At 44.4% G+C, this 133,049-nt stretch overlaps 3 protein-coding genes and 1 long non-coding RNA gene across 9 annotated transcripts in view; 2 read left to right on the plus strand and 2 right to left on the minus strand.

The window, feature by feature from the left end:
* The window catches only part of LOC111963906 (LHFPL tetraspan subfamily member 2a protein), a 68,586-nt gene extending 46,306 nt beyond the window's left edge, over positions 1-22,280 (plus strand). For all 3 annotated transcript variants that reach the window (XM_070443551.1, XM_023987473.2, XM_023987474.2), the window contains 2 exons: positions 12,000-12,994; positions 20,788-22,280. In XM_070443551.1, the coding sequence (XP_070299652.1) occupies positions 12,574-12,994; positions 20,788-21,044 (678 nt within the window). In that variant the 5' untranslated portion in view covers positions 12,000-12,573 and the 3' untranslated portion in view covers positions 21,045-22,280. The remainder of the gene's footprint in view (positions 1-11,999; positions 12,995-20,787) is intronic.
* A 14,562-nt stretch (positions 22,281-36,842) lies between these two features.
* On the minus strand, positions 36,843-50,867 carry LOC111963907 (secretory carrier-associated membrane protein 1). Its single transcript, XM_023987475.2, has 9 exons — positions 50,674-50,867; positions 42,856-42,933; positions 41,018-41,131; positions 39,501-39,612; positions 39,239-39,367; positions 38,058-38,217; positions 37,827-37,928; positions 37,562-37,679; positions 36,843-37,325 (listed from the first exon to the last, which is right to left on the minus strand). The coding sequence occupies exons 1-9, from the start codon at positions 50,728-50,730 to the stop codon at positions 37,176-37,178; spliced, it is 1,020 nt and encodes a 339-aa protein (XP_023843243.1). The 5' UTR covers positions 50,731-50,867; the 3' UTR covers positions 36,843-37,175.
* Positions 50,868-59,058: 8,191 nt separating this feature from the next.
* On the minus strand, positions 59,059-63,139 carry LOC111963624 (uncharacterized). The gene is made up of 3 exons (XR_002877278.3): positions 62,944-63,139; positions 62,731-62,826; positions 59,059-62,453 (listed from the first exon to the last, which is right to left on the minus strand). It is a non-coding gene; the product is annotated as an uncharacterized lncRNA (long non-coding RNA).
* A 406-nt stretch (positions 63,140-63,545) lies between these two features.
* On the plus strand, positions 63,546-121,382 carry LOC111963908 (adaptor related protein complex 3 subunit beta 1). Of its 4 annotated transcripts, none has more exons than XM_070443552.1 (27): positions 63,546-63,849; positions 68,758-68,833; positions 69,093-69,167; positions 71,085-71,180; positions 71,710-71,870; positions 71,951-72,017; positions 76,327-76,509; positions 77,284-77,439; positions 78,299-78,396; positions 78,521-78,575; positions 79,020-79,091; positions 79,183-79,245; positions 82,504-82,636; positions 85,295-85,404; positions 85,522-85,698; positions 86,584-86,770; positions 87,595-87,725; positions 90,011-90,174; positions 90,287-90,457; positions 93,613-93,760; positions 95,385-95,478; positions 95,669-95,772; positions 101,264-101,492; positions 104,531-104,615; positions 104,965-105,062; positions 106,014-106,152; positions 120,375-121,382. In XM_070443552.1, exons 1-27 carry the CDS (start codon positions 63,716-63,718, stop codon positions 120,526-120,528), a joined length of 3,360 nt encoding a protein of 1,119 aa, XP_070299653.1. In that variant the 5' UTR covers positions 63,546-63,715; the 3' UTR covers positions 120,529-121,382. The 4 variants fall into 4 exon arrangements, with proteins under 4 accessions (XP_070299653.1, XP_023843244.1, XP_023843245.1 ...); XM_023987476.2 differs by having other exon boundaries at positions 90,011-90,170; positions 90,280-90,457; XM_023987477.2 differs by having other exon boundaries at positions 90,011-90,170; positions 90,280-90,457; positions 95,385-95,451.
* Positions 121,383-133,049: the final 11,667 nt, after the last annotated feature.

A 133,049-nucleotide genomic window follows, 5' to 3' on the forward strand; every position in this document is an offset into this window, starting at 1 on the left:
TGGAGAGGGATAGAGAGCAGTTGTTTCGCGAGGTATCTCTACCTGAAAATACATGATCTAAGTGACTGAATGTTGGTATTCAGCTGTCTTATAAGTATGCTTTATTTACTTTGAAGAACAACTAAATAGTGATTTTGTCAGACAGCGTAGGCAGCAGCTGACTTGGTGACTTGGAATTAAATAAAAGTCATCAAATAAAACCAATGTAATATACACATATTCAAATATTTTATGAAAGTAATGTGAATAAACGATGGTTAATAAGTGATATGCAGTAATGGGCAGTCACTACCATCATGGAACTTATTGTATTAATTGTTTAATTCTGCATTCAACCCAAAACAGAACCTACCTCAAAAAGCACTAACCGCTCATCACAAGTGTGTGTGTGTGTGTGTGTGTGTGTGTGTGTGTGTGTGTGTGGTGTGTGTTGTGTGTGTGTGTGTGTGTGTGTGTGTGTGTGGTGTGTGTGTGTGTGTGTGTGTGTGTGTGTGTGTGTGTAATAATATGAACCCTAAATAATCGTAGCCTACATCTGTCTTCTGAAAGAGGGTAACAGACATCATAAATCCAGTCACTGCCATGAGTCACACTGCTGGGAAAGTTTTGCTCATGATAGCTAACGACTTGAAGCTCTGCCTGTCTGGTCTATCTGATCTGTCTCTAGGGGGAATATCGAAGTAGGCTTTTTCCTAACATTACCTTCCTACACACACTATACACTGCCTTATGATACACTAGTAGATATGTCGACTGTAAGCAAATATTACAGTTTTATCTTAGTTACAGATACTCTGCTTGACCAGACTTTGAAATTTTGACTATTCCAGTACTCGCATGTTCTTCATTTTGAGTACTTGAGTACTCGAATACAAAAAAGAAATACCAGTTGTGTTTTGTGTTAAGTAATTGAAGTTTATCGTTTTGAAAGGCTAATTGATCATTAGAAACTCATTTTGCAATTATGTTAGCACATCTGAAAGCTGTCGTGCTGATTAAAGAAGGAATAAAACTGGCCTTCTTTAGACTAGTTGAGTATCTGGAGCATCAGCATTTGCTGGTTCGATTACAGGCTCAAAATGGCCAGAAACTTTCTTCTGAAACTCGGCAGTCTATTCTTGTTCTGAGAAATGAAGGCTTTTTAAAACGATAAACTTGGATTAGCTAACACAACGTGCCATTGGAACACAGGAGTAATGGTTGCAGACAATGAGCCTCTGTACGCCTATGTAGGTATTCCACACAAAAACAGCCGTTTCCAGCTACAATAGTCATTTACAACATTAACAATGTCTACACTGTATTTATGATCAATGTAATGTTATTTTAATGGACAAAATGGGCTTTTTTTTTTTAAACAAGGACATTTCTAAGTGACCCCAAACTTTTGAACGGTAGTGTGTATTCATTCAATAAAAAAAGTGCTATTTAAGATTGATTTATTGAAATCGGAATATCAACTGGTGATATTATATCATGGAACACAATCTTCAAAAGGCAGTAACCTCAGCAGTGGCACTCGTCCAAAAAGTTCTACTTTTGACTCATCTGTCCATAGAACATTCTTCCATGAGTCTTGATGATCATCCAGGTGCTTTTCGGCAAACCTGAGTCAACGTTTTGGATGACATGGGTCACATTATGTCTGGTGAAAACTGAACACTGCATTCCACTGTCAAAACCTCATACTAATGGTCAAGCATGGTGGTGGTAGTGTGATGGCCTGGGAATCTTTGTTGCCTCAGGACCTGAACGACTTGCCTTAACCCTTTGACGCGTACCAACACACAGGTAGGATCATTCTACAGTGGTCCCTGCAGCGTACGCTCAGACCGGTGTGATTAGAATGCTTATTTAGAACACCCAGTTGCGATTGACGCAACAGTCAGGAAAACAACAGTCAGGAAAACAACAATGAAGGCCTTGCAAGCGCCAGCCAGAAAATGTGCCAGGGGGAAAAAGCTTGTGCTAGACTGCGCAAATGTATGCATACTTGATCTGAGGAAACACAGGGGAGGTGGTTGGGCTTTCATCGAAGAGTTAAGTTTGTCCGGTTCAGTAAAGCCTCAAACATTCGTTGCATTCGGAAAGTATTCAGACCCCTTCCCTTTTTCCACATTTTGTTATGTTACAGCCTTATTCTAAATTGATTAATACTTTTTTCCCCTTATCAATCTACACACAATACCCCAAAATGACAAAGGGAAAACAGGTTTTTAGAAACATTTTGCAAATGTATAAAAATAAAAAAACAGAAATACCTTATTTACATAAGTATTCAGACCCTTTGCTATGAGACTTGAAATTGAGCTCAGGTGCATCCTGTTTCCATTGATCATCCTTGAGATGTTTCTACAACTTCATTGGAGTCCATCTGTGGTAAATTCAATTGATTGGACATGATTTGGAAAGGCACACACCTGTCTATATTTTGTCTAAATATAACCTTTATTTAGCTAGGCAAGTCAGTTAAGAACAAATTCTTATCCTTATTTACAATGACGGCCTACACCGGCCAAACCCGGACGATGCTAGGCCAATTGTGCGCCGCCCTGTGGGTTCTCCCAATCACGGCCGGTTGTGATACAGCCTGGATTCGAACAAGGGTGTCTGTAGTGACGCCTCTAGCACTGAGATGCAGTGCCTTAGATCGCTGCACCACTTGGGAGTCCATATAAGGTATCACAGTTAACAGTGCATGTCAGAGCAAAAACCAATCCATGAGGTCGAAGGAATTGTCCGTAGAGCTCAGAGACAGGATTATGTCGAGGCACAGATCTGGAGAAGGGTACCAAAAAATGTCTGCAGCATTGCAGGTCCCCAAGAACACAGTGGCTTCCACCATTCTTAAATGGAAGAAGTCTGGAACCACCAAGACTCTTCCTAGAGCTGGTCGCCCAGCCAAACTTTGCAATCGTTGGAGAAGGGCCTTGGTCAGGGATGTGACCAAGAACCCAATGGTTACTCTGACAGAGCTCCAGAGTTCCTCTTTGGAGATGGGAGAGCCTTCCAGAAGAACAACCATCTCTGCAGCACTCCACCAATCACGCCTGTATGATAGAGTGGCCAGACGGAAGCCACTCCTCAGTAAAAGGCACATGACAGCCTGCTTGGAGTTTGCCAAAAGTTACTTAAAACCTCTTTTGGCGCATGAACCACTAGCGGGACACCTACGACAACATCCGGTGAAATTGCAGAGCACGAAATTCAAAATACAAAAATCGTAATATTAAACATTCATGAAAATACAAGTGTCTTACATCATTTAAAAGATGAACTTCTTGTTAATCCAACCGCGTTGTCAGATTTCAAAAAGGCTTTACTGCGAAAGCATACCATGTGATTATCTGAGGACAGTGCACCACACCAAAATACTTTTTCAACCAGCACAGGCGTCACAAAATCACAAATAGCGATTAAATAAATCACTTACCTTTGAAGATCTTCCTCTGTTTGCAATCCCAAGGGTCCCAGCTACACAATGAATGGTCGTTTTGTTCGATAAAGTCCTTCTTTATATCCAAAAAAGTATGTTTAGCTGGCGCCAATGATCTCAGTAATCCACTCGTTCAACATGCATTCAAACGAATCCAAAAGGTTACTGGTAAAGTTCGTCCAAACAAGTCAAACGATGTTTCTAATTAATCCTCAGGTACTAATATCTAAATAAACGATCTATTTAAGACGGAGAATAGTATGTTCAGTAGGGAAGATAAATAACGAAGAGCGCGCACCTCATTCACGTGCCAACAAGACATACTTTTCTAATGAGACACCTTGTAGTTTTTCCAACTACTTGCTAATTTTTCAAAAAACAAGCCCGAAACCCTTTCTAAAGACTGTTGACATTTAGTGGAAGCCATAGGAACTGCAATCTGGGTCTTATCTATTTGTATTTCCCATAGGCAAGCACTGAAATGGCCTGTGACCTCCCAAAAAAATATGGATGGATTTTCCTCGGGTTTTCGCCTGCCATATCAGTTATGTTATACTCACAGACATCATTTTAACAGTTTTAGAAACTTCAGAGTGTTTTCTATCCAATGCTACCAGGTATATACATATCCTAGCTTCTGGGCCTGAGTAACAGGCAGTTTACTTTGGGCATGTCAGTCATCTGAAATTCCGAACAAAAAACAGTCTCCAAAACAGGTTAAAGACTCTCAGACCATGAGAAACAAGATTCTCTGCTCTGATGAAACCAAGCTTGAACTCTTTGGCCTGAATGCCAAGCATCAAAGTCTGGAGGAAACCTGGTGCCATCCCTACGGTGAAGAATAGTGGTGGCAGCATCATGCTGTGGCAATGTTTTTCAGCGGCAGGGACTGGGAGACAAGTCAGGATCGAGGGAAAGGTGAACGGAGCAAAGTACAGAGAGGTCCTTGATGAAAACCTACTCCAGAGCGCTCAGGACCTCAGACTGGGCCGAAGGTTCACCTTCCAACAGGACAACGACCCTAAGCACACAGCCAAGACAATGCAGGAGTGGCTTCGGGACAAGTCTCTGAATGTCCTTGAGTAGCCCAGCCAGAGCCCGGATTTGAACCCGATTGAGCATTGCTGGAGAGACCTGAAAATAGCTGTGCAGCGACGCTCCCCATCCAACCTGACAGAGCTTAAGAGGATCTGCAGAGAAGAATGGGAGAGACTCCCCAAATACCAAGCTTGTAGTGTCATACCCAAGAAGACTCGAGGCTGTAATCACTGCCAAAGGTACTGCGTAAAATATCTGAATACTTATGTAAATGTCAATATTTAAATGTATTTATTTTTTATAAACTTGCAGAAATGTCTAAAAACTTGTTTTTGCTTCGTCATTATGGTGTATTGTGTGTAGATTGATGAGGTGAAAAAACGATGTAATCCATTTCAGAATAAGGCTGTAACATAACAAAATGTGGAAAAAGTAAAGGGGTCTGAATACTTTCCGAATGCACTGAAAATTGTCCGCAACAGTGAAATGGGCTGCTTCTATGTGAATTAATGAGGAGGCGGTCCACACCTCAATTCAAACTGTTGTTAGAAAATAAAACTTGTTTGGAAATGATTTCAAATCCACAAGTTGATATTAGCCTATAGATAATTAGCAGACAGCATGTGTCTTGGTTTGAGGGCAGCGCAGGTTAACTGTCCTGTTGCGTAAAAATCACATTTTGGAACAGTGAGTAGAGGGAGCGGTCGGAACTTAGGGAGGAGAACTAACTGTGTGACGCTTGGCTTGGTTTCTTTTCTGTTGTGACCCGCAAATGCACATGGAAAAACGGAACACTAGAGTCAAAGCAAATTCACGTTGTCTTAATTTTTTACTAATTTAATCGGGACACATTTGCAATTGCCCATTCGGGCAGCCACAAAGCACATTCCACCAAATAGTTTGACAGTATTTGAAAAATATTTGATCTCTGGTTAAAGATCGAGTTTTGACATACTCATGCCCATCCCTAGACTAGACATGCCCAGACTTGTCCACTTCTCCTCTCATCACTTTTCTGTCTGTTTCTGTTTCTCTCTGACCCTCTGTCCATATGTCTCTCTGTTTCTATCTCTCTGTCCCTCTGTCTCTGTCTCTCTGTCTCTGTCTCTCTGTTTCTCTCTCTCTGTCCCTCTGTCTCTGTCTCTCTGTCTCTGTTTCTCTGTTTCTCTCTCTGTCCCTCTGTCTCCCTGTCTCTGTCAATTCAATGCTCTATCTGTCTCTTCTATCTATCCCCTCCAACAAACACACAAACACACACACACTGCAATCAGGCACCCCTGCCGGTTGGAGTCAAAGGCCAAGTGGCCTAAGCTTCAAAGCAGGTCAGTTGATCCTGCTCTGTGTACCTACCTCCAGCTGCTTCAGATCCTTTCTGCTTGCTAAGTGTTTTTAAACAACATCCATGTGGTGTGTGTGTGTGTGGTGTGTGGTGTGTGTGTGTGTGTGTGTGTGTGTGTGTGGTGTGTGTGTGTGTGTGTGTGTGTGTGTGTGTGTGTGTGTGTGTGTTGTGTGTGTGTGTGTGTGTGTGTGTGTGTGTGTGTGTGTGCGTGCGTGCGTGCGTGCGTGCGTGCGTGCGTGCGTGTGTGTGTCAATGAGGAATTAGTCTTTGCAACTGGCCGGCAAACGTTTGACCTCTGTCTCAGAGTGTCTCGGTGCACATGACTGAGCCAGAATCATTCCTCTTGTCGCTGTTTGAACTGGAGTCTGTGGAACATCACAGGTGTCAGAACATCTACAGGTTCTTGTTTCAAGAGACTGACTCAACTAGGAACTAGAACGACCTGGCGTGAGTGTGTTTGTGTGTCTTTGAGTGTGCGCATGTGTGTGTGTGTGTTTTGAAAAGTAGAAAGAGTTACTGGAAAAGTTGTTTTGGATCAAGACAGTGACTAATCCTGTCCGGTTGAGGTCGTCGGGCCTGTTTGCGTGTGTTTAGTTAATAGGCACATTTGTGATTTAATAAAAGGATTCTAATCCTACGCCTGTTCTTATGACCTCACCAGACTTGGAAACACACCACGCGACACACAGTCGCTAGCCACCCACAGATCTGGGTCGTTCTGTCTCTTTAGTGGAAGAAGAGAGGAGAATGAAACTGAGGGAGGAAAGGCAGGGGGCTGTTGATATTTCAACAGGATAACAGAGGTCAAAATGTCAGTATGCTGTCATTGTATCATCTCCCTAGCTCACGCATAATGAATTAAACACACACACTAAGCCCCCCTAAAGGGAGTGTGACCTCATAGCAGAGCAGACTAACCCTCTCCATGGGGGCCGTGTGACCGAAACGACCAGGAGGTTCAGAGCGTAGGCAGAACACGCGTCACCACTAGGGCTGTGGCGGTCACGAAATTTCGTCAGCCGGTGATTGTCAAGCAAATAACTGTCGGCCTCAGGGTAATTGATCGTTAATTAACATAAACACATTTAGCATCTCTTGGCTTCTCCTGGCTTCCACACATAGCCTACTAGTTATTTGGCCACTTTAGTTGTGATACAAACCTTATCAAAACATATAGGCCTATGTGCTAGGCTACATGAGGCGAGCGACTATTAGGAAAAAAAGAGAAAAAAAGACATTGCTTCTTGCCTTAGGCTGGGCATCATTCACAAGTGATAATATATAATATATATATATATATATAAGTGATAGGCTAATATTGTCACCCATCACACTATTCTTGATTTAATCTTGTCTTTACATATACTACATAATACATGTGTGAAATTTGTTAGGATTTAGCATGGACTATTATCATAAACCTGTCATCTATGCACTTAAATAGCAAATGGAGGACGCTTTTTCCGTGATTCATGTTCATACCAGCCAGGTAGGCTATACTCCTGTTGTAAAGATAAGCAATGTGCTTAATATTTGCTTAAGTTGAGAAATAAATATAGGAGGCCTAGCCTATAGAAAGCTGATGGGATCCTTCTCTTTTTAATAGAGGCCATCACTCTATTTTCTTGCGCAATTGCATAGCCTATAGAAATGTTGCGCAATATGAGCTCATGGGCTGTCATGAAGTGTTTGATTGGATTTTCGATGACATTTGCATTGATGTCAGAGTGATTTAGAGGGACAATAGAGTGCTGAGTACCAGGCAGTTAGCAAGTTTGGTAGGCTACTAATGACCATCAGCAGCATCAGAGCTTGGAGAAGCCTAATTACCATGACTAAACGGTCACGTGGAATTTGACTGCCTTCATGAGTGTGGCAGTAATACGGTCACCGCAACAGCCCTAGTTACCACCGGCCCCTGGCTCTGCTCCAGGCCGCTCCACGAGCCGCCTCGCTCCTTACCCTGCTCCCCAGACTGGATGACTGCCTGGCCCCATGTCCCCCCAGACTCTCCCACACCGGCCCTCCCTCCCACGAGGGATTCCCTTGAGCTGGTGAGGGAGGGAAGTTGGAAGCAAGGGAGGGAGGGAGAGAGGGAAGGTAGTGGTTCAGAGAACAGAGGAAAAAGGTCTGTGTGTGTAACCATCTCTCCGGTCACAGTGCTTCACGATACCAGACACAGTTTTACTACTCACTGATGTGCTCAGGAGTCTGCACTCATGACTGGAGTTGTTTGATGGAAAACGCAGCGCTAGTTAGTGAGCCTGCTGAGAAGGTAGAACCTTATGTAAGTGGTGTCCTTTTCAGCACACTCAGGAAAGTGTTTACGACTTCAAAATATAAAAAAATCCCCGTCCTTCCAGGTGTGTGTGTGTGTGTGTGTGCGTGTGTGCGTGCGTGCGTGCGTGCGTGCGTGCGTGCGTGCGTGCGTGCGTGCGTGCGTGCGTGCGTGTGTAATAAGGTGCGTCCTCCTCTGACCCTTTAAAAGTTCCATACAGATAAATTTGTGAACTCAGCTCTTGCTCCAGATCCAACATTCCCATATTCGCTCCTGGGAAAGGCCGAAATGTCACCTGGAAGGATCCACTCAGCTGTCAGATGAGTTATGAGAGAGTGAGAGAGTGAGTGATTCCCAGTAGACCCAGATACTTCATTGAGATCCAGAGGCCCAGTGAGAGACACAACCTCAGCCTGACCTGAGAATGAAGCCATCAACACGTGACTGCTTTGCCGTTGGTCTCATCAACGGTTTAATACAACTTGTGGTTTCTAAGCCAGCAGCTTTTACATTTTAGTAATTTACTGCTGCATTGATGTTCTGTAGCAAGATCTCCTTGCTGTGCTTTATTACATGAATATGGTGGTTCACATGGACTGCTAAGCTGCCTTATGTTAGTGTCTATGTGCCATGTTGGACTGTAAATTAAAATGTGTTTTTAGGTAAACTAACAGTTAGATAAAAGAAGATAAATGTTTGTGAAAAGGCCTGGCTTTTGAAGTAATGCCAGTGGGATTGGGTTTATTTTTTCCTCTGACTGATGTTTCTCCGGGTTATCTCTCCAAGGTCTGTTGTAGTGCTGAGTAATTAACCGAAATGTAGGTTATTTGTCGGTTTTAAACAACTAATTGACCAACGTCGGTTTATTCCATCCAGTTTGGTTTTTTTCCTGTGTGCTTTTCTGTAGAGATAAATCACGTCAAGCCTGAACTGTGTGATGTAATGGGAAGTTGTAGTTTCCAACAGGTCAATATTCTGCAGAAAACGTGGTAATTAACTACAATGACCATAATCCATTGCGCACCCACTTAAACTTGTCTGGTCTGTGAGGAGCAGACAAGGAGACTGAGGAGAGAGTGATGGCGAGCAGTTGCTTCACGAGCCTGAAAAATACATGATCTAAGTGATTGATAGTTGCTATTCAGCAGTCATAAAAGTATGTCTTATTTACTTTGAAGAACTACTAAAATAGTGATTTTTGGCAGACAGCACAGGCAGCAGCTCTATAGGCATGAGATGATGACTTGGACTGAACTAATAAAATCATCAAATAAAAACATATATTTTATTAAAGTGAAGTAATGTGAATACATTATAGTTAATAAGTGATACGCAGAAAGGGGCAGTCACTACCATCATGGGACTTGTTTAATTTTGTTATTGTTTTATTCAGTGTTACAGCATTCAACCCACATAATGCTGTAAATAATCAAACCCAAAACAGAACCGACCTCAAAAAACACAAATCCCTCAGCTCTGGTCTGTTGGCATGCTTTATTTATTGTCTATTTGTTTTGCTGTGAAACCAAGCCATGTGGGTCAGCTATCTAGTTCCTGTTTCGAGATGGTGTGTGGAATGGCCGAGTTGTGAAATGATGTCACGGCTTGTTATCCCACAGCCTTCTAGTGATGGTAGTGAATGGTGCGTTGTTAGATGGAGACAGTCAGAGTGTCACTAGGTTATCTATTCAACTCTCCAGCGAGTGACAGACTCTGTGAGATGACGGTGTTGTTGTGAGATAGATAGGGTTACCCCCACCCCCCCCGACATTGATAGAGCTTATGACATGTTCATGTCACTGGGATATGTGCTGGTAGTGTTTTTGTAGCTTTTATGTGATGGTGACACTGGGGTTTTGTGAGTCCTGTAGTGCTGGTGTTTATAAAATGGCTGTGTCAGCAGGCTTATCTCAAGCAGGCTGATTCTAGATCTGTTATGTGTTAGCTCCGCGGTGGTTGGAAAGCCAGGCTGCTATCAGCTGGTAACTGACCGTAGGTCAGCGGCGCGGGCTGTTTCATCTGAGACTGCCGTTTGTTTTTTCCCTCCGTCTGCATCCATTTGTCAAAGAATCCGTCATCCCTTCTTTCCACATCTCTCCTTTCTGACCCCGTGAGTCACGGAGCTCTGCGGGGGAAACCAAAACAGAGAGCAGAGATGCCGGGTTCCTCCGGGCTCTCAGACATGAAGACACTCAGAAAGGAGAGGAGGCCCCACTTCAAACGCACACTGACATGCATCTAGACATCTGTGTGACCAGGCCTCCTCTCTCTTGACCTCCTCCGTCTCTTCCTCCTCCTCTCCCTCCTCTCTTCCTCTCCAGGTCTGGCTCTGTTTAAGCCTGACAAGGAGGTTGGTGACTCATTTAAAACAAGCCCTCTGTCTGTGTATGTTTTATTCGCCATTATTCTCGTTCACCATGGCTGCGCTACGCCACTGACTCTTAGAGCAGGGGTGTCAAACTCAATCAGTGCCAGGGCCATATTGGAAGAAAAAACCCACAACGAATTGGTGGGCCAGACATAGCCTAAAAAAAAAAACGTGTCCACAAACTGCGACCCAAACTGGCCCAAACTAGCCCAATTGTGCGTCGCCCCACGGACCTCCCGGTCGCGGCCGGCTGCGACAGAGCCTGGGCGCGAACCCAGAGACTCTGGTGGCGCAGCTAGCACTGCGATGCAGTGCCCTAGACCACTGCGCCACCCGGGAGGCCTATGTAGCATTTTTTAAATACATATTAAAACAAAAGAAGAGATCAATGATATTTTGTCCAGCCGTATGCAAAATATACTGCGACCCGAATCGAGAGGTATTTAACTCCAAATAACAAAAACGTGGCTAGGTTGTTGTAACATTTAAACTTAAAACCTCTTTTTCATTTTTGTTTCTCACTGCATCGCCAGTACGGTTGAATGCAGCGTTGCTGTATGGTGCAATATAAAGGTCTTGTAGTGGAGTAGCCAGCCTAGGCTACTGATCAAATGTTGCTGTAAGAGGCCTACATGCTTCTCCTTTGCATGGTGATTTGTCGCAACATTTTATTGTCCTAGCTAGGACGGTGGCATGTGCCTGTGTTCACTTCTCCTCCGCTGCGCACGGTTAACCCCACACACGAACGCAGCTTAATTGACATTGAATTCACCCGTGCGATCACATCAGGCTGTCATTTCATAAAGTAGATGACTCAACTGTCGACTCTTTTATACTCGCTTGTGTGTCCTATTGTCCTTTGGTAGTAATTTATACCGGCGTGTGAATCCTTTATCTTAAAACTTTTTGATAATCAAGATGACATGTTCTTTAGAATACAGCAATGAACTGTTGGTACTGAAACTTGGCATGGCCATTTAGCCTACAACACATTTAAACTTTCGGTCTGGTAGAAGATTCAGTCGGTGCCATTAGTGATGATATTATCCAGTGCACTGGCTGAGTTGTGTGTTTGTGTGTGTGTGTGTGTGTGGGGGGAGGGGTGGGTGTGTGGCAATACACTGCCGTTTGGCGTGCAGCACGTTGGCAGCGCTTGCTGTGACTTGTAGTGCAGCGCCTTGCGGGCTGTATGGGAGCGGGCCAAAGTGAATTGACAACCCAAATCGTTACGCAGGCCTTGTGTTTGACACAACTTGTCTTAGAGTATGGGTGGTTGTTTAAAACTGCTGTGTTGGTCAATGACCCCGTTTTGTGTTTTCTGATTAAAGTTACATTTTATGCGAGTCGGGAGGGGGTAAACACTGCTTCTGAAACATTCGATGCCAACATTGTTAATACAGCTTGTCACAGCTATAAGTTTTACCATGGTCTGTCATAAATTATGATCACGTCCTCACGTTCTTTTCCCTTCTCTCGCTCTCGCTCTCACTCTCTCTCTCTCTCTCCCTCTCTCTCTCTCTCTCTCTCTCTCTCTCTCTAGGTGTGTAGTTGGTGAGAAGACAGCTGGCTGGCCCTGGAGACACTCCTTCACTACGATGTAGAGTCCATAAGAGAGAGAACGAGAGAGAGAGAAAAAGACGAAAGTGATACTGTTTACACGCTACGCACAAGACAGAGAGAGAGCAAGTGAAGGCGGGTGAGTAAGACAGTGGGAAGGACGGAAAGAAAAGATGGAGTGACAGAGCAGAAAGAAGGAACAAGAACAACAGCAGGAGGAGATAAGAGCAGAGAAAGAGAGGGACACTGTGAATCATTGACCTCAGGCCCTGCCTCCAAACCAGCCTCTTCCGCCCTCCTCCTCCTTCCTCCTTTCCCTGCGTTGGAACTGTTCACTCTCTCCCACACCTCTGTCACAACAGGAACCCATTCTTTGCTCTCTCCCTCCACCCTTTTCCCTCTTCCTGAAGACCCCTGAAGACTTGAACCTTCACCTTTGACCCCACCTGTGTGACCCCTGGATGACAGTCCACCTCTCCCGGAACCAACCCCATCGAACTTAACTGAACAGACAACACCAGGAACACTTCAGAAGCACTGCAAACGTCCCCACCACCATGTGTCACGTGATCGTGACCTGTCGCTCCATGCTGTGGACTCTACTCAGCATCGTGGTCGCCTTCGGCGAGCTCATCGCCTTCATGAGCACCGATTGGCTGGTGGGCTTCCCCCGGACACCGGACGCCGTCTTCGGCCCTCACGGCGCCACTGCAGCCGGCGAGGCCTACCGGCCCACCCTGGGCATCTACGGCCGCTGCATCAAGCTGCCCCACCTGCAGCGCGGCGTGCTGTGCGGGCCGTACGCCGTGCACTTTGGGGAGATCGCCAGCGGGTTCTGGCAGGCGGCGTCCATCTTCCTGGCGGCGGGGATTCTGCTGCTGTGTGCCGTGGCCTTCATCTCCGTCTTCACCATGTGCTTCCAGAGCATCATGAAGAAGAGCATCTTCAACGTGTGTGGACTGCTGCAGGCCATCGCAGGTGAGACGGAGGGAGACACTTATTGACATGCACCTCACACAGCAAATGCACAGGCCCTCTTGTTCCAGTGTTGCTGTGTGAGGGGCTGCGTTGTCTGTGGGTTGGTTGTAGTTATCACTGGGCAGTGTAGTAGTTAGACATAGCTGGCTGACTGTTGAACCCCTGGAATGTAGGGAGAGAGGGGCTTGTGAAGGGGTGGGTGCCGTTTGACCAGCCAACATTCAGCCCCATCTATCTAACCTTTAGTGCTGCTGTCCCCGTCTCTAACCTTCAGTTTAAACATTTACTAGAGCAATCAGACCCCGCTGACCACACACACACACACACACACCCACGCGTACACACACACACACAGGCCCCCGAGAGTGTATTAACTATTACTCCCAGCTGGCTCTCTGTGTGCTCTAGGTGACCATTAACCCTATAGGTCGGGTATCCGGGTATCCGGGAACCACAGCAACCGAACCCCTCTTGAGGTCGTTGCCATGAGCGACAAGGTACCAAATATTTGTCCTCTTGAGTCAGCTGACGTCATGTGACCTGTGTGTGTGTGTGTGTGTGTTTGTATCTGTATGAATCTCGGAGTCACTGTGACCTGCTGCGGGGAATTATGGGAGGCAGTCATAGGAGAGAGTGAGGTCATTCCGACTGGATCTCTCTGAGCGTTCATCCCTCTCTCCTATCCTCCTCTGTACTTGTTCCTTAGACGGTCAGGGACGGTGTGATGACAGGGGACCGAGTAGGTCAGGACGGTGTGATGACAGGGGACCGAGTAGGTCAGGACGGTGTGATGACAGGGGACCGAGTAGTAGGACGGTGTGATGACAGGGGACCGAGTAGGTCAGGACGGTGTGATGACAGGGGACCGAGTTAGGTCAGGACGGTGTGCAATGACAGGGGACCGAGTAGGTCAGGACGGTGTGATGACAGGGGACCGAGTAGGTCAGGACGGTGTGATGACAGGGGACCGAGTAGGTCAGGGTGAAGTCGTCCTACAGACATTACTGTAAGATCAATTTGATGTCTTTTCCCCACTATTTGTTAAGGTTAGAATTTGGGTATGATGACAACTTTCTGGCACGAAATGAATTGAGCTGATTGCTACACCGGTGGACGGTTACCACCTAACAATGTAACCCACATTCAGACCTCGTGAAAGTGTCAAATAGTTGTTATTGAGCCGTAGTCAGAGGACTTCCACAGTTGGACTGATTAGAAAAGCAGAGCTGCTCGTTATGGGTCTGTGGGTCGCTTGGGAGGAAGAGGATAAGGAAGAGGAAAGGGGGCGAGGGGGAAACCAGAAATAACAGGGAGACGTTTCCTTCATGCCCCCAGCCCTCAGCCCCCTGTCTGAGTTGACTATAGGTCATTAACCCAAAGGAAAGATGAATCCATTTTGAAGGTTATATTGTTTTTGTGCATCTCTGAGTGATGTTCTATCGATTCCCGGGGTCATTTCATGTTTTCATGTGTATCTGAGTTATTGCCGTTCAAGCAGGTAGAAATACAGCCAGTGTGAGCTAGAATTGCTCACTACACTGGAAGTGAATAGGAAATACAGCCTTTAGTTTACGAAAACGTCCATCATACATGTCAGATTTCAATACTGGCTGATGTCATAACTCGGGAGGGTGTCTTCTCTCGAATGAGCCATTGATCATATTTTTGCGATACTCCTACATTGAGAAATGTGTAATTAAGCAGAGGGTCCACTACATTTCTCCTATTTGTCTGCCTCGACAGTCCAGGGTGCATGACATAGTGCCATTACATGGTCGTTGTGAATGTAACACTCTGCGGGGCACATCGGTCTGCAGGTTGAACATGGTGAGATTGTAGACTGCTAAATTGATAGTACAGTTTGTTTAGGTGATTTTACAGCCAACTAGCTACTTCACATGCTGATGTTGTCTTTGGTGTTATTGTGTGTAGCTAAGTGTTCTACCGAGCTAGGTAGCCCATAGAGAGAGCATTGCTTTGTGGGTTTTGAGCTGCAACAGAATTCCCCAATGATTTTAACATGTTGCTACAAACCTTATTATTATAACGACAAAATGAAACATATATTCACCAAAAATATTGTTATCACATGTTAGTGTTATTTAACACTGTAAATTATAGGTGGTTTTGGGTGGATTTTTCCTTTAATGCCCTGGCTACAGGAAGAGATAAGGACCAAAACACACAGCAACACCATATCAAGCAGTCGGTCTGTGTTGACGTGGCTGTGGAAGTTGGTGTTTTTCTGTTGGTGTTTTTCCTTCAGATGTCTTTCCTATTGACAGTGATACCTCCACATGTGTTTTAGACCAGAGGGATGGAAAACTCTGTAATTTCTCAGCCAGCCAGCATTCTGTGATATCACTTTATCGTCTCTCTCTCTCTGTATCTCTCTCTGTATATCTCTCTCTCTCTGTATCTCTCTCTCTCTCTGTGTATATCTCTCTCTCTCTCTCTGTATATCTCTCTCTCTCTGTATATATATCTCTCTCTGTGTATCTCTCTGTATCTCTCTCTATATCTATCTGTATCTCTCTCTCATTATCTCTCTCTCTCTCTGTATCTCTCTCTCTTTCTCTCTCTGTATATATATCTCTCTGTATCTCTCTCTCTCTTTGTATCTCTCTGTATCTCTCTCTCTCTATGTCTCTCTCTGTATCTCTCTCTCTCAATATCTCTGTATCTCTATATCTGTATCTCTCTCTGGATATCTCTGTATCTCTCTCTCTCACTCTCTCTCTCCATATATACTGTATATATATCTCTCTCTGTCTCTCCTTTCCACCAGTTTGACTTCTCTCTCTCTCTCTCTGTATATATCTCTCTCTATATATATAGATATATATCTCTCTCTGTATATATCTCTCTATATATATATAGATATATCTCTCTCTCTGTATCTCTCTCTCTGTATATCTCTGTCTCTATATATATAGATATCTCTCTCTCTCTGTATATCTCTCTCTGTATCTCTCTCTCTCTGTATATCTCTCTGTATATCTCTCTCTCTATATATAGAGATATATCTCTCTCTCTGTATATCCCTCTCTGTATCTCTCTCTCTATATATATATATATAGATATCTCTCTCTCTCTATATATATATATATAGATATATCTCTCTCTCTGTATATCTCTCTCTGTATATCTCTCTCTCTGTATCTCTGTATCTCTCTCTGTATTTCTATCTCTGTATCTTCTCATACTTTCTCTGTATATCTCTGTATCTCTCTCTCTGTATCCCTCTCTCTGTATCTCTCTCTCTCACTCTCTCTATATATATCTCTCTCTCTGTCTCTCCTTTCCACCAGTTTGACTTTCCTCCAATCATTATTTCCACTAAGTGTGCAGACCGACCGTACCGTAATGTGACTAAGACTGGGATCAGGTGGCAGATGTTTTTTGATGAAAGGCTTGACCTCAGATTGTGAGATTGTGGTTGTGTAGCCAGCGGTGGTCACGTCATCCCACCTGGAGTCACTAGACTGGTCCTGACTCTACTCACCTCATTTACACACACACTAATGTCATCCTGGGAAGGTTGTGTGTCTCTGATCGAAATCTATTGGAGATGTAACATAACTAGAAAGGCTTGGCCGAGATCCAGATTGTCAGACCTTCATACCGACCTTGTGCCATAACGGGATGTTCAGTAATACTGACACTGAACACAAGGGGGCGCTATTTTCAAACCCCACTGATCCTCTGTATTTCGAAGGTTAGCAATGCTAGCAAAATGAAAGTCTTTGCAGGACAGACATCCCAGCTCATAAAGTTATACAAGTAACAAGAAAATGCTACTCGCAGTTTGCTGCACGCAGAAAACAAATATTAGACAGCAAAGTTATTGATCCAGGAGGGGATTCTCTGCCGTTACCTAGCGAAGCTTGATTTTGGAAGAAGCTAACCATTTAGCTAGATAGCTAACTAACTAGCTACTAAATTAGGAAACCAAATGCACAAATGCAGAGCATGTAGCACATTTTAGACAGTTCACTTAATAGTTATAAGATATCTAGCTCGTAAACATTTAGTTGTGAATTCCACACTATAACTAGATCACTTGGCTTGTGCTGCACTACAGTGAGGGACTCACAAGGCTCCTGTAACTTGTGACTTGGGGAAATCCAGTGAAATGAGGAACGTGATCTTCTTTATCTCCTAACGTATTGCACAAGTTGACTGCAGGTATTTGCTTTAAAAGTTTTAAAAGTTTTAATTCTAAGAAATACTTTCAACGGTATAGTACTGTCACACAGGTGACCTTTGACCTGGGTGCTAGGGTTGGTCTGAGTGATGGCTGATGGGAATTGTGACGTTGACCCCTTGTAAACGAACGAGGAAATACAACATGGTACAGTGTGACTGACTGTTTCAGGTCAGATGATAATGACTGTATTGGAACAGGCTGATCATGATGACTAGTCTAGATGTTTCTACTGTTGAGCAAACAGAGAAAGCCAAAGTACAATACTGGCCCGGACTGACTGGAACTTAAATCTCATTACCCAATCAAATGTCTGAGATGTCGATTGATCACGAGCAGTGTTTACAAAAGAGCTGTTTGGGTGCGAGGAAGAGGGGGGAAGGGGGAGGGGGAAAGAGATAGAGAGCGAGTTTACAACAGACGTGTGGGCGAGAGGAAGCGAGAGGGAGGGGGAACGAGATAGAGGGGGAGAGTCAGGTGAAAGGAAGTGTGTTGTAGATAAAGGCTGATAGACATGAATGGAAGGTCCGGTTTACGGTCACGGTACATATTACTGTAATCCTGAATCAGGCCTTCCTACCAACGGAACAGTAACAGCTCTAGTATGACTGTGTGGAAAGAATCAGGATATCATATCTGTCCCTATTATTGCCTGTTCTCCTATTACACTACAGTCCTCAGTGGAGCAGTGGAGCAAAAACACAGAGAAACACAAAACTCCCCCAGGATTCCCACAGAAAAAACACATGTCCAACTGCTGAAACCATTTTCTTAACTCTAGCAGGCAACGGTGGCCAACCGTCCTCCTGCAGGGGATACTAGGTATGCAGGCTTTTGATCCAGCACTGCTCTAAGACACCTGATTCAGCTGACGAAGGTTCCCGAGGAGCAGCGGATGAGTAAAGTCAGTGTAGTTATTGAAGAGAGTGTCTTTAGGAGAGTGAGGAGACCCAGTTCTTCACACTCTTGGCTCACAGTTCTACCTGGCAATCACAGCAGCCTGGAAGTTTCCAGTAAGAGTCCCGAACTCCTCCTTCCCTCTCTCCCTTTTCTTCCCTTTTTCCTGGAAAGTTACACTCTAATATTTGTGGAGAGTTAAATGTGTGGAGAGGCAAGAAATATGAGAAAGACTACACAAACTCTTGCATCTCTCCCTTAGGGGGGTAGTGTGGGGTTAGGGGGGTAGTGTGGGGGTAGTGTGGGGTTAGGGGGGTAGTGTGGGGTTAGGGGGTAGTAGAATTGAAACCATACCTCCAGTCCGTCACCAGAGCTGCTCTGGCTGTCAAGGCAACGCAGCAACATGTGGAAGCAATTTATGACCTACTTTTCATTTCCGCATTTAATACGATTTCGGTCTGCTCTGAGGGAGATGGAGAAAGAGAGAGAGAGGAAAGCTGGTGTCGGCAATGCACTTTTTTTCATCTCCTGGCGAAGCGAGTGACTGGGGCAGACAGAGGGAGGGAGTGAGGCAGGGAAGGAGGCTTAGAGTGCTGGTCTGATATAGAGGTCCATTTATGGCCCCTCTCTCTTTTTATCTCTCTCCATACCCTTCTCTCTCCATCACTCTCTCTCTGGCCTTTCATTTTAATCGTATTATTCTAACTGTTTCCTACTGAGATGTAGACGGCTGCAGAACCCTCAGGCTGCCTGAGTGATCCACTCCCACGGTAGGGAAGGGAGCAGAAGAGGCATGCAGGACAAGTCTTGAAATCTCTGCACTAGTGGCCGTACGGTAGTGATATGTGCCTGTAGACATATCGTAGTTACATCGTTCCCAATCTAGACTCGAGTGGACATCCAGCATTACTATTGCAGTTCTATTAACAGAGCTCCCAGTAGTAGACTTCTAGTAGTAGACTCCCAGTAGTAGACTTCTAGTAGTAGACTTCTAGTAGTACACTCCCAGTAGTAGACTTCTAGTCGTAGACTTCTAGTAGTAGACTCCCAGTAGTAGACTTCCAGTAGTAGACTTCTAGTAGTAGACTTCCAGTAGTAGACTTCCAGTAGTAGACTTCCAGTAGTAGACTTCCAGTAGTAGACTTCCAGTAGTTAGAGCTCCCCGTAAGTAAGACTTCCTAGTAGTAGACTTCCAGGCTAGTAGACTTCTAGTAGTAGATCTTCCAAGTAGTAGACTTCCAGTAGTAGACTTCTAGTAGTAGACATCCAGTTAGTAGACTTCCAAGTAGTAGACTTCTAGTAGTAGAGATCCAGTAGTAGACTTCAGTAGTAGATTCTAGTAGTAGAACTCCAGTAGTAGACTTCCAGTAGTAGACTTCTAGTAGTAGACTTCTAGTAGTAGACTTCCAGTAGTAGACTTCCAGTAGTAGACTTCCAGTAGTAGACTTCTATAGTAGACTTCCAGTAGTAGAACTTCCAGTAGTAGACTCCAGTAGTAGACTTCTAGTAGTAGACTCCGTAGTAGTACTTCTAGTAGTAGACTTCCAGTAGTAGACTCCCAGTAGTAGACTTCCAGTAGTAGACTTCCAGTAGTAGACTTCCAAGTAGTAGACTTCCAGTAGTAGACTCCCAGTAGTAACTTCCAGTAGTAGACTCCCAGTAGTAACTTCTGATATTGTAGTTCCAGTCCCAGCTGCCAACAGCGTGACGGAACATCTCCTGGTGTGTGTCAAAGCCGGGGAACCAGTAACAGGATCACTGCCTTTTCCTACAACGTCATTCTGGAGTATGGAGATGGTCTGCGCAAGGATACAGAGATATAGAACACAAGACACTACAGGGCTGCACGATCTCAACTTCACCGTCAAGTTGGGATTTGGGCAAACGTTTCAACTGCTACTTCAGACCAGGCTTCTCTTAGGCTCTCCTCTAGGTTCTGGTGTTGTCAGGGGTGTTGTAACAGAATCTGTGTTCTGTTAAAAGTGGATATTGTACAGTGCAGGGGTGTTGTAACAGAATCGGTGTGGTGTTAGAAGTAGGTCCGCCCCCACGGAAGTGGCTCCATCCTCCAGCAGCGAGAGAAACAGGAATCTGAGACAGGGTAGTCGGTCGGTCACTTCAGTGACTTGGCGGAAGGAAACCCCTCTGGCTACCTTTCCTGTTGTTCCTGCTGTAAACCCAAACATATCCCCCCCCCCCCCGGGGATCCAGAGCAGACAGCAGGGTCATATTGTGCCATAACCCCAGGGTTCCATTGTGCTGTAACCTCAGGGTCGCGATGCGGGGGGCATGTTTGGGGAAAGATGGGCATCAGGCCTTTTTGTTGCAATGAGAGTTGACACTGGCCAGGTGTACTGTTAGAATGGAGTAGGAGTAGGAGTCCCATCTGAAAGGGATGGTGAAGGAAATCATTTTAGCCCAGTATAATATTTTTGACCAACGGGAAATCAGAATGCTAACGTGTTATTGAAACAGGAAGTGTTTTGATACCAGAGAATGTAGCTGTTAGCTGTTCTGTGGATGGACTTTGGAGAATGTGCTGTTGTCATTCCACGCTTCTCTGCAGCTACATTTAAAGCACACATTTAATCAGTCACACACATATGTTTGCTAGTTCTAGGTCTATTTAATGCTTTATATTGTTACGGATGAACTAACGCTGGCTCTCTCTCCCCCCTCTCTGGTCCAGGTCTGTTTCTGATCCTGGGTCTGATGCTATACCCTGCAGGCTGGGGTTCAGACAAGGTGCAGCTGTACTGTGGTCAGGACGCGGCTCCCTACCGGTCGGGGCTGTGCACCATGGGCTGGGCCTTCTACACAGCCATGGGGGGCACCGTGCTCACCTTCGTCTGTGCTGTGTTCTCCGCCCAGGCCGAGATTGCCACGTCCTCAGACAAGGTGCAGGAGGAGATTGAGGAGGGCAAGAGCCTTATCTGCCTGCTCTGAGGCTGACGGGGAGGAATGCCATGTCCTACCCCCCTCGTCTCCACTCTGGGGCCCAGCTGTCAATCCAACGGGGCCCCCCCCCCCCCCCTATTGTTTACCACTAAGACTGACTCTCTGACCTTTGACCCTGTATTGTTGTTATTGTTGATGTGGGAGAAATCTACAGTGCCAAGCTTTTCACAAACGTGTGTTTCAGTGTATTTCCTCTCTCCGCCACCAGAGGTGCTGTCTGTGTTCTGTGTTATTATTTGTAATGTGTGCCAGTACCAGCTACCCTGACACCAGTAAGTTTGTATTGTAAATAAGTGTGCATATACTGTACATAGTGATGATGATCTGAGAATGGTGGTCCTCTCAGCTCTGTTCAGGCTGTGTTTTAAATGATGTCACTCTCGCCTTGAATCCTGGCGTGATTATGTCACTACCTGAAGATCCGCTTACCTGGTGCTAGTCTTCTGTAATAACTTAAAATTCCAGATAGAAGTTGCCCCTGGCCACAGATCTAGGATCAGATTTCCCAACCCCAAATCATAACCTGAACCTAATGGGGAGGATCAAATAATATCTGACCCTGGACCAGCGGTTAGAGAGAACTTCTACCAGCGCCAACTTAAGCCAGGTGTGAGTAACTCTACAAGGGAACCAGTAAACTACTCTCAGACATGGCCTTAGTTTAGCATGGAATCATGATGTCCTTAAAGCTTACAGAATGTACTGTCAATTGAAATGACCAATGTATGTCTTCTTGGACCCTTGAAATGTATTGATGGGACACCTACACCAGCCATGGTTCACACGGACTGCATGAGCTTGCTAAGAGAGAGCTGTGGTGTGTTTGTGTGTGTGTGTGTGTTTGTTATCGTGTGTGAGAGACTGTGCTTGGTGTTTTTTTCAAATATTGAGATGATTTTGCCTGGACCCCCCCATCTCTGATGACCCTAGCCTGCTCTCGTTGAGGTCCTCCTCAGCCGACTCCCTATAATCTATGGACAAAGACTTGGACAACAACACACAAGTATTCATATGAGTGTCTTGTTTCAGGGAGGACACTTATTCCTGCGACACCAAGGGAGGACTGTTATTCCGGCAACACCAGAGGAGGACTGTTATTCCTGCAACACCAGCCACAGCGCTGGAGAGAAACTGTTGAAACGTGTGTTGTTGTATGCTCATCCCACTTTCCCAGCTCCTCAGTCTGTCTCTGCCAAACCAATAAAAACAGAAAGAAAAAGAAAAGGTGTTCTGGGTATGAGTTTTTCTCCAGCAAAGTTCATATCTGTGGGGCTCTCTCTAATGTAATGTGTGGATGGATAGGCGCTGTCTCTTATACACATCTAGATGTGTATAAGAGACAGCACACACACACACACACACACACACACACAGAGCAGTTGATGACTTCCAGATTGGACAGCGTTTCCATGTCACTTGACAAATTTCCCTGTTCCTCCAGAGGGCTGCAGTATGAGACTCCAAGCCCCTCGTCTACTGTCAGCAAGTCAGCTTAGCCTGGTCTTACCCCTCTATTGACTGAGACAAAGAGAACGAGAGAGTCGATACTTATTTAATTTTGTGTGGGGGAGGTAACCTGATAACAGAGTTATGAAGGCAGCTCTGCTTCCTTATTAAGCCATAATGAGTGTAACACAAGGTGACCCCTGACCCCAGAGTGTTGCTGACGCAGTACTGCAGGTCAGACGGTGGGGTTTAGAATAGGAGCTTTAGAAACGGCCTTCTAAGACCTGGAGAATCGCAGACCGATAAGAATAACAAAATGACACACACACACACAGGCCAACAACACACAAACAAACTCTCTTCTCGAATTATCTTCCCACACATCATGTGTTTGCCCTACTGGTCTTGATAGGAGAACAGTGAAAGAGGAGCTGTGTGTGTGTGTAGTCTGAATAAGAGCATCCCTGTTGGCTGCCATGTCGCTCATGCACACACACACACACACACACACACACACACACACACACACAACACAAACACACACACACACACACACACACAACACACACACACACACACACACACACACACACACACACACACACACACACACACACACACACACACACACACACACACACACACACACACACACACCACACCACACCACACACACACACACACACACACACACACACACACGAAATCTGTAAGAGGATTTGTACAACGTTGAGTTTGTTTAAATCAGTTCAGATGAATAAACACTGCCATCTTCTGGCCGTCTGGATAAATAACAGCAGGAAAATTATTCAAATCAACTGGGTGGGACAGGAAATGGCACTGGACCTATCATTTGAATGAACAAAAGACAAGACAACCGTTTCATTCACATCTCTTACTACAAATGGGTCCACATAACAAACACTGTACAATAAACATGCATTACTTATGAATCCTTTACTGAAAATATACTAACTGAAAACAATGGAAGGACTCTTTGGTCAGTAAGACATCTACAATGAACATTGTGGGATAAATACAACGTGATTCTCTCTAAATTGTCTCTCCTTTAACCCCTTTAACAAAGGAGTTGTCTTTTCCAATCTACCCTTCCTCCTGTTACCCTCCCCTCCCTCTCTTCCTTCTTCTCCTGCTATCTTTCCCTATAAATGTGAGCTACTTCTCAGACTAGTTGTGTAGACCTCTTCTAAAGAAATCCCCACTAAGATCACTCAGTCGGTCTCAGTCCCTTCATCTCACTGGGATGAAGGGAAGCAAATAGAAGGGAAGAAATGGAGTAACTGACCACTTTGAATCAAAGTTGTTTCCACGTCAGTTCAACGGAATGACTTTGAACCGACGTGGAATAGACGTTGAATTGACGTCTGTCCCCACTGGGTGTGGTCAAATAAGCTCCCACTTTGCTGCTACATTGTGTGATTAATCAGTGTGATTCTCTTTTCTCCTCTCTAACCCCTCAATGAAAGAGTAGTCTCATTCGCTCTATAATTCGTCCTGTCTCCCCCTCTCCTTCCTCTCTTCTGCCTCTTGCAGGTCCTTTCCTCCATCTCCCGGTGTCTGTGTGCTTCTTGGCAAGTAGACCTCCAAAACGTTAAAGTCATCTCTCAGTCTCTCCCTCACCATGTCTTTCTCCTTCGTCTGTCTATCCTTCTCCTTCATCTCTCGATTCTCCTCCTCCACCTGGCTGCTCAACTCTTCTGCATCTTTGTCTGTGAGATCATGACGTTCCTCTGTAACTCAGGTCGAACTATCTTCACCCGGTTTCTCACTGCTTCAACTCTGGCCTCTCCTTCATGTGCTCAATCTCCTGCCTGTGTCTCTCCTCCCTCCTCTCATTCTCTCTCTCAATCTCTCCAGATTTCTCTCCATTTCCCCCCACCTATCAGACTCTAGCTCTTTCTCCAGCTCTCTTTTCTTCTCCTCATTCCTCTCTTCTTTCACCATGTCTCTCCAGTAGAGTGGTTACTTCGCTGTGTGTTCCGATACCTCCCTCACGCTACTGGATCACTCCCTCTATCTTCTTCAGAGAGTCACGCATCTCTCTCTCAAAACTCTGTCGTCTCTCTCTGCTCCATCTGTTTCCTCTCCTCTCCCCCTCTGGATCTTTCCCTCCATCTCTCCTACCTGGGCCTCTGCCTCCTGGTAGGTTTGACTTCTGTAGAAGCTCTCTCTGTTTCCTACCACTGTCTCCTCTACCTGCTCCAGCAGCTCCGGGACCTGAGTGCCAAGGGCCCTGTTCTTAATGTTGAGGACATGGTACCTGCTCCCACACTTCTGTACAAGCTGCTGGATGTCCCTGACTCCACAATGCTCTGCTCTTTCAGGTCATCAAGCATGGGTGAATAGAATCACAGTGTGTTCCCAACAACCCTCCCCAAACAGCTCCTCCATTCTCTCCAGCACCCCTCTATCGTCCCCTTTGGAGTGCTCCACTGGTAGGAACAGAAGGAAGGTGTGGGATACTGTATACTGGTTGTTGGGGTGGGATTGGCATGAGGTGTGGGGAGGGTCTGTGAGTGGCTTTTGATCATTCTTATTGGATTCCTCATGTCTTGTTCATTGTTAGGAATAATTATTGTCCAAAAGGAATGTTAGATACAATATTTATTGAAGTTTATATGAACGCTTCAAATAAAAATGGCCAATTGGGGGTCAATCAATTAGCTTCATTTCTCAGAGATCAAATTATGCTTCAACAAAATATTTTTCAGAAATGCTAATTTCATCTGTTTCTAACTACAGAAAGGATTTTAGAATAATCTGAGATGGTGGTTGTCAGAAATCCTCTTTCTTGTGCTTTTTATTTAGGGGGAATGACGCTGCAGTTGGACTCTGAAGTTCTCTACTTGGCTGTTGGAGTCCTGCAGGTCCTTTCCCAATGCATCCACTTCTCTTACTCTTCTCCACCTCTTTGGTAGTGTCCTCCAGTAGTCTCTCTTTCTCTCTGACTTGCTGGGTTACAGTCCATTCAGAAAGTACTCAGACCCCTTGACTTTTTCAAAATGTTGTTACATTACAGCCTTATTCTAAAATGTATTAAATCGTTTTTTTCCCCCCTCATCAATCTACACACAATACCCCATAAAGACAAAGCAAAAACAGGTTGTTTGAATTTTTAGCAAATGTATTAAAATAAAAAACTGAAATATCACATTTACATAAGCATTCAGACCCTTTACTCAGTACTTAGTTGAACCACCTTTTGGCAGCGATTACAGCCTCGAGTCTTCTTGGGTATGACGCTACAAGCTTGGCACACCTGTATTTGGGGAGTCTCTCCCATTCTTCTCTGCAGATCCTCTCAAGCTCTGTCAGGTTGGATGGGGAGCGTCGTGGCACAGCTATTTTCAGGTCCCTGCAGAGATGTTGGATCGGGTTCAAGTCCGGGCTCTGGCTGGGCCACTTCAGAGACCTGTCCCAAAGCCGCTCCTGCATCATATTGGAATGTGTTCATCACGTTTATTAATGGTGTACATCAAGGGAAAGGGATGTGACCAGTCTTAGAATGACTGAATGTTTCACAAAGCCTCTACTTCTCTATGGCATCATACTGCAACGCTGGTCTGTTCTTTGTCTTGTGTTATTGGTTATCAATAATCAGAACAGACATATATACATTATTACTCACCATATAACCTAGCTAATCGTTCCGTTATCCAAGATGGAGATCCATGAATACATGATCATGTAAAACAGAATGCAGGCTATTAGTTATCATTGTTACACTCGTTAAATTCCATTTCTGATGTATTACATCATTCGATCAAATACCATGCATAAAATTGGAATGACTGTTCATCAAATTCACTACTAATTTGCATCAAGGGAAAGGGATGTAAGCAGTGCGACGGTGAGGAGTCTTAGAGTGACTGAAATGCTTCATACTAGGACATCAAGCTAAATTCAAGCTGATTCTATATTCATTTTGAAGTGTTTGGGGACCTGAAGAATTTATGCACTCACTGCTGTTTACAAGGCCACTACTTCTGTATGGTATCAGATTGAAACACTCTGGTCTACTATCGGTTTTGTCTTATTGGTTGTCAATAAACAAAGCAGCCAAATAAGTAATCACTCACCAAAGTCCAATCGTGATCCTTCATTATCCAAGATGGAGAGCCATGAGTAATGATAATGAAAAAATGTGAACGTATTAGTTATTATCAGTACCTTCAAATCATTGATTATCCAATCAAATTCCAGGATTATGTGAAATGCATCAAAGGGGTTATGAGTGTTCATCACATTCATTACTAATCAGAATCAAGGGACGTGAGCAGTTACGCTGGAATGGTTCAAATGCTTTAGGGTTAGGACATCAAGCTCAAAGCTCAGAGTGATTGTCATATGCATTACTACTAGTTGATAGTCAGAATCCCTCTAGTCCAATCTCCAACTCCTACTGCGAACTCCTAACTACATGAGGAAGTAGCCGTGTGCTGTACAGGGAAACAGACTGGTTGTTATTGTTGCTTAGGTGTATATTAACATGTACTGTAGTTACAGAGCCCTTACCACTAGCAACCTCTAAACCCACTGCAGCCTCCTCCTTCTGTTCTCCATGGATGACCTGACATCTGTACCATCCTTCGTCTGACCTCCTGAAGTCTCTCAGCCTCAGGGACACGTTGCCTCCCTCCAGCTCCGGCGTGATCAGACTGACTCTGCCCTCGTAGCCAATGCTCTCTGTCACCTGGCCATTCTTATACAGGTAAATACACTCTGTCCCCTTAAACCACCGGATCGTCATGACAACAGCACTGGTTTTGGGGGAAAGGTGACAGTGGAGGGTGACATCATGACCAGGACCAACCCTCTCACTGTCTCCAGCGGTGGTAAGTTTAAAGTCATCTGTTCAGAGAGAGAGAGAAAACATTTCTGGCTTAATGTCATCATCTTTGTCAGGTACACAAATAATCAGTACATTCATGCAACAACAAAAAAAAGGCATAAAATGACAGGGACAATATTAACCTCTAAAATACAACAAACACACTATCCCAGGCAGACATATTTATCTGAGGGAAATTATAAATACAGGATAGCAGAACGTGAATACTACTACGGGAATTGAAAGTAAATGTTTGGAGGGAGAGCTCACTGTGGAGCACGCAGCATCAACTCCTGACCTTACAAGCACATTTTATCCAATGACATTTTACACATAAAAGAGAAATTAAACCTCAAACTCATTTCACTTTACATAATTGGTTTAGTATTTGTCAAAGAAATGTGTACGAAAAGCTCAAAATGAATTCTAGCATGGTCTTACTATTTACTCTGGACATTTTACCTGCAATAAAAAGAGAAAACATTTATATTTACACAATTCCACCATTTATTCATCAGATACTTTATATGTATTGTTCTCAAGCAAAAAAGATACACACATCTATTTATTTTTACCGTCCAGTCCTAATGGTTTTAAAACAGGAGTGTTGTCGTGTCTAGTTTAGACTAGAATATACTGAGATCTCTCCATACCTTTACAGGTCTTCACGTCCTCCACTTCCGAATAAAAAATTGTTGATTTAAATCCAACACTGCCTCACTATTCATGAAAAATATACTGTACACAAACACATTTTACAGACATATATTCACAACCTTTTTGTTGAATACTCTGCAGCTCAGGCCTATACAGGAAATCTACAGACGTTCACCTAAACCCGATACAGCCTCAAATAAAGTCATTGTTCTCTTTTGTATCACGCCTCTATCCTCCATGCATGTCCAATAGAGAACTGTAGATAACACCAAGACGGTTATCAATAGAACTCCTGTACTTATCATTTATAACCGCATTATCACACTGTTGAGACCCATGAACAACTCTGAGCAATTCAGCAACATTCAGTCCAGTTTATTACTATCGGATATTAAAGTCTGAGTGTTCTTGAGGCTTGGCTCTGAACATTCTAGTTCCAAAGTGCATGATAATGGTAAAATGACCAACTCAACTGAGGATCAAACTTTGATCATAGATCCCCATTCTAAACGTAACTGTTACCTGCTGTAAGCAATTGAACAACATTGTGTGTGTGTTTTGTGAAGGCAGCTCTGCTTCCTTATTAAGCCATAATGAGTGTAACACTAGGTGACCCCTGACCCCAGAGTGTTGCTGACGCAGTACTGTAGGTCAGTAGGTGTGGTTTAGGAGGTCAAATCAGGCCTTCTAAGACTCGGAGAATCACAGACAGAGATAGGAGTCACAGAACGCACACGTGCGGCGCCAAGGAACATAAAGTAACATTTCTGTTTCTAGGCGCACAGGTTAGACGGCATACAAACATAAAACTCTCTACCCAGATTATCTTCCCACACAAGATGTGTTGGCACAACTGGTCCCGAGAACCGTAAAAGAGGAGCCATGAATGTTTGAGTGTCTGTGTGTATAAGTGTATATAGCGGACAGAGAGGACACAAATCCTAATGGGCTCCAGATTACCTTTATTCATCCACTGGTTAGAAACGGAGCACAAGATGATCACTGTGAGGTGGAACAGGAATCCTGTATGCAGTTTGGCACGAGGCAATGTGATCTCTCTGGTCATCTTTGTTTCTCTCTCTCTCTCATCGCTGTCATTGCCAAGTACCTCAACTCCTCCAAGGAGTTGAGTGCAGACTACCGCTTAAAAAAAATAAAATGAACCTCTGACCCCTTCAAGGCACTATGCGTCAATACTTAAAAAATGTCAATTCTTAAACCCTTACCATGTAGCTCTGTCATTGTGTGCCTTTCTTTGTTTGCTGAAATCAATACTTTTACAACGTTAATCAAATACAGCCACCAAATACAGCCACTGTTTCCTTGTTGAGATTAAATTGGCATGTGCGCATTCACGCCAATTTGCCATTTTAGAGCAGCAGCAATGAGCAAACAGTTGGTGGTTGTATTTCATTATTTGATTACCGTTTTAAGTATGGATCTCAGCAACCAACGCAATGCAACAACAGAGGACAAACACAACTACACGGCGAGTGTTTAAGATTTGAGATTTTTGAAGTATCTGTGCATAGTAACTCAAATGAGTCGAGGATCATAAAATCTTTTTTTCTCTAGTCCGGCCTTAAACCAGTATCTGTGCGTTAGAGAGCTCTCCAACGCCCAGAAAGCTGATTCATATTCACCATCTCTGCAAGGGTTATAATCCGTTTTATAATGCTGTTCTACACATTTTGTGTGAAATGTTGCAGTTTTAAAGCTAATTTCCTGCAATTCTACACTTTTTGTCATTGGGGCAGAGATTTTAGCTGACACTAGGATTCTTCTTAACCTCATTGCTCTGTGCTCTTGCAGTCACCTTTGCAGGATGGCCACTCCTAGGGAGAGTAGCAACAGTTCTGAACTTTCTCCATTTATAGACAATTTGTCTTACCATGGACTGATGAACATCAAGGCTTTTAGAGATACTTTTGTAACCCTTTCCAGCTTTATGCAAGTCAACAATTCTTAATCTTAGGTCTCCTGGGATCTCTTTTGTTCGAGGCATGGTTCACATCAGGCAATGCTTCTTGTGAATAGCAAACTCAAATTTTGTGAGTGTATTTTCTAGGGCAAGGCAGCTCTAACCATCATCTTCAATCTCGTCTCATTGATTGGACTCCAGGTTAGTTGACTCCTGACTCCAAGTAGCTTTTGGAGAAGTCATTAGCCTAGGGGTTCACACACTTTTTACAACCTACACATTGAATGTTTAAATGATGTATTCAATATAGACAAGAAAAATACTATAATTTGTGTTATTAGTTTAAGCACACTATGTTTGTCTATTGTTGTGACTAAGATGAAGATCAGATCAAATTTGATGACTAATGCAGAAATGCATTAAAGCTGATCTACCCCCTAAAATACTTATATATATATAAAAAACATCAAAGAAAATGTACCTCTATTCGTGAGTTTCTGCACTGCTGGGATGGTTTATATAGGCTACACTGCATTACACACTGCAATGGCGTTCCCAACCATGAGCCCCTGCCTGCTCTCCTCTTGCTACCCTTTTGTACTACGTTAGCTAAATATAAGGCTAATACGGCATTGAATGTATTACCTGAGGTAGTCTAGGACATATACTGTATATGTATATATTAAACTTGAACAGGATGACCTACTGTAGTAGGATGCCATTTGAATGGAATTGATGGTGAGAAAGAAGGGCTGTGAGAAAGTGCACTGATTTAAAGCAATGACATTTGAGCGATAGGCTGTTTTTTTTAAAACTCTGCAGCTGCAATTTAAAATAATAATCATCACAATTAAAAAAATAAGGAGACCCCCGAAAGCCAGATGGATATACAGTATGTAAATTAGACTTGCATTCAGTCCTTATACGACTGTGTCATAGGCTATGCTGCAGAAATAGTAGACCTACCTGTCACTAGAAAAACAGTTACAATGACGAGATAGGTCAACATGCATTGTGAACTGCGCTCCATACTGAGATGCGCCGTCTGTCCCCGGACCCCAGCCTGATCATTGATCATGCAGATAGCGGAGAGGAGGACATAGAAGAGCCAGATTTAGACATGCATATCATTTAAACAGTTCCGTTTTATATCATGCTGTTCATATAAATAATGTATCATAATTTACCGGTTTCTCAGTTGTTTTTTTACCTGGAAAGGGGAGTGGGTTTGGGCGGGAAATCTTGGTAAATCTCTGTAACCCAGTTCCGCTACTCAACCCTAATCTCCATGCACTCCTTAAATATCTCAGTGTCAGTGAAGAGCTCGGTGTGTTATGTTAAAAATCAGAGCTCGAATTGAGGGGGTACGTGAGGGTAGTGTGGCTTTTGTTACAGAACATGGATAAAGTCATAGGCCCCTTGTTAGTTTAGGATTTTGATCTATAACAAGGCTTTAGTCCACAATGCTTTATGCTAAAAACAAGCTGCAAATGTCTATGATATTCAGAGGCTGCGCTACAACCTCCTATAGGAGACAACATTGACTTTGCTTGGGAAGTAGCCTAATGTGTGATTCTGTCACAATCAATTGATGTTAGACGTTTCAATAGGCTATTAAACAACATACCAACTTTAAATCAGCAAGCCAGGTAGCCAAGAAGGAACAAAAATGAATTATTATTATTTCAAGGCTGTAGCCTGCAATTTAAGAAACCTATTGTGAAGTATGTTATAAACGCAACATGTAAAGTGTTGGTCCCAAGTTTCATGGGCGGAAATAAAAGATCAGAGAAATTTTACATACGCACAAAAAGCTTATTTCTCTCAAATGTTGTGCACAAAATTTGTTTACATCCCTGTTAGTGAGCATTTCTCCTTTGCCACGATAATCCATCCACCTGACAGGTGTGGCATATCAAGAAGCTGATTAAACAGCGTAATCATTACACAGGTGCACCTCGTGCTGGGGACAATTAAAGGCCAGTCTTAAATGTTCAGTTTTGTCACAACACAATGCCACAGATGCCTCAAGTTTTGAGGGAGTGTACAGTTGGCATGCTGACTGCAGGGGTGTCCCCCAGAGCTGTTGCACGAGAATGTAATGTTAATTTCTCTCCCCTTAGCCGCCTGCAAAGTCATTTTAGAGAATTTGGCATTATGTCTAACCGGCCTCACAACCGCAGACCACATGCATTGCGTTGTGCGGGCGAGCGAGCTGTTTTCTGATGTCAATGTTGTGAACAGAGTGCCCCATGGTGGCTGTGGTATTATGGTATGGGCAGGCATAAGCTACGGACAATGAACACAATTTAACACAATTGCATTTTATCGATGGCAATTTGAAGGCAGAGACACCGTGACGAGATCCTGAAGTCCATTGTCGTGCCATTCATCCACCTCCATCACCTCATGTTTCAGCATGATAATGCACTGCCCCATGTCTCAAGGATCTGCACACAATTCGATGGCCTGCATACTCACCAGACATGCCACCCATTAAGCATGTTTGGGATGCTCTGAATCGACATGTACAACGGCGTGTTCCAGTTCTCGGCAATATCCAGCAACTTTGTGCAGCCTTTGAAGAGGAGTGGGACAACAATCCACAGGCCACAATCAACAGCCGGATCAACTATGTGAAGGAAATGTGCGGCGCTGCATGAGGCAAATGGTGGTCACACACACCAGATACTGACTGGTTCTCTGATCCACACCCCTACCTTTCTTTTCTTTTTTTAAGATATCTGTTACCAACAGATGCATATCTGTATTCCCAGTCATGTGAAATCCATAGCTTAGGGCCTAATGAATTTATTTCAATTCAGTATATGATAATGCATATTTTTTCACCTCTACCCATGTCTGTGGTGGTCTGTAAATCCACAACTTTCTGGCTACTTTGGATTGTAATGCTTACAAAAGGAATAACAGTTTCTAAAACGGCATATCTACGGCAGTGTCTGTCCTAGGAGTAAGTAAAAACGGTAGGTTCTCTGCTATCCACTTTGATTTCATTATTATTTTGGGTATAGGGTAGGGTCGGGTAAAAATATATTTTACTGAATAGAAAATCTGGTTGTTTTCTCCAGGTGTCCTTTATTATAAGGCTCAGTCCCTAACAGGATTACAAATGAAGATAGTTGCCTAGGGAAACTCCATATTTGGTGTTCAACTAACGTATTTTGTTATAACGCTGGCCGAGCTGGCGAGTGAGATTGACTCAGCTTTCTGGGCGTTAAGAGAGGTCTCTAACGTACAGATGATACTGGTTCAGTCTGCGATCAACTCTGTGGAGGAGTTGAGATACGTGTCATTCTCTGTCCCAGTCTCGCTCTGTCCTTTTGTTTGTTTCCCCAAGTCTGTACCGCTCATCTGTTAAAGACCCCAAACAATTACAAAACAATCAAATCGGCCAATCAAAAAGATGTCCATAAAACTGGGATTATGATCCACAACAAGCTGATCAACTACGTTCAGAACTCTCCTCCAGTTCCTTTGATTTCTACTGACCTCTTCTGGTCTACAACTTGTAGTGCAGCTTCGAACACCTTTCCAGAAAAACACCATTCAAACAAAGGAGGCTGTGGAGTTGACTTTAGAATTTTATTTAGCATTAATACAATATACAAAACAAACTACTCAACATGCAACTTGAAGGAGAGACAGAGCTTCTGTACAGTAAAATGAAATTCAGGGTACCAGCCGACCAGTCGTCAAACTTTACAAAATATACAAACATCCCTTAAAGACTGCTCACTTTCTTTTAAATAACTTCAATTTATTCCATTGTCAGAAATGAGCAAGACCAATTTCATATTCAGTCTCAGTGTTTTCTACTACATACTTGTGTCATTGATTCAAAAAGTACAAGTTAAAGCCACAGTCCATCTCAAAACACGCACAGTTCACGTCGCTTAATTCCACCGACTGACTCTCTCACATTTAGCAGTTGATGCATTTTTTTCTCTCCATTGTTTTCAAGCCAACAAATTATTAACAGGAACATTCAGGTGCCATTCGTTTAGATTTTCAAGAGGAAGAACAACAAAGTAGCTCAGCACACAAACATTCTCTCACACGCAGGCACACAAACTTTCACAGGCATAAACTCAAGACACTAACAAACCACAGAGAGATGACTGACTATCAGTCTAAAAGCAAAACAGGAAGATATATATATTAAAAAAGGAGCATAAAAAAAATTGCTGAAAAACACAACAGGTATCCTGCAGCAACAGAACGGAAGATCTCAGCATGTCTCTGCCCTGCCCACAATAGCGTTCAACTGAACAGTCAGTTCAGTCTCCTTATTTAGACTTCACTTTGACTGACACACACACGCCACACCAAAATGGTATTACATCACACGTGCATCCATCCTTCTCTAACGCCCCCCAACCCCTCTTCATGTCACACTCAAAGGGAGAAAGTCACAGGCAGGTTCACGGTTTACACTCAAAAACAAGGAAGTTAGAGCGTATGCAGGACCTTCTCGCCAACATGATAATGAATAAAATACAACTAAGAGGACGACACACAGAACAAAAAGATAAACAAGCCACTCTCGGGATCAGATGGCCTAAAACACATGTTGGTGGGCGGGGGGGGTGGAATTGCTCCTTTCACTCAATCATACAATGAATACTCAGGCTATCAGCGTCGACACATCCGTGCAGCATAGACAAATGATATTACTGGGAGATTTCGCCTGTTCTTGGAGCGTTTGGAGAAACAGCGATTCCTGGACCGGTGCAGTTTAATGCACAGCATTTTAACTTCAAAACAAGACAGTTCAGTTCACTCACAAACCATAGACTTCTATAATACAGAGGCCTAGACCAGAGCGGTGTCCTGTAGATCAGCAAGCTTGGTCATGCACGTAAAGAGCACTAACTGAGGTACTGTATATATCCCCGCTAGAAAACCAAGGCTGGAGACGAGCTAGCTCTCTCTCACTGGAGTCAGTTGTTAGCATACAGCTCAGCTAGCATACATTTGCAGGTCTGAAAGCATCGGGCTTTTGGGGGTGTGGGTGGATATGTATACAGACGTGCGTGTGTGATGCGATGTCTACGTGAAGTGCAACGTTACCACTAAAGCAAAGGGACAAGGATAGAGGCTATGACATTTAGGTCGCTGTCATCTGGCTCTTTGTTTATATTATAAAGTGTTATTGAGAACAAAAGATGTTATCAAAAGGCAAGGCTTAAAAGCTAATACGACAAGGCTGTGAGACAGAACGTGAAAAAAATCTAACCAAGACACCAAACCTGATTTCTGAGACACTTCCTCGTTTAGAAAACTGATGGGTTTACACTCGCTTCTTGAGATGAATCAGTCTACGATTCCCGAGGTGACAACGTTGTGGAATGCGCAGCACTCATCAACACTACCAGGTCTCAACAACAGAGGGCAGACTGACCACTGACTGGTGGCCAATATCCGCCTGACTGGCGCAGGGTTCAAAACAAGTGTTTTGTTTTCATTAAGTGTTAAACATTTCTAACGGTACTTGGTTAAATCCAGTGAATAAATGAGTCGTGTACGTTTATGGATAGCTACAGCCATTAGAGTCTTGGTGAAGGGAATTGACTTGCATCAGAGGGAGTGACAGAAACTGGATGTGGAACGTACACAATGTATAGGCCTCGGCATTAACATATAGAGAGACACTAATATTCATATTCATATGCACACACACACACTTCAAGGAAAGTTTGCAAACACTTGTATAGTGACATGACTAAGTGGTGTGGGGTCAGACAGACACAGGACAGGAGTGTTTTAATAAAGCCACTACGGTGAGCGGAGTTAAAGCCCTCAGGGCAAGATGAGAAGCGGGGATTGGTGGATGAGACGAGAAGGATAAGACGGTGATGTCATAAACCTCTAGATTCCACAGGATGTAGATCTGCACTGGGAGCTGGACGGAACTGAATGAAACGACTTAAACACAAGCCTCTCATGTCTACTTCCTGCTTTCATCTACTATGACATCATTGGGCTCATCCTTCTAGGTGTCATCCATAGAGAATGATAGAGAACTCGATTGGCCAAAAGACCGTTTTAGCATGGGCAGCGCCATTGAGTACTTCCGCCATTTTAAGCCAGGGGAGGGGGGTTCTACTAAGCTATGTGGAATTGTTTTAAGAGGTCATACCAAGGATAATTTTGCTATTTGATTTTTAAGACCCCTTGAAGTATAATGTTTATATAAAAAATAAAGCCTTAGTGCTCTTAGCCCATACAAACGCATTGAATATCATTCACTACATGGAACAACAGTACCCCCCAAAAAAATCTAAAGGAAGTTTGTTGTGTCTGTCCTATATCAGAGAAATTAGAAAGATCAGGAAATATGTGATTTTTCATTACATGCATTTAACCCCTTATTTCTGGCACTAAACAGTCTCCATATATACTTCCATAAATGTTTTAAACTTGTACCGGGGGACCTTTTATATGAGTCTTGCGAGGCCTGTGGGCGTCCTAGAGAAAAACAACCGACATGTTTGTGATCATGAGAGTACTGCTTTCCCACAGAGGGGTATTAGTGTGTAGCCCAAACTGTTCGGAAACTACAGACAGAAGTTTACAGATCGGCTGTACCGACCTCAGACGAGTCCCAAGATGGTTGTGTGTGTGTGGGGGGGGGGGGGGGTCGTAGAGCAAAACACCATTGTGTTCGTGAGAGTCCCAGCTTTCCATAGATAGTTTTCTAGGTCAAACCATTCGGACGCTACGGACGATTTTGTGAGCAGAACCATTTTTCAGGACGTCTCTTGGTCTGACAAACACCGCTCTAGCTCCGTCACCTTTCACCGCAGATGAGGAAGTGTGGCATGGGCGCATGCGGTGGACTGAGATGCATCCAATACACCATCTCCCTAGCTTAAACTGACACATTGTTACGGGGATTGTTTTATTATGCTTATTATGTTAATGCTAATTAGATTTCCGTGGGGGCGCGGACATCGACATAAGGGGGTTAAAGAAATCAAAAAGTAGTCAACTGGGTCAGTATGTTTTTTATGGGTTGTAGCCTCAATGGCGCTGCCCCATGCTGTCACAGACGACTACAACGCCACAGATGCAGAGACGAGCCCTCTACCTCTCTCTATGGTCTCATCCTAGTCATGCGAGTAGAGCTAGGTTAGGAGGGCAGGGAAGCTTGAGCTCGGCTCGAGGGGGGGCGGGGCTGGATTGGACGGAGTGAAGAAATAGGACGGGCTCCAGGGGCCAATCAGATCTGTTGCTTGAAGGCTCCGCTGGCGGCGTTGGAGGCGGCGGTGGCAGCGGCGGTCTGGACCGTCTTGTTGGCCATGACGCCCGTGGCGAACTCGGCCTGGGCCTTCTCAAAGCTCGCCCCTGTGGTACGGTACATGCCATGGACCTGGAGGGATAAGAGGGAGAGGAGAGGGAAAGAGGGAGAGCAACGAAGAGAGAGGAGGAGAGGCGATTATTGAAATGAGGTCTATGAATACCCCAAGTGTTCGTCATCTCAAAGAACGTGCGGGATGTTCTGATGCCGTTGAGTCTAATCTTCACAAACCTGGTGAACAGCCGAGTCGCATTCACACCTTTATGATTACAATGAGGGATTGTGTGTGTGTGTGTGTGGGGGGGTACCTTTTTGAACATGATGAGCGACATTACAGCCAGGGCGGTGAAAAGAGCAGCGATGAGGATCATGATGATGCCAACAGGGATGCTCTTATTCAGACCAATCAGAGCGGAGATCCACCCACTGTTGGAGAGAAGGACAACCAGAGAGGATACTAGGTACTGAATCTCTATCCATAAACAGGGTGAATAACATCCATTCCGGGTGATGTCAGAGAACCGTGTGGCCATGTCACTTCCTGTTAATGTCTGTGACAGTGACTGTCCTCACCTGGCGCCCCAGCCGGAGATGCCGATGGACTGCATCACGTGAACGCCAAACTGACAGATGTACACGAAGAAGAATACAAAGAAACGGAACGAGCTGTCACTCCTGGAGAGAGAGAAAGACACTGCCGTTTAATGAACGACATCGGAGTGTGTGTACATATGGGCATTTTGGGTACATGTGTGTATGTCTGTGTGTCTCTGTGTGTGTGCGCGCGCTTGTTTCTACACCCACCTGAAAGCTCCATAGAGGGGTCTGTACCAGCAGACGAAGGAGCAGGGGGTGAAGATCATGAACCAGAGCATGGCCAGACCAAAGTCCACTCCCCTGGTCGCATCCACACAGAACCAGGCCAGACAGCCAAACATGTTGGCGAACAGCGTCCCCGTGTGGACTTGAGGGGAACGACAAGCACAATACCTCTGATTAGTTTAAATTAAAACTTTGCATAGAAATGTAACAGAGCAGATAGAAATGCCAGTTGTGTAGAATAGAGATGTGCATCAGCTCTCTAAGTTACATTTCTATGTGAAAGTGAGAGAGTACTTGATACAGGTCCTATGCCGCATCCAATTCCATCTCTATCTGAAAGGGAGGCCCTGATAGGCTACGTCAGGGTCCTGCCAAGTCAAGCTAACGAAGCACAGGAGGTTAGGAAAAGGAGGACAAGGAACGATGGCTGCTCAATAATTGAACACTACGGAGCCTGGTGGTGCGCGTACGCAGTCAATTAAATAATTCACACACTGAGCAGAACTCTACCTTGGGGCTATAATAATGGCAGGCCTCTGGGCATTGTGGAGAGTCTGGTGTGCTGCTGTCTACAGTCAGATTGGCATATAGCTACAGCGGAAGGACTCTGCACCATGCTGAGGCATCTAACACTCACACTCTGGGTGAGAGAGAATACATAACGTGTAGGTGGAGGAGAGGGTGAGTGAGAGCCACAAAGAGGGTAGAGCGAGGACGAGTGAGAGATAAGAGAGAAAGAAGGTAGGGCGTCAAGACAGGTTGGAACTCCCCGTGACCCCCCCCCGGGTCACCTGACCCAGTCACATAACCAACCACATGACCTAACCATGTGGTGATGGAATTCCAAGCTGTGCTATTGGCCCATGTCTAATACATTTCCTTTATAATCCCGCTCAATGGCCTTTTCATATTTAACAGACTGGCTGTCAAGCAAACAAAAAAATATATATATATTAAAAAATTAAATTAAATAAAAATGGAGATCAGTTTTTTTCCGAAGCTGACGACAAAACTCTGAACAGAGGTTCAGGCATATTGAAAGAACAATTCTAAAGAATTCTACATGTACCATACTAGTGTCCGTTTTCCGACGTTACAAGCACTGAGCGGGATGGGTGAGGGTGGGGGGCAGATGACTTGACAAGAGGGCAGAGGTCACTCACACATCCAGATGTAGTACATGATCTTGACAGTCTTCTGGAACTCCACAGGGATGTCCACTGTGATGTCGTGGTAGAAACAGGGGCCCACGGGGAACTTCTCCGGGAGAGGAGGCCAGTTGTTTTTCCTACCTGAGCCAGAGAGAAAGGAGCAACGCTTGAATGATTCTGCCAAACGTTGCGTGAAGGTTTGGGCCTGACAAAGCTTCTAGGTAGTTTGCGCGCAAGACCCTTGGTTGAATGTTGTGTGAAGGTTGGTGCCAACCTCCTGATGTGCTGAGCGACTGCATCTCTCTCTCGCGGCGATCTAGCTCGGCGGCCTTCCTCTCCAGCTCTTCCTGTCTCCTCAGCAGCTCTGTAGCCGCCCACGCCTGCTCCTACACACACACACACACACACACATCAAACAGTGCCCACTAACACTACACAAACAAGCAATATACAGTACAGAGAGATGTTATCCAGGCTAGATCACACTCCACATGGCTGACAAGTTGGATTTGACCGAAAACATTGAACTTCAAGTCAACTTGAAACTGACATCGAGGCAGCTGACTTTTGTTTTAGTAATGTGTGTGTGTGTGTGTGTGTGTGTGTGTGTGTTCGGCAGACTACTGTATCAGCACACAGCACAGTCCCAGTAGTCGTCTCCACCTCCTCTCTTTCCATGCGATTCAGAATAATTTACACTCCGCTTTTAATTCGACTAAAGGCAAATCGCTGTGCAGGCTTCGCTAGTGTGTGTGTGTGCCCCAACTCTAGCAAGCAACAACTGCAGGAAGCAATGGCTGTATTTGATGTCACTAGCCAAACTACTGACAAAATGCTGCCCAATGCAACTTTTTTATTCATTAATTTTATTTAACTAGGCAAGTCAGTTAAGAACAAATTCTTATTTACAACAACGGCCTACCCCGGTCAAACCCGGACGACGCTGGGCCAATTGTGCGTCGCCCTATGGGACTCCCAATCACGGCCAGTTGTGATACAGCCTGGAATTGAACCAGGATCTGCAGTGACGCCTCTAGCACTGACCTGCAGTGGCTTAGACCGCTCCGCCACTCGGGAGGCCCCAATCGTTAAAAGGCGGGAAGATTTTTCAATAGGGCAAGGGACAGGATAGTAGTCACATGCCCTATTGCCAACTTCCTAGTTGCAGCCTAGGTTGAAGATGACAACGGTTGAGACAACGGGATTCTAATATCCCATAACTCTTTGCAACAATGGAACTATGCTAGCTCGCAGCGGCGCTGGTAGTTAGCAACGGCGCCAGTCCCAGATTTGTGACGACGTTGTCTTAAGCTGTATATCTGATCTAGGTTGCAGCATCCTGATATAATCTGTGTGTGTGTGTGTGTGTATGCCAAAACATAAAAGAAGGTATATGCGTCAGTAGAGGTAGAAAAAGAGGAAGTAGAATAAGGAATTGTCTTCCTGTGCTACCTGTCTGCTGAGGTCTCTCTATCGCTCTCTTTTCAGCTGCAAACACGAAGTTACACATGTCCCTCGGAAAGCCGAGGCGTGGAGCCCACATTCATGTTTATGAAGTGTCTCTGTGGCTTAGAAGCATCTCCACACTGTCACAAACAGCTTTTATTAGAGCACGCCACGCTCTGTGGGAGAGCCTGCTGACAAACCCACCAGAGCATGGTGTGTGTGTGTGTGTGTGCGTGCATAGTGTTTCTATGGAAATGCAACGCTACATTGAGCCCTCTTTCTTCAGAGGGGTGGAATAGCACGGAGTGAAAGGGTAGAACAGGATGTGAGGCACGTGTGAGGTACCTGTGACTGTGAGTATGCAGGAGGTTCTTCAGTAGGCTTCATGATGGCTGGTTGTGTGTTGGTGGTGGTGGTGGTGGGTGGGGGCGGTACTTTAGGCGCTGGGCCAGGGTGGACCTGGGAGGGGGGGGGAAAATAGCTACATCTTTTAACAATCCCACGCTGGCTATGTTTCAAACCATACCCTATTCCCTATGTAGTGCACTACTTTTGACAAGAAACATGTGTAGCTTGGGTCAAAACAACGTAGTGTACTGAAGGGGGAATAGGGTGTCAACAGCGAAGCAGACACCGTCCGGAATCAGCATCTTCAACCGTTCTTCCGGGACAGAAGCTTTTGAGGCGGGACGTAAAAACATAATTAACACCTGTCATCTGGAACCACGTCACCATCAGTCCTTATCGGTGCTTCTGTTTTGCTCTCAATTCAAGGGGCTTTATTGGCATGGGAAACACGTGTTCACATTGCCAAAGCAAGTGAGGTAGATCATTTACAAAAGTGAAATAAACAATAAAAATGAACAGTAAACATTACACTCACAGAAGTTCCACAAGAATAAAGAAGAATATTATGTATATATACGGTGTTGTAATGATGTACAAATGGTTAAAGTACAAAAGGGAAAATAAATATGGGTTATATTTATTTGTTTGTTCTTCACTGGTTGCCCTTTTCTTGTGGCAACAGGTCACAAATCTTGCTGCTGTGATGGCACACTGTGGTATTTCAGCCGGTACATATGGGAGTTTATCAAAATCATGTTTGTTTTTTAATTCTTTGTGGATCTGTGTAATCTGAGGGAAATATGTGTCTCTAATATGGTCATACATTTGGCAGGATGTTAGGGAGTGCAGCTCAGTTTCCCCCTCATTTTGTCGGCAGTGTGCACATAGCGTGTCTTCTCTTGAGAGCCAGGTCTGCCTACGGCAGCCTTTCTCAATAGCAAGGCTATGCTCACAGTCTGTACATAGACTGCTCTCATCAATGGTGTCTCTCACACCTACACGCCACGCCACCTCTCCTCTCACACTGTGCAGTGCAGTTGTAGGGCAGCCCTTGAAGTGACTTATCAACTGTGTGCAGGATTTTCCACTGTGTTGATCTCACCAACCCCCATTGTCTCACCTCTGAGAAGCAGCGGTTACAGCCTGTAGGTCTGATATCTGATTGGAGGTTAACTTTACAGTAATGCTATTGGTCAACAACTCAGATTGAATCCAAACAACTCAAATGCTTATAAAAAGGGTCTTAGATTCATTGTTCTTTCTATTACGTGTTACTGACTTGCTGTGGTGAGATCCCTTTCTCTCCCATGAGAATTTTTTTAAATTTGATTTAACCCTTTATTTAACTAGGCAGGTCAGTTAAGAACAAATTCTTATCTACAAAGACGGCCTACCGGGGAACAGTGGGTTAACAGATTTTTACCTTGTCAGCTCGGGGATTCGATCCAGCAACCTTTCGGTTACTGGCCCAATGCTCTAACCACTAGGCTACCTTGGGCCTAGTGGAACAAGCCAGGATTTTGTCGTCCCTCGCATTCGTTCTCTGATCATGCTTAGAATAACGCCTTGTAATGATTTGCAAGTTAAGCTTTATGCCTTGTATGCGAATCCATTCATTTAGCAAAGTAATTAAATACACTTGTATTTAGAATTCCATTCTCAGACATTTTTTCCATTGCCTATTACTGTAACGCAACCCTAGTGTTCTTCCATATTGCTAAAATCATCTTTATGGCGTCAGATACACATTTTAGTAGGCTAATTACGAGTCGCATGTGAGGTTTTACAGTATCCTATATACACACACACATCAAATATTACTACACTGTACTCACCGGCTTGGCATCTGTGAAGGGGTTGTACTCTTCCAACCCTGGAGGAGCATTCTGTGTTACTTGGGTCACCGACGGATCCTGAGAGGAGAGGGAACGAGAGAAACTCAGTCTTCATCACATATGGCACACCGTTCTACAGTAAGGATGAGGAGCCTAAAGGGAGTCCGTCAACAGGCTTCACTCCCATGTAGTAACCCAAGTCGAAATAATAGACACTCAAATTGACTAGCCTATATGCTGCGTTGCCGCGGTGATGAATGCACTCGGAAGCCAGTCCAGTGTGACCTGAACGGATCTGTAGTGAATGCTAGCCTAGCCTACATGCATATAGCAAGTTATTTCAACCCATTCTATGACGTCTGCTTACGAATCAAGCGCAACAAAAGTCAAGGGCAGCACCACCACGAGACTCATTTGCCTAACCCGGCCTCTGGTTTTCAAAAGCCAACATCAAGTCAGACAAGTACTTTCCATCTGAAGAAGAGAATACCTCCACAGACAGAAAGACCCTAACAGCAGGCTACCCTTCACTGTCAACCCTTCACAGTCTATAATCTAGGGCCCGATAAAATGAGTTTTTCCCCCTGAATTCCATTTTCAGAGGTTTCTGTTTTTTCAGGTTTTCGCTCTCAAAAACAACTTTCGTATTTTTTTATAACATCAGATTTTTTTTGTTTTTCAAAACATCCACAACAATGGTTTAAACCAAGTTTAAGATCTGGAGGGAAAAAAAGTTGAACTGAGCACCACCAAGAGACTTATTTGGTTCGGGGCGTTTCTGTAGCACACATGTAATTGCAGTTTGCTAAACAAATCGCCAATGTATTGATGCAAATAATCATGATATCAGGTAGGCATACTTTGTAGTTAACATTTAATTGAGAATATTTTTGGGAAAGCTTTTCCACCTACCAGAAGACTTAACATTATTAGCATCCTATAGGGAGGTCAGAGACCTGGCCGTGTGGTGCCAGGACAACCTCTCCTTCAACGTGATCAAGACAAAGGAGATGATTGTGGACTACAGAAAGACGGAGCACGCCCCCATTATCATCGACAGGGCTGCAGTGGAGCAGGTTGAGAGCTTCAAGTTCCTTGGTGTCCACATCACCAACAAACTAACATGGTCCAAGCACAACATGACAGTCGTAAAGAGGGCACAACAAAGCCTTTCCCCCCTCAGGAGACTGAAAAGATTTGGCATGGGTCCTCAGATACTCAAAAGGTTCTACAGCTGAACCATCGAGAGCATCCTGACTGGTTGCGTCACTGCCTGGTATGGCAACTGCCCGGCCTCCGACTGCAAGGCACTACAGGCGGCAGTGCGTACGGCGCAGTACATCACTGGGCCAAGCTTCCTTACGGCTAGCGGTACCGGAGCGCCAAGTCTAGCCATAAGACTCCTGAACAGCTAATCAAAGGGCTACCCAGACCCCTCTTTTACACTGCTGCTACTCTCTGTTTATAACTCTACCTATATGTACAATTACCTCAATTACCTCGACTAACCGGTGCCCCCGCAAATTGACTCTGTACTGGTATATCGCCTCACTATTGCTATTTTACTGCTGCTGTTTAATTGTTACTTAATTTTTTTTATACCTAACACGTTTTTCATAATGTCTTATAGCATTGTTGGTTAATGGCTTGTAAGTAAGCTTCTCACTCTAAGGTCTAGACCTGTTGTATTCGGCGCATGTGACAAATAACGTTTGATTTGATTATAGCTAATGGCTAGACCTTAGTTATAGAGTTGAAGGAAAATATGAATCACTGATGCATTTTGTTAATGTCTTATGATAATCTTGGGCATATTAATACATTTTCTAATCAGTTCAATACATTTAGTTGTTTTCCTACTAAGTGCAATACATTTCTTAATATTGTTAAAATGCGTATTAATGTCTGGATCCCGTGATTCCGTCCGCGTTCTCTGCTTCGTGGATTTTATTAGGCCCTAATACTCTGAAACTGGCAAAGACGAGATGATTCCAATCATTTTCACCACCACACAGACAGCTATAAATAGGGCAGAGCCCACGAGTTCGAGAAGAGAACACTTTCCTCTGCTAAGACGAAGGACTTGGTGTGCTGACGTTACTGGTATGCTGTGCTGTAGTGCAGACACCGACACAGTCTAGGCTAATTGTTTTATTTAATCAACCTTTAGTCAAGCTATGCAGATTCTAGGTTGGTATCAGCGAGTTCAAATCTCAGTTTCATTGGCCACTTTCCAATCTCCATGTGAATCCGGGAGGCTACGAGTACGCTATTTGAAAGTCATGAAAGTATAGACCTAAAGCTGCACCTTCCGGGACTGACGCATTGTTTAACTAGTGTGTGTCCACGGTGTCTACAGGTGTGTGATGCCGTCCTCTGAAACAGAGAATAAGGTGCGGCTTGCAGTGGTGTAGCCCATCATCGCTGTGTGTGTGCGGTACTGTGCACATGGATACGTGTGTGTGTAGGGTGCATTTCAGGTGGCTAGCTCACCATGGCAAGTTCGCGCATGCAGCATCAATTCAGACGGTACTTCGGTTCAGTGCAGCCCAAGCAGGCCTGTCCAATAACTCCAGTATAGACCAGTATAGTCCAGTTACAGCCAGTACGCTCCAGTATCAGTCAGTCAGTCCCAGTCCAACCCTTCTCCTCTCTCCTTGGCTGTGAGGTTCTGTTCTGACTGAGAGTCTCATGTCTGTGTGTAACAGGAGGTAGGCTGTGCCTTGTCTCGAGGACAGGCATGTCATCAATACTTCAGAGTGCATCGTGATACATCTTTAATATGGTCCTGATGCACAGCCAGATTGACACACAGTGCTCACGTACAAGCTCAGTACACCCCACGGAACTACACAACTACAGGATTGGCAACTTCTGTTCACAGGCTACATTACAATATAAATTGGGCCAATAATGCGCTAGGCCTACATGTTGAATTTATGTGAACACAACAAAACTCTCTCTTAATATTATAGATAAAAGGAGGGGCCTCCACTAGAAGCTGTTAGTATGCCTATTGCTCTCGAGGGGAAAAAAGCTTCACGCAAAGAGAAAGCAGCAACGTTGACAGACAAACATGTGTGTGTGTGTTAGATAGGCCTACAAGTTCTCTCCCTCCACATCAATTCCACTGTGACAGACTTCTGTATGTACTGAATGTCCGGTAGGTTTTATGAACGCGATTGATTTGATAAGAGACTACCAGGAAGGAACAGAAAGTAAGTCAGGGGAAAGCAGCTAATGTAACACTAAGCACCAGCTGTCGCCATGACAGCACCATATGATTTCATGAACTATTGAAGAGAGCCCAGAGTTGCAAGGCATGAATCATTAGGCTACTGGCCGCAAGGCTGAAACGGGGAGTCAACTAACAATGCCATAACTAGGGCCCTAAAAAAAAAAAAAGTTTCAGGTTTTCGCTCTCATAAATCACACAAGAAAAACAAGAGTTGGATGTTCTAAGTCCCAAAAATGCTTAAACCACATCAGGAGACCAAGTTTGCGGTCTGGGGGAAAAAATGTAATACATTTTCGGGTGTAGATACCATTCAATTCACATGAGCACCAGCAATAGACTTGTTTGGTTAGCAGTGTTTCTGTAACACACATGTAGCAGTTTGCTAAACAAATTGCCACTGGATTTATGCAAATAATCATGATACCAGGTAGGCATAGGCTACTTTGTAGTTAACATTTCATTTAGAAGGTATTTGGGAAAGCCTTTCAAACTACCGGAAGATGCTTATCATTATTAGCATCATCGCTAACGGCTAGGTTACACAAAGTGGTAGACAATCGCTCACACACACAGACATGGGCATTCCTGCGTTGCATCTTCAGAAAGTTTAAGAAAAATACAATTCACTGATGCATTTGGTTAATGTCTTATGATAATCTTGGGCATATTCATGTTCTAATAACTTCAATACATTTAGTTGATTTCCTACTAAGTTCAATACATTTTTGAATATTGTTGAATGTCTGGATTCCGTGATCCCGTCCACATTGCAGATTTTATAGGGCTCTACTTAACAGACAGTTTCAGAAATATATATTTTTTCCCCTGATAGGTTAGCCTAGGGCTAATACAGGGGATACACAGATCCGGTCATTGAGGACTGCAGTGCCTGCTGGTTTTCATACATGCCTTCCAATCACTTTCAGAGAAACTAGGTGTGTGCTGTGCACTCTGTAATTTATTGATCCATGAAGTGACAGGGAGGAACCAAAAAAACAACAGGACAGCAACCCACTAGGACCGGAGTCAGGCAGACACCCATTTCCTTTTTCAAGAGACTGAAGTAACAGACTGAACGACTTGAGAGGGTTACACTACAGCCTTCAAACTCTGACACCTGACGGTTCTAATATCTGACCAATCTTGTTTGTTCACACACACGTAGGATTCCTCTGAGACCTGCAGCAGTACAGACATAACAGAGAGGGACTAATCATGTATAGCCCGATAAATAATTGACTGTTTACGTGGTGCGGTGGTCAGCGGCAGCTCTAATGTTGAGTTACACACACATTTCTATACAGCACAGTTAGGCTAGCTGTGGGAAGTGCACCATTCATTCCTTCACTAACAATAAAACCCATGCTTACAATCAATTATCGATACTCCTTACACATAATCATCAACCTACAGACTGAGCCACGTCATCCAAACAGCAAGGAGGGGACCCATTTTCCTGAGGGCAACTCTGCAGCTTCCTGGAGTGACAGAGCAATGATTAAAGGACCAGAAAGGGCAAAAGTGTGCATGTCAGAGGGCGAGAGGCAGCGAGCAACCTTGCAGTGAGAGAGAGAGACAGAGCGAGAAAGAGATAAAGGATAAAGAGAGAATGAAGGAAGGAAGAAGCTTGTGTCTAAAACAAGGAACACCAACGAGCCTGGAAAGTAGCTTAACCTAAACAACACAAAGCAAAACGGGGGTGAGTTTTTAGCTTATGAGGATCAAAGATAGTTTCTCCCTGGTGAGCCACTGTCTCCAAAGACACATCTAAGTAATACCATTTTCATAATGAAAGCAATGCATCATGTCATCTTACAACCGCCACAGCAGCCGGTATCAAAGCATGATTTCCTGGAAAGACAATGTGGTGGGATCACAGAATATGATGTGGCATTATGACAGAACATCAAATGACTGTAGGCATCCGTCACACCATGTTGTTTTGAAGAAATGGCTGAGACTGGAATAGAGTATTTCACCTGTCAATCACAATGTGGCCTGTCCTGGATTCCAAGACAACAGCTGGGACGATGGATGTCCCAAAGAGTGGGATTATCATTCCCAGAACCACTGACACCAAAAGCCCCCCTCCCCGCAATGCTTCCATTCCCCCGCTCTTCAAATCCCTTGGATTATTTATTTCAAATAAATCACACACACATTGCCATAGCATGAGGATTGTGCTCAGACTTCTAATCTGTAAACTTGTTTACAGGGTAAATGAACATGGTAAAGATAAAAATCTAGCTGGTTTGTCTATATAAATCCGTAGGACAGAACGGTGGCGTCGGGGACCCAGACAGGCCACATTGTGAGTGAACTCTAATATTAAAGGAAGTCTCGAGGTTCTGCTTGCCTGAGTTAGAATACCTCATGATAAACTGTAGACCATACTACTTACCAAGAAAGTTATCAACATTTTTCGAAGCAGTCTATTTACTACCACAAACCGATGCTGGCACTGAGGCCGCACTCAACAAGCTGTATAGGGTCACAAGCGACCAAGAAAACGCTCACGAAGGTGTGGCGCTCCTAGTGGCCAGTGACTTTAACACAGGAAAATTGAAATCCGTTTTTACCGAATTTCTAGCGGTGAAAAAAACTCTAGACCCAAACACAGAGATGCATACAAAGCTTTCCCTCGCCCTCCATTTGGCAAATCTGACCATAGCTCTTATTCTTGCTTACATTCAAAAACTCAAAACAGGAAGTACCAGTGACGTGCTCAATACGGAAGTGGTCCGATGAAGCAGATGCTAAGCTACAGGACTTTTTCGCTAGCACAGACTGGAATATGTTCTGGGATTCATCCGATGGCATTGAGGAGTTTACCACATTAGTCACCGGCTTCATTAATAAGTGCATCAATGACATCGTCCCCACAGTGACCGTACGTACACATCCCAACCAGAAGCCATGGATTACAGGCAACATCCGCACTGAACTAAAGGCTAGAGCTTCCGCTTTCAAGGAGCTGGACACTAATCCAGATGCTTATAAGAAATCCAGCTATGCCCTCCGACAAAAAAATGCAAAGTGTCAATACAGGACCAAGAACGCATCCTACTACACTGGCTCTGGTGCTCGTCGGATGTAGCAGGGCTTGCAAACTATCACGTATTACAAAGGGAAACCCAACCGCGAGCTGTCCAGTGACACTATTTAACTATCTGCATTGATCCTTTTTTTAACGCTTTTGACTCATCACATACAATACTGCTACTGTTTATTATCTATCCTCTTGCCCAGTCACTTTATCCCTACCCATATGCACATATCTACCTCAATTACCTTGTACCCCTGCACATCAACTCGGTACTGGTACACCGTGTTTATAGCCAAGTTATATTTACTCATTGTGTAATAATTGTGTTATTATTTTTTCTATTTTTCTTCTCCATGCATTGATGGGAAGGGCCCGTAAGTAAGAATTCCACTGTTAGTCTACACCTGTTGTTTACAAAACATGTGACAAAATTTGATTTTGAAGATTAACCTGCATTGTGTCATTCAGGAAAAGGGTGTATTTTGGACATGTATAAAGCTACATTGTTGCCCCATAACTATACAATTTGTCAGTGCCACACAGTCGAACTCACTACAAGCAACAATTCGGTCTGATGAAGTCTCATCATGTAGGCCCTGGGCTAGCTGCCTACCAACCTTAACGTCAATGAACTCCTTAAATGGAAAAACTCACATGTAAACATTAGTGAATGAATCATCAAGAGATGAGGCAACAGTTAATGTTACCTTTGTGTGAGTAATGTCAAACCCTATACGCTGCCTCTGTCTACCTAGTTAACTATCAGATGTTAAAAAACTTCAGGTGTCAAGACGCACCCCAAGAGATGGGTAACAAGTCATAAAATAGCTAACGTTTGCTAGAGGTAGCAACTAGAAAAATTATATCTGGCTGAACAGGACACAAAGTGATAACTCCACAATTGAATGGCAATAAGCAACGTCATCATCTAGCTTGCTTGCTAGTTAGCTATAGTTTGTAAATAAATTGCTTGATACAACTTTCTCTTTGTTCAAAGTAACGACTTGCTGACGTTAAACCTTTGTTAGCAAGTGCTACAGTTAAGCAATAATGCACGAGGGGGTGTGGTATATTGGCCATATACCACCAACCCCCGATGTGCCTTATTGCTATCATAAACTGCTTTCCAACGTAATTAGAGGAGTAAAAATACTTGTCATACGGTCGGATATACCACGGCTGTCAGCCAATCAGCATTCAGGGCTCGAACCACCCAGTTTATAATGAACGTTAGCTAGTTAGTTGGGGCATAAGTTATTCATTACGCCGCTTCTGTTACAAAACGTTTCGAAGCAAACGAAACCGGGAGGGATCTATCTGCATTTTCTCAATATAAACTCTCGTTTTAAATGCAAAAGCAACTGTTTAGACTAATGATTACACAGCTGGCGTAACTGCTGTCATGCCAAAGGAAACGACTTGACACTGTCATCACTAGAAAGCTAGCTAAATTCAATTAAACATAACTGACATTAGCAGGCTAACAAATTAGCATAGCCAAATGACAGACCGGTGAGTTAGCTATTTCACTTACCTGAAAAGGGTTATTGAATTCAGGGTCCGCGAACGGGTTGTGGTCGAAATCTGACATTCTACTTTGATGACGTCTTCAATTGTTAAAAACTGATTTAGTCTCGTTAAAAAAAATAATCAGCTGTACTTCAAAACAATGGCTGCAGCCAGCACCAGCTAGTCTGGACGCTGCTTGCTTTGAGCATCAGCAGCAAAATGGCAGGATCTCGGAAGTGATGTCTGCTTTGCTTGCCCCTGTAAAATGTGATCAACATCAATGCGTACGGTTACATGTACAGAATAATATAATTATTTTGGATTGTCAGATTAAAATAATAGTTCGTGTACATGATTTGCAAGAAGACGGATTTCCCTATTAATAGTGCTGTTTACATGGACACATCTGAAATCAGACCACTTGATCAAAATAAACATTCCACCACAGCGACTGTTATTTTTTGCAAAGCCTATTTGATTCGGAGGTCGGACACCCCTTCAAATTAGTGGATTCGGCTATTTCAGCCACACCCATTGCTGACAGGTGTATAAAATCGCGCACACAGCCATGCAATATCCACAAACAAACATTGGCAGTAGAATGGCCTTAATGAAGAGCTAAGTGACGTTCAACTGGGGCTGTTTTTCATGGTTCGGCAAGGCCCCTTGGTTCCAGTGAAGGGAAATCTTAACGCTACAGCATACAATGACATTCTAGACGATTCCGTGCTTTCAACTTTGTGGCAACAGTTTGGGGAAGGCCCTTTCCAGTTTCAGATGGATGACAATGCCCCCATGCACAAAGCAAGGTCCATACAGAAACAAGTTAATGGTTTGTTCAGATCGGTTTGGAAGAACTTGACTGGCCAGCACAGAGCCCTGACACTTGCACATTCATTTTGTGAATTGTTTGCCCTTTAATTGTACTTTTGTATTTTGAGAAATTCTTCATTACATACATGGAACAAAAATATAAAAGTGTTGGTTCCATGTTTCATGAGCTGAAATTTTTTCCCCATTTTCCATACGCACAAAAAGCTTATTTCTCACAAATGTGTTTACATCCCTATTAATGAGCGTTTCTCCTTTGCCAATATAATCTATCCACCTGACAGGTGTGGCATATCAAGAAGCTGATTAAACAGCATGATCATCACACAGGTGCACCTTGTGCTGGGGACAATTATTTATTTTTTTACAATTTGCATTTTCGTCAAACACCACAATGCCACAGATGTCTCAAGTTGAGGGAGTGTGCAATTGGCATACTGACTGCTGGAATGTCCACCAGAGCATTAGATACATGGTCTACACATACTGAGACAAAGGGGTGCTGTTTCGCACACTCAATGCTTTATCTTAGATTGATGCATCTTTCTGTCATTGTGCGTCTCGGTCAAATAAATGATACATATTTCAATATTTTATTTGGACAGGCAAGGAGGTAGTGGTGGGGGCAGGCCCGCCCATTACGGCAACATTTATTACCGGTAATAAATCCTAGACAATAGTGCAGCTCCACTACCGGCTGCTTAGGCTAATAAGAGGGAGGCTTGCACTACCGGTGCTGGCACATGCGCAGATCAAATACACAGCTAGAATGCTGATTCATCTGTTTACATGTCCTAATAATTCTAAAGATTGCTCAGAAAACCAGGTGTTTTAATCAGCGTATGCTTGCTTTGTTTCTGACCTTTTACGCCGATTAAGATAAGCAGAGTAAAGTGGTTTAATGACTATTGCCATGCTCTGCCTACTGCCATAATCAGTTTAATATCGAATTATTAGTGTGCATGTAAACATACTCAATCACTGGCCAGCTAATCAATGAATCATCATAATTGTAGGGTTATTTTGAGGGCTACATGGAGTATTCTTCGGGGAATTATTAAATGCATTAGACAGTGGCAATGAAATATAACAAAATAGTCATCTCTATATGAGCAATGTACTGTTACTTTGATGACGCAATCCCAATACCATTTATTTTCTAATTTCCTTCATCTGCACTGATCTGGAAACATGGGACAGGAAGTCCAATATGAATTTAACTTTATCTGTTCAGTTCTCTCAGAAGGAGACAAGGAAGCGATTTCCAATCTATCTAGATGCAGCCTGGTCACAAGAGGAGGGTGACCACAGGCTATCTCCAAGAAAGTCCTAAATAGCCTCAAGCAAGAGAAAACTGATGAGAAAAAAACTGGGTAAATCAATGAGTATCCAAATGTTACAGCACAGAAGATACCGACCCTACCAGTACGCTTGTTTACTGAGCTGCACTGGGTCGTAGCGCAATCATGGTTACATTAAGACTGTGGAGCCGGCACCAGATATGTTCCGAAAAAATTATCCCTTTATCCACACTGCTCCATCCAGAAGATTGAAATACTGCTAGCTAGCAGTAGCCACAGCAGCCATTATGGAATAGCACGTCGCAATGAACAATGTTCCAAAATGGTTGAGGTGGCTACTGTTAGCTAGCATAAGGACAAAAAGGGCAGTTTCCGGGAAAACCAGCAGTATTTCAAGCTTCTCGATGTATCAGTGTGGATAAAGGTAACATTGAGTACACAGGCATATCCCATTCCTACACTGAAGTACGTTTTCCGACCCATATCTCACGCCAGGCTTCACGGTGTCTTAATAATGTAACCATGATTGCATTCTGACCACAGTGCAGCTCACTAAAAAAGCATAACGGTAGGGTCAGTATCTTCTGTTCTCCTTTTGCTGATGTTGGTGAACATGGCTGGCTGAAAGGGCTTCTATTTCACAGTCAAATTAAGTCAGCAGTTTGCAGTCATGCCTAATCAAATACTGGTCCATTGCTGCCATCTACCGTAACAGACATTCTTCAGGAAACAAACAGTTTCATTGATGAAACAGTCAAACAGTATTATGCTGAGCTCAGATCCAGATGGCAGCGTGAGGAGATTTATCAGAATAATAATAATATTAATAAAGAGTGACTTGTGTCAAGTTAAAAATGAATTGTTTTAATCATGTCTTAATGGACTCATTAACCTTTACATAAAATATTCTCTTCTCTCAAGACAAAAAAAATGGCACAATGAAAATTTATCTTGGTGACATATCAACATGAAACATCAACTAAAATCCAAATGAACAGAGCATTTTGCTTACAACAAATGCCACTGGTATCAGCTGGTTCTGACTGCAGTTCCACTGAAAAACATCAAAAGACACCAGTTTCCGTGATCTAAAAATGACAGACAAAGAAGCATTCTTCTATTCATTTTCATTGTCAGAGTCTGGATCGGCTTTACACTTGACAGGTGATATCACTAACGTGACCTCCCCAGGTAAGATCGTCAGAGGGTATTTGCTGTTATTACCAAGATGTGGAGACTCTCTCAGTAAAAGTGTGTGTGGACGTGTGTATATGCATTATCAAGGTTAGAGAATGAGTGTTCCTTTGTCCCAGTCCAGCTGCACTCTAATTGTCCTGGTATAGTCTACAGTGAGGAGGATTTGGTCATTTGGTGGGGAAAAAGCTTTGTATGTACCATACAAGTGTGTTAAACCCCAGGACTGGTCTCTAGTCTTTATTTCTACCTTCCTCAGGGCAGACTCTGATAGAACACCCACCATCCACTCTTCATTTTCCCCAACCACAACGTCCTAAGTGTGTAAGCCTGAGTCAAAGCCCTCAGAGCCCAGGACCATTTATCAAACCTCTCTGGCTTGTCAGGAAGCTGCATGCTGTGCTCCAAGTGTGTGCCAATGGGAAGATCATCAGACAGGACAATTTGTGAGTGGGCAGTGTTGGGGTCCAGAATCACAGGAGCTGAGTGGAAAGATCAGAGATACTTTAGTCTTAAATAAGTGGGTGATTTTTGTTGTTGTTGGTTTTCTCGTTGTTTGCAACCTCTCCGGTCTTCTTGTTGACACGACAATAAACGAGTCAAATTCCTAGTAGTTGTGTAATTCAGGGTAGTTCCCTACTCTCAGTGATGGAGTTAGCTTGTACATTACATAGTAACATTTGTATGCCCTAAGCGATGGAGTTAGCTTGTACATTACATAGTAACATTTGTATGCCCTTAGCGATGGAATTATCTTGAACATTACATAGTAACATTTGTATGCCCTAAGCCTTAGGCAAAGGCACAGAAACCCGATGGTTAGTGTGTACACCTGGGTACCAAGGCACATACCAGTGATAGTATTTTTCTGAAGAAATAAACTTCAGTGGGTAAAGTATTTACGAGTGATGGGCACCGATATGGAGAAGAAAAAAACCGATATCAGTTGCATTTTTCCGAGTCGATATCAAGATCATATCGGTTTGTAGAAAATTAGGGTTGTCGAGTTAATGGCATTAGTTAGTCGCAATTTTAGAATTTAATAAAATTTGGCCCTAAAAAATGTTTTTTTTTCCATTAAAAAAAGCAGTGCATTGAGTTACAGGCATACTATGTTTTGACTGTAAGGGACGGAACAACTAAATTATCTACATCTAAATGTTAATGTAATTTTACAATTAACAACACAAATGTCACTGTAACATACAGCTATTAATCCTCCCAATGTTTAAGAAGGCCTACTTCCTCTTATCAATGTTCTTGAAGTTGAACACTTGTGCACAGCACTTAAGTACTGTTAAAGCTTTAGGCATTCTAAATGAGTGTGACTATAGGGAAAAAAGAAATTGCTCTATGGATACAAAAGAACAAGGAGCTTTTAAACTTGTCCAACAATATTATGAAAACTCTGTAGCAATCTGTACTGTTCCGATCATTTTAACCTTACACTTTCCCTCCCTCCCACACCCGCTCTCTCACTTACTCTAGCTCTCACACACATCCTCTCACACAATCATACACACCCCACTCTGGCAAATGCAGCGTACTGTACCTTTGAAGCATCTCTTTGAGTAGCCCAAACTGGTCTCAGAGCATTTCATATTATTCTGTAAGTAAATCCAAGATACTCCATTTAGTATGATACGTTACATTTCGTATGGTCTGTATTCACTTGTGGTTGTCCATCACCCTTTTAGTATAATATGTTACATATTACAATTCGCATTATATATATGTATATATAATTTACGAATTATATTACAAATTCTCAAAATGTACAATATGTTACGAATTCTAGCTAGGTGACTAACATTAGCTTGGTTAGGGTTAAGTTTAGGAGTTAGGTTAAAGGGTTAGCTAAAAGGGTTAGGGGAAGGGTTAGCTAACATGCTAAGTGGTAAGTAGTTAAAGTTGCTAATCAGCTAAAATGCTAAAGTTGTCCGTGATGAGATTCGAACTCACAACTTTTGGGCTGCTAGACATTCGCATTATACATCTACCCCGATAAACCACCCCCCTTTTTTTTGTTGAGTAGCCTATTCCTTTTCAGTTCTTCCTGTGCCATCCAAATTTGTGCATAGCCTAGTCATTGGTCAAGTTATCAGGTTTCTAGCTAGCTAGGTAACATGACTAGCTAGATAAACAATGTTTATTATCAAACCCAAAAATACCGTCTTGCGACTAGTTTAAAACGGCCCACGACATGCTCATGAATTCATGACAGAAAGAAAAAAAACATATCTCCGGCAATATTGGGCATAACTTTTACATGATTTTGGCAAGAGGCACACAGTCTTCAGAAATGTTAAGGGGTTGTCACTAGTTACCATAGCCACAAAGTCATAAACACCACCTATTTCAAATGTTTGTTTTCATGAAAGCAAATTTGTTATCATACATGTTTACGATATATAGGCTATATCGTAAAATGTAATGAAAACAAAAATTTGCTTTTGGTCTTAATTTAAGGTTAGGCATAAGGTTAGCGGTGTGGTTAATGTTAGGTTTAGCCAATTTTGCCGTGGTAACTGCAAAACTGGCTGTGGTAACTATACACACAATAATGTAAAGGCGCAAGCATTGACTGTAGGCAAGGACTATGGATATTGTTAGTAAAACGTTTACTGGAGACAGGAGATCAAATGGAGACATAGGACAAGGTGGATAATTATATAATAAGGCCGTTTATTCAGATGCAAAGATATCTTAGTAAATCGTGCAGCACGGCTCCTTCTGTCTGACTCGTATGGAATCGTCGGAAGAGAGGCCTCTAAAACAGTTCATACAMATTATATAGGCAACAAGCAAAGTAGGTTGATCTMGTAGTCTGGCCTTCCGATTGGTCGATCTGGGTCGTGGGTAGTCCTGTTCGGCCTGATGTCGACGTTTCCATTGGCCCTTCCCACAGTTCTTTGTCTTAAAGTCTCATCCTTMAGCAGAATGCATGTGCGTCTGTTTTAACAGGGGCCTATWCATGGGGGAGGGTTGAGTGTGTGGGTCTGTGGTTACTTAWTAGYGTACAAAGTGTGGGGGTATAGTGGGGGATGGGTGCATGTTGTGCCAAGTATAGCTTATGTTGAGAAGTGGTTAAAACAAGTTACCAGTATCTTATACAATTTCTTACAATATACTGGCAAGATTACATGTCTCTCCGCCCTAACAATGGGAATTGTCTCTCCGCCCTAACAATGGGAATCGTAGTCCACAAAGCAGAACAGCAGGATGTCTAGCTCCCGGCTATCCTTCCTTTGGATTGGTGGATACATCTCAATATTGTAATCCTTTTTTGAATATTTGATCAAGGTTGTTGACGTCAACCGCCTGTATTCAATGGAGATAAACGCTATGCTACTAGCCTCATACTACGACTATGCATAGCCACCTAAAGACAACTCCAATATGAAGTATTTTTTCTCAAAATTGTCATGATGTCACGTGTCATATACAGTGCATTCGGAAAGTATTCAGACAACAAAAATGTGAAAAACAATTCAAGTTACGTTACAGCCTTATTCTAAAAGAGATACAATTATGTTATTTCCTTATCAATCTACACACAATATACCCCAAAATGTCGAAGCGAAAACAGGTTTAGACATTTTTGCAAATGTATTAAAAAGAAAAAGACAGAAATACCTTATTTACATAAGTATTCAGACACATATCATATCAACCATATCTGAAGCTCTCTATCAATCAGGCCTTTATGGTAGTGGCCAGATGGAAGCCACTCCTCAAATCAAAATCACATTTTATTTGTCACATACACATGCTTAGCAGATGTTATTGCGGGTGTAGTGAAATGCTTGTGTTTCTAGCTCCAACAGTGCAGTAATATCTAACAATTCACACAAACTAAAAGTAAAATAATGGAATTAAGGAAAATGTCAAAATTAGGATGAGCAATGTCAGAGTGGCATAGTGTTCCATTATTAAAGTGGCCAGTGATTTCAAGTCTATGTATATGGGGCAGCAGCCTCTAAGGTGCAGGGTTACGTAACTAGGTGGAAGCCGCCTAGTGATGGCTATTTAACAGATGGCCTTGAGATAGAAGCTGTTTTTCAGTCTCTCGGTCACAGCTTTGATGCACCTGTACTGACCTTGCCTTCTGGATGATAGTGGGGTGAACAGGCAGTGACTCGAGTGATTGTTGTTCTTGATTATCTTTTTGGCCTTCCTGTGACATCGGGTGGTGTAGGTGTCCTGAAGGGCAGGTAGTTTGCCCCCGGTGATGCGTTGGGCAGACCTCACCACCCTCTGGAGAGCCCTGCGGTTGCAGGCAGTGCAGTTGCCATACCAGGCGGTGATACAACCCGACAGGATGCTCTCAATTGTGCATCTGTAAAAGTTTGTGAGGGTTTTAGTTGCCAAGCCAAATTTATTCAGTCACATGACAGCACGCTTGGAGTTTTCCAAAAGGCACCAAAAGAACTCACAGACCATGAGAAACAAGATTCTCTGGTCTGATGAAACCAAGATTGAACTCTTTGGCCTGAATGTCAAGCATCACATCTGGAGGAAACCTGGCATCATCCCAATGGTGTAGCATGGTGGTGGAAACATCATGCTGTGGGGATGTTTTTCAGCGGAAGGGACTGGGAGACTAGTCAGGATCGAGGGAAAGATAAACGGAGCAAAGTACAGAGAGATCCTTGATGAAAACCTGCTCCAGAGCGCTGAGGACCTCAGACGGGATCGAAACAAACAACCAAGACAACGCAGGAGTGGCTTCGGGACAAGTCTCGGAATGTCCTTGAGTGGCCCAGCCAGAGCTCGGACTTGAACCCGATCTAACATCTATGGAGAGACCTGAAAATAGCTGTGCTGTGATGCTCCCCATCCAACCTGACAGAGCTTGAGAGGATCTGCAGAGAAGAATGGGAGAAACTCCCCAAATACAGGTGTACCAAGCTTGTAGCGTCATACCCAAGAAGACTAAAAGCTGCAATCGCTGCCAAAGGTGCTTCAACAAGTACTGAGTAAAGGGTCTGAACACTTATTTAAATGTTATCAGTTTTTACTTTTACTGTTTTTGCTTTGAAATTATGGGGCATTGTGTGTAGATTGAGGGGGGGGGGGGGGAATTTAATCAATTTTACTATAAGGCTGTAACGTAACAAAATGTGGAAAAAGTGGTCTGAATATGGTCTGAATATTTTCTGAATGCACTGTATTGTAACGTTCGTCGTCTGGAGAAGGAGAGGAGGACCAAGGTGCAGCGTGGTAAGTGTTCATTATTTTAATTAAAATATGAAACACTTGAAAAAACGATAAACGAACAGTCCTGTAAGGTGAACACACAAAACAGAAAACAACCACCCACAAACACAGGTGGGAACAGGCTACCTAAGTATGATTCTCAATCAGAGACAACGATAGACAGCTGCCTCTGATTGAGAACCATACCAGGCCAAACACATAGAAATACAAAACAAGGACAACATAGAACACCAGACATAGAATGCCCACCCAAACTCACGCCCTGACCAACCAAAAATAGACATAAAAAGGCTCTCTACGGTCAGGGCGTGACATGTATATATACAGTGCCCGTCAAAAGATTGGACAAACCTACTAATTCCAGGGTTTTTCTTTATTTTGACTATTTTCTACATTGTAGAATAATAGTGACGACATCAAAACTATGAAATAACACATATGGAATCATATAATAACCAAAAAAGTGTTAAACAAATAAAAAAATATTTTATATTTGAGATTCTTCAAAGTAGCCACCCTTTGCCTGGATGACAGCTTTGCACACTCTTGGCATTCTCTCAACCAGCTTCATGAGGTAGTCACCTGGAATGCATTTCAATTAACAGGTGTGCCTTGTGAAGTTAATTTGTTCAATTTCTTTCCTTTTTAATGCGTTTCATTCAATTAGTTGTGTTATGACAAGGTGTTATGAATACAGAAGATAGCCCTATTTGGTAAAAGACCAAGTCTATATTATGGCAAGAACAGCTCAAATAAGCAAAGAGAAACGACAGTCGATCATTACTTTAAGACATGAAGGTCAGTTAATGCGGAAAATTTCAAGAACTTTGAACTTTTCTTCAAGTGCAGTCGCAAAAACCATCAAGCGCTATGATGAATCTGGCTCTCATGAGGACTGCCACAGGAAAGGAAGAACCAGTTACCTCTGCTGCAGAGGATAAGTTCATTAGTTTTCAGCACCTCAGATTGCAGCCCAAATAAATGCTTCACATAGTTCAAGTAACAGACTCATCTTCGGGGGAGAATCAGTCCTTCATGGTCGAATTGCTGCAAAGAAACCACTACTAAAGGACACCAATAATAAGAAGAGACTTGCTTGGGCCAAGAAACACGAGCAATGGACATTAGAGCGGTGGAAATATGTCCTTTGGTCTGATGAGTGCAAATTTGCGATTTTTGGTTCCAACCGCCGTGTCTTTGTGAGACGTAGAGTAGGTGAACGGATATTCTCTGCATGTGTGGTTCCCACTGTGAAGCATGGAGGAGGAGGTGTGATGGTGCTTTTCTGGTGACACTGTCGGTGCTTTATTTAGAATTCAAGGCACACTTAACCAGCATGACAACCACAGCATTCTGCAGCGATACGCCATCCCATCTGGTTTGCGCTTAGTGGGACTATCATTTGTTTTTCAACAGGACAATATGACCCAAAACACATCTCCAGGCTGTATAAGGGCTATTTGACCAAGAAGGAGAGTGATGGAGTGCTGCATCAGATGACCTGGCCTCCACAATCACCCGACTTCAACCCAATTGAGATGGTTTGCGTTGAGTTGGACCGCAGAGTGAAGGAAAAGCATCCTTCAGAGTGAAGTGCTCAGCATATGTGGGTACTCTTCAAGACTGTTGGAAAAGCATTCCTCATGAAGCTGGTTAAGAGAATGTCAAAGCTGTCATCAAGGCAAAGTGTGGCTACATTTTTATTTGTTTAACACTTTTTTGGTTACTACATGATTCCATATGTGTTATTTCTTGGTTTTGATGTCTTCACTATTATTCTACAATGTAGAAAATAGTAAAAATAAAGAAAAACCCTAGAATGAGTAGGTGTGTCCAAACTTTTGACCGGTACTGCACATACACACATCAGTACACTCGTAACAATTTTGGCATTAAGAAACTTCTATTCGATCAAATAAATCTCATGAGGAAAATAAGCCATTCAGTTTTTTGTTGACCAAATTCGACACTCTCATTGATCTCCATTACAAACACTCCTTACCTGGTGGGCAAAAAAAAGTTGAGAAAAAATGCCACCTGTTGGAGGGAAACAGATTTTCCACCGAAAATCTGGTATGAGGATAGTAGCAAAGCACCTCTCCATTGAATACAGGCGGTTGACCTCAACAACCCTCATCGAGTATTCAAAAAAGGTTTACAATAATGAGATGTATCCACCAATCCAAAGAAAGGATAGGCAGGATCTAGAAAGGATAGGCAGGAGCTTTTTGGACAACGACTCCCATCGTTAGGGCGGAGAGACATGTATCTTGTCAGTATATCCATAATCTTTGGCCTCTCTTCCTCTCTGCTGTAGCTGTGTTCCGTGTCGTGTTCTGCGCCTAAAAGGGCCCGTGTGGAAACACGTGCGCTTAAAAAGTTCTGTGCGGTGAAGAAATGGAGAAATGGATTAATGGCATCAACAAAAATTGCAGCAAAAAAACATGTCACTCCTTAACAGGTTATTAACGTTAACAGCCCTATATAACATTTTCACTTTTCTGTTCACTTCCACAGCTCTGTGAAGTCCAGACAACTGCTTGCGGATTGCCCATTGGGCCAGGTCAGGTTAACAGGAATAATAAACCTTTCACGATATGCCTTGCTCATATCAATATCATATCGAATTATCAATATTGGTGTCCACCACCAATATTTACTAAGATTTAAAAAATGGATACAAACTGTAAGTGACAATCCCATTCCTCTGCATCTTCTCCCAAGCTTTGAACTACAGATTGCCCAGATGTTTAGCCACATCAATCAGTGCTCCTGAGACCAGCTGTGTATTTGGATCTAGCAGTGTGCACTGGGCTCTGGAAGAATATTCAGGAGTCAGTGGGGGTTGTGCTGTGGCGGTTCAGAACACACAGAGAAGAGAGACAGGATGCAGCTCACTTACCTTTCCATTCTAGTCTTGTAGTTATGCAGAAGAACAAACTACCAGATTAAATTCCGATATTTATCTATCACTATTTATCAGTATAAATGCACCAACAAATCATGTTAACTTAGAGCAGTCTTGACCTAAAGGAATGAGGTGTCTTCATCTCATAGCTCATCCTCTATAGCTTCAATTGTGTTTACAAGTGATGACATCTCTTGTCTCAACTGGTCAATCCTATTAACCCATTGCTGAAGTCTTCACAAACTGTTCCTGCCTCAGTGTGTCAATCCTGGCCTTCTCTTCATCTCTAAGAAACTCCTGAAACTCCTTGAATTCATGCTTGATCTCCATCTCTGTGTCTTGGAATTGTTTCTGTAGACAGTGTGAGAACTGTTATTACATTACGTTACTGTAATTCTCACATTTCATCCAGAAAACCAATTCCCTGGTCTGGTTGACGGACTTTGGTCTGATTTTAGCTAGCCATCGGTACAGTAGTGAATGAATTAGTCCTACTACAGTCTAGCTGTGCAAAATTATGATTTAGCCATCTCTATGAAACATTTGGCAACCAAATGCAAACATAATTAAATATTGATCTAATACATTACTGCTGCTTTCTCTTATATTAAACTCAACGTCGTCCTACCTGAATGTGAGGCATTGTGGAAGTACAGATTTCTGTAGCTTCTTTGAAATACTTTAGCATCTCCTGTAAGGGTTTTAGTGCTCTCTGGAGTTCACCCTGAAACGAAAGAACACCTTATTTTACAGTAGAATAATCTGTATACAGTATTTATAAACACCTCACATAGGAAATGTATTATGTTCAATAAAAACGCATGTCTTTACGTCGTTGTACCTTCTCCTTGAGGTCCTGAACATCTTCGTCTATGGGGCAGCAGTCATGACTCTTGTGTTTTCTAGAAGATTGACACACTAAACAGATGGGCTGCTTATCCTCCAGACAATAGTACTTGAATTTCTCACTATGCAGACTGCAGAGCACTTTAGACTCTCCTACGGTAGTGACAGACAGCTAATCATCTAGCTCTGAAGTTTACTTCAATTCCAGTTCCTTGCGCCACCGCTATAACAAAAATACTGGACGCTTTCGTTTAGCGCGCACGCGCGTCACTGAGTACACCCCTAAACTCATTTGATTGGCTTGCGGCCAAAGTTGCCATGGCAACGGAGCTACTACAGCTGCAAAGTCATAATAGGTTATCGTAAAAATGAATGAAAACTAAAATGAGCCTTTTGGTCTTCATTTACGGTTAGGGTTAGGCATAAGGATTTCAGTGGGGTTAAGTTTAGAGTTAAGCTTAGGGTTAAGTTTAAAATACAAATTTAAGTAGAGAATTGAAGAAATAGGCGGGGTTTATGACTTTGTGACTGTGGTAACTAGGGACGACAGATTTCTCTTCCCCCTGTCATGTGACTCTGACACAAACGTATCCAACTCTTACTTCCGGTGCTGCGTGGATAAGGGGTAAAAGTTACACGTTCAGGACAAAGTTTTGTTTTGCGTTTCTTCTTCTAATTGGCATCATCAAACTGTTAACGACTGGGATTTTGTTTCCGATAGTTTTACTTTATACAATAAAACATTCTGTACATTTGTGAAACGTCAAATGTTGAGCATGTCGACCAACAACTTGTCGTATAACGACCAAGGAGGATCGGATTCAGCGGTGGAGGTTGGTCAGGAGACTACCCCGACCTCCTCCAATGCTGGATTTGGCCTGTTCAGCACCAACTTTAAAAAGTAGGTCAATTAGCTAGCAATTAATTATTTTATTAACCTACTTGTGTGTAAACTGTGTTTGCAACTTAATTTGCTATCTAAGATGGATGCTAGTGGGAACTAGTTGGCTAGATATACAGCTGCATCTCTATGGTAGCTTCACGGTTTAAAACGCTTTTGTTGACAGCAAGCAATGTTTCATTTGTCGAAGATGCCGCGTGTTTGGAATACATGTTTACATGAACAAAAAAGCAACAAGTTGACAAAGAGACACCACCAGACATTTTCTCTAACATACATACATTTTACATTCAACAATGTTTTTCCACCACGTCGTTTTATGTTTGTAGAGTTGTGCGAGGTCAATGTATTCTAAATGAACATCTACACGGACATAATGCTGGCTGTGTTATGCACATAGGCTACGCTCTGTTGTAGTTGGTCTGGCTACCCAAGTCAATTAATGTGGTCCTCCAAGGTCCTCGGTACAACGCAGGTTAAAAAAATACCCCATCTTCTTTCCCCTCACTGTCATAAACTCAAGTGATTAGGATAAGTGCCAAACAGTAGCATATCATTGAAATATTGTTTAAAATCCTTGTAAACAACCCATTTTAAATAAATTGGATAAAGTGAAATAAAAAGGAACTGATTACGTGTAAAATGTGCTCTATGTCATCAATCAACATCACGTTATGATACCACTAGAGGGCAGTTCCATCACTAGGTCGGCCATCCTCATCCTGTAGTCATGTGTCTTTTACTGTAAATCAGGGCCTGTATTCACATAGGATCTCAGAAAAAGTGTTGCTGACCTAGGATCAGGTCCATATAGCCTAATCTTCTTCATAATGATCTTGAATACGTGCCCAGTAGTTGACTTACTCAGCTGTAGGATTGGGTTTGCTGTGAATCAGTGTTTCCCAAACTGTAGCGTTGGATTTGGGATCAGTTATAATTTCACTATCAGTAGGTTAGTCTTTCCCCAGCTGGCTCCAGACAAGGCCTCAAGTCACTGTCTTCTCTGAAGGCCATTTTCTCCCGGAAAGTCTCCCCAACAGTCAGCCATTATCATATGAATGTTTATTCAACATGATTTATCATGGAAGCTTTGAATTAGCCACTTACTGTTAGTTTGTCTGTTTCTCCACACTTGGGACTGTTTCCCTTATCTATCAGTTCTATCCGTTTTAAGAGGTAGCCCACCCGTAGAAAGGTTTAATTGAAAATGTTTGCATTGTGCTCATGTCATCATTATACAATGGAATGTCTACTGGTATGTCTGTTCCATGTAGCCTAGTGCTGCTCTTCATAGCAGCGGGCAGTAGAACACTTTCAACCATCTCTGTCTCCGTCGAGCAGTGACTTGCGTCAGCCTAATATTTTAACGTGGTTTGGCCCTAAGGCAATCTCTTAAGTCCTCTCACATGATCCGATGGTTGGTCTGTTGAGCAGCGAGGCAGGGCCAGTAGGCCAGGTCTGGTAATGGAGACTAGATGACTCTTGGTTGGGCTGCTGGAGCCTGCCGGGCTGGGGGGCGGGGGGGTGTGAATGATTCCACTGTCCACACACAAACTATGACACACAATGCCTCGGCTTTACTATGAGATATAGTAGGGAGTCTGTCCTATCAGTATCACATCTTAACATAATCTAGGCTTTTGTCAGGCATTCATAAATTCACTCACTCTATATTCACCATGAGCCTAATTCCCTTTACATTATAGTTTTCAAATGAAGATTTATTTTGTTTGTTCTCTACTCCCCAAACTCAAGTCAGTGACTGATAGCATTGTTCTATGAAGTCAACCCAGTAGTCCCACATCGCTCGTAGATCTGAATGACATGGCTGGGTGTAAGGGTAGGTGAAGGTTTTATCATATTGGGTACACCCATTCAATCCTATTATTTCTCCAGGAATAGCTTCAGAGGGTCATGGGATTGATTTCTGAGAATATGTTGCTCTGTGTAGTTCTCGATCTCGCTGTGATTGCACCATAACACTAGATGGCAGACTTGAATGGTAAGTCAGAAAGCAGCGAAGCACTGATGGAGTTTTTATGTTTCCTTTTAAATGAAGCTATCGTCAATGTTACTTTACTTGCCTTTTGACGTATGTGCATTTAATGGCCGTAAACTTAATCCTCTCTTGCACTTTATTTGTCATAAACATATCGATAGGTGGCCGTTGTGTTAGTCAGCTTTCTCCAATGAAATGAAACCACAGTCAGTATGCTGTTTGAATAATGTCATGTGACACAGTCGGTGTCAAAGTCACGTTTCTGTAGATTATCCTGTATTGGCTGGGCTCTTGTTACCTCACGGTCCACTCTACTGCTCTGGCCTTGACAGAAGCACAGCAACATGTGACTGGCTGGTTGTCCCCAAGTGATCAGCTGCTTCTTAAAACGCCATATTATTTCACTGCGGTTCAGTTTCCCATGTTTTTATAGGGCCTCCATGTGATGTCAGATTATGTATTAGGCTATATCATCTGAGCCATGTCTGACAACATTATCATCCTGGTTATAAACACTAGAGGACATGGCAGACAGTAGTAGGCTCAATAGCGTCAGCTGATTGGAGCTGTTTACAGTGCTTTATCCTACTGGTCGTTATGTGAATGACTTGCTTGCCAGTCTTGAAAACCTGGAAAAGGAGACTAGGCTGGTTTAAACATGAAGTGAGACACGTAGTGTTGTTGGGGTGTCGGTCTAACTCTGTGTGGTTCTTCTGGTGGTGGTGTGAGGCTGGCAGGGACTTTTTATCTAGCCCTGTCAGCAGTTCCCTTGAAGGGCACTTGGCAGGCGTGAAGCATTGTGCTGTGGACATAGGTGGTGAAAGCTGCTCACTGTTTACCCCGAGGCTGATAAGGCCTTCCTGTTTCCCCTGGAGGAAGTGGCCACAGGCAGAGAGAACCAAACTACCACCCAGCTACACATAGACGCAGAGAACTACAGTACGGGGAGAGGAGAGAAGGAGAAAGTAGACCCTGTCCAAGAGCTACAGATCCATCAGGCAGGAAACTTCAACCCGTCTCTGCATTGCATTTACAAGCAATGAAGAGTCAAAGCCTACTGGTAGCCATTTAAGAGGGCCACTTCATCTTGCCACTCGCGTTATCATCTTCGAGCTAAGGATGTGATGGTTTCTTAATTGCTTAGTAGCCTGATACGTGAGATTTAAGGAGAAGGTGCTGTCAGTCACAGCTTCAGTTTAGAGAGGAAGAGAGCATACCAGAGAGGGTATGCGTAGTGTCTGTCTGTGTGTGTAGCAGAACCACTAATGCTAGATCATTAGCCGGCAGAATGGGTATCCTGTGACCACTACAGTTGGTTGCTGCCTGTGACGTGCAAAAGCGGGTTGGAGGGAAGTAGCCACAGCGAACGTTACAACCAGCTGACAGTCAGGAAACGTGTGTGTGGACTCGCGGATACAACCGGATGGCCAGTGGGAGCTCTGTCTGCCAGGGCGAGGGCCGGAGCTTTAGCCAGCGGAGGGGGCATCCTGTGACTCATCAGCTGAGAGAGGAGGAGCGAGGAAGACGGACAGAGAGAGGAGAGCAACAGACGGGCCTGTAGAAGCTGTAGCAGTTATGAACGGTCACCGTGATTTCTCAGTGCTGTGTGCTGAGGTTGCCTGTGAAGTGCAAAAGCGGTTGGAGGGAAGTAGCCACAGCGAACGTTACAGCCAGCTGACAGTCAGGAAATGTGTGTGTGTGTACTCGTGGGGACTGTGAGGACAGCTCTGGTGTCTGCTGAGAACGTTCAGCTCACCTTAAAGACCAAACTTCGCCAGGAGGAGCAGCACCCTCACGCACGCCAACGGAGGCCCCGACGAGACACTCACCAAAGGGTTCTCTGCAGTAGTATCTCATCACATGCTTGTGTGTGTGTGTTTTCAAGTTCACGAACTCGCCTAGTTTCCTCATCTCTCTAGCTGATTATTGATTGTGACATTATCGTGAGTCACAACGTGACTTTCTTTCCTCTGCGCCTGGCAACAACTCCCAATATGGTTAATTTTGTGTTGTTTTTCATTCGCTCTCTACCCATTCTTCCTCGTGTTGTTGTTCAATGTGAAACATCTGCCTGGTGTGTTGAACCCAACAGTCCATTCTGATGCAGAAAATTTTTTTGCTCTCTCGCTCTCTCATCAATGACCTGCTGTGTGGCTTCACATTCTTCTGTGGAAGGGTAAGGGTCGTGTAGGCCTGGCTGGGTTAACATCATGTGAGATTCTGCTTGTTCTCCGGGTTGACGGTGTTTCCATAGAGATGCTGTGACATTTTAAATGCGTCCACTTGAGTGTGGCGCTACAGTGACGGGATGAGTTGTTGAAGCGGCTGTTGATAGTTTGAGCATCGTAGACCGTGTGGAAGAGTATCCTACGAAAATAGGTCATCTGAGACCCTATATTTTCATTTGACGTTGATGGAACTAGAATGGTTCTCTACCGGTATGTGTAAGCTACTCTCTCTTGAAAATGGCTGTTGTATTGCGGAGAGGTTCTCCACATGACTACCAATTTCTAGCAGGAGCCAAGTTAATACAGGACATAATGCTCTCCATAGATCAGTATTAGTCTGGGTCTTGGCAGACCTTTGGCCTGTCTCCCACCAAGGACACGGCTAGAGATCGATCAATTCAGGCTGCATATCTTTTTTTTTTTTGTGTGCGATAGGATTGTAATTTGATCAAATATCTCAAATCTCTGTTATAAGTGTACCACAGTTTTCCAGTCCCGATTCAATGACGTTCTTCAACTCATTAGCCTAATGAATTTTACACCGGCGGAAGTGTAGAATTCTTGGCTACACCGGTGGAAGTTGTCAGGTGTAAAGAAGGCCGTCCACTATGCAAAAAAAGCAGTGTGGTGATATTAAATAGCCTACAGCACATGTTCTGATCTCTTTCTCCTCTCCACCAGGAATGATGACCTTAAAGAGATGCTGGAGAGCAATAAGGACTCACTCAAACTGGACGCCATGAAGAGGATCATTGCGGTGAGCACCACCTGCACACACATTCCAGGCCTGAGAGAGTGCACTTCCGCTAAGTGCAGTGTATTCTCAGTTCAAGTGTACTTAGGTGTTCCAGTCTCAATAATTAAATTAGGCCAATTGTACATTCCTCCTTTGAAGAATTGGTGGACAATTTCCAAAATGCAATTTACAGTGCGGTACATTGCTGTAGTATATTGTATGTACAGTGTTAATAACACATTGAATACTGTGAAACATGCAAGTGATGTTGTGTCAACAGCTGATCGCCAAGGGGAAGAATGCCTCCGAGCTGTTCCCAGCTGTGGTGAAGAATGTGGCCAGTAAGAATATAGAGGTATGAGTTCCATTCTGTTTGCATAATGTTTAGTAGATTCTATCTAAGACAAGATGGATGAGGTCCCTCCCACTGCCAGGAGGAGACCACCGAACCACTGCCTGGTAATATTGATCAGCAGAATAAACAGGCTGTACGAGGGGCAGCCTGTGAGGTGTGTGTGTGTGTGTGTGTGTGTGTGGCAGGGCAGCCCATGGTAGGGAACTGGAGCATGTGGGTAATTGGCAGAGGAGAGCCCGTGGCCACGTCTCCTCTCTCCTCACACACACCAGATGCTAGGGTAGTGCTAGGTCCCTCGCTGTGGCTCTCTCTCTCTCTCACGCTCGCTCTGTCCTCACCTCTCTGCGGGCAGCTCAGTCACTCTGTCTCTCTTGTCCCCCACTCCCCCCCCCCCCCCCCCCCCCCCCCCCCCCCCCTCCCCCCCCCCCCCCGGGGGCCCTGCTGTCGCTCTTTTGCTTTTGCCCCCCCCTCCCCCCCCCCCCCCCCCGCTGCTGCTGTGCTGTGTGTTATTGATTGTCTCTAATCAGAAAGCAGCACTGGAGGACACAGAGTATTGACGGACTAGTGTGATTTAATATCAGGATGCTTTGTTTACTTCAACCAGCGCGAGCAACAACAACCCGAGACTTGAAAGCCTTGAGGTGTGTGTGTGTGTGAGAGGGATGGAGGGCTATATGGAGTATGGTTATTGGTATTTGATAACTGATCAAATAATGGAAATGAAATCATTAGCATATTTGATTACTATTCCTAATTTTGAGCATCTATTTTCTGTGACGTTTTCGATAAGATGTGATTCCCCTCAGACAAGGCCAGATGGGTTATGTCCCCTCTTAGACTCAGTAATGATGTTAATTCACCCACTAATCACAGCAATGATGATTGAAAACCACAGCTGTACGCCGAATAACACTGAAGTGAATCAGGGCCAACCTTTAAAGGGATACTTAGAGATTTTGCCAGTGCGGCCCTTCATCTACTTCCACCAGAGTCCGATGAACTTGTGGATGCCATTTGTATGTGTCTGTGACTGTCCAGTATGAAGGAAGTAAGAGGTCGTTTCGTGAGCCGACGCTAACTAGCGTTAGCGCAATGACCGGAAGTGTATGGAGTATCTGGCAAGATACCCATAGACTTTCAGTCATTGCGCTAACGCTAGTTAGCAACTTCCTTCATACTAGAGTCTAGACTTAAAGACATAAAAATGGTATCCACAAGTTCATCTGACTCTGGAAGTAGATTAAGGGCGTGGGTGTTTTGAAGGAGCTAGGAGGAGGAGTGCGGGGGCTGCACTCATTCATTGCCAAAATCCCGAAGTATCCTTTTTAACTCAGTCGGACACTGGACAAATATTAGCTCAGTCTCCGCTACGTGTGAGGAGGAGGAGGAGGAGGAGGAGGGGGAGGAAGTCAAACAAACTTTCTGAAGTCAAATAAAACATTTTTTTTTTATATATATTTTTTTAAATCTCATTCTCTGCTCTCCCCGAAACAACATGCCATCTAGACTGTAATAATATCCAACAGGAACACTTTCAACCTCCGCTTTCCCCACTCTAAAACAACCAGCCCAGGAAATACATCCAAGGTCTAGCCATTCTCTCCACTGTGTCAAAGTTGTGTCTAAATTCCCAATCTGGCCCTCAACCATCACGGTCACCTAATAATCCCCAGTTTACAATTGGCTCATTCATCCCCCTCCTCTCCCCTGTAACTATTCCCCAGGTCGTTGCTGCAAATGAGAACGTGTTCTCAGTCAACTTACCTGGTAAAATAACGGTAAAATTAAAAAAAAATTAAAAAAGAATAGTGTTACCTAAACATTTTGGGTATGTGTACTGAGCTCAACCCAAAAGTGAATCGATAGACTTGGGATTTCTTCATTGACTAATTCAACGTGTGTCTGTGTGTGTTCCAGCTGAAGAAGTTGGTGTATGTGTACCTGGTGAGGTATGCAGAGGAGCAGCAGGACCTGGCCCTACTGTCCATCAGCACCTTTCAGAGGGCCCTCAAGGTAACACGTATGTGGTGTGTGTGCACAGCAGGCTTTGATGCAGAGCGTTTTTTGTGTTTTTTCTTTTTACCGTTTTGAATTCCCACACACTCATACAGGTCTTGGAGGAAAGTGTCATGTTTGGTATGTACGTGTATAAAGGTGTGTGTGTAGGACTATTGAGCCATTTAAAGAGAGGCTGTCTGTCTCTCTGTAAGTTCTGTGGACAACAGAGTTGTGTTTTTTAGACAGCCCACCCCGTCACCCTGATGTGTCTCAGGACCCAGAGCTGGAAAACCCATTTCAGCCCCTGCTAGCTCTACACCATGCTTCACTTCCTCCCAGTGTGTGTGTGTGTGTGGTACTGTATCATGTCTTCAGTATCTCTTAACCCAAACCACATGAGAGATTTCTGTCTCCAGTCCTTTTATTTTTTTCTCGTTTACTTTCCTCACTCTGTCTCATTGTGTACATCTTTGTGGAAGTGTGTGTGTGCGCTCGTGAATGTGTGTTAAGATAATCCTTATATTCCCCATCTGTCCTCTACCAGGACCCTAACCAGCTGATCAGAGCCAGTGCTCTGAGGGTTCTGTCCAGTATCAGAGTTCCCATCATCGTTCCCATCATGATGCTGGCCATCAAGGAGGCTGCCTCCGACATGTCCCCTTACGTCAGGAAAACATCCGCCCACGCCATCCAGAAACTCTACAGGTTGTGTGTGTGTGTGGTGTGTGTGTGTGTGTGTAAAGCAATGGAACTGGGAGTTGACTCAAAGCTTTCCTTCTCCGTAGCCTGGATCCGGATCAGAAGGAGCACCTGATAGAAGTCATTGATAAATTGCTGAAGGACAAAAGCACTGTGAGTAAAACCAGCTCCCATTACCAGCTAATCCAAGTAAGTTTTGGGACGGTCAAATGTTTTCATTGTAAACATAAATGACTACAACCAGATTATAAAGTGTTTAGAAAGATAATGGAGCTATATATTTATATTTTTTTCTAAGATTATCTTTGAGACTAATGATCACCATAATAAAAAATAGACGGTCAGGGAGAATCTAAAATTCCCCAAATGTCATTACATGGGGGCACTCATTATTTGAGTCACTCAGATGGTGTAAGAACATGGCATAAGCCATGACAAAATGTTTAGGAGCGCAGGAAACCAATTTTTTCTCTCCGCCCCATGGCAAAATATGTAGAATTGCAGGAAATTAGGTTTAAAACAGCAACATTTTGTCTCTGTTGCCAAGAGGCCCCCCCCCCACGCTAACTTTGACACCGCTGCTGGGGGAAAAATCTTTGGGGGAAACACTGGAGACAGCATGATCTGAACAAAGCAGTAATAAGTATGGATTCAATTGTAATCACTCTGAATCAGATAGACGACAAACATATTTCATTCATTTGATATCAGATGGGTTCAGCAGTCAGTCCTTACTCAATGCATTCATTCAAACCAAATCCATGACGTCACTGGTCTACTAGGTGCAGTAATCCCATCCAGCCACCAGAGGGTAGTCCAGTCCAACAGAACAGTTCCCCCCATCATTTCCTCTCCTCTCCTCTCTCTCCTCTCTCTCTCTCAGCTCATTCACCAATGCCATGCTTTGTTAGCGCCCACTTAAATCCACACATCTTCAGATGCTCCTAGTTAACTGTCGATTTAGAAAGGCATTCTCTCACTGATGCTGGTGTCACCGTAATTTGCTTTCTAAGGCCAAGTTATATTTTTTTCCTAGATTAGCCTGATGGCATTCTCCAACTCCAGTGTTTGAAGCACAAATACAGCGTCTCCTTCCACTATTAGGCTAATAGATGGTGCATATTCTCCAGAAGGTCACTAGAAATGCATATGCTCCTATAACGGCTAGTTAAAATAATGTAAATTGCGCACGTGCTGAAGTTAGCATATAGAATGCCCTGTGCATGTTAGTAAATACAAGCCATACACGGTCTCTCTCGCGCAATTAGGTATTCGTTGCATGCATCTCTCATTATATAAAATAACCCGTAGCACTAAAGGGGCGGGGGGGGGGGGCCCAGGACCAGATGCATAGCATATTTAGCTTCAGTCACTAACGAAGATAGATGATTTCTCCCCATTGAAACACTCTCTCAATGAGGCTGGCTGGCTGGGGGACACCGAGAAAGGGCACAGTCACACAAGTCCGTGCGCTGTGTTTTGGACTGGAAGAAAAAGATTAATAAGACCGGAATGCTAATGTCTTTTTTTTTTTGTTGAATATTTAATATTTTTTGTGTGTTATGATTTGTTATTAGAATTTCAGAGAGCTTCTATACCAATTTATTTACTGCCAGTTTTAGCTCTTTGCTTTCTGTCGGTGATCTATCGTGTTGTGTTTGTCCTGTTATTCAAAGGACATCTGCATTTATATGGATACAATTCACTTTATCTTGACCAGAGCTTCATAAGAACCATCTTTGAATGTATTTTACAAATGCCTTGTATTACCTGTTTTATCACCGTTCATCCCACAGTAGTATTTCAAATCAAACTTTATTTAAAGTGCATTTACACAAGATGTCATACAATATACACTTTGCAGACTAGGCTTTTTATTTATTTATTTTCGCCTGGAGGAAAAATAAAGCTTTAAGCTTATATTCCCCTTCACTTTGAGATAGGAAGTTGCTATCGTTCTGGAGAGTGAGAATCACAGGCTGATCATGTAGATATGGACTGTGCCACATGAGTCTCTAGGGCAGTATATAAAGCTGAGGTGTCCCGAACATGCGGCCCAGGAGCCAAGTGTGGCCCACCACCATCAGATCTTATGTGTCCCCTACCTGTGCCCCAAAACTAGCCTCTACGCTTATTAGAAATGATTGTGCGTTGTAAAAGATAAGGATTATCACCAAGGTAGTGAATTCAGTTATGTTGGGTATGTTACAATGTACGTATATTTGGAGAGATGTAAAAAAATATATATATATATATTTGGCTGTCTCTGTTGTAGCCTTCGTGACATTGGTCTGAACGGTGATGGCCCCTTTACGCTAAATTAGTGTGACACCCCTGGTTAAAGACAGGATGGTGAGATGGTGAGGGAGAAACACAACACAGGAGGTTGTGCAGCTGTTTTACTGTGATGGATCTATTATCCAGCCATTACAAGATAAATGATCGATCCCTCCCATCCCGCCGCCCTGCCTCTCCCTGCACCTCCTGCAAAATTGAAATGAGAACAGGGAGGAGTGTGTGTGGTAGTGTGTGGTATGATTAGAGGCTAGGTGGGATGCCCATTCATTTAAGAGGAGGGAGGAGATAGAAAAGGAGGAGAGGATAGAGAGAAGGCAGGGAGGGTAGGCCGACCGACCCTGCACCGTGCCATCAATCAAGGCGGCGCGCCGTCTCTGGCGTGATGACCCAGCACTCGCCGCCTCCCTGGCGCCCTAATTAGAATTCATGACAAAATAGATGCAAGGAAATGGTTTGGGCCCTTCATAATTTTATACGAAATTTATTGTTATTAGAGGAACCATTTGCTTAGTGTGATTTTTCCATTACTGGCTTGTCACGTAGTGTAGATAATACGGTGGAAGTGGATGGGGGAGGGAGGTGAGGGAGGGAGGGCTGGTTGTGGGACTCCATAGATTGGGGTGTCAGTTTTGTTGATGGCGCATGTAGTTTACCTGCGTCTAATGGGGGAAGTTGAGAGGGAGGTGGGGGAGGGATGATGCACAAAGAGAGGCGGAGGCAGGCCCAGAGACACTGTAATAGGCTAAGAGGGAGAGAGAGAGAGACAGACGTCGAAGGGAACATAACACAGGACTGAGGTTCCTAGTATCCGTTGATGCACACAGGCACAATTTTCACAAAGTTCCTGTTCTTTCCTGTCAGTACTTTACTCCAATATAAGGGCTATGCACTAGATGAGGTTTGCGGACTTGGAACTTTACATCAAGCATCTGTTAGTTCTGAGACCAACCACGCTGTGCATAACAATTAAAAGCCACACATACATTTCCCAACTAGGCCCCTTTCCAATTATAAACCACAAGCACGTCCGTTAAACTCTGCTTATATGAGGTTTCTTAATTGCTTGCTAAACCAAGTGTTTAAACAATGTGTTCCTTGCCTCTGTTTTGATTTGTTTCGCCCATGTTTTTTTTGTGTTTTTTTTACGAACAGCTTGTTTAAATAAATAAATAAAAAAATTAATGTAATTTTGGTTGCAAAGTTAGGCTAATTCCAAACACGTATTTTACCTCACACCTTTTCTCTGGTTTTACCAGTCATTTAGAAGCCTACTCCCTATAGCTGTCCAGATTGTTGAATGATTAGCGCTTCGGTTCCCAGCTCCCCAGTTGTCAGAGGGCCTCAAACGCATACGCGCACACACCTACACAATCAATGCAGCTGCACGGCAGGGATGATGGGTAAATGTACAGGGTTTCCACAGGGGCCACCAGGGGCCAGTCTTTTCTAATGGGAGAGACCGGATTCTGCTACCCCTCTCCTCGCCTACTCCTTCCTTGTCCCCCCTCGCCTCTCTGCGTTAATGCTGTTTGCATATTAATACCCGGCCATGTCAATCAGTCAGTCTGCCAGCCAGCAGCGTTATAGGAATAGAACACGGACCAGACAAATGGATTTTTCTCCCAATAAAATGTACTTGATTGCCTCCCTTTCCTCCCCCTCTCCCTCCATCCTCCCATTTCCCCCTTTCTCTTGTCTCATGAATGGAACATTCAATTAGTTATGAGCTGAAGGAAAAATTAAAAGTCTGTGGTGAAATATGAGAAATGTTTTGGATGTGTATGAGCGATTTAGAAGGATGCCCTTTACCATGGTGATGCCAAATTAGATTTGTTCAGTAAAGACTTTAAATGCAGTAATTTTCCACCCAGTTACTCCTCTCCTGTTTGGTGCCTGGCTCTTAGATTATAGCTAACTGTTCATAAACAAAATTCTTGCTCTTAGATCATGAAGTACACTGTCTTTCTAACCAAGACGTAACCAGGCCTTTCGGTAGGCCGTCATTGTAAAATAAGAATTTGTTCTTAACTGACTTGCCTAGTTACATAAATACACATACAATGGACTCGGGCTAAAGCAGGGCTGACCAAGTCAGATCCTGAGAGTTACTGGGTGTGCAGGCATTTACTCTAGCCCTGCAGTAACCTGACGTCTCCCCCTATAGCTGGTAGCGGGCAGCGTGGTGATGGCCTTTGAGGAAGTGTGTCCGGACCGTATTGACCTGATCCATAAGAACTACCGTAAACTCTGCAATCTGCTGGTGGACGTGGAGGAGTGGGGTCAGGTGGTCATCATCACCATGTTGACCCGCTACGCCAGGACGCAGTTCACCAGCCCCTGGAAAGAGGTGAGAGATGGGAGGAAGAAAGATGGCAGCGGGGCGGGGGGGGGCATCAGCTCCATGTTGACACAGCGCACCAGCCTGTGGAAAGAGGTGTGGGATGGAGAACGGGAGCACGGGAGGCGACTACGTGGTTTGTGTCAGAACGGCGTCGTGTGGCGTGAGCTCTAATGAAGAACGTTTTTCATTTAGATTTGAGATGTAGTGGCTTCTCTTGAACGTCTCTCATCAGCGAACAAATAAAGGGCTCAGTTGGGGACTAAACGCCACATATCTATCAGCCACATATCTATCAAACATCAACGCTGAAGTAATAATGTCATTATTGCCTCAGTGTGACGAGTCAAATATAGTAAATGAATCAAAAACCACTAAGGAGACATTTGTCAGTCAGTATGCGTTTTTTAAAAATTGTTTACTATTAAGTTATTTCAATAATAAACAAAGAAACCCTACGCAAGATGTGCTTTCAGTATCCATCTGTTTGTCGTTACTTGACGAAGAGCAAAACGTTAGCGCAGTAAAAAGTGATAGTTAGCGAGCGCACTTCTCCAACTCACCTGCAAGCAACTTCTAGATGTGCGTATGCATCTGGCTTGGGTTGGCTAGCAGGCGTTGGCTAGCAGGCGTTGGCTAGCAGGCGTTGGCTAGCAGGCGTTGGCTTGACGAGGCGTTGGCTAGGAGGAATTGACACCTGAAGGTAAATATGTGGGTGATGTGCTATCAGATTGGCATGTATGCGGTGAGTAACAGAATGAAAGACACCTGTGTGTGTTTCAGGACGGTCAGTTTGATGAGAACAGTGAGACGGCGTTCTATGAGTCTGATGAGAAGAAGACGAAAAATGGGGACGAAAAGAAGTCCTACATGATGGACCCCGACCACCGACTGCTTCTCAGGAACACCAAGCCTCTACTGCAGAGTAGAAACACTGCTGTGAGTCTCACCACACACACACACACACACACACACACTGCTCTGAAGCACACTGGTCCGAGTCTCTCTCTCACACACACAAACAGATGCATAAACACACACGCATGCAGCAGTAAACTGTGTGTGTGAAACAGTGTTGACTGCTGTTAAACCTGCTGGCTGTGAGGGATACAGGCAGCCTTGATGAAGGCGTCTGAGCATGGGGTTCTGATGTCACTCCTTCCGCACAGCTGTCTCCGGAACCGAGGCTACACCACGACTGATGCTGCACACACACACACACACACACTGAGCAGGTCTCCATCACCCAGGAGACTCAAGGTCTGTGCGGCAGTGTAGCAGCGGGAGGAAAAATGGTCCCAAATGAGCATGTTGATTTAAAATGTGACGTGTTGTGTCTTTTAACAGCGAGAACGCGATGCGGCCCTCCATCTTACCGACACTTACCGTCACGTCTTCCAAATGTGACTCCTCAGTCCTTACTCTGGCTGTCTGTTACCTTCTAAATGACATTCATCACGTTAAAAAAAACGCATGACTTTGGTGTTGCTATTTGATATATATTGAGCTTTTTAAAGAGCTTTGTGTCCTGAGGGAGGATGAAAGACCCGTCCTACACGAGAAGTAGATACAGCACTGCCTGATCCCAGGTCTGTTTGTATCGTCTTGCCGAATCCTAGGGTCTGTGACGCCAAACAATGGCGTGACAATGACCACAGGACTCGGGAAGACCGTACAAATTCAACTGGGACCAGGCTAGATAGGGCATGACTGGAGTTGAGAAACAACTGCCTGTATTTGAGGCGTGGCTAGAAGGGCTAGGTTAAAGGAAAAAACCTGTTGATGTCTGTCGTTTCAGGTGGTGGTGTCAGTAGCTCAGCTGTACTGGCACCTGGCTCCTAAACACGAGGTCGGCGTCATCACCAAGTCACTGGTTAGACTGCTCCGAAGCCACAGGTACACCCCAACCCCTCTCTTTACGTTTTTTGTTTATTTTCTCTCCCTCTCTGTGTGTCTCTGTTGTGAGGACATAAAATTAAAAGGCACTCCATAATGTTTCCCCTCTGTCTCTCCCTGTCAGGGAGGTGCAGTACATTGTGTTACAGAACATAGCCACCATGTCTATCCAGAGGAAGGTAAGGCTCTAAACATGGCTCCTCTCTTCAGTGTCTGCTGCGGGACAGATAATGGTGTGTGTTACCTGTTACTGTTTTACTATCGGAGTGGCTGCGTGACCGGATTGTCTGGACTCCTCTTGCCGAGATGGCTTCACAACCGTTCCTTCGTCGCCAGACGTACCGGAGACAACATTCTCTCTCGTTGTCTGTGGTTCTAAACGGCATGATCGTCATGTTGTACGCACTTTGTCTGTTGTAAACGTCACGGTTGTGACGACGTGGACTACTGACTTATGTTGTGACTGTAATAAATTACACGTTGGGCAAACTTTTCCGTCGGTTTTGAACGAATAGCGTTGCAGTATTACAAAGCGGTGGGCGGAGCAGGGCAGTTCAATCCAGTCGCGCGGCCTCTGCCTTTTTATTAGGAAGTAACATTATGGTTTTATGTTCTCCCGCCAGGGCATGTTTGAACCTTACATGAAGAGTTTCTATGTGAGATCCACAGATGCCACTCACATCAAATCACTCAAGGTAAGCTCCCTCGTGATGACCAAGCTAATGTAAAAGTAAACCATGAGGTCAGGTGTGTGTGTGTGTGATCAGACCTATCTTGTCTCCCCAGCTGGAGATCTTGACCAGCCTGGCCAACGAAGCCAACATCTCAACCATCCTTAGAGAGTTCCAGGTAAGTCTCTGTCTCTCTCTCTCTCTCTCGGTTACATTCTGTCTCAAATTCAAGCTGCTTTATTGGCATGAAAAACATTGTCAGTATTGCCAAAGCAACAATGTATACAATATACATTGTAATAAAATTATAAACAATAACAAATAATAATAGAAAATGGTAGTAAAATGAAATACAAAAATAATAACAAATGGTAACAGTCAATAGTAGAAATGTAATAAATATTTAAAAAATATGAAATTAACTTAAAACTAAATAACGGTCATCTTCACTATTTACATCAGTACTACAACTACTATCATCGTTACCACTACCACCACCATCATTAAACTGCTATCATTACCATTACCACCCATACAACTACTATTTGGAAAGATAAACAACAATAATAGTAAGTTACTGCTTACTATGCAGATGTTATTATTCAGTGTCCCTCAGGCTATGGCAGGCAAATATATATTTGGCTGCAAGAGCCATTGCTCCTTCGCCCATGAGTATTTTGAGTTTTTCCTCTGGGTTTAATAGGTTAAAATTTGGAATAAATGTAGTAATTTCTTTGAATAATGAWTCTCTTTGTGTGGAATATTTATCACAGTAAAGGAGAAAGTGCATCTCTGTTTCTACCTCCCCTGTCATGCAGTGACCACATACGCGCTCCTCTTTGGGTAGCCATGTCTTTTTATGTTTGCCGGTTTCTATTGCCAATTGGTGGTCACTCAGCCTGTACTTGGTAAGGATCTGTCTCTGCTTCGTATCTCTGACAGAGTAGAGATAATCAGCCAATTCATATTCTCTGTTTAGGGTCAGATAGCAATTTAGTCAGCTTTGGGATTTTGTTTTCATTTTTCCAGTGTTGTAAATATGAGTCCTTTGATTGGTTCATGATTTTGTTTATTGGAATTCTTTCTTTTGAAGCAGTGCTGGTGTCAGCCTGGTTGGTTAGGTCCAACACCAGCTGACTGAGAGGGCTCGTTTCTGGGCTCAGCTCTTGGGTTTGAAATGCTTTAAATTGCAGACTTGAATTTAGATGTAGCCAAAAAATGTATGATCTTTTCTGTATTTTCATTACTACTGGAAAGTGGCCCAATTCTGCCCTACATGCATTAGTTGGTGTATTTCTCTGGACTTCTGCATGTAGGGCTTCAATTGGATGTTTGTCCCACAGTCTCCCGGGTGGCGCAGTGGTCTAGGGCACTGCATCGCAGTGCTAGCTGCGCCACCAGAGTCTCTGGGTTCGCGCCCAGGCTCTGTCGCAGCCGGCCGCAACCGGGAGATCCGTGGGGCGATGCACAATTGTCATAGCGTCGTCCGGGTGAGGGAGGGTTTGGCCGGTAGGGATATCCTTGTCTCAGTATGTAAATATGTAATAATGTATGCACTCTACTGTAAGTCGCTCTGGATAAGAGCGTCTGCTAAATGACTAAAATGTAAATTTTTAAGTCCAGTTTATTGAGTGGCCCCCAAACCTCACTTCTGTAAAGCGCTATTGGTAGGATTACACTGTCAAATATTTTGGTCCAAATTGTAATTGGGATGTTGATTTTGAATAATTTCATTTTTATTGCATACAATGCTCTGCGGGCTTTTTCTTTGAGTGCATTCACTGCCATATTAAAGTTTCCCGACGCAGATATGGTCAGACCAAGGTAGGTGTAATTTTTAGTGTGTTCAATTATGGTGTTCAGGGTGAAATATAAATTTGTGCTTCTGACATGTTTTTTGGGGGGGAAATCATGATTTTCATTTATTGTAAATTTACTGCCAGGGCCTAATTATGGCAATATTGCTCTAGAATATTAATGTTCTGTTGAAGACCTTCTTTGGTTGGTGATAGAAGTACCAAGTCATCAGTATACAGCAGGTATTTCACCTCTGTGTCAAATAGTGTGAGTCCTGGGGCTGGAGAATGGTCCAACATGTCTGCTAGTTCATTGATATAAATGTTGAAAAGATTTGGACTCAAACTGCAGCCTTGTCTCACACCTCAACGTTGTGAAAAGAATTCTGTTCTTTGGTTTTAGATTTTTATTGCACACTTGTTTTCTGTGTACATACATTTTATTAAGTCATACACCTTACCACCAAGCCCACTTTGGAGAATTTTGTAGAATAGCCCTTCGTGCCAAATATAATCAAATGCTTATTTAAAGTCAATAAAGCAAGCAAAGATTTTGCCCTCTTTTTTGGGGGGGGGTGGACGTGTTTATTAATTAGTGTGTGTGTGTATATATGGTCAGTAGTGCGATGGTTAGGGAGAAAGCCAATATGATATTTACTTACTACATTTTTTTTCTTGAAAGGTTTGAATTCTTGAATTCAAAATGCTACAGAAAACCTTTCCCAAGTTGCTGTTTATGCAAATTCCCCTGTTATTATTGGGGTCTGAATTGTTTCCACTTTTGTCGATAGGGGAGATGAGCCCCTGGTTCCAGACATCAGGGAAAGCAGCCAGAAGTTAAAATCATGTTGAACAATTTAAGCACAGCATTTTGAATCTTCATTTCTGATGTTATCTAGACCACAAGCCTTCTTTGATTTTATAGATTTGAGCTTTTCATTTAGTTCTTGTTGGGTTATTGGGTAATCTAATGGATTTTGGTTGCTTTTAATGACTGATTCAAGGAAGGTCAAATGTTCTTTAATTTCTAATTGGTTCTGTTGTAAGTCTTTTTGTGGGATGTTTTTGTATAGATTATCAAAATAAGTTTTCCAAATTCCTACATCTTGTATGGCTAATTCTTGTGGCTTTGTCGTGCTTAAATTGTTCCACTTGTCCCAGAACTGATTTTGGTCAATTGCGTTTTCAATTTCGTCAAGTGTCTTGTTGGTATAATTCAATTTCTTGTGTTTCAGTGTATGTTTATACTGTTTCATTGTTTCAAAGTATTCATATCGTAGCTCTGGGTTGTTTTGCTGCTTATGTTTTTCATTTGACATTTGTCTTAGGTGTTTTCTAATTGTTTTACATTCATTATCGAACCATTTTTCAAAAACATTTAGTTTTTTGTTTCTGATGTTGCATTTCTTTGGTTTTCTCAAATTTGCTTTCGACGCTGCTTTTTGGAATAGACAAAACATCAACTGCATATCTCTCTTTGATTATCTCTGTTACATTCTGTAATCTCTCTCTTTGATTATCTCTGTTACATTCTGTAATCTATCTCTCAATATCCCTTTCCGTCACTGCCAGCGGTTCCACATATATTATCGCCTTTTAGATACAATGAATGGCTCCACCTTGTGCTTTGATTTGAACAGACTTATGTGAAGAGCCAGGACAAGCAGTTTGCAGCTGGTACCATCCAGGCCATCGGCAGGTGTGCCACCAACATCTCTGAGGTGACAGACACCTGCCTCCAAGGACTGGTGCTGCTACTCTCCAACCGAGACGGTACGGAACCACTGACCGATTGATTGATCGACTTAGTGGGGCAAAAAAGTATTTAGTCAGCCACCAATTGTGCAAGTTCTCCCACTTAAAAAGATGAGAGAGGCCTGTAATTTTCATCATAGGTACACTTCGACTATGACAGACAAAATGAGAGAAAAAAATCCAGAAAATCACATTGTAGGATTTTTWATGAATTTATTTGCAAATTATGGTGGAAAAATAACTTTTGTTATTGACCAAATACTTATCTCAATACTTTGTTATACCCTTTGTTGGCAATGACAGAGGTCAAACGTTTTCTGTAAGTCTACACAAGGTTTTCACACACTGTTGCTGGTATTTTGGCCCATTCCTCCATGCAGAGCTCCTCTAGAGCAGTGATGTTTTGGGGCTGTTGCTGGCCAACACAGACTTTCAACTCCCTCCAAAGATTTTCTATGGGGTTGAGATCTGGAGACTGGCTAGGCCACTCCAGGAACTTGAAATGCTTCTTACGAAGCCACTCCTTCGTTTCCCGGGCGGTGTGTTTGGACATTGTATGCCTGAAAAGACCAGCCACGTTTCATCTTCAATGCCCTTGCTGATGAAGGAGGTTTTCACTCAAAATCTCACGATACATGCCCCATTCATTCTTTCCTTTACACGGATCAGTCGTCTTGGTCCTTTGCAGAAAACAGCCCCAAAGCATGATGTTTCCACCCCATGCTTCACAGTAGGTATGGTGTTCTTTGGATGCAACTCAGCATTCTCTTGTCCTCCAAACACGACGAGTTGAGTTTTTACCAAAAGTTTATTTTTGGTTTCATCTGACCATATTGACATTCTCCCAATCTTCTTCTGGATCATCCAAATGCTCTCTAGCAAACTTCAGACGGCTGGACATGTACTGCTTAAGCAGGACACGTCTGGCACTGCAGGATTTGAGTCCCTGGCGGCGTAGGGTGTTACTGATGGTAGGCTTTGTACTTTGGTCCCAGCTCTCTGCAGGTCATTCACTAGGTCCCCGGTGTGTCTGGGATTTTTGCTCACCATTCTTGTGATCATTTTGACCCCACGGGGTGAAATCTTGCGTGGAGCCCCAGATCGAGGGAGATTATCAGTGGTCTTGTATGTCTTCCATTTCCTAATAATTGCTCCCACAGTTGATTTCTTCAAACCAAGCTGCTTACCTATTGCAGATTCAGTCTTCCCAGCCTGGTGCAGGTCTACAATTTTGTTTCTGGTGTCCTTTGACAGCTCTTTGGTCTTGGCCATAGTGGAGTTTGGAGTGTGACTGTTTGAGGTTGTGGACAGGTGTCTTTTATACTGATAACAAGTTCAAACAAGTCCATTAATACAGGTAACGAGTGGAGGACAGAGGAGCCTCTTAGAAAGAAGAAGTTACAGGTCTGTGAGAGCCAGAAATCTTGCTTGTTTGTAGGTGACCAAATACTTATTTCCCACCATAATTTGCAAATAAATTCATAAAAAATCCTATAATGTGATTTTCTGGATTTTTTTTTCTCATTTTGTCTGTCAGAGTTGAAGTGTACCTATGATGAAAATTACAGGCCTCTCTCATCTTTTTAAGTGGGAGAACTTGCACAATTGGTGGCTGACCAAATACTTTTTTGCCCCACTGTATTGGTCCTCTTTGTCCAGAGAATCAGTCGATCGGTTGTCTTTGTCCAGCTCCTGTTCAAAGTTGGATATATGCGTCAAACCCTCTCTTTTGTATGTATTGTTTTAACCTCTTAGATGCAAAGTCTTCAGTTTTAGGCACTTGCGTGGTTCTGGTACTAGTTGTTCTAAATGGATATGTGGACACCATAGCTTAAAGTGGCTTGCATTGAGCGGTAGCCCTGATTCTCATGGACAGAGGATTATGTTTCTTCTGCCTGTGTGAAGCAAGGTGTGACATCTGACAACACTGCCCAACACCTGGCTGAACCCTACTTCACAGCCACTAACACTGCATATGCCTGGAATCCTTACACCGTAACGCAGTAGGAGAGATTGGTTTTGTAGCTGTAGCACATTCAGAGATCGATTTTTTTATAGCCAGTAATCGAAAAATGATTCATTGATTTTTAAACTAACACTTTCTGTTTGTCAGGGACCAGATTAATATGAGATGAAAGGCGAGTCCCTAACGAGTTCAGGATGCCGAGCTAGAGCTCTGTGAGACGCGATGGGGGCAGATGTTTTGCACATGTTTATGCACGTTTTCTTTAACACAATATACAAAAAATGTATTTTACAGTTATAAGGAAGGTGAAATCTTATAGTTGGTCATTTTATAAATTGATTATAATATATTTAGTAAACATGTAATTTCAAGCCTTTTTCATACTTTTGTTCAATAGGCAATACATCACATACAATATTTCATATTTTTATTATGTTTGTACTGTGTACTTCAGCTTGTGTCCTCAAGTGACTACACCTCAGCAATTTATTTAAAAAATTACCAGAAAGGTGAGATTTTAACCTTTCTTGGAGTATGCAGCAACAATCCCCCAAAAAGTAATGATGTATCATGAGGGCCATAAACAATAACTAGTAGCTGTTTATGGCCCTTCTCATGATAAATAATAACTTTTTGGGGATTACGTATATATTACATTTTTGATTACATTTAGTTACATTTTGAAATCGAAATGTATTGTCTCCTCACAGAGACGGTGGTGGCTGAGAGCGTGGTGGTCATCAAGAAGCTTCTCCAGACCCAGCCCACCCAGCACAGTGACATCATCAAACACATGGCCAAGCTCTTCGACAACATCGCTGTACGTCTACCGCGACCTCAATGCGTCTGTGTATTTGCTCTTGCACCCGAGCGCGTGCGAGTCGGGACTCAAAATGCACACCCCCAAAAACAGGACTAACCCCTCTTGTGTGTCAAGGTGCCGATGGCGCGGGCCAGCATCCTGTGGCTGATGGGAGAGTACTGTGAGAGGGTCCCTCAGATCGCCCCCGACGTCCTCCGCAAGATGGCCAAGAGCTTCACCTCCGAGGAGGACATCGTCAAGCTGCAGACTGTCAACCTGGCTGCCAAACTCTACCTCACCAACTCCAAACAGGTACATTAGCCTACGCTAAACAGTAGGTACACAGAACAGTCGAGTCAGCAGTACACGTTGCAGCATTATTCTGCCCAAACATAATTCATCTTATTCAACTTTTATTGTCATGGAAGTAAACAACGTCATTAGCCTCCAGTTTCTTGTTATTTGGCTACTGCAATCTAGTTTTTCCCGCTTCCTTAAGCGCAAGCTTTAATGTTGCGCGTCGTGCCATTGCCTTGCCTCTGTTTGGTAACTACAGATCCGTTCTATCAGATGCAAAGCAATATGGCGGCCAGGCTGGGTTTATGACCACACTGCAGATGCAGCTGCTGCCGCCTCAAATGAGCACGTTATTAGACCTCTTCCCCCTTGCTAATGTTTCAGAGAGATGAGGATGGAGGGAGGGCTGGGGGGGAAGAGAGAGTGGGATGGTGAGAGATTCGAGGCGGACGGAGAGGGAAGAGGTTAAAAAGGGATGAAGAAATAGAGGGAGGTGTGAGAGAGTGCTAATGTCGTCCTTCTGTGGTCGTAACTCTTGGTTTTTATACCTCCCTGAATAATATATGTTAAAGGCAAGCGCTCCCCATCTCAGACCATAAACCCACCTGGCACAGAGAGAGGTTGTCACTCATACAGCTAGAGAGGGGGAGCAGACTGGAGGAGAACAGTGTGTTTGTATGAAGAAAATGTAGTGTGAAGCACCATACTGATTCATGGGCTTACCTTAATGGAGCTGTGTGCTTTTTTTTAATGTTGGATTGGCGGCGTCTTCTCACCCGATCTCCCTCTGCCTCTTCTCCCGCTTCCTCCCCTCCATCTTTCTCTCCCTCTCCTCCTTCTCCCTCTCCACCACCATATCTCCCTCTTTCCCTCCGTCCTTCTGTCTCTCCCAACATCCAGACCAAGTTGTTGACCCAGTACATTCTGAACCTGGGGAAGTATGACCAGAACTATGACATCAGAGACCGCACTCGCTTCATCCGCCAGCTCATCGTGCCCAATGAGAAGAGCGGAGCACTCGGCAAGTACGCCCGCCGCATCCTGCTGGCGCCCAAACCAGCGCCCGTCCTCGAGTCCACGTACAAAGGTACCTTTGGAAGTAGTGCACTAAATAGGGAATAGGGTGCCCTTTAGGAGACACACGGGTGTTTTTAATATGCTGGTGTGAGTCTGTGAATGGCAGAGGGTCCAGGGTCCTCTCTCTCGGCTCTGAGATGGGTGAATTATTACCTGGCTAATGATAACCTTTGAGATGCAGATAACACACACACACACACACACACACACAGTTAACTTCAATCCAGATGAGAGAAAGACAGAAGCCGCCTCCGAAACATTATTATTCTGCGGTGGTCTCTGCGTCTACTAGATGTTTATGGAAAACGTTACCACTCCTGTCATTCTTAATATTCACCCTTTTAACTCTTGATTTCTTTTCTCCCTCTCTTTTTCGTTAGAGAAGGCCGACCTCCCCAGGCACTTTGACTGATTACACCTCCTATATTGACCATTAGGGAGGGAGAATCGTTTTACTCTTGTGCGTGTGGGCTCCTGGACCCTTTATTAAACAGCACTGTGTGTATACAGTGACATTTCAGAGTGTTTAATGCCAATTACTCTCTGTCCTGCTGATTGAGAGCGCACTGCTGTGACATTGAGACCCCTGCCTCTCTTTCTCTACCCCCTTCTCGTCCTCCAATGTTACTCATTATGTTTCTCTCGTCCCTCTTTTCTCCCCTCCTCCAACCCCCCCCCACCATTTTCCCTTCGTCCTCTCACCCCCTCTCCCTCCTCCAATGTTACTCATTATGTTTCTCCTCTGACATTTTCCCCTCTTTGTCTACGATTTTTCCTTGACTTCCTCCCTCCGTCTTCTCCTTTTCTCCTCTCCCCTCCATCACTCTCTGTCAGACCGTGATCGTTACCAGCTGGGAACCCTGTCCCACACCATCAACACCAAAGCCAGTGGCTACCTGGAGCTTTCTGATTGGCCTGCCGTGGCTCCTGACCAATCAGTGAGGAACGTGGAGGTGATTGAGCCGGTAAGGATCCATCTTTACTTCTACTGCCGTTCCTGCTCATCACCCAGGCCCTAAACCAAGGGTGGCCATGGTCATCTCAGACATTTTAATACAGCTCTGTGTTGATACACTATGAAATACAAACGTATGTGCACACTCCTTCAAATTAGTGGATTCGGCCATTTCAGCCACACCCGTTGCTGACAGGTGTATAAAATCGAGCACAGAGCCATGGGAGCCCCATAGACAAACATTGGCAATAGAATGGCCTTACTGAAGAGCTCAGTGACTTTCACCGTCACCTTCCTATGCACCGTCATAGGATGGCTCCTTTCCAACAGTTCGTCAAATTTCTGCCCTGCTAGAGCTGCCCCGGTCAACTGTAAGTGCTGTTACTGTGAAGTGGAAACATCTAGGAACAACAACGGCTCAGCCGCGAATTGTTAGGCCACACAAGCTCACAGAACGGGACCATCGAGTGCTGAAGTGAGTTCCAAACTGCCTCCGGAAGCCACGTCCTCAAATAACTGTTCGTTGGGAGCTTCATGAAATGGGCTTCCATGGCCGAGCAGCCGCACACAAGCCTAAGATCACCAGGCACAATGCCAAGCGTTGACTGGAGTGGTGTAAAGCTCACCGCCATTGGGCTCTGGAGCAGTGGAATGGCATTCTCTGGCGTGATGAATCACACTTCACCATCTGGCAGTCCAATGGACTAATCTGGGTTTGGCCAGGAGAACGCTACCCGCCGCAATGCGTAGTGCCAACTGTAAAGTTTGGTGGAGGAGGAATAATGGTTTGAGGCTGTTTTCCATGGTTCGGGCTAGGCCCCTTAGTTCCAGTGAAGGGAAATCTTAACCCTACAGCATACAATGACATTCTAGACAATTCTGTGCTTCCAACTTTGTGGCAACAGTTTGGGGAAGGCCCTTTCCTGTTTCAGCATGACAATGACCTCTCCTAACATCAGTGCCCGACCTCACTAATGCTCTTGTGGCTGAATGGAAGCAAGTCTCCACAGCATTGTTCCAACATCTAGTGGAAAGCCTTCCCAGAAGAGTGGAGGCTGTTATATTAGCAAAGGGTGGACCAACTCTATATTAATGCCATTGATTTTGGAATGAGATGATGAGCAGGTGTCCACATACAATACCAGTCAAAAGTTTGCCCACCTACTCATTCCAGTGGCTTACTTTATTTTTACTATTTTCTACATTGTAGAATAATATTGAAGACATTAAACTATGGAATCATGTAGTAACCAAAAAAGTGTTAAACAAATCAACATTTATTTTATATTCTTCAAAATATCCACCCTTTGCCTTGACAGCTTTGCACACTCTTGGCATTCTCTCAACCAGCTTCATGAGAAATGCTTTCTTGTAGGAGTTCCAACATATGCTGAGCACTTGTTGGCTGCTTTTCCTTCACTCTGCGGTCCAACTCGTCCCAAACCATCACAATTGGGTTGAGGTCAGGTGACTATGGAGGCCAGGTCATCTGATGCAGCACTCCATCACTCTCCTTGGTCAAATAGCCCTTACACAGCCTGGAGGTGTGTATTCAGTCATTGTCCTGTTGAAAAACAAATGATAGTCCCACTAAGCGCAAACCAGATGGGATGGCGAATCGCTGCAGAATGTTGTTGTAGCCATGCTGGTTAAGTGTGGCTTGAATTCTAAATAAATCACTGACAGTGTCACTGGCAAAGCACCCCCACACCATCACATCTCTTCCTCCATGCTTCACGGTGGAAACCACGCATGCGGAGATCATCCATTCACCTACTCTGTGTTCATGAAATTTCCCCGAATTGACTGACTTTCATGTCTTAAAGTAGTGATGGACTGTTTCTCTTTGCTTATTTGAGCTGTTCTTTCCATAATATGGACTTTTACCAAATAGAGCAATCTTCTGTATACCACCCCTACCTTATCACAACACAACTGATTGGCTCAAAGGAAAGAAATTCCACAAATTAACTTTTAACAAGGTGCACCTGGTTGAGAGAATGCCAAGAGTGTGCAAAGCTGTCATCAAGGCAAAGGGTGGCTACTTTGTAGGATCTCTAATATAAAATATATTTTGATGTGTTTAACACGTTTTTGGCTACTACATTATTTCATAGTTTTGATGTCTTCACTATTATTCTACAATGTAGAAAATAGTAAAAATAAAGAAAAACCCTGGAATTAGTAGATTTGTCCAAACCTTTTGACTGGTAGTGTAACTTTTGTTTAGATCTTTCCTTACTTCCTCTTACTGTACCTCCCTTCCTCTGACCTCACTTCCTAATCCGTTGCCAGGTGAAGGAGTGGGCTCCATCGCTAGGGAAGACTGGAAAGTCCAAGCTGTCCAAGTCATCAGATGATAAGTTCTACTCTGACTCTGGAGAGGAGGAGGAGGAGAAGGATAAGGGCTCAGGGAGCAGTAGCAGTGATGACAGCAGCAGCAGCAGTAGTGAAGGTCTGTTTGTCCATGTGTGTACCATAAAGTATAATGTTATTTTGTGAATGTTTGCAATGCCAGCTAAGGTTGTATTCATAATCGTACGAGATGAACCTGTGTGTTACAGAGTCAAGCAGTGAGGCAGAGAGCGATGAGGAAAAGAGCAGTAGTCAGAGCAGTGAAGAGTCCGACAAGTCCTCCAACCAATCGGAGAAGAGTTCAAGTGAGTCCGACTCTGAACAGAAGAAGAAAACAACTAAGAAACCACCACAGAAGAAGACAGTCAAACCAACGGCCAAAGACAGGTACCACACTATAATGAAGTATGCAACACGTAGAGTTGTGGTTAAGTATGGTGGCAGCCTTGTACGATTCACTATTTTGGTGCTGAGGGGCTAGTGCTTTCTGAAGTCAGCTCAGTCTTTGAACAATCCTCACGGTTTTTGATTTGGGTTTCGATTCATGTATTTTTTGCAATAAATACGTTAAGTCAGTTGAATTCTGTAACAACACAGAATACAGCTATTAATGAAAGCCCATTGCTGCTTATCACTTACTAGTTTTTTATCACATGACTTTACTTTAATCAAATATTTTAGTTGGGTATATTAAATATCTGTTTTAGTATGATGATGACTTTAGTAGCAGTTTCATTGATAAAAGCAATGCCAATGACTACCCATCCTTTATCCCATGACTTTACTTTAATAACACATTTCAGTTGTGTAATATTACATTATTTTCACATGATGACTTTTGTATTTCATGCCGAGTCATCACACCTCTGCTCAGGCATTAGCAGCCACCATCTATTGCTCTGCTCCCCAATGAGTCATCCTAGTTAGGCTAGCTACCTGGTGGACGAAATCACTATTTTAGTAGCTCTTCAAAGTACATAAGGCATACCTTCAAACCTGTTTTTAATGCCAGCTATCAGTCAATTAGATGTATTATTGGCTAGAGATGGGGCTACATCACGAAGCAACTGTTTCCATTTCTGTCCCACTCCCTCATGTCACGCTCTTCTCTTTCTCGTGTCTGTGTGTGAAGAAGGCAACGTAATGGCCATTGTAAAAAGTACCACGTTTTCTGCGGTAAACTTTGTTGAAAACCTTTTGAAAACTTCGACTTCCTACTAATTCCAACAACAATGATTTGAGCTCACAGAAAATACCAGAACTAAATGGAATTAGAATCATTGAACAGACGTTGGTCGATTAAAAAAAAAAATAATAATAATAATAAAAAAAATGTACCGGAAATAAAACGACATTTCAGCTAATCGCGCAGCACTATATTTATTCAAAATGTTGAAATTCAAACTTTTGGTTTCCATGTGTTTTTGTTTGATTTACAGCTGCACAGGACCAAGAAATTCAAATGAATTTGGTTGGAGGCAAGTGATTTTCGTTTACTGTGTAGTTCATCTCCCCTGTGGTAAATAGCCGTTCAACTAGTTTTGAAAAGAGGAACTTTCTGCTTGATTGTGCTCCATTGTAAAGTGCTCTCATACGGCAGTGCAGCTGTGGATTGGTCATTTAGCTTCCTGGTGGTAGCAATGAATGCGATCTGAGACATTACTGTTGAACACAGACACACACTGGCAAATTTTGTCCCTGACACGTTCTATTTCACTCTCTCACACACACACACACACACCCTACCTGCTCGCGCTGTGTGACAGGCCGGCAGCTGACCCTGTTCCCTCCATTAGAGGGTGTAATTAGACCAGCTCACCCCAGTGCTTCCACACACGCACGCACCCACACATGCTATACCCACTGTCCCACACACACCATCTCGCTCTCAAACACACACACACAGTAATTATCCCAGCTCACCCCAGTGCTTCCACAACAAACACAGCATAATGCCCTCATTACGGCCCAGTCATTCCAGGCAGGGCTTAATCAGGCCCGCTCTGATTTATATCGCTTTTTCCTGTTCGCAACAAATGAAATCTGTAGGCCAAATTAATACTGGCTTCTCATCATCGGCCAAGTTAAAAAGCCAGTTACCGTCACAATTCTGCTCGTTAATTTAACAGCTGAAAATCCCAGGCAGCCCGAGTAAACACTCATTATCAGGACAAATTGGAGAGAGAGATGGAAAGAGGAGAGCGAGCGAGGGAGGAGGAGAAAAAAGTTTCAACGAAAGCGATATTAAATTAAGTGGGCAAACCAAAACAGATTGATCTTGGTTGTTCTGACAGAGTTTTAGCATGAGCTCCAGCAGACTGCAGTACGTGGTGGGGGTGGAAAGGGTTTTGGTTAGAGTGCCTTTAATGGATAGATTCATAACACGTTCCCCTTTTTATAATGAAACTTTTCATGTTTTAATATAGGAAAAACCCAAGTTAATGTTATATTTCAATCTGTGTTAGACGGAGTCCGCGGTCGGGAAAACAGCGCCACCGTCTGCCCCAAGGCCGTTATGTTTTGTTTTTGTTGACGAGGTGGAGGTGAGGAGCATCGCACAATGTGATATCCAAATGTCTTTTCAGTACACATTCTGCTGTTTGATCGCGCGTGCAATGATGTCCGAGGGGGGAAAACCCAGTGGTCATTGTTTGCCATTTGTTTGTTATATAGCAAACGGTAGTGGCAGTTTCACCACTAAGGATTCCATCTTGACGGTGTAATAGTTTTTAAAATCCTCCCACGGAATAACCCTTCAAGACGCACTCCTTAATCTCACAGGTACATAAGGAAGACGCTCATGGAATTTTGGATGACGGTTATTGGCCAGCCAATGAATTTAGGCTGCAACTCCTGGCTATATGTGCTGCCATAGAAAGTCAATGATTTAATAATGGTTTAATGGCATAACGGGTGGACTGGCGGCCATTGCGAATGTAATCAAAAGGGGACCATAAAGCTGTCCCAGAAGCTTTGGCGCTGTACAAAAACCCGCGAACCCATAGGAGCACAGCAGGAAGTAAAAGCAGAAAGTGTACCCATCAATCTGTGCTGTGATTTGTTGATTCAACTCCACTGACGAAACAAAACAAAGACATTCCATTGCACGAGCCACATCCGTTAACGTAATTTGAATGAAAATGTTACATGGAAATTATTGCGGCACATTACCAGACAGCCATTGCAAGTTTACCAGTCAAATTGCCAGGGTTAAGGGGTACCAAGCCAGTTTTATTCATTCTATTTCTGTGTGCTGTTGCTGCGGTAAGGGGGGCGTTGCCTAGGCAACCGAAGACTTGTTTGCTCCAACACCTCGCTGGTTTCAGCTAGGAGCAACACATTGTTACAACAGTCAACCACAAGAATGTCCATCCCGTGGTCCCACAACAACAACAAAAAAGTCACGGCGGTTATTTTATCTTCATGACTGTCTTCATCCATAACCGTCGGTTATACGGTAATATTACCAGCCCCCAGTTGTATTGTGATTAGGCCGTTTTAGCTCTCTAACACCCTTTCGTGTTATTTCTCCTCCGTGTCAGTGATTCGGATGAGAATGGGAACGTTGCTAAAGAAGCCAGCAGTTCGTCTGCAGAAGAGACCTCGTCTGGTTCCGAATCTGGGTCCGACGCAGACTCCCACTCAGGCACCGAACGCAAGAAGAAAACCAAGTCTAAAGCCAAACCCAAGGTGAGACAACCAACCGTGAGGGCAACCGCTTGCTGGGTGCGTCAGTTTTAACATGGTTAGCACCTCAGAAATAACCCCTAGTGGGGTGTTCCTTTATCTGCAGCTGATTGAATTGAGGCCATGGTCTGAGTCTGAACAGATGAACTTCTGTTGACTTGTGTCCAATCTGAGCTCTTCTCCACACTGTAAATAAGACTGTTTGAGCCAAACTTCTGTTCGTCATAGTACAACGCTATATAATGTGTTAGCGTGAACCGTGGGAGAATCTCAATTGCATACTCCCTCGCGTCCTCGCTCCTCACCACCTTCTCAAATCCCATTGAAGGTCAGATGGGAGGGACTTCTGGCTTTCTCATCCAATGGGTTTTGAGAAGGTGGTGAGGAGCGAGGACGCGAGGGAGTATGCAATTGAGATTCTTCCACTTTCTTTCTCCGTGCTAGTGGAGGCCGAGAAATCAGATTCTACACAGTGGAATAGGATTTGGTCTGCTTCTTTGCAGTGTCGTCTTCACCATCTATCTCCCCCCCCCCCCCCCCCCCCTCCTTCCGTCAACTCATTTCTTCCTTCCCCCTCTCTGTCCTCCCTCGTTCTCTGCTATGAAATTCTCATTTTGCATACTTTGCTTCTGTGACCTATGCATCTCCGTCTTTTCTCTCCTCTCTTTTGCTCTTCCACTTTTTCACCTCGCTCACTCCGCCTGCAAACAGGTTCCTTCTCTATTATGCGCCACAAGCGTCAGAGATGATCTGATAAGATACGCCCTCGAACTTCATTGTTTGTTTTCACTATTACACCTTCTCTGTCTCTCTCTCTCTCTGTCCGTTAGTGGATCCCGCAGTAAGCAGAGTGGAATTTTACGGTTCTTTTATAAGATGTGAACAGGGCCGTGGTTGGTTAGGAGGGCACGGAGAGCGAGAGAGGGCTGTAAAAGCGCTCGTATGTTTAATAGCGTTTTTAATTGTGCCCGTTTTGTCGTGTAGATCTGGCGACGCACGCCCTAATATTCCGAGTGGCCGTTTGACAAGCCTGGCCTAGTGGTTGGAGGTAGAGTCACTAGAGTGCATCGGGCTGTGACGGGACACACCTCATGGCTGGCCCATGCAGATCAGAGACGCGCTTCACATGTACTCTGTGTGTATGCCAGCAGCCCGAGAAATAGAATTGATCTCGAATTGAATTTTATGTACATAGCAGATATGTTCAGAAATGTCATGTTACGTTGGATAGACGCTGTCAGTCAAATTAGGTAGCGTAGGCTACCCCCCCCCCCCTTCCACCCCCCCCCCTAAACAATACATACGGCTTACTTCCAATATTCTGCTTGTCATCTTTTCTCTCCTCCACTTGTTCCTCTATCTCTTTCATCTATATCCTTCATTCGTCGCGCCGTTCATGTTGAAACATTTATCTAAAAAGGTTGACTGTGTATATGTTATGATATACCGTTCTGTACTCTGCCAAGTGTGTTTTACTATACATTTGTTTCCCAATCCGACAAAGACCTAAGGGTCACACATTTGAATTAGTATTTATTTCGTTACCCAGCACCTGTTCCAAGCCAGTCGATATCTGTATGCTCTAGAGCCAGTTTGTGTCTCACGTAGGTTTCTGTTCTTCCCCTAGGTGGAGGTGAAATCAACGAAGGAGGTGTCCCTGTTGAAGGAGGTGTCCCTGTTGGATTTGGATGACTGTACGTTTTCTGCCTGCGCTACAGCACGTAACTGTGAAAAATACATTGACTGTAGTCATCACAATATTTCCAGTGGGAATTAAGCCTATTTCTGCCTTAAATTACATAATATAATATATATTCCATTTAGCAGACACTTTTATCCGAAGCGACTTACAGTAATGCGCGCATACATTTTACGTAAGGGTGGTCCCCGGGCCTTCTCTTTGTCCTGTAGTCACTCCTACACCAGTGACCCGGCCCACGATGTCTGTCCTCTCCCCCAGCCTGCTTGGAGACCTGGAAGGCCTGTCTCTCTCCAACATCTCATCAACCATACAGGTGTGTGTGTGTGTTATCTGTGTTGGTTTGTCTATCCCTCGCTCTGTGTGTAAGTCCACTGGGTCCTGTGTGTGTCTGGTTGACAGAGCTTAGAGAGAGACAGCATCCAGTAGTGTGTCTCCTGAATGAGTCGGGTCTCTCCGGTGGCTGAGATATCTCCTCCTGAGGTTGGCTACTGACCTTTTTTTCCTCCTCCCTGAACATATTTAGTACTCCTCTCTCCTCCTCCTCCTCCCCGTCCCTACTTCTCATCCAGGTGCAATGCCTGTGCTTTTCTCTGTCTCTCCATCTGCCCTGTTCACACAGCCTCCATCCATCTCCGTCTCTCTTTCCACCTCTCCCTCCATCTCTCTCTGTCGCTCTTTCCCTGTCGTCTCTGCACAGCGTGTCTGTGCGTGATGCTTGACCTTTCTCCCCAGTGTAACAACTCTGTCTGTCTTTGGTTTGAGATTTATGTGCGCGGGTTGGCCTCGCGCTAGTTTAGCTGAGGACCGTGCGTGACCAACCAATCAGCTAATCCATTAGAGAGCCGATATGTCCCCACAACGTCGCCATACGGACCCGTAATGTTCCCATTTACGTTCCTTATCTTAGCTACAAAGAAGTTCCCTCATGTAGCCAGTCTTTGTGTACTTTTTGAATTGTTCTGTCATCACTCGTCCAAGGCGTGTGTGCGTGCGTGTGTGTGATTGACAGCCCTTCCCAGGCCTGTCTGTATGCAGAGTGGTGTGTGTACTGAAAGGTGAAAGCCCGGGCAGTAATGGAGAATAGAATTGCAGATTAAACAGGGTGCTGTTTGCACATCAGCGTCTGATTTGAGAGTCAATCCTATGCATACATACATGATGGCCATCAGGATTCATAGACTGGGGGGGGTAAATAACCTCAAAACCCTCTATTGCTACTTACTTTCAAAAGCGTACGAACAGACACACACACACACACACACACACGCGCGCGCAGTGTCACCCACTCACTCACTATCTCTCTCACACACACACTTACCCCTGTGTCTTTTCTATATCTCACCAATCCGCCCGCAGAAGCGGTGTGTGTCTCAGCTGAGCGCTTCGGCCCTTTTTAGAGAATTACTGCCTGGTTATCAAAGATATTTACATTAACCCTGGTCACCGTCTCTGACTCCCTCCTCTCCTCTCTATCGCCCTCTCTCCTCTCCTTCTACCCCCTCTTTTTCCCTTTCTCTCTCTCCCCTTTCTCTCTTTTCTCTGTCTTTCATGCTCCCTCTCTCTCTAATAACATTTTGACATTAGAGGATCTCTCAAATGCCTTTTAAACCAACCCACCCTGCCACACACCCTCTGTCCGTGTGTGCGTGTGTGTGTGGGGGGGTTGACTAAGGCTGATAACTTTTCATTCATAATTAGCATTGGGCGAATGGGGCTGCGTTGGGGGGAAATTGAACTGTCAGCAGCAGGGCGCGGGCCGTTTGACCCCATCACACCTGGAGGGGGCCATCATAATTTGTTCATTTGGTGCCCATCAGACGGGCCTCTCCTCCCCCGTCTCCCCACTCTGACCTCCTCCGGTGTGGGCGAGATGGGTTAAGGTCTAATTATGAATCAGCAGTGGACTGGGAGAGGCAGGAATATAGCAGACCTGCCCTCCACACACCCCTACCTGCCACTCTCTCTCACACACACACACACACACACACACACACACACACACACACACTGGCTGGGTATAAATAGGTTTAAATGCCCTGTAGGAAATAGTGCAATATGCAATCGGTTGGTTTTGATGGGATGTGGCTGGGTGAGTGTGTCGGGGTTGTCTGTCTGTCTCTGAATCAAGTCCCTGATGCAAATGCTTCAATTAAACTGGTGTACTGTACCATAACTATCCATGCTGGTTTGAAAGTAACCAGGTGAGTCACTTAAAACAAAATCACATTCGGTGATGATTCACCCCAGATGAGCTAACCTCTGTCGATGTGCTTTGGGCTAACTAACTCCTGTTGGTTTAATATGGTTGTAGGTGACTGCAGTGACATCTAGTTGACTCCTTCTAGTCAAGGTCTTCTGATAGACTGACTCAATTAATTGTCAGCTCCTGACTGACTGAGGGGGGGGGGGGGGGGGGGGGGGGCAATTACAATCAAGCGCATGTCTCTTACACACCTTTCTCTTTCGCTCTGTCTCTCTCCATCGGTTCTTCGCTCTCTCTCTCGCACAATCTCACAATGTAATGAAATCCTCTTTCGGAAGTAAACAAGCCGCCAATGTCACAAAAGCAGAAATGGATTTTCAATACGTCCTCATACATCTCCTAACACGCACTCTTTCTCTTTAAATTGGACACTTATGCGTCCACATGCTCGCCAGACGCCCGGTTACGGTAGCCCCTTTTTGAATATGTCAGCGGGATTTTCAGGTCATTTACCAGAGAGGATGCTGGGAGGGAGTGAGCGCGTCGTCCCGTTGTGTGTGTGTGGTATCCGGGCTCTGAAGTGACTGGCGTGTGTGTATCATCCATCACAGTAGCATCCTTTTAAGTTGAGACATAATAAAAGCCTCTCAATCAACTTCCTCCCCCCATTGTCAGCTTCCCTCAAGTCCAGGAGAGCCAAAAAGAGAGACCCTCGTGGTGTGTGCGCGCCACAGGGAGTCAAGGTTACATCCCTAGCCTGCTGTTATTTACACTTTGGGTCCGGGGGATGCCTCCGTGGCAGGAAGACGGGGGGGGGGGTTGTGTGCGTTAAACCGTCACTGTCCGTTGTGTGAAATTGGTGATGATAGCGCTTTAAAGCCCTGTCTATCCTGCCCTCCTCTCTGTATCCCTCCCTCTTCTCGGGTTTGTGTTAGACAGGACTGAGCGCCGGTTGGAGGCAAGGGATGTGCTTGTCAGGAAAGGTAAATCTGCTTTGTGACGGGGTGGCAGACGTTACGGCCAGCTTTATCGACAGCGACTGCTCCTGAACCGGCAAAAGTGGCCCGATAAAATTTTCCCTCGTTGGCGTGACGGGCGAGTGTGAGGGCGCTGCGGCTATGCCGGCAAATGTTTGTTTTGACCCCCCCCCCCCCCCCTCCTGTCTGCGTGTCCAGGAATGTCTGAGGGTACGCAATACGAAACGTCAAGGCTGACTATTACCATAGAAGAGGAGGTTCTCAAAACCTGTGGTGTCGTATAAAGTTTACCACCTCTTCTACTGTATTTTTTATTTTATTTAGCAAGTCAGTTAAGAACAAATTCTTATTTACAGTGACGACCTACCCGGGGAACAGTGGGTTAACTGCCTTGTTCAGGGGCAGAACGACAGATTTTTACCTGGTCAGCTCGGGATTCGATCTAGCTACCTTTCAGTTACTGGCCCAACGCTCTAACCTGCCGCCTGCATTAAGAAGACCCTTTGACTGTGATTAGCCAGTTTCTGTTTTACTAAAGTAAGCAGTGTCGTTGAACGCTGAGTCAGTTAGGGACCCAGGGCGGTAACGCCCCAAGAGACGGCACTTTTGACTTCCAGTTCTTCAGCACCCTGTTGTATTTCAAACCTGATTCTCCACACTCGCACGCCATGACAGTCCTGAGAATGTTTCACACACATCTCTTCTTCTCTCCCTTCTCCTTTCGTCTGATCCGCCTATCTCCTGTCAAACAACGTGTTTCTGACACCTCTCAAAACCGTGTGTGTTCCCATTTCAGAACTGAGGAGTTATATTCGCCCCCTCGCTTCACACGTTTGTTTTTCTTGGTCTTGTTTTATCTTACTTGTTGACACTTTTGACGTTGCATTGTGAGATCTCACACCTCTCTCTCTCTCTCTCTCTCTCGAGCGCTCTCCCTCCCCATCCCTTCCCCTCACGTCCTCTATCTCTCAGCTTGTCGAGGTAAACGCGTGGCAGCCGCCGGTGGAACGGAGGGATTCGGGCGTTAACTACTCGTTTTAGCGTTCTGTCTCTTTACTCTCATTAACACGGTTGATATCTGTGTGTCTGTCTGACAGAGGTTCATGTTAAGCTGGTAGAGTTCTGGGCGTTCTATAGCCTAGTTAGTATATATGGCCATGATGGTCCTGATATTTAGTTCCGACAGCCACGCCGTCTCTACACTCTGAAGGCAGCTTGGCTGTCGAAACGTTGGTTATAAAATTATTGTATCTGAGCTCCTAGAGTGTGCGACTCTCTCCTTTTTTATTTTTCAATTGTTCTACTCCACTAGCCAGCACCTCGCCGAAACAGGTGTGCGTTTGTTTCGCTTCCTGATAGTTTGACAGGTATGTTTATACTGCATGGCTGGGCTGAGTGTCACCAGGGCAGCCTTTTACTGCTCATGAGGATTGAGCCACAAAGCAACGTCACATTTTAATGAGTTTACTCCCCTATTCAGACGTGGATGCGACATGAGTGGTTACACATCAATGTTGCGAAATGCTACTTTTCAATCCTCATTAAAAAGTAGCTTTTTGATTTTGTAACAGTTGCTGATGGGGATATTGCAATGGAGGTTCGTTTTGTGCCTATGCAAAGTGTTACGAAACCACCGAGTCGACTTAGGTTTATTTGTTTTTGCCATGTAGCTTAATTGTTTTTGCTCCCGTCTTCGTCTGTGAAGTACATGACTTGTACTGCAACACGTCGGCCTAGGTACAAGTCCATGTACAATGCTAATGTAGGGTAGGTCCTCTTGAGTCGAGAGGAGGCCGTCAAACGGACGAGGCGAGAGAGAAAGAGAGAGAAAGAGAGAGAAAGAGAAGAGCCGGTTTATGCACCGGGAAAAGAATGAAAGGAACAGAATACGAGAAGGACCATGCTAATGCAGGGAGCGGGAAAATAAAGAACAAGAAAAACACTCCACTTAAACCCAAGAATGTCTCTCTAAGTTTCTTCTCCTCCTGGCATGGTGTTTTGTCCTGCCTTTCTGTGCTATGGTAATTCCATTTTCCTGCTGGTGAAAAGGTAAAAGCTCTGTTTAATGGAGAGTTGAATGGCAGGCCTCGAGTGTTCCCATTCATTAAGCCTGTGCAGTCCTTCAGCCTGCCATCAGACCCACTCACTACTAGTCTGCCTGATTGGGGAATAATACTAATAATAATACAGTGGGTTTATATGGGGCTTTTCTAGCACAGTGGAATGGGCCCTTTTCAAGGGAGAAAGGTTGTGTTTTAATGAACAGAGCTAGGCTTAAGTTGTCAACAAACCCTCAGTTCTTTTGCGGTCGAAACAAAGTCGAATAGCATAACCACTGAATTGTAGATGGTGAATAAATATTGAGTGCTGGGCCTACGCTATCAACCAACAAATGAAAATAGTAAGTATTTGTACATGTACTTTTTACAAAGACCATGTCGGTCAGAAAGTTATCAACCAACCTTTTTGAAGATCATACCTCCTTCATAGTGCCTGTCCTCTATCTGCGGTCCCGGTGAGCGGTTACACGGTTTTGTTCCAAAGAAGTGCCTGTCTCGCTCTCTCTGTTTTCTCTCTGTGTACTCAACCCCTGTCCTCTTTCCTGTGCCACCCTCCTCCTCCAGGTGAGCGGCCCGACGTTTGTCCCAGAGAAGAGGCATGACCTGCTGCACCGTATGGCAGGTAAAGGTCTATCAGCCCAGTACCAGTTCCCCAGACAGCCCTGTCTCTACCAGCCCACCATGGTCTCAGTCCAGATCAGCCTGACCAACACCTCAGACCACCCTCTGGAACAGATCCACATCGGAGACAGGAGCCCCACAGGACTCCACATGCACTGCTTCAATACTATAGGTGGGTTGGATAACATAATACACTGCTTCAATACTATAGAGTGCATTCAGAAAGTATTCAGACCCCTTGACTTGTTTGATCGCTCTGGCTGGGTCACTCAAGGATATTCAGAAACTTGTCCCGAAGCCACTCCTGCGTTGTCTTGGCTGTGTGCTTAGGGTTGTTGTCCTGTTGGAAGGTGAACCTTCGCCCAAGTCTGAGGTCCTGAGCTTTCTGGAGCAGGTTTTCATCAAGGATCTCTCTGTACTTTGCTCCGTTCATCTTTCCCTCGATCCTGACTAGTGTCCCAGTCCCTGCTGCTGAAAAACATCCCCACAGCATGATGCTGCCACCACCATGCTTCACCGTACGGATGGTGCCATGATTCCTCCAGACGTGAAGCTTGGCATTCAGCATAAAGAGTTCAATCTTGGTTTCATCAGAGCAGAGAATCTTGTTTCTCGTGGTCTGAGAGTCCGTAGGTGCCTTTTGGCAAACTCCAAGCGGGCTGTCATGTGCCTTTTTTACTGAGGAGTGGCTTCCATCTGGCCCCTCTACCATAAAGGCCTGATTGGTGGAGTGCTGCAGAGATGGTTGTCCTTCTGGAAAGTTCTCCCATCTCCACAGAGGAGCTCTGTCAGTGACCATCGGGTTCTTGGTCACCTCCCTGACCAAGACCCTTCTCCCCTGATTGCTCAGTTTGGCCGGGCGGCCAGCTCTAGGAAGAGTCTTGGTTCCAAACCTCTTCCGTTTAAGAATGACAGAGGCCACTGGTTCTTGCGGACCTTCAATGCTGGATACATGTTTTGGTAATTCACTGCTTCAATACTATAGGTGAGTTAGATACTTTTGGTCATGTAGTGCATGTGGATACCTGCTCGTCGAACATATTCCAAAATCAATGGCATTAATATGAATTTGGTCCCCCCTTTGCCCCTATAACAGCCTCCACTCTTCTGGGAAGACTTTACACTAGATGTTGGAACATTGCTGTGGGGACTTCCATTCAGCCACAAGAGCATTAGTGAGGTCGGGCACTGATGTTGAGCGATTAGGCCTGGCTCACAGTCGGAGTTCCGATTCATCCCAAAGGTGTTTGATGGGGTTGAGCTCAGCGCTCAGTGAAGTTTTTCTCAACAAACTATTTCTGTATGGACGTCTCTTTGTGTATGGAGGCTCTGTCATGCGGAAACAGGAAAGGGCCTTCCCAAAACATTTGCCACAAGGTTGGCAGCACAGAATTGTCTAGAATGGCATTGTATGCTGTAGCGTTAATATTTCCCGTCAATGGAACTAAGGGGCCTAGCCGAACCATGAAAAACAGCCTCAAACCGTTTTTCATCGTCAACCAAACTGAAGTTGGAACTATGCATTCTTGAAGGTGGTGTTCTCCTGGCATCCACCAAACCCAGATTCGTCCGTCAGATTGCCAGATGGCGAAGTCTGATTCATCACAGAGAACACGTTTCCACTGCTCCATAGCCCAATGGCGGTGAGCTTTACACCACTCCAGCCGATGCTTGGCGTTGTGCCTGGTGATTTTAGGCTTTTGTGCGGCTGCTCGGCCATGGAAGCCCGTTTCATGAAGCTCCCGACGAACAGATCTTGTGCTGACTTTGGTTCCGGGGGCAGTTTGGAACTCGGTAGTGAGTGTTGCAACCGAGGACAGATGATTCTTAACGCGCTTCAGCACTCGGCGGTCCCGTTCTGTGTACTTGTGTGGCCTACCACTGAGCCGGTGTTGCTCCTAGACGTTTCCACTTCACAATAACAGCACTTACAGTTGACCGGGGCAGCTCTAGCAGGGCAGGAATTTGACAAACTGACTTGTTGGAATAGTGGTGTCCTATGACGGTGCCACATTGGAAGTCACTGAGCTCTTCAGTGAGGCCATTCTACTGCCAATGTTTGTCTATGGAGATTGCATGGCTGTGCGCTCGATTTTAGACACCTGTCAACAACGTGTGTGGCTGAAATAGACAAATTCCCTCATTTGAAGGGGTGTCAACACACTTTTGTCTATATAGTGTGTCTTCATTCATAACACACACACACACACATCCCTCTTAGCCCAGACATTAAAGAAAAGCAAAAGAAAAGGGGGGGGGGGGCAAGATGAAAAGGTGTGCGCTCAAGCGTGTTAAAAGCATCAATTGGCTGTGGATTGATTGGGCATTGAAGGAACTCCGGCAGCCAAACACTGGGTAATTGGGATCGATTGAGCTTAGTGTGGGTGTGCGTGAGAGTGGAGTTACTTTTCATATTGAGCAGCAGAAAGTGAATGCAGACAGAATACCTTACTTTACCCCACAGTGTATTTAACCTCATAAAGACATGTTACAGACTAGTGCTTGGCTATTCCTACAGCAGCATAGCCCACAATGTTACAATAGATCTGTCTCTTCTATATGTCAGCATCTACTGGAGTAAAGTCCACGTTTTCTCTTCAAACTAAAATGGAGAGGGAGAGTGAGAGAAATGGGAAGACGGAGACAGGGGTGATGGAGGGATAGAAAGCAGCTTTGAGAAGAGTGGAGAGAAAAAGAGTGGATGATGGCTCTGGTGTCCAGGGTCCTCTCCTCTGTGTGACAGAGTTCCACTCCGCAGACACACAGAGAAACACATGGTTGCTCAGGAGACCGTGGAGGATCCTTCTGTCTCCTCTTGGCCTATCGCTCCCTCTTTCTTTCTCTCTCCCCTCGGTCTCTCAGATCTCTCTCTCTCTCTGCTTCATGTCTCTCTCTCTTTCTCTCCTCTCTCTCTGCTTTAGACCCTGACATTCTCTTTGACAACCCTGTTGTTTTGGAAATATGCTACTCCTTCATTTTTTGTGTTCTGTCTTTCGTCTCGTTGTGGAGGATGAGATTGAAGGATGGATTTGTCACACGCGGTGGCCTTGCTTTGTGAAGTAGAAAACACAAGTGGCGTCTGCATGCCTGTCTGTTCCACTCTAATGACCTCCCCCTTTCCCTCTCTTCGTCCTCTGCCCCTTCCTCCTCTGCCCTTGTCACTCACTCCTCTCTTTTCATCCTCCTCTCCTTCCTTCTCTCCATTCTCAGAGTGTCTGCTGCCAGAGGCCTCGGTGACTGTGTCTTTGGGCGTCGACTTCAACGACTCAACACAAGCAGCCAACTTCCAGCTGTGGTAAGATACTCTGGTGTCTAGTCGTTCTAGACAGTGAGGCTGAAACAGCTATAGCCTCTTCTTCCTCGTTCCTATCCTGCTTTTCTTCCAGCCATAGAAGGAACCTCTCCTCATTTTCTTCTCTTCTCTTATCCATGTCTCTGCTCTGCTCGCTGATCAATAGGTTGATCAGAAAACCTGTTTGGGACCGAGCAAATCAATCTTTCCTAAAATGCCAATCGCCCAGTGTGTTTTGCATGACAATCACAACAGAGATAGAGAAAACGTCAAACACGCACGCAGTTGTACACACACACACCACTAATTTCAAAGAGGGGCTTGTTGGTCTGTCGTCCTGTTTGTCCATCAGTACGAAGGAGGACCAGTTCAGTGTGTCCATCCAGCCTGCCGTAGGAGAACTCTTCCTACCCGTCACCATGACCGAACAGGACTTCCGCAAGGAGCAAGGTAAGTTATCATACGCTGTTAACTCCCCCAAAAAATATCCGAATCATTATCTTACACAATCAGACAGAACATTAGCTGCATTATCGTGACCAATCACGGGTGTTTAGGATTAGTCACTGTTAAAGATGTGTGCCTTAGTCCAAGCAGCAACATATGTAGTGTGTAGGTAATGGCTTCGTAAGTGAGGACAATAATTACTGGCCTGCTTTCTATGGAGGCTTTCTATCAATTGAATCAATAAGAAACATTCAACTTTGATTCGCCTCCCAAGAGTGGTTGAATATCTTTTACACACACACACACACACACACGCAGAGAGAGACAGACACACACACACACCTCACTCTCCTGTGAATATAAGAGGCATTGAGAGAATGCAGCAGTCTTAAGTGCCTGCTAAATGCTTTCCTCGTCTTGTTAATTCATTAACGAATCTTCATTCACTATAGTCCTATTCTGGGCTCTCCTCCTCATAGCAATCAGAGGGAAGAGGATAGGAGACCGAACGGCTAGATTTAACCCGCCCTTTTCTTTTTAAAGAAGATTATTTCAACCAAACCACTTTACTTCTCTTCAGGTGGTCTTTAGAAACAGATTTGTTGTTATTTCGACCTGAATGGGGTATTTTCCCTTGGCTAACTTGTGCCCCCACCACCCCACTCACTCTAAACTCCACCCCTCCCTCCCCCAGTCCTCATTAAATGCTCTTTCTGGAGTGTTGGGAGCTCTTGTGTTGTCCAAAAGTGCACTTTCTTTCTTCGTCTTCTTCACAGTCAAGCTCTTCAGCACTAGGTTCATTTCCTGTCGTTTGTCACAATCAGACTGGCTGTGTGTGTTGAGCACAGTGAACAGTTAGTTAGTGAGGATTCTTCCTCAGCGCACCTGCAGCGCAACCTCCTCGATGTGATGCGAGTGCATCATTTCACTTGTTTCTGTTTCTCACCCAATCAGGGAAACTGCTGGGCATGAACGAGAGCTCGGCAACCATCACCATGGCAGCAGAGAACACGACCAGCCAACCAATCAGCAGACAGGTGGCAACTGTGGCCAACCTGGGAGTGGTTCCATCCGGTCAAGACAACATCCACAGGTGAGATGTGTGTGCGTGTGAAGGCTTGTTGTGTAATTGGTGTACACATGGTGTGCTAATGAGCTACCTCCTCCGTCACGCACACCCACACACCTGACGGATAATTACCCCTCCCCTCTATCTCTCGCTCTGTTTCCTTATGTCTCTTTCACTTCCTCTCTGTCCCTCTTCCTGTCTCTCCTTTTATCTTTCCCTCTGTCTCCCCACTCTGTCCCTCTTTCACTTTACCTTTACCTCCCTGTCTGTCTCTCTATCCCACTGTCTGGATGTCCGTCTCTCTCCCTCCTTCTCTTTGTCTCCCCCGTCTCTTTCTGTTTGAGAGAGAGGATGAGCAACAGGGAGGGGAAAGCGGGAGAGGGTGAATAAGAGAGAGCGAGAGAGGAAGAAAAAGAAGAGAAGGGGATGGAAAAATAGAGGGGGGTAGAAAAGGTGAGGGAGAAAGAGGAGAGTGGGAGGGAGATGACAGGAGACACCAGCACAAGGTTACAGGGAGCTGGGAGGAGAGGAGAATCAGTGGAAATCAATGTTAGCCGGTGGGAGAGGCCTGCCTCCAATAACCCCATACTTCATTTAGAATAACCAATAGGACAAATGACTCTGGACTATCAATCTCTGTCTCCTGGCTGGCTGACGACTGGTGAGGAAGCTGCACTCTCCTCACCGTCCCTTAATGATGACACGCTCTCTTCTGGTCTCACAATGATGACATGGACCTGGGCCTGTATCCACAAAGGGTCTCAGAAAAGTTCCTAGGAATTCCTGTTAACCTGTTTTTTTAAGACAAAAAGAATCCCAGCTCAGAGTAGGTTTTAGGATGTTCAGACAAACGGTTCAGACAAACGGTTCAGACAAACTGAGCCAGGAGTAAAATCACCTCCTGAAAGTATCTCAGCTGGTCATCACGACAGTTTGAGGTATCGCAAAGGAAAGGTGACAACCAAAGATACAAGGAGCATCTATATGCTTCTTCCTCTCTGATCGAAATAGAATCTATGGTGCTAATTGACATTTTTGCAAATGATGGGGAATAACCAACCCGATGAGGCATCGCCAGCTTGATTGTGAATGTACATCCAAATGTTGCGTTTGTAAACCGTTTGATATCATTTTCACCTGACACGACCACTTTGCCTACTCTTAATTCTTGGTTAATATGTTGGCATGCATAACCTTCTTAATTTTTTTTTAACCAATTCTGATATTTTGAATAATGTGATAGGCTTATTGTACTGAATCATACAGTATAATGGTTGTTAAAAGCAGGATTTTCAACGTTTTCTACACTGCATGGCAGTTTTCCCCAAAAAGGTTTTTGTGCTTTCTTGAACGTTTGGTGGGTGTGACTTGAAGCAATGAGTGACAAGCGGTGCGCAACGCAACCCCTCGTCCAGATTTTAGAACATGTCCTTAGTCTCATCACACTCCCGCCTGGAAGGTGGCTTTTTCACGAGGTCTCCATAATACCTGTCGACTAGGTGAGACTCTTGTGGCTAAAGAGGCTTGCAGAGCTTTTATTTTTACCCGTAAGAGTCGGAGTAAAATGTTCCTGTTCTTATCACTTAAGACCAATTTTCTACTCTGAAACGCTTCATGGATACGACCCAAGGCCTAGCTGTAGGCTTGTGCGGTATACTGTATACATTCGGAAAGTATTCCGACCCCTTGACATTTTCCACATTTTGTGACATGACAGCCTTACTCTAAAATTTAGTAAATAATTTTTTAGCACATCAATCTACATGTTGATTGTGTAATGACAAAGCTAAAATATTTTTTTGTTGACATTTTTGCAAATGTGTAAAACATGTCCTTGTCCCATCGTGCTCTAGCAACTCCTGTGGCGTGGCGGGCCAGGCGCATGCACGCTGACACGGTCGCCAGTTGTACAGTGTTTCCTCCCACACATTGGTGTGGCTGGCTTTTGGGTTAAGCGAGCAGGGTGTCAAGAAGCAGTGCGGCTTGGCAGGGTTGTGTTTCGGAGGACGCACGGCTCTCGACCTTCGCCTCTTCCGAGTCCATACTGGAGTTGCAGCGATGGGACAAGACTGTAACTACCAATTGGATATCATGAAATTGGGGAGAAAAAGGAGTAAAAAAAAAAAATATAATATTTAAATATAACAATAAAAACAGCAATACCTTATTTACTTAAGTATTCAGACCCTTTGCTATGAGACTTGAAATTGAGCTCAGGTGTTTCCATTTATCATCCTTGATGTTTCTACAACTTGGAGTCTGTGTTAAATTCAATTTATTGGACATGATTTGGAAAGGCACACACCTGTCTATTTAAAGGTCCCACAGTTGACAGTGCATGTCAGAGCAAAAACCAAGCCATGAGTTCGAAGAAATTGTCTGGAGAGCTCCGAGAGACAGTATTGTGTCATGGCACAGATCTAGGGAAGGGTACCAAAACATTTCTGCAGCATTGAATTTCTCCAAGAACACAGTGGCCTCCATCATTCTTAAATGGAAGAAGTTTGGAACCACCATAACAGAGCTGGCCGCCCGGCTAAACTGAGCAAGCTGGGAGACTAGTCGGGATTGAGGGAAAGCTGACCGGAGCAAAGTACAGAGAGATCCTTGATGAAAAGTCTCAATGTCCTTGAGTGGCCCAGCCAGAGCCCAGACTTGAACCCGATAATGACCATCGTTATGTTTGGAGGAAAAAGGGAGGCTTGTAGGCCGAAGAACACTATCCCAACCGTGAAGCACGTGGGTGGCAGCATTATGTTGTGGGGGTGCTTTGCTGCAGGGGGGACTGGTGCACTTCACAAAATAGATGGCGTCATGAGGAGGAAATTATGTGGATATATTGAAGCAACTTCTCAAGACATCAGTCAGGAAGATAAAGCTTGGTGGCAAATGGGTCTTCCAAATGGACAATGACCCCAAACATACTTCCAAAGTTGTGCAAAATGGCTTAAGGACAACAAAGACAAGGTATTGGAGTGGCCATCACAAAGCCCTGCCCTCAATCCTATAGACAATTTGTGGGCAGAACTGAAAAAGCATGTGCGAGCAAGGAGGCCTACAAACCTGACTCTGTTACACCAGCTCTGTCAGGAGGAATGTGCCAAGATTCACCCAACTGTTTGTGGGAAGCTTGTGGAAGGCTACCCAAAACATTTGACCCAAGTTAAACAATTTAAAGGCAATGCTACCAAATACTAATTGAGTGTATGTAAACTTCTGACCCACTGGGAATGTGATAGAAATAAAAGGTGAAGTAAATCATTCTCTCTACTATTATTCTGACATGTCACATTCTTAAAATAAAGTGATGATCCTAACTGACCTAAGACGGGGACATTTTACTAGGATTAAATGTCAGGGATTGTGAAAATTGAGTTTAAATGTATTTAGCTAAGGTGTATGTAAACTTCCGACTTCAACTGTATATAGGGCAGCAGCTTCTAATGTGATAGTGATGGCTGTTTAACAGTCTGATGGCCTTGAGATAGAAGCTGTTTTTCAGTCTCTTGGTCCCAGCTTTGATGCACCTGCACTGACATCGTCTTCTGGATGATAGCGGGGTGAACAGGCAGTGCCTCAGGTGGTTCTTGTTCTAGACTATCTTTTCGGAGTCCGCACCACCCTCTGGAGAGCCCTGCGGTTTCGGGCGGTGCATTTTGCCGTACCAGGCGGTGATACAGCCCGACGGGATGCTCTCAATTGTGCATCTAAAGGTTTGAGGGTTTTAGGTGCCAAGACAAATATATTCAGCCCTCTGAGGTTGAAGAGGCGCTGTTGCGCCTTCTTCACCACACTGTGTGTGTGGGTGGACCATTTTAGTTTGTCAGTGGTGTGTACGCCAAGGAACTTGAAGCTCTATCGGTAAGTCTCTGTTGTGCAGCGCACTTGAGATGATGAAGTTACACTTGTATGCAAGTCACTACTAAATATTTGCCATCAGATATCTTATGGCTTTCTGCCAGAAGTCAAAGAGCTCTGGTTAGGTTGTAATTTTTTGTGCTTCCAACTAGTGTTTTATTTTCTCCTCTGTTCTCTGTGTACACATGCCGCCCTTCCTTCAGAAAAGCATGCATCACTAATTTGTTCATTTGCAGAATTTCTCTCGTTCACTTTTTCTTGTAAATGACCACACTCACCAAACATTTTATTTGGTAGCTACTAGCTATAACTTTATGAGCTGGATTTGCTTGTCTTTGCAAAATCTTTAGGTAACAGCGTCTGATTTTGCTATTCGTTTGTGCTGATTTGGATAGCATTCTGTTAGAGTCCTAATGGGATTATCTTGCGTTTTTAGCGCCCCCTTGTGTCGTATGCCGGTAATACCATAAATTCCTGTATGAGAGAAGGATGGAATGACAATATGAAAATCTGGATACCGCCAAAGCCTACCGAAGAGCCTCCCCTTCTGTGTCTGCAGAGCTGAAGGGGTCAGGTATATACTGTAAGGTTAGGTGGAGCCATCTACGGTTTCCTACAGATCTGAAAATCCCAAATGGGTGGCGGTATCTCATAGGTGGGTCGAAGCTGCACAACTACTAGTGCTCACAGACACAGACCCACAGACTAATGCTGACAAACGCACACAGTAGGAATGAGAGGGATCGATATGAGTGGATACAGACGCTGAGAGCTCATTGTGGAGGTCACTTTGCATTAATATTACTGTGATGGAGGTGACCTCCACTAGGACCCCCTCTCCACCTCTCCCCAGGGACAGGCTGCTCTGGCCTGGGCACCAGCACATCCATGCCTGGGGGTCAAGGTTCAGACTTAATGTAGAAATAATGATCTGAAAATGGTATCATGTGATACCATTTATATTGTGTGGTGCTATTAGCTAGAAAACTGTTACATTTGTTGTGGCTATTTGAATATTCTTTTGGGGTACTTTACTGCATATCTCAGGTTATTTTTGGTGTGTGTGTGTGTGTGTGTGTTACACACACACACACACCTACCTCAGACATGTAGTCCCGTTAATCACCAGCAGGGTGCAGCCCTGTTGTAAGCGAGGAAACCTAACCACCACTTCAACACAGCCCAATTGATTGCTGGAAAGGAGGCTGGCAATAAATCAAGCAGAAAAGCAAATGTAGAAAAAGCTGTTCTTGTTTATGTCTAAACAGGAGGAATAGAATAAATCTGCTCTATTTTTCACTCAGTTTGAAAGCAAATTTGATTGTATTTGTATGCTTTGGTTGGTTAGAGACCTTCATTTTTAAAAGTGCACCTTTGGAATTGTAAGCTATGTTTTCGCTTTGCTTCAATATAATCTATTCATATATCCAGTTTTGTTTCCATTTGGTGATGACTGATATACGAAGTTAAATACAAATAAACTTTTTGTCCTATTAGTCTTAAATGAATGAGAATGTTCAATATGTTATTCCATTATTTAAATAATCATAACTGTCATAATCGGTATTTGATTAGCACTTGTAATACCAACAATTTGCAGTCTAAAGACCTTTCATGGCGTAATAATATTTGTTTTATTATTCTGCGGCTTCTAATTTGTGTCGGGTTTGTTAACTTTATTGCTGAATGTGCAACCAAATAATAAATATAGCTGTGAGCTGCAATGAACGGGATTCACAGGATGACAAAGGAAAAAATATATCATTTGGATAACAAAGCAGGCACTATCATATAGGGACTGTCTTCCTTAATGTGCAATCAGTGAAAGCGTTACCGTGTTTCTCTCAATACCACAAGGATGATGCAAGTTAAGTTTGGCCTGTAGGTTTGATGAAGCAGTTAATCATTCTTAAAGTATTGAGTTTATATACCAATTCTGGGGTAAATGGGTTAGGTTAAGATTTGTGAAATATTTTCAATGTTAGTGTATTGGTATACAGTGCATTCGGAAAATATTCAGACTCCTTACCGTTTTCCAAATTGTTACTTTACAGCCTTATTCTAAAATTGAGTAAAACATTTTTGCAAATGTATTAATAATAATTTAAAAAATACTGAAATACCTTATTTACATAGGTATTCAGACCCTTTGCTATGAGACTTGGAATTGAGCTCAGGTGCATCCTGTTTCCGTTGATGACCTTTGATGTTTCTACAACTTGTTTGTAGTCCACCTGTGGTAAATTCAATTGATTGGACATGATTTGGAAAGGCGCACACCTGTCTATATAAGGTCCCAAAGTTGTCAGAGCAAAAACCAAGTCATGAGGTCGAAGGAATTATCTGTAGAGCTCCGAGACAAGATTGTGTCGGCACGGATCTGGGGAAGGGTACCAAAACATTTCTGCAGCATTGAAGGTCCCCAAGAACATAGTGGCCTCCATCATTCTTAATTGGAAGCGGTTTGGAACCACAAAGACTCTTCCTAGAGCTGGCTTCCCGGACAAACTGAGAAATCGGGGGAGAAGGGCCTTGGTCAGGGAGGTGACCAAGAACCCGATGGTCACTGACAGAGCTCCATAGTTCCTCTGTGGAGATGGGAGAACCTTCCAGAAGGACAACCATCTCTGGAGCACTCCACCAATCAGGCCTTTATGGTAGTGGTTAATCCGAAGCCACTCCTCAGTAAAAGGCACATGACGGCCCGCTTGAAGTTTGCCAAAAGGCACCAAAAGGACTCAGACCATGAGAAACAAGATTGGTCTGATCAAACCAAGATTGAACTCTTTGGCCTGAATGCCAAGCTTCACGTCTGGAGGAAACCTGGCACCAGGTTCAGTACGGTGAAGCATGGTGGTGGCAGCATCATGCTGTGGGGATGTTTTTCAGTAGCAGGGACTGGGACACTAATCAGGATTGAGGAAAAGCTGAATGGAGCAAAGTAGAGAGATCCCAAAGATAGAGAACCCAAAATCTCAGACTGGATCGAAGGTTCACCTTCCAACAGAACATCGACCCTAAGCACACAGGCAAGACAACGCAGGAGTGGCATCGGGACAAGCCTCAATGTCCTTTAGTGGCCCAGCCAGAACCCGGACTTGAACCCGATTGAACATCTTTGGAGAGACCTGAAAAAAGCTGTGCAGCGACGCTCTCCATCCAACCTGACAGAGCTCGAGAGGATCTGCAGAGAAGAATGGGAGAAACTCTCCAAATACAGGTGTGCCAAGCTTGTAGAGTCATACCCAAGAAGACTCAAGGCTGTAATCGCTGCCAAAGGTGCTTCAACAAACTACTGAGTAAAGGGTCTGAATACTTACGTAAATGTTATCAGGTTTTTTATTTTAAATATTTAACATTTGCAAAAATGTCTAAAACTTGTTTTTGCATTGTCATTATGAGGTATTGTGTGTAGATTGATTGGGGGGGGACTATTTAATCCATTTTAGAATAAGGCTGTAACAGTGGAAAAAGTGAAGGGGTCTGAATACTTTACAAAGCCACTGTATTGCGGTCATCTTTGAATTATGGGACTTTAATAAAATAAACTCATTAGAGATCTACGTACCAAATATGTTTTGAATATGATTTGTGAATTTAGAATTCTTTTAACAGTTTTGTTCTTGACTGTTTGTGCATTTGAGCGTGTCCGTCATGTAGTTAGTTACCTGTGTTACCGTGAATTGGGTAAGGTTTAGGAATTGTATTGATTGTGATGTGCAAATTGAAATGCACAACAGGTAAGTGTATACACCACACCCTTTAGTTAAGGCAATTGGGATTCTCCAGAATTTCTCAAGGCAATTTGTCCAGAGGCAACAAGGTGAGAATAGCACACATTATGGTTCATTTCTTAAAGGGTGTGAATATATTATGCCACTGGTGCCAATCTAAGGTTGCGGAGACTTTTCTATTCGCACAGCTTCTAAGGACGTTTACATACCAAATTTCATGGCCCCATGTCCGTTGGTTCAGTTCTTATAGCCGTGGTGTAGCGTGGACGTTTTTTAAAATGCGGCAACTAATGATTCTCAAGTTCTTTTAGAGGCTAATTCATTGAGTCTATATGCTAAATCTATAGGTACAGTGCAGCCATATTTGAATGCCGCATCAAAAAAAATGATCTAAACCATTTAAGGGATACTATGGGATTTTGTCAATGAGAATGGATACCATGTTTTATGTCTATGCGTGCAGTTTGAAGGAAGTTGGTAACTAGCGCAATTGCTAACTAGTGTTAGCGCAATGACTGGAAGTCTATGGGTACACTATATAGACAAAAGTATGTGGACACCCCTTCAAATTAGTGGATTCGTTTATTTCAATCACACCCGTTGCTGACAGGTGTATAAAATTTAGCATACAGCCATGCGATCTCCATAGACAATTGGTAATAGAATGGCCGAACGGAAGAGCGCAGTGACTTTCAACGTGGCACCATCATAGGATGCCACCTTTCCAACAAGTCAGTTTGTCAAATTTCTGCTCTGCTTGAGCTGCCCTGGTCAACTGTAAGTGCTGTTATTGTGAAATGGAAACGTCTAGGAGCAACAACGGCTCAGCTGCGAAGTGGTAGGCCAGATAAGCTCACAGAACGGGACGCCTGAAGCGTGTAGCGCGTTAAAAATCGTCTGTCCTCAGTTGCAACACTCACTACCAAGTTCCAAACTGCCTCTGGAAGTAAAATCGGCACAAGAACTGTTTGTCGGGAGCTTTATGAAATGGGTTTCCATGGCCGAGCAGCCGCACGCACACAAGCCTAAGATCACCAGGCACAATGCCAAGCGTCGGCTGGAGTGGTGTAAAGCTCGACGCCATTGGAGCAGTGGAAACACGTTCTCTGGCGTGATTAATCACGCTACACCATCTGATGGACAAATCTGGGTTTGGCAGATGCCAGGATAAAGCTACCTGCCCCAATACATAGTGCCAACTGTAACGTTTGGTGGAGGAATAATGGTCTGGGGCTGTTTTTAATGGTTTGGGTTAGGCCCCTTAGTTCCAGTGAAGGGAAATCTTAACAATACAGCATACAATGACATTCTAAACGATTCTGTGCTTCCAACTTTGTGGCAACAGTTTGGGGAAGGCCCTTTCCTGTTTCAGCATGACAATGCCCCCGTGCACAAAGAGAGATCCAAACAGTGTGGAAGAACTTGACTGGCCTGCGAAGAGCCCTGACCTCAACCCCATCAAACAACTTTGGGATGAATTGGAATGCTGACTGTGAGCCAGGCCTAATTTTCCTACATCAGTGCCCAACCTCACTAATGCTCTTGTGGCTGAATGGAAGCATGTCCCTGCAGCAATTTTCCAATAGCTAGTGGAAAGTCTTCCCAGAAGAGTGGATGCTATTATAGTGACAAAGGGGTGACCAACTTCATATTTACTGGAACCCTGACCTGTTCATCGGACATGCTACCTTGTCCCTGACCTGCTGTTTTTGACTCTCTCTTTCGCACCTCCTGTCTTGACCTCTGAATGACCCTGCTGGTCTTCTATGAACTTTTAAACATCTTGAAGAACAATCTGGCCTTAATGGCCATGTGCTATCTCCACCCGGCACAGCCAGAAGAGGACTGGCCACCCCTCAGAGCCTGGTTCCTCTCTAGGTTTCTACCTAGGTTCCTGCCTTTCTAAGGAGTTTTTCCTAGCCACTGTTCTTCTACATCTGCATTGCTTGGGGTTTATGGCTGGGTTTCTGTATAGAACTTTGGCATCTGCTGATGTTAAAAGGGCTTATTAATACATTTGATTGAATGCCCATGATTTTGGAGTGAGATGTTCAACAAGCAGGTGTCCCAATACTTTTGGTCATGTAGTGTATCTGCTAGCATGTCTATGGGCATCTGCTGGCTAGCATGCCTAATGGGCATCTGCTGAGCTAGCATGCCTATGGGCATCTGCTGGCTAGCATGCCTATGGGCATCTGCTGGCTAGCATGCCTATGGGCATCTGCTGGCTAGCATGCCTATGGGCATCTGAACTGCTTAGCATGCCTATGGGCATCTGCTGGCTAGCATGCCTATGGGCATCTGCTGGCTAGCATGCCTATGGGCATCTGCTGGCTAGCATGCCTATGGGCATCTGCAGGCTAGCATGCCTATGGGCATCTGCAGGCTAGCAGATACCCGTAGACGTCGTCATTGCGCTAATGCTAGTTCGCATCGGCTCGCGAAACCGCCTCGAACTTCCTTTTTATACTAGACACAGAGAGATGGTGTTCATCTGACTCTGGGGAAGTAGATAAAGGGCCTCACTGCCAAAATCCCGAAGTATCCCTTTTTAAAGACTGATGAAATGAGTCTCTAAATCCAAAATCTGGAGTGAATCTGACGTGCGGTTCACGAGGAGAAGGTTATTTTGAGCATTAGCGTTACAGATGCAAAGAATGAGTCGTTAATAGTTTCCTTGTCTTACGTCAATACCAAATTCGGTGTGGTTCATTATAGTGATTTCAAGTTGATAGGCCACTGGAGTGGATTAATTTACTGGACGTGTAAAAAAAATCTTTTTATTTGTCAGTAATTCAGCCATCTTTTGACCAATCCCTTAGCTTTTCTCAAACTACGTTTAAGACAATTTTGCTGTCATTTTGGACCTATGGTTCATGAATAAGGATTTTTGTATATTTTAGCATATGGCTAATATGCATCTGCAGGTATAGTGTGACCATCTTTGAATGTTTTGCGATTTATTGAATGCATCTTTGAATGCATTGAGTCAAAATACCAAATTTGGAGTGAATCTGACTTTCAGTCAATGAGAAATGTTTTATGATTATTTTAAGCATTAATGTTACATAGTCTAAACAGTGAATTGTTCATAGTTTCCTTCATTTTTTTTAAAGGTATCATTGCCAAACTTATCATAATGTATTGATGACCTTAAAAAGTTTCAAGTTGATAGAACATTGTGGAGGGGATTTACAAAGGATTTCAATGGAAATGTGAAATCGGTTTTCCTGGTTAATCAATACCTTAGCTTATCTCGAAGTTAAGAGACGTACCACGGGCCTACATACCAAATTTGTGTTATTTGGACTTATGGTTCATGAGACGTTTTTCCAAAGGTTTTCAAAAATGTCCAAGATAGATTTTCCTCCATCCTGGCAGACCTTATGGGTCCTTGAGGCAAGTTCGTTCAGCATGAGGAAAGACCCCTACATACAAAGTTAAGTCTAGGTCAAACGATGTGACGGATATGAGGGTTTAAGTGAGGCTTGTTATAACAGCTCCCCCTGTAGGCCAATCGGTGCCATTCTTTTTGACCAAATTGCTTATGGCCTCTACTTTTCTTTGTGGCATATTAGTTATTTGACCGTGTAAAGAAAATAAATTCCGCAGAAAATAACAATAGGTATTCACAGCTTTGCTGTGAACCCCTGAAAACAGTGGTAGCAATGGTTATTTATGAACATAACCAATAAAAATGTATGTGTGAGTACTCTCTCTCTCCCCAACCCTAGCTCTGCATTAGTTAACACATCTGTCCTTGTGAAGTGGACACTACTTTCTCTCCCTTTTCTTTTTCCCCTCCTCCTCTCCCTCCCTCCATCTAGTGGTGTGTCCATAATGGCCCGTGGTGTGGTCAGTCAGTGACCTTATTGGCAGTGTCCTGCTCTCTAATAACAGTAGGAGTCTGGCTGTAGCTGGTCTGAACTGACCACCCTGCTTAAGGACACTTGGTCTTGGACACTCGTCGGATCATGTGGCCAGTGAACCCCAGCTCCGCTCAGTCAGGACAGAGTGTGGGGTGGCTGGGAGCGCGTTGCCCCGTTAATGGTTTTAACCAGGCAGGGCCTAGTTTAGTCCACCAGGCAGCCGCGGTCTGTCTGACCACAGGATTAAGATAGGAGATTTCTGTTTGACCACTAACTAACCAGTCAAAACACCATATGTTTTTTGGGGGGTTGAATATATCCACAAAATGCAAAGTGCTTTGAGCACTTGCAAGAGCTCTATATAAATCCAACCAGGCATAATTGTTAAGTATCTCAGAGCCAGTTGGTTGTGGTGGGAGGCAGACTGAACCTTGTTCTTCCTGACCCAGCCTAAGGTTGAATGTAAAGGTGAAGCCCACTTAGTGTTTTGCAGGCGGAGGAGAATGGAGGTGCAGGGGAGGCAGATGGCAACAGGGTGAGGCTCTTTCCACTGAGGAGAAACACAGATAATTGGAGAGTGATGCTTAGCGGCAGCCTGGCGATCGATGCCAATCTCCCCTCTAAGTCCAGGGGTTATGATTTTCTTTTCATACGCTGCAATTAATCCCGTGTTTAGACCCACACACGCCTGCCTGAAGAGAGCACGGGCATACCAATGACCTGGTTTAGACCACTATCACCCCCGCTGATCGCTCTCTCTGTGGTTGTGTGTGTGTAAGTAAAGAGTTGGGTCACGTCTGGTTTGTAAATGGATGCTCCTCGGGTCTCCACTGTGTGTGCCCCGTTATGATTTTTCTCCTCTAGTCGTGTGTGTGTGAGTGTGAAATCAGAACCAGGCAGCATCCTGCCCTGAGGCCTTCAGCACAGAACTAATGGATCAAGTAATTGTCCACCACTACCAAACTGACCTGTACAGAGAACACACACACACACACACAAACCAAACTCTCTTAGAAGTACACACCATCCAGTGACAAATCCAACACAGTCTTCCCTGGGCTGCAGTGTTCCAACCAGTGTCTCCAGAGAGAGAGAGAGAGAGAGAGCAGCCTCAAAGAGCAGCCTCGGGGCAGTGTTAGTGTTAATGATAGATTTATATCCTAAACCCATTAACAAAGCCACAGGGACCACACACACACACACACACCTCAGGCTGCTGGCATTGAAAGAGGCTAAAGCACAGAACACAGTGGCTAGGTAGGACTTTTAAAAACGCTCGTTTGTGCAATTACATGTGATGTCCTGTGATAAATAACACATTTGGCAAAATTACATATTGAGGCCTATACAACTGCTGAACTTACATCACACTTTTTGGCTAATACTTAATATTTAACAATAAGAGAAAAGAGTGGAGAGGGAGGGAGGGGGACGAGGGCAAGAGGGCCAGGGGCAAGATGGGCGAGGGATTAGTGGTGTTTTCAGTGGAGTGTGTATCCTGTTGAAGTGGCTAATATTTTAATTAAGTCTGAGAGGACTGTGAGAGCTGCCTGATAAACTCCCTCTCTTCTGTTGATGGTAATTTAGCCGCTCCCCAGAGGCACAGCCAGACACACTACTGTGTGCGTGTGTGCGTGCCACAGTGTGTGTTAATTGGTGGTCGTGCCGTTTATCTGTACCCGGAGACGATGACAGCTGGTGACCCCTGGTCCTGCCTACAGGCTCTGCTCCAGCTCGATCTGCTGTGAGGGGCTCCTCTCTCCTCTGCTCTTTACTGGGGTATTATCAGGCCTGAAGGAGGGTCTTTGTGGGCTGGTTGTCAGTCCTAAGAACGGTTATTTGTGAGGCCTAACCAGGGGCACGCAGGGGGTCTTTGTCCCAGGGATGTAGTGCTAAACGGAGGCAGATGGCTGGGTGGTGTCAGCCTGTCATCCACGTGGGGCTCCAGAGGACCAGAGGGAACAGGAGAGAGGGGGCTCAGCCCAGGCCTGTCACCCTAAATAGGGGCTGGGTCACCCCGGGTCAGGGCCCCTGCTTGGCTCTTGTTAGCACCCTCAATGGGCACCATGTGCACCCTATTTTGGTCCCCTGTCTGCGGGGCTGGTGTCCTAGGAAACTGGGCTGCTGAGAATTCTCCCAGGGGGAAGGAGGGGTGGGGGCTGTTCCTCAGGGGCCCACACCCTGGTCTCAGATTCCACACACTCTCACTGGGGGAAAAAGGGGTGAATGTGTTTGATTGACAGAATGGTGTGTCTCCTCCCTAATGGCTTTTTAGTTAGCTGGATAATAGACTGTCTCTCTCTCTCTCTCCTGTCTCTCTCTCTCTTCTCCCACTCACTCACACACCTTCTTACTAATGCTGTGTAATTGCAGGATTTGTCATGTTTTTTGGAATGTTTCTTAGTTGAGGATTTATGACGGGCTCGGTGTGCATAGGCAGCTGGCACCCACATTGATTTTTCATTTCATGCAGTTTAGTTATAGGTCAGCTATTCAGCCTTTACTTTGGTCTCTGAACTTGGAGTACTAGCCCCAGATTAAAGACTAAATGTGTGTTCAGTAATTCTCTCTTTCTTGTATCCAGTCAGTCATGTTACCCTGTATCTACTCATTCCTGTAACCATTTCTCATGTATTTAGTCTGTCCTGTTACCCTGTCATGTTACCTGTTCTGTAACCCTCTCTCATATATCTATTTGGTCGTGCTACCCTGTAACCCTTTATCCAGTCAGTCCTGTATTCCAGTCAGTGTTGTAACCCAGTCTCCGATCTCCTGTTCCCTGTAGGTTTGCTGGTAAGACGGCCAGTAGTGGAGCTGTGGTGCTGGTGACGGTGGAGCTGAGGGAGTCTTCTACAGCCCTGATCACCATCAACACAGAGAAGAGTGTCATGGGCCCCATGCTGCTCCGAGACCTGAAATGGGCCCTGGCCCAGGCCTAGAGTGCCCCTCCCTAGCCCCAGTACTCCAACACCTGAAATGGGCCCTGGCCCAGGCCTAGAGCGCCCCTCCCTAGCCCCAGTACTCCAACACCTGAAATGGGCCCTGGCCCAGGCCTAGAGCGCCCCTCCCTAGCCCCAGTACTCCAACACACCGAGAAAAATATCTCCAACTCATTCATCCAAATGTCTTTCTCTCTCGATCTTTCATTTTTCTTCCTCTCTTGCATTCTCTGTCACACAAATACCCACTTACATACATGCAGGCAAGGAGATCTCAGATCGTCTCCAGAAACGGTTTTTTTTTATTGCTTAGAGAAAAGCACTCCTAGATTCCTTATAGCCTTATTTAAATACTGTTATTGGAATTTGAAACGTCCTGAAGCGTTTCAAGAGCCAAAAGCCAAGACGAATGAACTACCGTGATGCTATATAGTGTATGACATTGATATAAACAAGATAGTGCTTTTCTTTTTAGCTGAAGGTAGCCTAGCGTTTAGAGCGTTGGGCTACTAACCAAAAGGCCACTGGTTGGAATACCCCAAGCCAACAAGGTGAAAAATATTTGATGTGCTCTTAACCCTAATTTGCTCCTAGGGCGCTGTACTACTATGGCTGACCCTGTAAAACACATTTCACCCCACCTATCTGGTGTGACAATATAAAAAATTCCACTGTTACTGTGCCTCATCCATTCCAAACCCTTATATCGTTTCCAACGGAGCAACACCTGTGAAGTGCCTTTATAAATGAAGAAAGTTATGTTTTTTAGGTAACCAAAAATGTGTTCATCAATCATTGAGGTCTGTATCACTATTGGTGAAATGAACTGAATTTATTAAAAATGGTTAAGTGAACGAACAGTGGTTGTCTCTTGATGGCGGTGCGTGTGCTTTGGGTTGGTGTGTAGAGTTGTGGTGCAGTCTGTTCGTGTGTAGGGTTACTTTATAGTGTGTGTGGGTTGCGGTGCATTGGAGTGCATTGTTACTGGCTGTGTCTTGGGATTGTGCAGCGGTGTGTCTGTGTGGGTTGGATTAGGATGCAGTGTTACTGTGTCGTGGCTTTGTGTGCAGTGTCAAATAATATTGTATTTGTCACATGCACCGAATACAACAGGTGTAGACTTTACCGTGAAATGCGTACTTATGAGCCCTTTCCCAACAATGCAGAGTTAAAAAGTACAATTTGCTAAATATAAAAAAAGAAATAGTAACACAATAAAATAACAGTAACGAGACTATAAACAAGAATTACCGGTACCGAGCCAATGTGCAGGGGTACGAGGTAGTAACGAGACTATATACAAGAAGTACCGGTGCAGGGGTACCAGGTAGTAACAAGACTATATACAATAAGTACCGGTACCGAGCCCGTTCTTGGGGACAGGTTGAAAGTCTCAGTGAAGACACTTGCCAGCTGATCAACGCATGTTCTGAGTACGCATCCTGGTAATCTGTCTGAATGTTAACCTGTTTAAAGATCTTACATTGGCTACTGAGAGCGTGATCACACAGTCGTCCGGAACAGCTGGTGCTCACATGCATGGTTCAATGTTGCTTGCTTTGAAGTGAGCATAGAAGGCATTTAGCTCCTCTGGTAGGCTTGCGTCACTGAGCAGCTTGCGGCTGTGTTTCCCTTAGTAATTCGTAGTAGTTTGCAAGCCCTGCCACATCCGACGGAGTGGATCTTAGTCCTGTATTGACGCTTTGCCTGTTTTGATGGTTCGCTGCAGAGTGTCACGGGATTTCATAGAAGCGTTCGGATTAGCGTGACGCTCCTTTGAAAGCGGCAGCTCTAGCCTGTTGGGTCGGATTACGGTGCTGTGTGCATTTGTGGTTTGTTTCTGGCTGCGTTTTGGGTACGAGTATAGTGTGCGTTGGGTTTGGGTGAGGTGTTGTTGAGTATGGGCGAAGTGTGTGGTTTGCGCGAAGTGTGTGGTTTGCATCTGGCCGTGTTTTCCGGCTCATAAGCGAGGTGTCTCCGAGGGCTGTAGAGAACACCTGTCAGATCATCTGTCAGCGCTGCACCGCTAGCATCCACCACCTCTCCCTACGTACCCATTCCCCCTGCCAGCTGTTCCCAGCACAAACACACACCATGGCACATCATACACACACACCTCGACAGTAGATACACACACGACAGGCCGCATTCCCACCTCTACATACGTATACCCCGCTGCACGTACACACATATGCACTAAAATATAAACAGTACTAACACACACTAATGCCGTCTTCCCCTTGCACGGGCAGACACCCTGGGTGCTGCTACTGTAGCTGGCAACTGTGGGGAAAAAGGCTTGATCTTCCATTATGACGCAAGCCGTTAAGGCCTACTGCAGCCGTAACTTACAGCGCACACTGAGCTACAAACACACACGCGTTGGCATATAAATCTGGAGCTTTTACACCCCCGGTATGGTGACGTTTTTATGTCACATTTAGAGAGGGAACGGTCTGATGCTGATACACACCGACTCGGGCAGCGAGGGACGAATGTGTTTCACTCTGCCGTCGTCTTCACAAACACACCTCCATCACCACTCTGTTGGTCCTAATGGAACTAGACCATTAGGCTGGAACACATAACAACCCATTCTATCTATTCTGTCGAACATTAGGCATGCTATCAGGACTATAAGTACCACGGTCGGTTTATAGTTGGTTTTAGAGTTGCTCTATAAATCAGCTATATTCTTCAAACACTGGCAGACTGTTGGTTCGTACACGGACCCAGTGAGGCTGAACCATATTTCTCCCACTATGAAGATAGTCACAGTGTTATGATGAATGTGTTTCTGAGATGCTCTCATGTTCAAATTCACTTTATTAGCAACTTATAGGAATCTGCTGTGTGTCAGCGACTGAGTTTGAACTGGGATTGACTGCGGGTCACAAGACTGTGTAAGCCCGCTTAAGTACTGTGAATACAATTTCCCTTCGCGTTCAGTCATTAGGTGTGGTGTAGAAAAGAGCGTCTTAGTGGTAGAGTTGTTTGACTAATGGAGTGTGTGTGTGTGTGTTTGAGAGGACCTTACATCTATCTGTACATTGACTAGATTGGTATTTCCCATTAAAACACAAATCATGAAATATGGGAGAAAGAGAGTAGTCATTTATCATGTGATAACAACCAAATAAAGCTAACTCAACTAGCAAGGTGGTGGACTACCACACCCATGTTCATTTAATTAATCAGAATGGCTGCATGACCGGATTCTCTGGACGCTTCTTCCCGATTTAAATAATCATACCTTCTGTGCATGTAGGTGAGAAAGGCATGTCTGCTGTAACTCTAATGGCATATTACAAACACTATTACAAACAAGCAGGACACAGTCTAAGTAGTGATTTAATGTTCTACATTTTTTCATTTTCATTTGATTTATTTCTCTTCATCTCAATAAAACGAACAGTTATTTCTGGAGAGTGGCTAAATTTAAGCAGGATAGCGACTTAACTACGGTAGTTATGTTGATAATGGTTTTCATCTGACCAGCTACATGGTCTGACTCTGATTACTGGAACGTAATCAGAGTCCTAATTATACCAGGTGTCGGTGGCTGTTTGTCTCCTTGTTGTGATCACCACGGCAACAGCGCCACATCTACTATCTCAAAGTTTAGTCGTCTTCCTAATTTGATGTAGGCAGCGGCTGAGTTATGTGATTGTAGCTAGAGGATTGGAAACGACACGGAGAATAGCTCAACCGAGCCTTCATGGTCTTGTATTCAATGTCTTTGACTGAGTGTTAGCCCTCATAAGAAATTGTATATAGACTGAGGTAGACAAACTAAGCGAACACACACACAACCGCTAGTCTAGCTTGTAGGCGTTGCTACAGTGGCAGTGTGGATGTGTGTGTAGCCTCTCCCTGTGTGTCTGATCCTTCTCCCAGGTTGGCACCAGCTATAATGGGCTGGGGGGTGGGCTGCCTCTCTCCCTCCTCTCCCCTCTGGTCGGTGGTGACAGCTTGATTTTGTGCTCTCTCAGGGCGGCAGAGCGGTGACATGATGGGCCTGTTAATATGTAACCGGGGGTTTGGAAGGGGGGGGGGAGAAGGAGGGGGGGGGGGAGAAAGAGAAAGGTCCCGATAAAAGAAACGCCTGTCTTATTGCTGGATGGATGAATGGATGAATGGGGGGCAGAAGGAGGTAAAGAGAGGCTTCCAGTTAAGGAAACACCTTTCTTAATGCCAAATTGAGGGAGGGAGGGGTGGATGGGGTAGTGGGGGGGGTAGAAGGATGGCTAGAAAGGGTCCCGGACAGACAGTAAAGGAAACGGCTGCCTGACCTGAGCAGAGAAGGCACTTCTAATTAACCACAGTGTCTCCCTCTGCCTTCCTCATCTGATGACAGGGAGACATGTGCAGACACACACACACACACAGTACAATTCAAAGACACCTTCACTAGCAGCTTGCACTAGCGCACCTTTGTATATCAGTAATATACGGTATAATATGGGGCCATTTCAAAGCCTAAACCTGGACCGAAAGGTGATTTTTTTTTTTAACCTTTTTAGATCTTCATCCGTACACTAACAGAAACGGGGCCTCCTCTCCAGACGCCTTCCTCAGTCAGACCTCCTGCTCTTCTTTCCTCGCCAACTTCAAAGCGTTTCCTTATCGTTCCATCCACTCAGTCTAGCTGTACATCAAGCCATCTATTACAGCAGCTGTATTTGACGCTGTACATTGAATGTCCCTCTCTTTCAATTGCATTTCTTTTAGCAAGTCTCCCCACCTTGATTTCTCCTAAATATGATAAGAAATCAATGGAAATAGTTGCAAACAAGAACTCACACTTTTAGGCAATACGTAGACAATTTACAAACCATAATACTTAAATGTTGATTTTATTCATTTGTGAGGTAAAGTGGAACCGTAACAGAAGCGCGATAACAGAATAGAGTGTAATGAATACTGTGTGTTGGAGGTAAGTGGAAAATGACATATCTACACCAAATACAATCTTCTGCCCCAAACCTATCTCTGTCTGTAACCAGGGGACCCCCGGGGATGGTGATTGTGGTGATTAGTCTTAAATGGATGCTTCACTGCTTATTGTGTCTCTCCTTTCATTGTAATTAGATTTTTTTCCTGCACTGAAGTTTATTTTAAATGCTGCTCTGAAGCGTGGAGCCTAATGAACTACATGTCCCCCCGCAGAAATGTTCAATCAGCTCCTTGTTAGGACCACAAGACACATTCAGGCTTTCACTACTTTAGATTTTCCCGCTGTTACTTTTCGTTGCATTCGCACATATCTATCTGCAGTGTGGAGACGAGTAGGGGAGGAACATGTTCTGTAAGAAGAAGGAAGGGGAGGGGGGAATTTGATGGAATGCGTGCACATGCACGTGTTTGTGCGCGGCGGCCCATGCACACACACACACTGATGGAAATGTCCATGAAGTGATAGAGCAACCCAGTCTCATGAGCTATACGTTCAATGTAGAAGAAAAACAAAATCCAAGTAGTTGCATTTGAATTTATTTTATTTTATTGTAGCGTATCAACTTTCCCTTTTATGACGGGCGTATAAACCATTTAGAAAGTACAATTTCATGTGAAGTGTTACCAAACCCTGGGTTTTTGAGGAGCAGCATGCAGCCAGGTGCGTTCTCCCTCTCCTCTCTCCTGCCCGTGTCTCTTCTCTCTGCTCTCTAAGTGACTGCACCATGGAACCAGAGGAGATACAAACACTACAACAGTCCGCAAAATATTTTTTCACACCTCATTCTTCTGCCATTTCCCCTCTCAGACACACACAGCGAGAGCTGCTTGAACTGGCAGTGGTATAGAACGGCTTTATTCTGCCATTATGAACCAAGCCGTTAAGGCCTACTGCAGCTGTAACTTACAGCTCCGTTGACCCACACACACACACACAAAAATCTGGCGCTTTTACACTCCCGGTTGACAGTTTTTATGTCACATTTAGAGAGGCGAATGGTCTGATGCTAAATCAGACTACTCAACACAGACGGACTGCTGCTTCATACTTGTAGCTTACTGGGCTGAAACTTGAAGTTATGGTATGTTTGTTTAAATATTGTTCCCACTATGGAGATTGGTTTGTGTTGTTGTAATGAATATGTACGGTATCTTAGATGCTTTCTTTCATGTTCCAGTTAACATTAGGGAAAGGGGGATTACCTAGTCAAGTTTGTACCAACTGATATGTCTTCAACTGAAATGTGGTCTTCCGCATTTAACACCAACCCCTCTAATATTCAGAGGAGGTGCGGGGGCTGCCTTAATCGACCTCCACGTTTCAGGTGCCCGGGGACAGTGGGTTAACTGCCTGCTCCGGCCAGAACGAACAGATATCTACTGTCCTGGCTCAGGGATTCGATCAGCAACCTTTCGGTTACTGGCCGCAAACGCGCTAACCACTAGGCCTACCATTATCGACATATTTATAGGATTTGTGTGAGAGACTGGGTTTGCGCTGGGATTGACCCGCAGATGCAACAAACTGTGTAAAGCCCGCTAAACGGAAGCTTAAGTACTGTGAATGCAATTTCCCTTCACGTTTGGCATTAGAACAGGTGTAAGTGTAGTAAGAGGCCTTGTGTGTTTGTGGGGGGGCTTACGTCTGTTTTTTAGCAACACTAAGTCAACATCCAACCGACTGTACATTTTACTTAGATTGGCATTTTCCATTAAACACAAATAAGCGAAATACGTGAGAGCGGACAATTATTTATCAGTTGATAAAACAAACCAAGGTGGTACGCACCAGCATGTTCATTTAATTATTCTGAGTGACCTGCATTTCTGGACGCTCTCCCCAATAAGCTAAACAACCATACCTTTCTGTGCATGTGCTCTTTATTGTTGAAGGTATGTTTGTATATCAAACCTCTTAGTCTGCTGTTACTATAAACGACATGATGATCAACATGTCGTACAACGGTCCGCGAGAGAAATCTGAATGAACAGCTTTATTTTTCATTTAGTGAGCCACTAGAGGCAGTTATAATAAACAGAGTGGTGTCTGTTTTTTCTACACATGTGGCTCTTGAATGGTTTATTAAAGCTACTAACATATATGACCATCACTGAACAAAGGATAAGACACTCAGGGACACGTGTCTCTTTCTGTTTTCCCTCTACAATGACCACAAGCTGTTCAAGAGACTCATTGAACAGAGTGGACAGGATCATTCACTAAATCAGAGGAGGAAAAGAAAATCATCATGATGACAACTGAAGATCATACCCAAATGATTGCCCTGATGATCTTCTGACAACTTCACCAATACCTTTCTGATGCATTTTCAGTTACTTCGAAACCATACTTAACTTCAGATTTACTACCGGAAGCTGTTTTTACTTCCGACAGAGATGGCCGCATCGCTTCGCGTTCCTGAGGGAAACTATGCAGTATTTTGTTTTTTTTACGTGTTAGTTATACATTGGTACCCCAGGTAATCTTAGGTTTGATTACATACAGTCGGGCAGGAACTATGCGGATATAAGAGCAACCATCAACTCACCATCATTACCGACCAGAATACGACTTTCCCGGAAGCGGATCCTGATGGTTTGCCCACCACCCGGGACAATGCGATCAGCATCCCAGCCGCGGCGAAACCAATACAACCGACGCCGTAACGGGCGCCAAGACGAAGCCGCGCTCTTCTGGTCAGGCCTCCGGAGACGGGCCCACATCGCGCAGCACTCTCCGCAGCATACTAACTCGCATGTCCAGTCTCTTGACAAACAAGGGTTGATGAAATCCGACAAGGGTAGCGTTCCAGAGAGACATCAGAGACTGTAATAGTTCTTCTGCTTCAGCGGAAAACATGGCCAATCGAGACACGCTATGGAGTCGGTAACGTCAGCTGGTTTCTTACGCATCCGCTCCGAAGAAACAAACACTTTCTGGTAAGAAGCAGGGGTGGCGGCGGTATAGCCTTAGATTAACGAGACGTGGTGCTGATCAGACAACATACAGGAACTCATGTCCTTCTGTTCACTTGACTTAGAATTCCTCACAATCAAATGTCGCACCGCATTATCTACCAAAGAGAAATTTCTCGTCGTTTATAAATCACAGCCACATATATTCCCCCCAAGCAGACACATCGAATGGCCCTGAACGACACTTTATTTTGACTCGTATGTTAACGGGATAACCACATATCTTTGAGGCTTGCATTCATTGTAGCTGGGCGATTTTAACAAGGCTAATCTGAAAAACAAGACCTCCCCTAAAATTCTATCAGCATATCGATTGCTGCTACAGGGCCTGCTAAAACCCTTGGATTCAATTGTTATTCTAACTCGCCCGGCGACGCACTATAAGCCCTCCCCCGCCCCCTCCTTCGGAAAAGCAGACCAGCACTTCCATTTCTGTTTAGCTTCCAGCCTATAGACAGAAAACTAAAGCAGAACTCCCGCGCTTACAGGTCTGTTCAACGAACTGATCCGACCAATACTGATCCCTACGCTTCAAGATTGCTTCGATCACTGGCATTGGCGATATTGTTCCGCATTGCCGTCAAACAACAAAACATTGACGAATACGCTGATTCGGTGAACAACTTCAGTAGCCAATGGCATTGGCTGATGTCCTACCACAGCAACATTAAAACATTCCCAACCAAACCGCTGATTATGCAAGCCATTCGCGCCGAAACAAAGCGCGCAACCACTGCTTTCTAACCAGGTCAAGGTGACGCAAACATGACCGAATACAAAACAGTGTAGCCTTTCCCTCCGCAAAGGCAATCAACAAGAGCTAAGCGTCAGTATAGAGACAAACTAGAGTGACGAAATTCCAACGCGCTCAGACAAAGAGGTATGTGGCAGGTCTACAAAGTCAATCACGACTACAAAAGGAAACCAGCCCCGTCGCGGACCAGGATGTCTTGCTCCCAGCCAGACTAACAACTTCTTGCTCGCTTTGAGCGACAATACAGTGCACTGACACGGCCCGGCTACCAAAACCTGCGGACTCTCTTCACTGCAGCCGACCGTGAATGTAAAAGCATTTAAACGCTGCTTAACCCTCGCAGCGGCCTGCAGGCCAGACGGCATCCAGCCCGCCGCTCCCTCACGAGCATGCCGCAGAACCAGCTGGCTTGGTGTGCTTTACGCACATATTCAATCAATCCTTATCCCCAGTTCTGCTGCTTCCCACATGCTTCAAGAGGGCCACCCATTGTTCCTTTGTTCCAAGAAGCCGAAGGGTAACTGAGCTAAACGACTACCGCCTAGCCTCACTCCGATCATATGAAGCTGCTTGAAGAGACTAGCTCAAGGACCATATCACACTCACCCTACCTGACACCCTAGACCCACTCCCAATTTGCTTACCGCCCCAATAGGTCCACAGACGACGCAATCGCAACCACACTGCACACTGCCCCTAACCATCTGGACAAGAGGAATACCTATGTGAGAATGCTGTTCATCGACTACAGCGTCAGCATTTAAACACCATAGTACCCTCCAAAACTCGTCATCAAGCTCGAGACCCTGGGTCTCGACCCCGCCTGTGCAACTGGGTCCTCTGCACTTCTGACGGGCCGCCCCCAGGTGTGAGGTAGGTAACAAATTCTCCACCCCGCTGATACTCAACATTGGGGCCCCACAAGGTGCGTTCTGAGCCCTCTCCTGACTCCCTGTTCACCCACGACTGCGTGGCCATGCACGCCTCCAACTCAATCATCAAGTTTGCGGACGACACTACAGTGGTAGGCTCGATTACCAACAACGACGAGACGGCTATAGCGGGAAGGTGAGGGCCCTCGGAGTGTGGTGTCAGGAAAATAACCTCACACTCAACGTCAACAAAACAAAGGAGATGATTATGGACTTCAGGCAAAACAGCAGAGGGAGCACCCCCCTATCCACATCGACGGGACAGTAGTGGAGAAGCGTGGAAAGTTTTAGTCCTCGGTGTACAACATCACGGACAAACTGAATTGTCCACCCACACAGACGCGTTGTAAGAAGGCGCAGCAGCGCCTCTTCAACCTCAGGACGGCTGAAGAAATTCGGCTTGTCACAAAAGCATCACAAACTTCTTATAGATGCACAATCGAGAGCATCCTGTCGGGCTGTATCACCGCCTTGGTACGGCAACTGCTCCGCCACAACCGTAAGGCTCTCCAGAGGGTAGTGAGATGTGCACAACGCAATCACACAGGGGCAAACTACCTGCCCTCCAGGACACCTACACCACCCGATGTCACAGGAAGGCATAAAGATCATCAAGACCAACAACCAACGCGAGCAACTGCCTGTTCACCCCGCTATCATCCAGAAGGCGAGGTCAGTACAGGTGCATCAAAGCAGGGACCGAGAGACTGAAAAAACAGCTTCCTATCCAAGGCCATCAGACTGTTAAACAGCCACCACAACATTGATGTGGCTGCTGCCATACACATAAAAAAATGTATCACTAGCCACTTTAAACAATGCCACTTAATATAATGTTTACATACCCATACATTACGCATCTCCATATGTATATACTGTACTCTATACCATCTACTGCATCTTGCCATCTTTATGTAAACATGGATCACTAGCCACTTTAAACAATGCCACTTAATATAATGTTACTACCCTAATTACTCATCTCATATGTATATACTGTACTCGATACCATCTACTGCATCTTGCCTATGCCGTTCTGTACCATCATCATTCGTATATCTTTATGTACATATTCTTTATCCCTTTACTATTGTGTGTATAAGGTAGCTGTTGTGAAATTGTTAGGTTAGATTACTCGTTGGTTATTACTGCATTGTCGGAACTAGAAGCACAAGTATTTCGCTACACTCGCATTAACATCTGCTAACCATGTGTATGTGAAATAAAATTTGATTTGATTTTGAGATTGAATACTGTCAAAAGTACTGTTGGGCTGATTTGTAATAGCTCCAATTAAAGAAGTAAACATTGGCTTTGATTACATAATGTTTTGTTACATGGTGGTGTTGTGATTTTATTTTAAAATTTTTGCAAAATGGGGTCGCACACCAAAAAAGTTTGGGATCCCCTATTGTACGAACTTTCTTTTGTCTGCTATTACTATAAACGACATCATCAACATGTTGGACAAACGTCTTTGTCTGTTGTAACTATAATGACGTGTAATACAGAATACAAGCAGGACACAAGACAGGTAGTCTAAGTAGCAAATTAATGCTCTTAATTATTTCATATTCATTTGATTTATTTTCCTCAATAAAACAAAAGTTTATTTTGTGTGATTGGCAAAATTGAAGCATGATAGCGACATATCTGAGATAGTTATGTTGATAATGTTTTCATCTGACTAGCTACCTGATCTGACTGATTAAAGGAACGGAAATATTACAGGGCCTATTATACCAGACGTTGGTGGTTGTTTTGCTCTCCTTGATGTGATCATCACCACGGCAACAGCTCCACATCTATCTCAAAGTTCAGTCATCTTCCTAATTTGATGTAGGCAGCGGCTAAGTTGTGTGAATGGAAACAATACGAAGAACAACTGAACTGGGCCTTCTTGGTCTTGTATTCAATGTATTTGACTGAATGTTAGACTGGATAAGAAACTGTAGAAAGGCTGATGTAGACAAACTAAGAAGCACACACACACACACACACCCACTAGTCTACTCTCCCTGCATGTGTGATCCATCTCCCAGGTTGGCACCTACTATAATGGGCTGGGGGTGAGGGGGGTGAGGGGCCTGCCTCTCTCCCTCCTCCCCTTCTCTCCTCTCCCCTCTGTGGTGACAGCTTGATTTCGTGCTCGCTCTCTCAGGGCGACATGATGGGCCTGTTAATATGGACTTTTCATGGTGTCTGTCTGAGAATAGGAGAGAGGGAGGGAAAAGAAGGTCCCAGTTAAGGACACGCCTGTCTTATTGCCAAAGGGAGGGATGGGGTAGAAAGGGGGATAGAAAGAGGGATAGAGAGGGTCCCAGACAGACACTAAAGGAAACTGCTGTCTGACCTGAGCAGATAAGGCACTTTTCATTAACCACAGTGTCTCCCTGTGCACAGATGTGCAGACACACACATTACAATTCAAAGACACCTTCCCTAGCGAGCTTGCACTCTCTAACACACCTTTGAATATCAGTAATATACGGTATAATATAGGGCCTATTACCAGAAAAAAAGATGAAGCCTATACCTGAACTGAAAGGTGACGTTTTGACCTTTTAGGTCTTCATCCGTACACTAACAGGACTGTAGATAGTCATGGCCTTTAATCCAGAATCCTTCCTCACAGTCAGGGCCTCTATTTCAGACTCCTTCCTCACAGTCAGGGCCTCTATTTCCAGACTCCTTCCTCACACTCAGGGCTTCTATTTCAGACTCCTTCCTCACACTCAGGGCCTCTATTCCAGACTCCTTCCTCACAGTCAGGGCCTCTATTCCAGACTCCTTCCTCACAGTCAGGGCCTCTATTCCAGACTCCTTCCTCAGTCAGGCCTCTATTCCAGACTCCTTCCTCACAGTCAGGGCCTCTATTCCAGACTCCTTCCTCACAAGGCCAG

The sequence above is a fragment of the Salvelinus sp. IW2-2015 genome, linkage group LG5, assembly GCF_002910315.2.
Source record: "Salvelinus sp. IW2-2015 linkage group LG5, ASM291031v2, whole genome shotgun sequence".
NCBI lineage: Eukaryota > Metazoa > Chordata > Actinopteri > Salmoniformes > Salmonidae > Salvelinus > Salvelinus sp. IW2-2015.

What these genes read in the sequence shown, in the direction of transcription:
- LOC111963907 (XM_023987475.2), bottom strand. Translation starts at nt 50,730, where the DNA reads ATGTCAGATTTCGACCACAACCCGTTCGCGGACCCTGAATTCAATAAC. An exon ending in CTGCATACTCACAGTCACAG is followed by an intron (nt 39,613 to 41,017) that starts GTACCTCACACG and finishes GTGTGTGTGTAG; the next exon opens with GAGCAGGCGTGGGCGGCTAC. An exon ending in CCCCTCTATGGAGCTTTCAG is followed by an intron (nt 37,929 to 38,057) that starts GTGGGTGTAGAA and finishes CTCTCTCTCCAG; the next exon opens with GAGTGACAGCTCGTTCCGTT.
- LOC111963908 (XM_023987476.2), top strand. Translation starts at nt 63,716, where the DNA reads ATGTTGAGCATGTCGACCAACAACTTGTCGTATAACGACCAAGGAGGA. An exon ending in ACCTCACCAACTCCAAACAG is followed by an intron (nt 85,699 to 86,583) that starts GTACATTAGCCT and finishes CCCAACATCCAG; the next exon opens with ACCAAGTTGTTGACCCAGTA. An exon ending in GGACTTCCGCAAGGAGCAAG is followed by an intron (nt 105,063 to 106,013) that starts GTAAGTTATCAT and finishes TCACCCAATCAG; the next exon opens with GGAAACTGCTGGGCATGAAC.